Source organism: Pelodiscus sinensis, chromosome 12, assembly GCF_049634645.1.
Source record: "Pelodiscus sinensis isolate JC-2024 chromosome 12, ASM4963464v1, whole genome shotgun sequence".
NCBI lineage: Eukaryota > Metazoa > Chordata > Testudines > Trionychidae > Pelodiscus > Pelodiscus sinensis.
In genome coordinates this window covers 38498387-38642565 of record NC_134722.1, presented here as the reverse complement: position 1 = coordinate 38642565, position 144179 = coordinate 38498387, and the positions used below count along the sequence as shown (strand labels likewise).

The 144179-nt window shown below is 45.2% G+C and overlaps 3 protein-coding genes and 1 long non-coding RNA gene across 10 annotated transcripts in view; 2 read left to right on the top strand and 2 right to left on the bottom strand.

Moving 5' to 3' along the window:
• Nucleotides 1-29990, bottom strand: part of PRMT7 (protein arginine methyltransferase 7) — a 63641-nt gene extending 33651 nt beyond the window's left edge. For 2 of the 5 annotated variants that reach the window (XM_075940339.1, XM_075940340.1), the window contains exons 1-9: nucleotides 29884-29990; nucleotides 28486-28678; nucleotides 24545-24581; nucleotides 16864-17013; nucleotides 11241-11349; nucleotides 8635-8747; nucleotides 7759-8000; nucleotides 6723-6903; nucleotides 123-250 (exon numbers count right to left, since the gene is read on the bottom strand). In XM_075940339.1, the coding sequence (XP_075796454.1) occupies nucleotides 123-250; nucleotides 6723-6903; nucleotides 7759-8000; nucleotides 8635-8747; nucleotides 11241-11349; nucleotides 16864-17013; nucleotides 24545-24581; nucleotides 28486-28580 (1055 nt within the window). In that variant the 5' untranslated portion in view covers nucleotides 28581-28678; nucleotides 29884-29990. The other 3 variants (XM_006117569.4, XM_006117568.4, XM_025181912.2) reach the window with 3 other exon arrangements.
• A 27-nt stretch (nucleotides 29991-30017) lies between these two features.
• On the top strand, nucleotides 30018-42517 carry SLC7A6OS (solute carrier family 7 member 6 opposite strand). Its single transcript, XM_075940344.1, has 5 exons — nucleotides 30018-30269; nucleotides 32905-33279; nucleotides 37682-37882; nucleotides 39262-39406; nucleotides 41720-42517. Exons 1-5 carry the CDS (start codon nucleotides 30102-30104, stop codon nucleotides 41845-41847), a joined length of 1017 nt encoding a protein of 338 aa, XP_075796459.1. The 5' UTR covers nucleotides 30018-30101; the 3' UTR covers nucleotides 41848-42517.
• Nucleotides 42518-48023: 5506 nt separating this feature from the next.
• On the bottom strand, nucleotides 48024-125443 carry SLC7A6 (solute carrier family 7 member 6). 3 transcript variants are annotated; one of them, XR_012906754.1, is made up of 11 exons: nucleotides 125295-125439; nucleotides 111066-111140; nucleotides 109411-109982; nucleotides 98631-98756; nucleotides 95249-95393; nucleotides 88581-88704; nucleotides 67884-67987; nucleotides 66482-66578; nucleotides 65188-65356; nucleotides 62525-62708; nucleotides 48024-49756 (listed from the first exon to the last, which is right to left on the bottom strand). XR_012906754.1 is itself a non-coding variant. In XM_075940341.1 (11 exons), the coding sequence occupies exons 3-11, from the start codon at nucleotides 109940-109942 to the stop codon at nucleotides 49665-49667; spliced, it is 1554 nt and encodes a 517-aa protein (XP_075796456.1). In that variant the 5' UTR covers nucleotides 109943-109982; nucleotides 111066-111140; nucleotides 125295-125439; the 3' UTR covers nucleotides 48024-49664. The 3 variants fall into 3 exon arrangements, 2 of the variants coding, with proteins under 2 accessions (XP_075796456.1, XP_075796457.1); XM_075940341.1 differs by having other exon boundaries at nucleotides 65207-65356; XM_075940342.1 differs by lacking the exon at nucleotides 111066-111140 and having other exon boundaries at nucleotides 65207-65356; nucleotides 125295-125443.
• Nucleotides 125431-143972, top strand: LOC112544875 (uncharacterized). The gene is made up of 6 exons (XR_012906755.1): nucleotides 125431-125556; nucleotides 126720-126772; nucleotides 136598-136651; nucleotides 138727-138817; nucleotides 139800-139830; nucleotides 140380-143972. It is a non-coding gene; the product is annotated as an uncharacterized LOC112544875 (long non-coding RNA).
• The last annotated feature ends 207 nt before the right edge of the window (nucleotides 143973-144179 follow it).

Genomic DNA, 144179 nt, shown 5'->3' with positions numbered 1-144179 from the left:
TAAGTAATGAATTTAGTTCCTTGCCTTCCTTCCAAAAAATATCCAATCTTTATAAGCAGCAGCACATACTCATGATTTCATGCCATACTTTGATCATCTACTCCTCTCATACCTATATTTACCTGGCCTTCTGGAGCTTATACCACACGGAATATTCATCACGATATGCAGAAAGGCACACACTCTCACCCTGAAGAACTGGTTCCTCCTTTGGAAGGAAATATACACACTGCATCCAATGATCTCGCCACTGGAAAGAAGAGACAGGACCCAGGTATTTGTTTGTAACTAATTATCAGAAGTGATCGTCATTCAATAACAAATATTCCAGTTCGATCCAAACAGAAATTATCCCAGTAAACATAGGCAGAGCCAGGCTGCCAGCCAGCAAATGAATCAATGTGGCAAACACTATTCTATTTCAACAGTACTGAGAAAGAGGTGGTGCTGTGCAGTACAGGTGGTTGCAAGTACAGTAAGCAAATACTTACACTGAAGATGTTTTATGTCAAATGGAATGGCTGTCAGCCAATAAACTTGCTTCATAGCTAACTGCTATTCTTTAAGTACCCCCCACACCCATAAAACAATGCTTATGAAGTGCAAAAGAGCTATTATCCCGCCACAGCAATACACACACCCTATCTGCACTTCAACATGCTTTCTGATTGGATGCATTGTCTGTTATTATGGAAATCTTCTGAAAAGAGGAAGTTACTCACCTTGGTGCAGTAAGGACAGTTCTTCGAGATGTGTGTCCCCAACTGTAGGTGTCAGGTCGTCCCGGCACCACAGGTTGGAGTTTTCTTGAGCAGTGATCTGCTGGACCACGCATATATGGCATGCACCCCATGTCGTTCACACCCTATTGATGTCTTGCGTGGTCCGGCTCCCGTCAGTTCCTCAAGTCTGCCCCAGTATCTGGAAGATATAAGGAAATCCGAGATGGGGAGGAGGGCAAGTAATGGAGCACCCAAGGGTGGGACACATCTCAAAAAAACGTTGTTACTGCACAAAGGCGAGTAACTTCCTTTTCTTCTTCGAGTGATGTCCTCTTGGGTGCTCCACTGTAGGTGAATGTGTAGCAGTACTCAGTATAAGTGGTAGGTGGGCCTTGGATTTATGGCTTTACAGCGGTAGATAGGGTCATGTAGGTAACAATAGTGTCATTTGTTTGAGTCTGCAAAATTGCATAATGATTAATAAATGTGTCATTGGTGGACCATGTAGCCACTCTGCAAATATCCCTAATGGGAACCCTGTGGAGGAAAGCCATAGAAGTTGCCATCGCTCTTGTGGAGTGTGCTCTTAAGTATTTGAGGTAGTGGTTTATTCCTCAAAAGGTAACATTGTGCGATGCATGACACCATAAGCTTGGAAATGCACTGTGACGATAGCGGATATCCCTTATTGCTGTCTGCTATAGAGATGAGCAAACAATCCGATTTGCAGAAAAACCTAATCCTGTCTATAGAATGCAAGGGCTCTCTGTACGTCCAGTAAGTGAGATGTTGCATCCTTCGCTGTGGAACGTGGTTTAGGGTAGAACAAAGGGAGCAAGATGGGCTTCTTCAGGTGGAAGTCCGAACAAACCTTGGGAATGAATTAAGGATGGGGATGTAGTATTATCTTGTCTCTGCTGAAGATGATATAAGGTGGAGTCTCCATCAAGGCTGCTAACTCACTCACTTGGCACACAGAAGTAATCGCCAGTAGAAAAACTACCTTTAGCCTCATGATCGACAGTGGGCATGTAGCCAGAGATTCAAACGGTGAGCGAGGAAGAATGTCTAGCACTATTTCTAACTTGCACGATGGTGGTGGTGGCGGCCTGCATGGCGGGTATAGATTAGAAAGACCTTTTATGCATCTCTTTGTGATGGGATGGGCTAAGACTAATCATCCCTCTACTCGCTGGTGAAAGGCAGTGATGGCTGAGAGATGTAGCTAGACCAGCATTCTTGAGAGACAATATGGAGTCCAAGATTTCATGTAATGGCGCTGTGTCTGGATCCAGATTTTTGCCAGCACACCAGAAGAGGAGTGTACTCCATTTCTGGAGATAGGTGGTTCACATAGATTGTTTTCTACTATACAAAAGAAACAAAGATTACTTGCCTTGTGCAGTAACTGGAGTTCGAGATGGTGTCCCCGTCGATGCTCCGCATTTGGTTTTGATGCCGTCCTGGCGTCTGGAACGGAGATTTTGCAGCAGTCTTTGCTGGGCTACACACCCTCCAGTTTATTCTCTACCCCGGAGGACCTAGGTCTGAAGCAGAGGGGAGGAAGGTGGGTCATGGAGCATCCACGAGGACACCATCTTGAAGAACTCCAGTTACTGCACAAGGTAACCGTTATTTCTTCAAGAGGTCCCCATGGATGCTCCACACTTGGGGTATGTCTACACTACCCCCCTAATTCGAACTAGGGAGGCTAATGTAGACATTCGAAGTTGCAAATGAAGCCCGAGATTTAAATATCCCGGGCTTCTTTTGCATCTTCCCGGGTGCCACCATTTTTAAAATGTCCCTTAGCTGCGGGCACAGAGTTCGGACTAAGGGACATTTAAAAATGCCGGCGCCCAGGAAGATGCAAATGAAGCCTGGGATATTTAAATCCTGGGCTTCATTTGCAACTTTGAATGCCTACATTAGCCTCCCTAGTTCAAACTAGGGGGCTAGTGTAGACATATCCTTGGTGATTAACAAGCAGTATTACTCCGTGGTGGCTGGGGCTTCGGAACGTTACAGGAAGCAGATGAAAGTACTGCTGAGCCACTGCAGTGTTGCTCGCCTAGGAAGTGCATAGTGCTTAGCAAAAAGTAAGTTGTGATGCCCAAGTGGCTGCCTGCAAATGTCCGTTAGTGGCATGTTGCATAGGTATGCTGTGGAAATGGATACAGCCATGGTAGAATGAGCTGTCAAGCATAATGGTGGCTGTAGGCCCTTAAGCATGTAAGCAGTTTTTATGCAGTCCATAATCCATTTCGACAACCTCTTTTTCAATATGGGATTTCCCTTCACTCAATCGGCGAAGGCAAGGAGATTGTCTGAAGGGTCTAGTTCTTTCTAGATCATGGGTTCCCAAGCTGGGGGGAGTGTCCCCCTGAGGGGGTATGAAGAAATTCCAGGGGGGGGCGTGAGGTGACCCAGCCTCCCTCCCCATCAAGTTTTGCTGCCCCATTCAGGTCTTTCTTTTTGCCCCTCAAGTTTTGCTGCTATTTTTTGGGGGAGGGGGCGTGGGGTTTTTTCAAAAATCAAAAAGGGGGCGTGATGCCGAAAAGTTTGGGAACCACTGTTCTAGGTAAAAGGACAACTCTCAACGAGGGTTTGCATGGCAGATGCAAAAGGAGTTTGTGTGAGGCTTTGGAAAGAACACGGGTAGGTTTACCATTTTGTTTATATGAAATGATGACGGAACCTTTGGTAGGTATTTTGGATGTGTACGAAGGGTAACCCTATCACTGTGGAATACTGTGAAGGGTGGTTCAGCCACGAGAACTGCTATGTAACCCATGCAGTGGATCGACATGACGGCAACCAGGAATGCAACCTTCATGGAAAGTTGCAACAGGGAGCATGCGGCAAGGATAAAGGACAGGGGTATCAAGATTGGGTCCTGCCTCTTTGATGTGCACCATGTTGAGAATCGTTTCCATTTGTACGTGTAGGAGGTGTCGGAGGAGTCCTTATGACTGTGAATGAGGACTGCTTGGATCTGTTCCAAAAAGGCTAGTTTTCCATGGGAGAGCCACGGAGGAGCTATGCTGTTAGATGTAGCTTGTATAGATCTGGGTAGGTTTGCCCTGTCTGCCCCAGAATGATCAGATTGTGTTGGAGAGGGAGATTGATGGGTGTGCGAATTGACATCTTGAGCAGAAATGGATACCACGATTGTCTGGGCCAGTTGTCTTCCAACAGTGGAGCTGTCCGTCTTGATCTTCTGCACAACCCTGGCCAGAAGTGGTATGGGGGGGGGGGGGGGGGGGGGAAGGCATAAGTGAGGTTGTGATCCCATTGGATGAGGAAGGCATCCCTGAGAGATCCTGTCTCTATGCCCACTCTCGAGCAGAACTGAGTGCATTTGGTATTGTCCAATATTGCAAACAGATCTATTGATGGTCAGCCCCACCTGCGAAAAAGGGAGTGTGCTATCGAAGAGTCGAGTACCCATTCATGATGTTCAGGGAAATGCTTGCTGAGAGCAACGGCCATCACGTTGGAGACACCTGGTATGTGAATTGCGGAGAGGTGGATATTGTGACTGATATAGAAATTCCACAGCTTTATGGCATAGGTGCTAAGGGGAGAAGATCTGGCTCCTCCCTGTCTGTTGATATGGAAAACAGAGGCAATGTTGTCTGTGAGGACATGGACATGCTTGTTGGTGACAGAAGGCAGGAAACGCCTGCAAGCATTGTGTATGGCATGCAATTCTAGGAGATTAATGTGTAAGGACATCTCTGGGGTTGACCAAAGGCCTTGGGCAGTTTGAGCTCAGAAATGAGCACTCCTTCCAGTAAGGGAGGCATCGATTATAATTGTGCACAAGGTGGAAGGCTGGAGGAAGGGGATGCCCATGCAAAAGTTGGCTGATTTCTTCCACCAAAGGAGCAATGTTTTGATCTCATGCAGTACCGTAAACGAGAGTGACATGGGGGTTTCTAAGGTTTGTAAGCTCTGGAAAACCAAATTTGTAGGCAACGCATGTGAAGTCAAATGTGGTACTACAAATGCGGTGGCCACCATGTGGCCAAGAAGTTGTAGGCAATCTCTGGTTGCGGTACAAGTGGCAAGGTAGATCGTTGTGGCCAGAGTCTGAATGGCAAGGAATCTTTTGAGAGATAGACAGGCCCGAGCAGCTGTAGAATGTAGGCATGCTCCAATGAACTGCATGTTTTGGGAAGAGTTAACAGAAGACTTTTCCCAATTTATGTGGAGGCCTAGATTTTGAAAGCACAGTATGCTCCTCGCTGTTACACGTGCCGATTCCATCTGCAACAATGCCTTGAGAAGGCAGTTGTCAAGATAAGGGAAAATGATTATTCCCATAGACTGAAGGTGCACTGTGACTACAGCAAGTACCTTGGAGAAAACGCGAGGGGCCATGGAAAGACCAAAGGGTAGTACTCGGTATTAGTAGTGATTGTGGCCTACCATAGATCTCAGGAATTTTCTGTGAGCAGGATGTGAAAGTATGCATCCTGGAGGTCGAGGGCTGAAAACCAATCACCTCGATGCAATGCCAAGATAATGGTGGATAGAGTGACCATGCAAAAATTGTCGTTTTGATTAATCTGTTCAGATTGCGCAGATCCAAAAATCAGTCTCCAGCTTCCTAATTTTTTTTGAGTTAGAAAATAGCAGGAATAGAAGCCCCTGACTCTGCTCGTGTAGAACTGGCTCTATAGCTCCTAGATCTAAAAGACGAAGCATCTCTCGTCGTAGCAAGGTATTGTGAGAGGGGTCCCTAAAGACACAGTAGGAGGGTAGGTGGAAGGTTTGGCAAGGCATGCTATGGTATAACCAGAAAGAATAATGTCGAGCACCCATCTGTCTGAGGGGATGTAAGTCCATTGGTGGTAGAATGGATTAAGCCCATCTTGGAACGTTTGCATAATCAATCTTGGCATTGAAATTTGTAGTAGGTTTTGTAGGCCCTCAACCAAGCATTCAAATTTGCTTGTTGGCCAGTGGAGGTTGAGCCGCCGAGCCGGAAGACTGTCTTTATCTCTGAGGCCAGGTTCTGTTTCTGTTAGGATTGTTATCCTGCCGCTGGTTAAAAAAGGACGAGTAACATGGCCACTCCTATCATTGGTAGTGGAGTGGAAACAATGGGACAATGTTCCAGCAGTTGAAGCACCTTGTCGAACAGGAACATTTTTAGTCTCATCTCCCTGTCTTTATGTGCCCTGACTATCAGTTTGGCACAATGGACACATTTCTGAGGCACTCAATGCACTTGGCATGACTGTCGGATGCAGGCATGGCGTCATGGCATGTGGCGCACTTCTTAAAACCAGGGCAGCCCGGCATAGCTAACTGTAAAACTAATTGAAGAAAATAATATAGTTTGTCACAAAAAAAAAAAAAAAAAGTTTAACTACAACTATAAGAACTGTAACTAACTATAAACTCTAACTATGTATTCTATTCCTGACAGGGTTTGCCTGAGGAGAGAAGGCTCGCTACGTCTGTGACCACGGGCAGCAAAGAAGGAACTGGCAGGAGCTGGACCGTGCGAAACATCAAAAGGGTACAAGGTACAAAGCGAGTGCTGTGCACGCGCGATCCGGCAGATCACCACTCACGAAAACTCTGATCTGTGGCACTGGGATGACTTGACATGTACAGTGTAGCACCCTCGGGGACATCACTCAAAGAAGACAACGATTTTTCAGATAATATTTGCATTTTAAAAATCCCTGCGGAACAATGAATACTAACATCCTTAAAATACACAGCTAAAAGGAAAGATGAATTTCAGTACTTTATATTACAAAATTGAATGTGGTCTTAAACTAGGAGAGTTTTTTGTGGTTAACATTTATTTAATATGCATGTCATTATAATCTTGCAATAAACCAAACACTACTCAAATTGTTACACTTCAAGAGTCACCTGCTAAAGCAAGTCACCACATGTATATCAGTGATATAAAGAACATTATTTTAAATAAATACATGTAATTAACTGGGTAACTGAAAAATATCAATACCTTACCTGGACATCATGAGAGGCAGGTTGTACCCAGTATGGTGCCATAGTACATTTTATCGTCCCAGAGGGGTCCATATCAATATCCCACCATGAAAGGATCACTTGTGCCATGCCAGATTTTATGGGCTGCAACTTCACTGTGTAACAGGCTGACGAGCTGTTTACTTCCTTACTGAAATCCATACTACACAGAGAAGCATCAGTTGTACTCAATTATGTTAAAAGGCATGTTGATTCACATTGTTATAAAACATTATAAATGTGCGTTTTAGGAAATGCAGGAAGGGAAGTATAATGTGGGGCAAAGCATGTTTAGTAACATTATACAAATGGAATTGAGACAGTTTGAAAGACGTAAAAACCACTATCCTGAAACAAAACCATACATTACATTTCCGCAACAGAGTAATATGGATTGTCAACACCTAAGTGTTATTCAAATATTCAATGTCTGCTCACCCCAAACTTCGTTTGCCATAAGGTACTTCATCTGAATAATCAGATTTTTTTTGAAAGGCACAGCAAAGTTTTTATTTATTTTTACTACTCCTACCACTATTCACTATTAGGGATGTAAGTGACTAGTTGACTAGGGATGTGACTAGTTGCCCCCTCTCCCTCCGCCCCTTGCTGTCTCTATTAGAGAGAGGCAGCAAAAGGGGGGGGGAGCCGGATCCAGTCCTGGGGGGAGCCATCTTAAAAGCCGTTTCCCCCCAACACTGTCTCTGCGGGAGGCAGAGGAGGTAGAGGCACAGCGAGAAATGGCACTGGTAAGGATGGAAGCAGCTCACGCTACTTCTGCTCTGATTCTGCTTTTGGGAAGCCCAAGAGGCTCTTGTACATTTCAAAGGCTGAGGTGCCACAGGGAGCTCTGCTGGCCCACACTCTCTGCAGAGCTTCTGCTTTTGAACTGTTGCAAGAGGAAGACTCTTGCTACAGTTCAAAAGCAGAGGCGCTCTTATAGATCGAATAGTTGATGGAAATCCCATCAACTATAAGATTAGTTAATTAATCTAAATTTAACATCCCTATTCCTTACCTGAACATAGTCACAACATCACTGAGGACAGTGAAGTCACTCTGAGGCACCTGGTTTAGTTGGATATCATAGACAGAAGGAACACCAGGACAGGTGTCTATTTCTGAAGGGAAGACAATAATTTTCTCATCATCCTCTGCTTGGACGTGAACAGGAAAAAGCTTGTTCCAGGACCACATTCTTTTGGATTCCACTAATTGGGCATATACTCTTGCCCTGTGAGGCACTGCCTCACATCCTTCCTAAGCATTTAAAAACAAAGAGTAAATGCATTCAACATTGCTGAATTACCAACAGGAAAGTAAAATGAAATACTTATTTTAAAACGTAGTGCAACGTAAGGGATAAGGTGGACTAAGCACAGGGTTGATAGCCAAGATTTCCTAAATTCTAAATGTTGTCTTCTAAAACTTTCCTTTGGAGTTTTGGCCTTCAGCTTTGTGTGTGTTTTCTCATCGAATTTGCACCTTTCTACCATCCAGGGTTTCTGCATGGCTTACCAAGCTAATTTTTGTAAATTACTTACTGATGCCATTGTGTGTCTAAAACAACAGACATTGATGCCACTCTTGAGCTTTATTCAAATCTTTATTCTCATACTGAAGATATCAGATCTACCTTAACCTTTGAAGGCAATTAGCTACTAAGCTATAATCATCAATATACAACTTACAATTGCATTCAGTATATGACAGAAAAATAAAAGCTCAAAATAAATGACAAATGTTTCTGACAAATTATTTACTTAGTTAGAATACAGCTGACTGGTTAAATAACTTAACAAACCAGGCCAAGTTCAATCCTCATGCACTGCCACAGAAGACAAAGGCTTAACACTCAGGATGAATTCGGCACTATCTACTACCATTTTCTTACCTGCACAAGATATTTGTGGGCATGTTCATAGGATGGTAAAGCTCCTTCTCCTATCAGCTCTGTGTCAAATAACTCTGTTATCAAGATATTTGCACGACACTGCATGTCTCCATCTAAAAAACAATGTAATACAATGACAGCTTGTGTTATCTTAGAAAAAGACAGCTCCCTATTTTATAACCAGTGTTCTTTAAGATTCGTTGCTCATGCCCATTCCCCTTTAGGTGTACGTGTTTGCCATATACACCAGTGTCTGAAGATTTCCCCTAGCAACATCCATACAGGAATGGCTCTGGCGACCCCTGGAGCACAATATAAAGGAAGCTGCACATTTCCCTCCAAACACATTTCCTTCTTGCTGGAAACTCTGACAGTGGGGAAAGAGAGAAGTCATGCAATGGACATGAGCAGCACATCTTGAAAACACCACTTTAAAAAAAGGTAAACATATTTTCCTTTTTGAGCGATTGCTCATGTCCATTCCACTTTAGGTGACTCCAAGCAGTACCCATGGTAGAAGTACGTGGCTGGATTGATTGCGACACAGACCTACCGAACCCAATGTAATCTTTAACCTGCTGTGTGAGGATGTAGTGGGCTGTGAATGTGTGGACTGAGGATGTCCTGAATTGGCATTTCCAGGTAAACTGCTCCTGCCTGGGCCTTAGTTAGATACACCTGAAAAATCCGTGGCAGGGGAACCTTTGCGATGTCATAGCAGGTCCAAACACGAGATAATCCACTTGGGCAGCTGCTATGTGGACACCAGCATGCCCTTCATCCTGTCAGCTACAGCGACAAAAGCTGGGATGACTTGTGGAAAGGCTTCGTACCGCAAGGGTGTCCAGCCACCTCTCTGCCTTTGTCTTGTGAGGTCTGGGGAAGAACATAGGTAAGAAAATATCCTGGTTCACCTGGAAGAAGGAACCTTCATTAAGAAGTCCGCACGGGGCCACAAATGGGTTTTGTCTTTGAAGAAAACAGTGTACAGAGGCTCTGAAGTTAAGGCCCGGATTTCAAAAAGGCATATTGCCGAAGTCACTGTGAGCAAGAACGGGAGGCAAAAGATTCCAAAGGGTGGTCCTGTGAGCTGAGAGAACACTAATTAAAATCCTACTGCAGATGGGGTCAATTAAGACTCCATAGGAACCATACCATCATGTCATGCTGGAACACTATCTGCCCTTAATCCTGCCCATTGAAAGTGCAGATGGCCACCAGATGCACTTGAATGGAGGAGAGCGCCAGACTTTGGCCCCAGAGTTATGAGAGGCAGGCAAGAACCGATTGCACTGGAGCGTGTTCCAGAGACACCTCACTCCGCTGCCCACTGGGAGAACTAAGCCCACTTTGCTTTGTAGGTTAGCCTTGTGGAAGGTTGGTCTTTGACAACAGGTCCAGATGGCCAGGGAGGAGTCAGGGGTGTATATCACCAAGCATCCTGAATCAACACTGGCAAGGCCAAATCAATGGTGATCAGGATGACACAGGCCTTCTCCTGTTTGATCTAAACGAGGACCTGGCTGATGACGAGGATCAGCAGGAATGCATACAGCAGGCACTTGGACCATGACAAAAGGAAGATGCCTGGTTGGGAGCTTCTGCCCTGATCCCATCAGAAGCAGAAAAAGAGGCATTTCCTGTTTTGCCATGTAGCAAAGGGGTCTGTTTGGGCAGTCACTCACTTCTGCAAAGTTGAAGAGGCCACTTCCCAGTGAAGAAACTATTTATGGTGAGAAGTGATGTCCCTGCTGAGGTAATCTTCTAGGGCAGTGTTTCTTAAACTATGTTCCATGGAACACCGGTGTTCCATGAACAACCTGCAGGTGTGCCGTGACCTCTTCTTTGTTTTTGTCTTGTTTTGTTTGACTTTTTTTTTTTTTTTGGGAAGAAAATTTTCATAGGTGTTCCACATAAAAAAATATTATTGTTTGGTGTTCCGTGGTCTCAAAAAGTTTAAGAAACACTGTTTTCAGGTGCTGCTGATCTCCAGGAGGTGAGTTACCTCTAAATGGATGCTCTGGCTGATGCTGATCCAGGGAAGGAGAGCCATCTAGCACAGCACAGAGGAGCATGTTCCCCCCTTGTCTGCTGACATAAAATATCAAGGCCATATTGTCCATGAGGACTCTCACCACCATGCCTGCCATGCACGGTAGGAAGACCCCCAGGCCAGATACACTACTCTGGGCTCCTAGACATTTATGTGCACCTTTGCCTCCTCTTGGATCCACAAGCCTGGGTCCAGAGGTTGCCTAGCTGTGCATCAGTGTTACCTCTAAGGTGCATGCCTGCACGGGTGCACACCAAGAATCTGAGGCACGCCCACCTCCTCCTATGAGATTCAGCGCACAGTATAAATCATGAAAAAGCTCATGTGTATAGTGATGTTGCTCACATATCCATTGGGAAGCTTCAACATTAAAATCAGTGATTTCTCTTCAGGGGGCTACAATTCAAATGTAAAATTTTTTGTTTCAGCTTTCCAGGATGCATTCCAGATTAAATGATTTTTTTTAATTAAGCTAATATTTGAAAAGAATGTCTCCTGGCAGTTTTGAAGTACTTCGGTTATCACTTGTTTTTATTCTTTGAGCCCTTCTCACCTGGTCCAACTGTAACATCTGTGGAGTGCTTGTTGATTATCTTGATCTTGTCACTAAAGCCATTTTTCTCCACTATCTTTTCAGCAGCAACAGCCATAGGCATGAAGACCTTGAAAAAATATCAAGAATATAACATGTGGATAGAATTAACATCAAAATCTAAAGGGAAAATTAACACCAAAAAATGAGTCTATTAACTAAACCTTGTTAAAGAAAATCCTTTATTGTAAGCATCCCTTGTTCTGTTAAAATGTAGTATACTGTGAGTGTTACTTTTAACCTTAGAAAGTCACACCATGCACAGTGGCATCATGAATCCTATGCACAATTTGCTCTTTCAACACTGGGCAGAGTGGAACATTAGTAGTGCCCATGCCTTGCACTGCTTGTCTGTACAGGAGTGAATGTTACCATGAATGATGAACCCACAATGTAAGTTAATCTCCCACTATGAAAGTCTTAAGCTTTCAAAAAGACTGAGTAAACTGTTGAGACTTTAAATACCAACATCTAAAATAAACCAGTTTAGAAATGAGACGTTCTTCACATGAGGCCTACCAAGACCTAACTGAACTGAAATGGGAACCAAAATAAGACTGACACTGAAGAAAAGCTGTTGATCTTGTTAAAATATGCACCCAGTAACAGTATTAACAGTGGCAAAATATACTTATTTCTATACCTCTTGCTGCCAAGGGAACTTTTTTTTTTAAATTCCTGCAAGAATGTAAGCGTGAAGACAGGGATGGAAAAACAGCTGCTGTAGATCACTGGGCTAAAAATGAATGTGCTTATTACATTCAGAGGAATGTTTTAAAACAACATCAGTCTTTCTGACTGATATCTATACTATACAATTCTTTTGTACTGATAAGTTTTAAATATCTGCAGAGTCTGTAGAATCTGATTGTTTAGGATAATCACCAAATTTGAACCTGATTCATCATTTTCAGAGCAAGTTAATGTGCTGCTAGTTTGCAGCATTTAACAAACTAAGAGGGCTTCTCCTGCTAAATTACTGTAAGCAAGTGCAAAATGTTTGGAGTTACTATTTTCAAATTGTAATCCACAGACCACTGGGGATCTGCAGAAAGCTGGCTGGTTACATGATATTTCTAGCTGCTAACTTGTATTAAAAGGTATGAAAGATGCATTGTATAGATTTTCAATTTACTCTTTAAAAAGTAAGAAATGGTTGTTATCTGATGACCAATTGGAAGCTCTATTTTAATAATAATGGGGGATTTCAATTGTCCCCATGTAGACTTGGGTACATGTCATCTTATGACAGGATGCAAAACTAAAAATCCTAGATATCATTAATGATTACTTCTTGGAGAAGCTAGTCCTGGAACTCACAAGGGAAGCGACCGACCATTCTTAATTTAGTCCTAAATGGTGCATAAGATCTGATCCAAGAGATGAATATAGCTGAACCACTCAGTAATAACCATCATAATGTAACTAAATTTAACATCCTTATTGTGTGGTAAATACCAAAGAAGCCCACCACAGTAGCATTTAACTTCAAAAAGTGGAACTTCACAAAAATGAGGACGTTAGTTAAATGGAAATTTAAAGGAACGGTCACAACAGTGAAATGCCTGTAAGATTTATGGAAACTTTTTATAATGATAGAGGCTCAAACTACATGTATAACTACCCTGCCTCTCCCTCCTCCAAAAAACCACAAGAGGGTCAAAAAGATTGCCACCATGGCTAAATAACAAAGAAAAAGCAATTATAGACAAAAGGATAACCTTTAAAAGTTGGAAGTCATATGCTACTGAGGAAAACAGAAAGGAGAATAAGCTTTGGTAAGTCAAGTATAAAAATATAACTAGATAGGCCAAAAAAGAATAAAAAATACTAGTAAAAGACACAAAAATTAATACCATTTTTTTTTTAGTATATTGAAGGTGCTGAAGGAGCACACAAGAAAGACAAAGGCATTGCAGAGAATGCAAATGGATTCTCTGCATTGGTCTTCACCGCAGAGGATGTGAAGGAGAGTCCCACACCTGAGCCATTACAGGCAGTCCCCGGGTTACGTACAAGATAGGGACTGTAGGTTTGTTCTTAAGTTGAATCTCTATGTAAGTCGGAACTGGCATCAGCCGCTGCTGAAACTGATCAGTTTCAACCGCGCCTGAATCTGGATGCCAGTTCTGACTTACATACAGATTCAACTTAAGAAACCCAGGCATCCCCAAATCAGCTGCTGCTGAAACTGCCTGGGCTGCCCGATCCCCTTCGCAGCTTTGCTCCGCGTCTTTCTGGTCTGCAGACCAGGGAGACGCGGAGCAGCTTTTCTCGCCCCGTTCATAACTGCGGATCCGACTTATGTCGGATCCGCATAAGTCGGGGACTGCCTGTACAGAGACAACACAGAAACGAACAGAGGAGTAGACTGGAAAGAAAAAGAGAAGCCATTATTCTGCACACACAGAGCTTCCTATATTCCCCTGCACTTTTGCCACAGCAAAACTGTCATGGTTTCTGGGCATAAGAGAAACCTTAGCTGAGAATATTTCGAAGAAATTTGTTCCCTGGGTAAAAACAGAAAACGTGTCACGTGTAAGCAGTGCACGAAGATGATACAGGGTCTCTTTGAAAGAAAAAAACATCATAAGGAAAACGGTTTATTGAGAAAAAATTATTCAAATGAAGATGTGGATAGTTCTGAATAGATAAACTGGCTAATACCTTAAATAATTCTCTTTGCAACACATCATTCTTCAAGACTCTTTCTATGCCTTTTAGTATAAGTGTGATTTGACAAGTAAACTTCCAAACTGCTGTGTTGGATGTTGCTTTAAAAAAAAAAAAAAGTTTGGCTAAGCTAATCCTTACAACTTATTTAATTAGTCAACTAGGTTTAGAATCTATTATAATACAGTTTCTTATTTTATATTACATAATATAATACATGCCACTTATTTTGGAACATTATGACCCCAGACCATAATGATGATGCCATGTATCTATTCCCTATTTCACTTCAGCATACCTCAGCTTTTTCAAGTGAACTCCAGTCTATACTTGTTCTCAAAAAAAGTGCCAGTGGTTCAATGCAGCTTATTCCAAAATTAAAAGCAGTCAGTCTTAGCTATTTTGGTAACTTGATTTAAATCAATGATTTTTGTGCGTGATTTAAATGATTGAAATCATTTTAAATCACCTTGATTTAAAATCAATCCACTCTGTCATAATGCCAGTATAGAAATGCATTGCATACACACACTTGAATACTGTTGCAGCTCTGGTTACCCCATCTCAAAAAAAAAAAAAGAAAAAGATTTATTAGAATTAGTGATACAGAGAAGACCAACAAAAATAAATAAGGGAATGGAACAGATTTCATATGAGGAGAGAATAAAAAGACCGGGATTTTCAGCTTGGAAAAGAGATGACTAAGGCTATATCTACACTGCAATGCTATTTCGGGATGACAGATTATCCCAAAATAGCTATCCTACGTCTTCACAGCAAGCCCAATATTTCAGCTTGCTATTCCAATGTCCTAGTAAACCTCATTCTACAAAGAACAAGGGATATTTCGGAATAGAGGGTTACTTCAAAATTTGGCGTTGAGCAGACAGCACCAAATGATAAAATAAGCTATTTCAAAATAGCACTGAAATAAGATATGCAATTTGCATAGCTCAAACTGTGTATCTTATTTTTAGTTACGGTGCTGCACCCTAAGGGAAAATATGATGGGGTCTACAAAACCATCAATGGTGTGGAGGAAGTGAATAAGAAAGTGTTGTTCATTGGTTTACAGAACGTGAGAACCAGGGGGTAACTCAATGAAATGAATAGGCAGCAGGTTTAAAACAAACATAAAAATGTACTTCTTCATACAACACACAGTCAACTTGCAAGATGTCTTGCCAGGAGATGTTGTGAAGGCCAAAAGTATAGCTGCATTCAAAAAAGAATGGAGGATAGGCCCATCAATGGCTATTAGCTAAAATGATCAGGAACATAATCCCATACCTTCAGGTGTCCCTAAATTTCTAACTGCCAGAAGCTGAGGTTGGATGACCAAGAGTGGATCATTGATAATTCACCTGTTCTGTTCATGCCAGATGCTTCAAATGGCATGGGTCACAGTTGGAAGACTGGATACTAGTTTAGATGGGTCACTGATCTCAGCATGATCATCCTTATGTTCTGTGCAAAAGTATATGCAGCAGTCTCTCTATGAAGATGTGGTCTACATGATGAAAAAAACTTGAGAAGCCCTGGTCCTATAAATAATGAAACTGAAGAACAGCCACAGTATGTTTTGAGAGCACTAGTATTTTTTTGAACCACATTCATTAACTCCTACAAGCCACATATCAATCACAAGGAATACAGAAAATACAGTACAAAAACCTAATTTCCAACTATACTAATTAAGATTTTTTCTGTCATGGTTAGAAAAAAAACTGTCTATCCTGAGAAAATTACAACTAATTTCTATAACATTCCCATAAGAGCTCTTTCCGTACGGTGTATCTCTTCTACACAAACCCTTCTAAGTTATACAGGCAGTCCCCGAGTTACGCGGATCCGACTTATGTCGGATCCGTAGTTACGAACGGGGATTTCTCGCTCCGGAGAACTAGAGCAGTGGGACGCCTGGTCCCGCCGCCCGCCTTCACCGGGGCGAGAAAAGCTGCTTCCCGTCTCTTTGGTCTGCTGGCTCCGCCGCTCTGCTCAGCGTCTGCTCAGCTCTGCAGACCAGGGAGACGCTGAGCAAAGCCGCGGAGGACCCGGGCCGGACCGCGGCGCTGATCTGGAAGCGCCACGGTTCGGCCCGGGTCCTCCGCAGCTTTGCTCCACGTCTCCCTGGTCTGCTGGGGGGGGGGGGGGGGGGGGGGGGGATGCAGCTAGTGTCCCCCCAGCAGACCAGGGAGACGTGGAGCAAAGCCGGGGGCCTGTGGTAGAGCAGGTGGGGCACTGCCGGTTGGTCCCGCAGCACCGCTTCTTGGCGCTACTGGACCAACCCGGCAGTACCCCAGCTGCTCTGCCCCAGGCATCCTGATTCAGCTGCTGATCAGTTTCAACAGTGGCTGAATCAGGATGCCTGGGGCAGAGCAGCTGGGGTGCTGCTGGGTTGGTCCAGTAGAGCTGAGGAGCAGCCGCGCTACTGGACCAAGCCAGCAGCACCCGAGCTGCTCTGCCCCAGGCGTCCCAAAGTCAGCTGCCCTGGGCTTCCTGGAATCAGCTGCTGATCTGTTTCAGCAGCAGCTGACTTGGGGACGCCTGGTGTTCTCATCTTGAATCTGTATGTAAGTGGAACTGGTGTCCAGATTCAGCGGCTGTTGAAACTGATCAGTTTCAGCAGCGGCTGATGCCAGTTCCGACTTACATACAGATTCAACTTAAGAATAAACCTACAGTCCCTATCTTGTACGTAACCCGGGGACTGCCTGTATTATACAAGCTACATTTAGTCCAATGACTAAGAATGGTTAATGCATCCACACTACTCATTTTGTAGAGGAAACAATTGCACTGAGGCTCTAAAAGCAACACTAGGCGCACATTCCCAATTGCATGCTAGAAGTTGTGCCACTTTCATCTCCTGAGCAGCAGATACATGTACTGACAATGAGAAATTGCTCACCTCAATAGCATAGCAGAAGTCTGCACCTGCTGTAACTGCCATCATGGACAGGAGTCCTGTGCCAGTCCCAATGTCTAGGACAATTGCTTTCTCGCCCCTTCCTTTCACCCTGCTCACTGCAGCACGAATGCCCCGGTAATACTTCACATTCTGTAAGAGAAAGAGAGACCAAGATCAGCCACCTCAATGGAATTCTCTTATATATTCAACCCCTGAGCAGTGGTCCCACAGTCTCAATCCTTGGGAATTTGTAGATACCTGCTTTTTTCCATCTTTGGAGGAACATTTGGGTGTAAATGGAATAAAGCCCCTCAAAAATGCAAATAGGTAAACTTACCAACAGGACTTTATAATGATTTATAAGCACAGTGGTAATCTTTGAGCAAAAAGTTCCCTGGAAACCTGTGTTTGGAAAAGATATGGGTTTTCCATAACTCTCAATAACTTTCCAAAATAAAGGGTATGCTAATGAATGTTTTAGGATGCACAGTGAATTATGATATTTAAATAATAAGAAAGTTGCTGAATGATAGACAAGAAGGGTTAGGTTTTGTTAGTTTTAGGTTGAGCTCTTTTTATGTTAATTTATGACAGCAGAGAATACAGAAAAAATTATGTAAGTTTGGCAAAATGTATAATAATAAATAAAGTTGAATGGATGAAAGCTATCATTATGTAACGTGGAAAGATATACAAAATCAAGGTGCAGAAACTGAGACAACGATCAATAAAGGGCATCAAAGCTTAATGGTGCTCCAGAACTTGGTAAATTGGGCCCCTTTCTCTTTTGTCTTGTCTGTTCTATTATTGGTCCTATATATGTATGATCAGAAACGGTAAGTGATTCTGCCTGAAAATTAAAAAAAAAAAAACTGGTTAAGCACAAACCGGATAGGCTCTAGGGATGTTAAATTGTGTGTAATCAGGTAACCACATAGCTGGTAAGTATTTTGTCATGTACACAGTTACCCAATAAGTGGCTCTGCACTAAAAATACATAAGGAGTCAGCAGGTAGGCAGGTTGGCTCAGTCCCAGCTCAGGCCAGGTCCTGGCAGTTAACCCGCTGTGGCTCTGCTCTGTACTTTTAACGCTTTTGAATGCGGGATGTGTGTGTCAGGGTAAGAGGCTGAGGAGTTTAGGGGTGAGTGTGATGGTGGAGGCGAGGACTCCATTTTGGGAGGCTGAGAGGAGCTGCAACTGCACATACTAAGTCACTGCTGCTCTTCCCCTTCTTCTAAGGATCAGGGAGCAAGGGGAAGTATGCACTTTGTGTGAAGTCTCCTCTATCCTTCCCCTGGGCAGCTGGGAGCGAGAGGAAGGCTCACAAGCTGCACACTTCCCCTCCCTCCCTTATAGTCAGGGGAAGAATATCAGTAGAGTTCTAGCTACATGCAGCTGCAGCACCTCCTCTCCCCACACACACACTCCCCACCACAGCCACCTTCCCTAAAGGGTGCGGAGGGATAGGTTCTAGGGGCTGATTCAGCTCCAGGTAGGGGAGGAGGGATGCACACCCACAGCCAGTCCCTTTCACCTGCCTGGTTGCCTGCTTCTTAGCAAGGCAACCTGCAGGAGAGCCCCGGGAGCTTAGCTGGGAGGAGCTGCAGATAAAGCGCCCCAGTCTGCCGGATTCCCTGGATTGGATCCCCCTATGGCTGTAGGCCCATATGCGCAGCATGTTCTGCATGCCCCTTAGCTGTGTGTACAATGGGGTTAGGTCAGCATAGTTATGTTGGTCAGAAATGTGCGTTTTTTCACATCTTGTCCCAATGTATCTATATCAACCTAACTTTTAAGTGCAGCCCAAGCCTTCATTCTGCAGTTGCAATTCACAGAGTCATAGGGCAGGAAGAGACCTCAGGAGGTCATCAAGTCCAGCCCCCTGCCCACGACAGGACCAAACCCAACTAAACCAACCCACCTGGGGCTTTATCAAGCCGAGACTTAAAAACATCTAGGAATGGAGATTCTACCACCACCCTAGGTAACCCATTCCAGTGCTTCACCACCCTTCTAGTGAAATAGTTTTTCCTAATATCCAACCTAGACCTCTCCCACTGTAATTTGAGACCATTGCTCCTTGTTCTGTCATCTGTCACTACTGTGAACAGCCTTTCTCTGTCCTCTTTGAAACTTCCCTTCAGGAAGTTGAAGGCTGCTATCAAATCCCCCCTCACTCTTCTCTTCTGCAGACTAAACAAACCCAAATCCCTCAATCTCTTCTCATAGGTCATGGGCTACAGCCCCCTAATCATTTTGGTTGCCCTCCGCTGGACCCTCTCCAATGCGTCCACATCCTTTCTATAACGGGAGGCCCAGAACTGGACACAATACTCCAGGTGTGGCCTTACCAGAGCTGAATAAAGGGGAATAATCACTTCTCTGGATCTGCTGGCAATGCTCCTCCTAATATGCCATTAGCCTTCTTGGCTACAAGGGCACACTGTTGACTCATATCCAGCCTCTCATCCACTGTAATCCCCAGATCCTTTTCTGCAGAACTGCTACTTAGCCATTCGATCCCCAGCTTGTAACAAGGCTCAGAGACTGGTCGCAGGGCTAGATTACCAGTGCCGGCTTGCCCTGTGCAGTGACAGTGAGCCCCAAGCCTCATGAGCTGGATCAAGGCAAGCTGCTTAGTCTCTCCATCCCTGATTTAAGACTATAGCATAAGTGAAGAAGAATAAAAAGAACTTAGCCACATGTAGGCAGACAAAACTAGATGGAATTACAGCAGAAACGGAATGTTAGAAGGTAAGTCTGAAGTGCCCTCTGAAGGTATGACAGAGAATTACAAGTCTAAAATCAATAAGAGAAAAGTAGCTCCTCTTTTACTTACCAGTGAAGACACAAGTTTGTTATTGAGTATTTTCCCTTCAAGAGTTGAGGACATCACTATTACACATTGTGATGGCGCGTTGGGGGTTCCCCATCTCCTGCACCCCGAAATGGCACGAACAGACTGCACCAGCCAGTGGAATTGAGGGTGGTTTATTGCTCCTCCAGCACAGCGTAGCACAGATGTAATCTGGTTACAGGAACTGGGGCTAAGAGGCCTCAGTGCCCCCCTTGAGATAGGGGAGTCCCAGCCCCCTCCCCAGCTCCTTATTCCCTGCCTTCCAGCCAGGAACTAACTAACCCTCTTCCAGCCCTGCCCCCCAGCCAGGGCAGCATTCCACCTTCCTTTGTTCCTCTCCATGGGGGGTGTCTGGCCACTGGTTCAACAAGTTTGGCATTACCTCTGCCTAGTGAGGCTTTCCCTGCTGGGTCTTGCTCCAGACAGCAGGGGTCACCACATCCCAGCAAGTACCCCCACTACGTCACACACATACAAAAGCATTTTTCAGCACTCTTTACATCAGTTCTTGCAGAAGAAACAGTGTTTTCATCTATCCTAACAATTTTTAGAAACATTCCCCACCAATGCTGCGTAAGCAACACTAGAAGCCCTAGAAAAAGAGGTTCACTGTATGCCAGTTCCATTTTTAACACTGTTGATTAGATGTTAGCTAGTCAGTCACAGTCTGGCTTGCATGGATATGACTGCAAGATTAGGGCCTGTGACCAAAGAAGATATTAGTGCCAACTGTCAAGGGTCTTTAATGAATTAGAATCAGGATATACTTTTATGACCATCACTGGTGGTCTTAAATGAAAGTCACATCACAACGGTTGTTAATACTTGTTATGAAATGTACGTACAGATATTACATAAGAAATTATATATGTATACTGAAAACATGTTCTTACAGTCAGATTCTGTGTTACAGCAGAAGATGAAAAACAGGTTTTTTGTCATATAACAGATATTTATTCACTTGTCTATATGTCAGCATCTAAATTAAGCACTGAGGTAACAAAAAGGAAGCACATTTAACATGTAAAGGCAACAGAGAGATATAAAGCACTTGGAAGGGAGGAAAGTGATCAGGAATAGTCAACCTAGAGTCACCAAGTGCAAGTCGTGTCTGACCAACCCAATTGCCTTATATGAGGAGCTCTGTGGATATGCGACAGGCGGAAAAGGGTGATACAGCTCGACTATACCAAAGATTTTTATAAAGTCCCCAACAGTATTCTTGCCAGCAAGTTAAAGAAGTATAGATCAGATAAATGAACTGTAAGGTGGATAGATAGCTGGCTAACGTTGTTGGGCTCAACAGGTAGTGATCAACAGCTTATTATCTGGTTGGTATCAGAGTGCCTCAAAGGTCAGTTCTGGGGCTGGTTTTGTTCAACACCTTTATTAATGACCCTGAATGAGGTGATAGATTACATCCTCAGCAAATTCGGAGATAACACAGAACTAGGGCAAAGAGATAAATATACAGGATCCTATCCCTACCCTCCAATGTGACCTGGACAAGTTAGGAGCATTGGACCAAAAGAAACCTACGAGGTTCAACAAGGACAAGTGCAGAGTCCTGCACGTGGGACAGAAGACTCAAGCACTGCTACAGGCTGGGGACCAACTGGCTAAGGAGCAGTTCTGCAGAAAAGGACCTGGGAATTACAGTGGATGAGAAGTCAACATTTGCCTTTGTAGCCAAAAAGGCTAACAGCATATTGCATGCATTAGCAGTAGCATTGCCAGCAGACCTAGGGAAGTGATTAGTCCCTTTTATTCGGCACTGGGGAGGCCAAACCTGGAGTACTGCATCCAATTCTGGGCCCCTCATTACAGAGAGGATGTGGACGCATTGGAGAAAGTCCAGTAGAGGGCAACAAAAATGATTAGGGGCGGGAGCACATGACTTACAAAGAGAGGCTAAGTGACGGGGGATTTGACAACAGCCTTCAACTATTTGAAGGGGGGGGAGGGCAGGCGCAAAGAGGATGGAGAAAGGTTGTTCTCAGTGGTGAGAAATGACAGAACGAAGAACAATGATCTCTTCCACAGTGGCGGAAGAGCACCTTAACTTGCAATATATTTTAAAGGTTTGCTGGACAACAAAGAAGATATTCCATCATCCTGTACCTAGTATAGGCATAGGCAAAATACCCTCTGCAGACTGCATCTGGCCCATGAAGCCACCAGATCCAGCCACAAATGTGGTGGGGAGCCTGAGGCAGATTCCCTGCCCACCACCTGCCCGCTGCTGAGAAAATCAGCCTTTGCAAACTTGCAGGACTCTCTTTGAACAGCTGTGAGCACAGGGGAGGGAGAAGCAGCTTCAGGTGCTGCTCATGCCACCAATACAATCCCACTGGCCAATTTCTGGCCAATGGGAGCTTCCTGTTATCAACAGGTAGCCTGTGAAGTAACCTGCCCCCAGGCTTTTAGCTGTTCAAAAACCACATGGCCCTTGAAGCCAGTGTGGGGGTAGGGCAGGCAGGGAATTTGAGAAGGCTGCTGGCTGGGAGTCAAGCAGGTAAGTCTCCCAGTCAGAGCCTGCCTATGGCACTCCAACCCTTTGCCCTCTTACCCCACATAACCCAAACCCTCTGTCGCCATATCCTCTCCCAGATCTTGCACCCCAATCTTCTGCCCCAAAATAGGTCCTGCTATTTTTTTTAATCCACATGTGGAATAAATTTTGTTATGTGCACCAAAGCACATGGAGACGTGCACCACTACTGGAAACACAAGCTTCTGGCTGTGGGCACTCTGCTAATCAGCTGAGCAGCATGTGAATCTCTACTTGGTGGCCATCCAAGCACTCAGCTTACAGGGAACCCTGCCCTTCACTCCCTCCTGCACCTTAATCCCCTTACCCAGGTCACAACTCAAACCTCTGCACCCTAGTCCCCTAACCCAAGTCACAACTGTCTCCTTCATCCAAACTCCCTTCCAGAGCTCACACCCTCTCCTGCACCCCAATCTCCTACTGCAAGCTCCCTTCTGCACTCAACCTCCATCCCAGGCCTCGCACCTCCTCCATTAATATGAAAGAAGGCAGCCATTGACCATTTTCCAAATTCTTGGAGTGGCCCCTCCAACAAAATTACTGCCCACCTGACCTAGTGAATAAACAGCGTGTTTATATTCATGAAAACGGAATCACAACCAGCTACAGGATTTTATTGGTAAGGTAAACTTCTTTAGACAGGGAAAAAAAAGCTTACGAAGGGTAGCCGAGTTAGTCTGTAACTGGAAAAACTTAAAAAACAACTACAAGCAGTCTCCGACTTACGCAGATCCGACTTATGTCGGATCCGCACTTACAAACGGGGCTTTTCTCGCCCCGGAGCTCACGGGCGGCGGGTTGCCACCCGTGTCCTCCGGGGCGAGAAAAGCTTCTCCCGGTCTCCCTAGTCTGCTGGGGGGGGGGGGTGTCCAGCAAAGCCACTGGACCCCCCCAGCAGACCAGGGACACCCGAGCAAAGCCGCCCAGGCAGGGGGACTCCCGCCGCCTGGGCAGCTTTGCTCCTGTCCCCCTGGTCTGCTGGGGGGGTCCAGCAAAGCCGCTGGACCCCCCCCCCAGCAGACCAGGGACACCCAAGCAAAGCCGCCCAGGTGGCGGGAGTCCCGCTGCCTGGGCGGCTTTGCTCGTTTGCCCCGGAGCAAAGCCACCCAGGCAGCGGGACTCCCCCAGCCTGGGCGGCTTTGCTCCCGGGCAAACGAGCAAAGCCGCCCAGGCGGCGGTTTTGCTCTGGTGTCCCTGGTCTTCGGGGGGGGGCCAACGGCTTTGCTGGACCCCCCCAGCAGACCAGAGGGACAGGAGCAAAGCCGCGAAGCACGCCCGCAGCGGGACAGCCCAAGCGCGCCCGGGCTGTCCCGCTGCGGGCGTGCTCCAAGGCTTTCCTCCCCGTCTCTCTGCAGACCAGCGAGACGGAGAGCAAAGCCGCTGAGCACGCCCGCAGGGGGACAGCCCAAGCGTACCCAGGCTGTCCCGCTGCAGGGGGTGCAGCTAACTGACCAGCAGCGGCTGAATCAGGACCCCTGGGGTAGAGCAGCTGGGGATTGCCGGGTTGGTCCCGCAGCGCCGCTCCGGACCAACCCGGCAGCACCCCAGCTGCTCTGCCCCAGGCGTCCTGATTCAGCCGCTGCTGGTCAGTTTCAGCAGTGGCTGAATCAGGACGCCTCAGGCAGAGCAGCTGGGGTGCTGCTGGGTTGCTCCAGTAGCGCTGAGGATCCGCGCTAATGGAGCAACCCAGCAGCACCCCAGCTGCTCTGCCCCAGGCGTCCCCAAGTCAGCCGCTGCTGAAACTGACCAGCGGCTGACTACAGGAAGCCCGAGGCAGAGCTGCTCTGCCCGAGGCTTCCTGGAATCAGCCGCTGATCAGTTTCAGCAGCAGCTGACTTGGGGACGCCTGGGTTTCTTAAGTTGAATCTGTATGTAAGTCAGAACTGGCATCCAGATTCAGCCGCGGTTGAAACTGATCAGTTTCAGCAGCGGCTGATGCCAGTTCCGACTTACATACAGATTCAACTTAAGAACAAACCTACAGTCCCTATCTTGTACGTAACCCGGGGACTGCCTGTAATTGTCTAACAGCACCTTAAAGACTAACAAAACACGTAGATGGAATCATGAGCTTTTGTGGGCACAACCCACTTCTTCAGATAAATGGAGTATTAAAAGTCCAGATCCAAGAATAAATGGGGAAGGAGAAGGGAAAGGAAAGGGGAAAATAGTGAATTAGAGTGTTCAAGTTACAAGTAGCTGATAAGAACAATTTGCACCTTCTCTGAGTACCCATTTTTTCACCATTCTAGAAAATACTTTCTATACTCACTCTGTCTTTGTCATGAAGCATGTCTGCATAGCAGGATCTGAAAATAAAACACAAGTTACAAATCAAAACTTCTGTAAAAAAAAGGGGGGGGGATAGAGAATAAGACAGAGAATATCTTGTTGCCCTTATACAAATACATGGTACGCCCACAACTTGAATTCTGCATGCAGATGTGGTCTCCTTGTCTCAAAACAGATATACCGGCATTAGAAAAGGTTCAGAGAAGGGCAACTAAAATGATTAGGACTAAAATGATTAGTCCCATATGAGGCAAGATTAAAGAGACTAGGACTTTTCAGCTTGGAAAAGCGGAGACTAAGGGGGTGGAAATATGATAGAGGTCTATAAAATCATGAGTGGTGTGGAGAAAGTGAATAAGGAAAAGCTATTTACTTGTTCCCGTAATATAAGAAGTAGGGACCACCAAATGAAATTGATGGGCAGCAGGTTTAAAACAAATAAAAGGAAGTTCTTCTTCACACAGCGCATAGTCAACCTGTGGAACTCCTTGCCTGAGGAGGTTGCGAAGGCTAGGGCTATTACAGGGTTTAAAAGAGAACTAGATAGATTCATGGAGGTTAAGTCCATTAATGGCTATTAGCCAGGATGGGAAAGGAATGGTGTCCCTGGCCTCTGTTTGTCAGAGGTAGAGATAAATGGCAGGAGAACTCACATGATCATTACCTGTTCAGTTCACTCTCTCTGGGGCACCTGGCATTGGCCACTGTCAACAGACAGGATACTGGGCTGGATGGACCTTTGGTCTGACCCAGTATGGCCATTCTTATCAAAACATTGCATACTGACCATCAGAATATAAACTTGGTATATAAACTTGGTAGGTAAGAAAAGTCACTATTCAGATCTGAAGCAATTAGTCCTAATAAGTGGGTAAGTTAGTGTGACAGGGTGGTTTAATTCCCTTAAGAGGCTGTTTGGTTTCCTATGCCCAGCCGTAAGAATTAAGGTCACTTTATGATTCTGGGTTTTCCTATTTTGAATCACAAGAATAGGAACCTACTAAATTCACAATCCATTTTGGTTAATTACAATATCACAGGATTTAAAAAAGTGTAAATTTTATGATTTCAGCTATTAAAATCTGAAATCCCCCAGTGTTGTAATTGTAGGGATCCTGACCCAAAAGGGAGTTGTGAAAAGGTTGCAAAGTTATTGAGGGGGAGAGTTGCAGAACTTGTATCCTTTCTTCTGCCTTCAGAGCTGGGTAGCTGGAGAGCAGTGGCCACCAGCCAAGAGCCTAGCTCTCAACTCAGAGCCAATGCCAGCAGCAGTACAGAAGTAAGGACGGCATGGTGTGGTGTTGTGACCCTTTCTTCTGTGCTGCTGCCTATAGAGCTGGGTCCTCAATCAGCAGCCGCCACTTTCTAGCTGCCCAGCTCTGAAGACCACAGTGCAGAAGCAAGGGAAGTATGTTAGCCCTTATTTCTGTACTAATGCTTGTGGGGTGCTGACGTCAAGCTGGTCTCTCCCATGAAATCTGTATAGTACAAGATAAAAAACACATGGAAAATCAGATTTCACATGAGGGAGAAATGTATGGGTTATGAATTAAGTACTACATGTAGTATAATTTGTTTTTTCTGTTAATTGCTAAAGCATACTCACTCCCCAGAGTTCTTAGAAAAATCAGAATACATTAAATATATGCATCTGTTTGTGAGTTACTACAACAACTCCAACAACTGAAAACTTCAGACGCAATAGGTTAATAATTAGGAACTGGGGAAAGAAAATTGTATCCTCTCTTTATCAATATTTCTACAGAAGGGGAATATTGACCACAGAACACTGGTTTGGAACTGGCTAGTAAGTCAAAATCCTCATGCTACTGAAAGTGGTACTGAGAACAGTCTGAGTGATTTTATACTAAGGCCAGGTCCACACTTCAGGTGAAGGTTGACTTAAGGTATACAATTCTAGCTCTCTAAAAATTGTAGCTGGAGTCGATATTCTTTAAGTCAAGCTTCGGTGCCACTCTCACAATGGGAGGTTGCTGGGAGAAACACTCCTATTGATTTCCCTTACTCTTCATGAAGTGTAGAAATTCCGGCGTTGACGGGGGCACTCTCAGAATTCAATTTAGCGGATCTTTATTTAGACCCACTAAATCAAACTTCAGAAGATCAACCGCCACAGCATCAATCTTCCAGAAATGAAGATGTGGCCTTATATAGAAAGAGCTCTGTACAGGCAGTCCCCGGGTTACGTACAAGATAGGGACTGTAGGTTTGTTCTTAAGTTGAATTTGTATGTAAGTCGGAACTGGTACATATTGTAGGGGAAACTCTAGCCAAACATTTTTTTTAGTTTTGGATAGCATAGGGAAAGGTTAACTCCCCTCTAATGTTTGTTTTGCTGTCAGTTCCCCTGTTCAGAAGATTTCACATCTATTTCTGTCCCTGTGACAAACTCAGGACTAAAGGAGTAACTCATCAAATACCAAACAGCTCTGCACCATGCTTTGAGCTAATAGCTTTATTTCCACACACCACCCAGGGTTCTAGGAGGAGGGTCCTTTTTTTGCTAACACAATGAGGCCAGCACTTTGTTTGTTTTGGTGGAGTCTTTGTTTGCCCAGGGAGCCCGGCATGTATAGGGGGAGGAGGGGCGGAGAGGCTGCTTTTGTCTGCTGTTCGGCAGCCTGTTGCTCAGGGGAGGGGGCAGCCTGTTGCTGGCAGGGGGGAGGGGGGAGGCGTGCAGGATGCGAGGCTGCGGGGGGGGGCAGCGGGCGTGGGGAGGCACTTTTCCTCTGCCCGGCAGCTCTGCGGGATCCCTGTCCCTGTGGCCAGCTGCTGCAGGCAGAGGCCAGTTGGAGCCGGCCGAAGAGGAGGAGGAGGTGGATTCTAGGACCCAGGTGAGCGAGCCCCGGGGACGCTGCTGCGCTCCGGGAGCCCGGCATGTATGGGGGAGGAGGGGCAGAGAGGCTGCTTTTGTCTGTTCGGCAGCCTGTTGCTGGCAGGGGGGTGGGGGGGGGGCAGCGGGCGTGGGGAGGCACTTTTCCTCTGCCCGGCAGCTCTGCGGGACCCCAGTTGGAGCCGGCCTGAGGAGGAGGAGGATCCTAGGACCCAGGTGAGCGAGCCCCGGGAATGCTGCTGCACATGTGCGGGAGTTGCCTCACCCCGTTTGTATCTAGGGATCCGACGTAAGTCGGATCCACGTAAGTCGGGGACTGCCTGTATTACATATACATAATCACCCAGATTATCATCAATACCACTTTAAGTAGTAAGACGATTTTAATGTACCAGATCATGTATTGTTTTCCCACATAGACATGGATGCACACACAACCCTTTTCCCCAAGCTGGGAAGGACAAATAAAAGCATGTGTTTTTTTTCCTGTATCAGTCTGATTTAAATACCATTTTAAAAAGGCCAAACTGACCCAGTCACTTGACCTCTTTTATAATTACTTTCAACTAACAGTTGTTACAAGAATATGACCAGTAAAAAACCATAATGGCTGGGGTTTTCAGAGAAGTTTGAGAGTCAGATGCTCAACTTCACTAAATTTTGATAGGCTTCAGACATTTGTTTTACTTCAGTGCCTTTCAAGTTCCAAGCCTACATAAACACCCATCAATAAAGGAAATGTTTGGGTGAAGCTACCTCAATTAGTATTCTTACAATGTTCTACTTAATAAATTAAGTTACAGGTGAACTTAGCCTAAATGACTGTCTGAATGATATTATTAATCCCAGGCCTCACAGGGCATTACAAAAAAAGGTAAATGTAAATACTGTCTTCATTTCAAACTATTCTTGTTTTAACAAGTGATGCAGAAACCCTGCTTATAGAAGTGTTTCCACCCTCCCCACTTTACAATTTAAGTTAAACTATTATCTTCACAGTGCATTCTTTTTTTATATATCACTAATTTGCATTGAAGGAAAGTGTCAAGTGTTTCCTCCCATCATACCTTGCAATCTCCTGATGAAAGTCATAGTCCTCATCTTCCTCTAACCATTCCATTGAACCTGTGGTTGGATTGGCCCTTCCACAGAACACCTTCATAATGGAGCTCAGTTTGTATTCTCTATGTATTATGAAGACAGTTTTGTGGAGTAGGTTTCAATTCAAATAACTGCAATTTTTGTCCTTTTATCAAAAACCTGTTTTAAAACAAAATACAAGTTAGATTATGATATATACTAACTCTTTATCCTCCCCAGTTTGTAGGCTTCATTCCTAACCATCTGATTCGTCACGTCCTTGCTCTGCCATCTTTTGCCTTGTTCTATTACACTCTTAACACCTATACATTTCTCCTAATTCTTTTATGCAATCTTCTTATTTAGGATTACTCAGTATGATGCACTTCTGTGAATACTATCAATGCCAATGCAGAAGATAAATATGTGAGCAAGTTTTTTAAACTATACTTAGTATAGGTTTACAGAGGGTCAGCTGGGACTCTCTGGTCTGGCAAAGGACCACAGATGTTCCAGGACTAGAGAGTTCCAATGGAGTGCTGGCAGCTGGGCTCCCTGCAGCTGGGCTGCCAGGCGTGACCCAGCTGAGCTATCTGGCAGACTGGGAATCCAGAATGTGGCAGCCTGGCGGTACCGGGAGCCTGGCATGTGGCAGCTGGGCTGCCTGGCGGGAAGCAAGAGGGGAAGGAGGACCAGCAGGGCAGCTGGGATGGCAACAGGGGAGGTTGTTAGCCAGTCCAGCGTTGGTGGTTGAGATCAGTAGTAGGGGGGCCTGATATAACCTCCCCTGGTCTGGCAAAATCCAGAGTACCGGACGAAGGGAGTCCAACCTATAACAACACACTGTGCAAAAAGAAGACAGTTAGTCCTGACAGAGGTTAAAGAAAGGTACATGGACACGTATGAAGATGGAAACATGTAACGTCCTGCAGGGGATTATTTCCAGAGGTGGCATTTACTCCACTCGGTGGAAGTTCTTGAGCTGCGCCGATCCCTGCAGAGACTAAGCACTTTCCAGAGAGGCATTAAGAAACGTGACCGCGCTTCTCTCGGGGGTTGGCCCGGCGATAGCAGAAGGAAGAGCAACGCACACGCTCAGCCATCCAGCGGTTCGCAACCACGCGGGGTTACCGCCCCGCCTGGCAGCCCAGCTGCGGGAGCCCAGCGCTGCTCCGCGACTCCGGCCGGGAACGTGCTCAGCCAGGCCACGCCCCCAGCTGCTCGCGCGCCTCACCACCGGCAGGGAGCTGCACGGGAGGCTAAGCGGCGCCGCTGGGGACAGTGGGGGAGGGCCCGGGCACGCGCTACCGGCTCGGGGGGCTGCACGGGCACAGCCTCACGGGGCCGGCCAGCGCCGCGCGGCAGCGGGGGGGGGGGCTCCTTACCGCCCTGTCAGGCTCGGTACCACCCGGCCACCGTCTTCCCAGACTGCATTGCGGCACGAGCCGCACGCGCCTAGGGAGGGGCGGGACTCCCCGAGCGGACGCTGACCAATAGCGGATGAGTGTGCAGATTTTTAAAAAGCTCCGCCCCCCCCACCAGCAGTTGGGTTCCCCTCGGTGACCCGGAAAGGGGCGTATCCCGGCAGGCTGTGCGGCCCGACATGGAGCGCGCCGCGGTGCTGCGCGTGCAGCGGAAGCGCGGTGGCTCGGAGCCGGCCGAGGCCCTGGTGATCGCCTGCAAGCGGCTGCGCACCGAGCAGGGCCCCGCGCCCCCCCGCCGCTCCGTGGAGACGAGTCTCTTCAAGCTGGTGGGCACCGTGTCCTCGCAGGTACCGCGCCCAGACCCTGCCCCGCTCCGTGGGGCCTTCTCCGCCCAGGCCGGGCCCCGGGTGACCCCGCCCCAGCAGCCTCCTGGCTCTTCCCGCCCTCTGGTCGCCGGGAGTTCGCCCCTTCGCCCCCCATGGTAGATTGGCGCTTTGCCCCCCGTCCGCTGCCTTCGTCACCTTCCCGCCCCCCCTTTGTCCCCTGTACGCTCTGCGCGTGCGCCGCTGCCCAGCTGACTGCTCCTGGTGACAGCGCGCTCCTCGGGCACGGAGCAACAGTTTATGCCCCGCAAAAGAGGAAGCGTCGGTCATCGGGAGCCTCCGGGACTGAACCCGTTTGCCTTCGCCCCCGAAACCAGCTTGGTCCTGAAGGGGATTTTATGACTTAAGCGTCTCCCATCTACCCAGTACGCTCCTGTGTCGCTCCAGATGCCCCCCCTTTTCTCTCCTATGAACATTGCTTCGTCCTCTAATGGTCTGCCATGTTGGCACCTAAAAACCAAGACCAGCAGAGTGAGTGGTTTCAACTTCAGAAAGTGAACTATATGTTGCTTTGTGTCTTCCACCTGCCTCAAAGTCTCCTGACCCATGCTAATTTTTTTCTCTGTAAAAAAATGCATTTCTTCCCCCCCATTGTTGCCTGTAAGTCCTGCAAAAATACACCAAAATTCACTGACCTGTGCTCTCTCACCAAAGGGAGGTGGTAGAGGTCCAATGTGAAGGCTACAGTAGTCGACTCTTTCCTGGAGGGAGTCAATGGCTACTGATAGGGGAAGCTATACTTCCACTACTTGGTTTCTTTCTTGTGCATTTCCAGCAAGATTAGTTCCATGTCTGCCTGATGTCTGTATACACCATTAGGTGAACTAGTCAGACAACATGGACGCGATGCCAGCAATATGTCGATGACATACAGTTCATTCTGTCCTTTACAATATAATATACCACACCACACCAATCGCCCCAGAACTAGGACAAGGCTCAAATGGAAAAATACCTGGCTGAATGAACATGACAGACATGATGCTGTTGGAGAGAAGAAAGCATTTTGAAGATTTACAGCCATGGTGTGGCTTCATTTGATTGAAGGTGGTACACTGCCACAATTGGTCAGTTCAGTGCATAGTTTAAGAAGGTCTTGAATCCCTTGCTGAAATGGTCAGGTAGCAATATTCAACAGAAAATGTTACTCGTGTCTCCTGGGAGTGGATCACTGTCTCCTGGTGCACAGTGATGTCAGTTATACCTTTGTTATCTCTCAGCTGTATTACAACAATGTGTTGTACCTACCCCTGAAGCCTTAATACTTAGGAAACTCCAATTAGTAGCGAATGCTGTAGCATGTATTGGCAACATAGGGTACCACAAGCATATTCGGCCAGTCCTCTGCTCTCTCTGCTGGCTTCTCATAGAACTTCAATTTAAGTTCAAAGTCCTACCCTTTGCTTTTAAAATACTTCATGGCCCAGGATACACAAAAAACAACTGAAACTCTGGGATGAAGACAGTGTTTGACAATGTCACTCCTCTGGTAGAGTGGAACTCCTGCAGTGAGGATAAAGCTTATCTGTGAAGGAGACAGAACTTTCTCGGGGACTAGCCTGAGACTGGAATGGACTCCTTCAAGAACATTTGACCATCACAAACCTCATTATCTTCCACTTCAAGCATATTTCTTTGACTTTGTCTTCTCTACCAATTACGTAGTAATAACTTTGTATTCCAAACAGTCCACAGTACCATAACAAGACTTGCCACAGCGCACACACCTCCTGAGTGGCAGATGAAGGAACAAACACGTGACTGATATCTGAAGAAGTGGGTTGTGCCCACAAAACCTCATGATACTATCTGTTTTTTGTTAGACTCTAAGGTGCTGCAGGACCATTTGTTGTTTTTTTTTCATGAGTGCGATAACCAATATGACTAGTGTTAGATTATATAGCTACTAGAGATGTGAACGTTTAGCCATTTACACGATTAACCAATGAAGCTTGGCCCCTCCCCCATTGCCTCTGTATTGGTGGCGCCTCTGTGGAGGTGGTGGTGGCAGGTGGAAGCTGGCACATGTAGGGAGCCTCCCCCCATGCTGCTGCTGCTTCCCACAAAGGCAGCAGCAGCATGGGGGTGGGGGAGGAGCCCTGCCCATACCACCTACCACAGAGCCACCTTCTCCCTCATCCCCCTGCAGCCTCTGATATAGGGGCAGGTGGGAGCCAGAACATGTGGGGAGACAGGCCCCTATGCTGCTGCCTCTCACAGAGGCAGCAGTGCAGGGGTGAGTGGCAGGTGGGAGCTGGTGCACCCGCCTACTCCCCCACATGTAACTGCTGAAACTTACAGCAGCCACACGTTTACAAAATTAAATGTGTTTTAACATCATGGTATGTACTTGGGATGTGTGGTGCAAGACCCACCCTATATAGGATAGAAATGAAATAGAAACTGTTTTCAGATGTAAAGCAAACAACTAGGAGTAGGTTTTTTTTTTTTTTTTTTTTTTTACTTTCACCTTTCAACTTACTCCAATCTTGGTCATTTTTTGTAACAATAATAGGCATAAAGCTGTGTCGGAGGAGAATGACTGCTGTGATTAAGCCAGTGGTTTGACTTTTTTTTCCCACCTCTTCTCTCTGTCCAGAATGAGTCTGTTCAGAAGTATGTACAAGAAGCTATCACTCGAGATAAAGCAGCACAGATTCTGCGACCTTCTTTGGGAAGCACTCAGAGAATCATTCAGGACCTTCGTTCCTCCAAGCAGGTGAACAGGCAGGAAAACCGGTATCGCATAGTAACAAGCCATCGGCCAAACTGTGCTGAAAGAGAAACAGTTCCTCATTGCGAGGATGCAAATGAGGATGCCAAACTGGACCCCGAAACACAAAAAGACAGTTCAGAACAAGGAAGCACTGCTACTTACAGTAGTTCAAGTTATTTCAAGGAATTCCAGTTGTTTGATGTAGTACAAGAGGAGGAAGTAGAAAGAATCCCCAACATCACTGCAGCAAACACACAGGTTTGTACTGAGACTTGCCTTGTCAATAAAACTGCATAGGTGGGCATACTGGAAAGATTCTTCCGTATTTGGTAGTGATTGAGTCTATACTGTTTAGATGATAAAAAGGCACTAGCTAGACATTCGTTATGTGGAGGATTAAACCTGGCCTAATTTAAAATATAAAACATAGGGATGAGTGAGTTCTTACTAACTTCCAGGAGGCTGCACTTCACACTAGGAACAACTGTTTGGTCACCCTTTTGCCCATCCCTTGGACCACCAAATTTGGTATGCAGTTTTCTCTTCTCCTAACTTAAAGCAAGGTCATGGTTTGGTTGTCCCAGGGAAGGGAGAGGTGTAATAGCAGGGACAGTTACTTAGGAATGACGCAGGGGGACAGCAAACATCCTAGCTCCAGGGAACAGCTGGGCCTGCCCACCCCTACTCCTTCTGGGACCAGCCTTGGAGAGAAGTCAGCAGCTGGGCTGTGCAGCCCCACACCTTGCCCTGAGCCCACCATACATCCCAACCCCCTGCTCTGACTCCTGCAGCTCCCAGCCCCCTGACCTGAAGAACCCAAGCATTTCTGGGTATGTCTTGTAGCAGGTATATAGAATAGAGAGGTTAAATATCAGTTAATTGAATAGTCAATTAGCCTGATGAATTCTTATTAGATATTTGACTACTCTGTGGTCCTGGGGGTGGAGCTGTCAACCAGTGTGCTCTGGCCTCATTCCCGAGGAGCCCCCTGCCACTCCATACTGCTGCCTGTATGTCAGAGGCAGCAGCATGCCATGCCCAGTGGGAGCTGGTCCGCAAGGGGAGCCAGTTTAAAAACCAGCTTTCCTCGTGGCCTAGCTGCCTGTTGTCCCACACTGCTGCCTCTGATACAGAGGCAGCAGCGCAGGGTGGCAGCAGCCCATCTGGGACCGAGTCTGAGCTCCCAGACTTGGGAATCTGCTGGTGGGGAGGAAATGCATGTAGTTTGTAGCTTTAACCTATAAGCTTTTTCTTATCCGTTTGTCTACACGATTACATCTCTATTATGCAATTTAAAGCTTCACCTTTTTGTTTCTTTGCTAGAAAGGAAGAGCTGTGTGTCCCTGTCCCCAACCCTTCAGAATACCATGACCTGCCAAATATGGCTGTTGGCAAGAAGAGGCCTCTGTTTCTTTAACTGAGCCCCCCCTTCTGAGTAACTTCAATACCTGCTTCTGCTGCTGCTTATAGTTCCTTCAAGCAGCAGCAAAGTGGGTTTGATATGGTATGTAAGGACTTTAGTTTCACAGTTGCTCTTTTAAGAAGGTTCTGGTTGCTGATTTTATTTAACTCCGCTGCATAACACATGGGAGCAGCTGTAGAGGCCGCAGGCTCTTCCTGTGGAGCATGGAATTACCATGGATTCGATGGAGCAGTTGGGATTATTTAAGACTTTTACCTGATTTGATACTATGCTTTTTCTCATATAATACTACTGCTCCACCAGCTCAACCTGTTCTGTCTTTCCAATATATCTTGTACCCTGGTATTACTGTGTTCCATTGTCTCTTATATCCGTATCGTCGTTAGGGATGTCAGTGAGTAGTCAGCTATATGATAACTGATAAGCCTATGCTTATTGGTTATCTTGTTGATTTGCTCACATTTTCCCCCCCTCCCCCAACTTTGCTGCCTCTGTATCAGGAGCCAGTTCTCTCCCTTCTCTCTTTTCTCCCCCCCACCTCCTTCCAGTGCTGCTGCCTCAATTGGAGGCAGCGATGGGGGGCAAGGGAGGCTGCCACAAAGCAGCCTCAGTCTATGGCAGGGCAGAGCTCCTCGGGGTAGCAGTCTCTGTCACTGGCCCCAGTCTGCAGGGCAGGTAGGGGTCCAAGCTCCCCATGGACTCTGTCTGGGGAGCTCAGACCACTGTGGACAGGGGCTGCTGCCACCCGATGGTGCTGCTTGTGTATCAGAGGCAGCACTGTGAGGTGGTAGGGGGCTCCCTGAGAGTAGGGCTGGGAGCACACTGGCTGCTGGTCCCGCCCCTAGAGACTATTGAATTGTCATGTAACCGCTAGGATTTCATGTGGTTATACGACTATTGAATTACCTGATATTTAACCTCCCAAATCCTTGTTCAATGTGAGGCATTCTAATTCATCATCTTATTTAGACTTCTAGCATTCGTATCTAAGCACTTTTAAAACTTGTCACTATTTAGCTCTCTGCCATTTCAATGATTGAATGGGACTACTTTGACTGTTTATCAAATCTTACCCATACTTTATCATCTATTTTCTCCTCTGCGAAACAGACTCTCTACTAATAGACACTCCTCTAAGGGATGCCTCTGTCCAATCCATGATCTGTCTGTTTTCTGTCAGCCCTTCTTTTGAAGTCTGCTCTATGACCTTTTGGTGAAATTTTAAGTGTGAGGAACTTGGGGCTGTTTCCCATAGTTGCTATGTGTAGAACAGATTAAGAATCTTCTGTGGATTTTTAAGAGCAGGTGAATCAAACACCTGCTAGGAATGATTTAGATCAGCATGAACAAAATGCAGCCTCTTGGCTGGATCTGGCCTGCCAAGCTGCTAGATATGGCCCATGGCTCAGTAGGAGCCTTGGACCAGCTCCCTGCCTGCCTTGCCCCTGCATGCTGCTCAAAACGGCTGAATACAGGGACCAGGTGTTTCTCTGAGTGCCAGGAGCCATGTGAGGCTTTGTGTGTCACCCGTGCCCCCAGCACATTCTCAGAGCTCCCAGGTCTTGCAGTGCTCTGGAGCACACAACCGTGTAGCAGGTCATGTTGAGCAGTGTGTAGGTGCTGAGGGATCTGCTGGCAGAGAGCCACCTAGATAAGCACCTCCTGGCCAGAGCCAACACCTCGCACCCAGCTCCGCTGTTCCCCTTCCTGCACCCCAAGGACCACTCTCTCCTAGACCCTGCACCCTTTCTCCAGGTCAAACACTGCCCTCCAATCTCCTGCTCCCGGTCACAACCCTCTTTTTCCCTAGGTCACAACCCAAACCGCTGCACCCCCTCCTGCATCTCTCCTCCAGGCCAGAATCCTCTCCTGCACCCTCTCCTATGCTGCATCCCATTGTCCTGCCTAGGGGTCAACCCTCTATTTTACCCAAATTCCATCCCAGACCACACACCACCTCCTGCACCCCCGTCCCTTATCTCAAGCTCCTTTCTGCAGCCCAACTTCATGCCAGATCTCACCTCATCTGTTGATGATATGAAAGCGTGGCCCTTGACCACATACCAAATTCATGGAGGGGCCCCATAGCGCAAATTATTGCTCACCCCAGTCTAGATAATATTTACTACTTGCTGTAAGTGCAGGAGACTGGATTAGATGGCCTCTCGAGGTCCCTTCCAGATCTGTGGTTCTATGTTGCAACGACACACAATGAAGTAGTATTTTCAGCTTTCTTTCTTTTACCACTGTCTATCCTTTAGTTTTAAAATACCATAGCAGGAAAATAACACTATTGCTATTATAACTATAGAAGATCTACTGTGGTCTTCCTACCTACTTTCTGAAGTAGAAACTTATGGGTGATATGGAATCTGAGTTGGAGCTAAATGCTAATAATCTCCACTGCATACCCTCTCCACTGAATGAATGTGTGAAGAGTCCTTCATCCAACAACAAAAATGGAATTGCTCCCCAAAATAAAATATGAAATCCATTTTAATAGGTGTAGATTCACTTAAGTGTGTTGGCATGTGCCAACTGTAGATTTGGAAATGCCCATTTAAATCAGTGATTCCGTTTCTAGGTTAAGGTGTTCTAAAAGGATAGATTGGCAAACTGAAAAAATGTGGTGGTGGTGGTTGTGGTGGTTTATTTAGCATTCAGTATTTGACTTTTAAACATAAGCGGAAGATCTTAAATTCTGTTCTCAAAAATCATGGCAATAACTATATTAACTATACTGAAAATGTTTGGGCAATGGAGATAGTCATAGTTAGATGCTAGTGTATAGTCATGTGAATGATTAACTGATAAGCCTGGGTTTATTGGTTAATCCTATCCAACTACATGCACTCCCTCCCCCTTGCTGTGTCTGTATCAGAGGCAGCAAGGGGGGAGGAGCTGGCTCCCCATGAGCACTCTCTCCCGCAGAGCTGCCTTCCCCTCCGCCCAGGTGTCGGGCAAGGAAAGCACTGGCTGCCAGCCCCACCACTGGCGACTATCGAATAACTGTAACCGCTACAATTTTGAGTGGTTACATGATGATTGATATCTAACACCTCTAGTCATAGTGCAGTTTATTTGGAACATTGGTAGTTTTTAATAATAAGACTTGCAAAATGTTTTTCCTTTGCTCTATATAGGGCATTAAGGATCAGTGTTTTATTTGTGGCTTACTTAGAACTCTGTGTGACTTGAATAAAATAGTTGTGCTGGTTTTGTTTTTTTTTATGACAGAATATTGATGATCCGGATGTGATTCTTTGCAATGCAGTTGAAATGATCCGTGAGCGTTTAACTGTATCTGAGAAAAAGGGAGTAGAACACGGTTTGAAGGAAGATGAGTATGTTTATGATATTTACTACACGGAAACATCTACTCCTGTTTGGATCCAGAACATTCTCTCTGTACAGCCTTACACACAGGAATATGAACTGGTAAGGGTAAAGAAATAAAAACCAGACTTGATGTAGTAATGAAAAGCTAATGAGGAGAAAAATGCTTCAATTAACACTTTGTCTAGAAAACATTATAAGCAACAAAATGGCATTTTTGTATTAATGACTTCTGTATCCAATGTGCTGCTTTTGTTTGCTTGTTTTAAACCAGCAGTCCTGCAAACTCAGCCTGGTTCTTTCCATATTGGTAGAAAATTATGTCCTGCATAATACATCTATGTAACTGCTATTGTCTTCCTTGGGTTTGCATATGTGCATTGTTTACTAAGTTCCAGTTACAAAAGGAGAGAGAAATCTGGTCATTCATTTGTCAGTTTTGAGGCTCCCCAGCACTCAAGGAGTCACACTTGCTTCTTGCTAATGAGCAGCTCTGACCCATGAAAGCTGGGCAGAAAAGGGCCAAATTAATGTTGTGCAAAGCAGCCTTCTTCCTGGCATTTCCTACAGTACTTACCATAAACTACATTAGCAATCAAGTGTTGTGCATTTAGAAATAAAGAGAATGAGTGTGCTTCAGTTTTGATGTGATTTGATATTTCAATCATAGTGGGAGCTGATTCAGAGACCGTTTTTTTATTATATATTCTTTGATCCGTTTGCCAAAATTAAACACCGCTTTATCCCTTTGCTTTTCAAATAGCTAACATTCCTCAAACCTCCTATTCATTCAACCACTTAAGTACAACTGAATAGGGATGTTAAATTTCAATTAATCAGCTAATTGTGTAATTGATGGAATTTCTATAGATTAATCATTAGTTAATGAGCGCTCTGCCCCCTTGCTGTCCTGACTGCTTCTGCATTTTAAATGTAGTAAGAGCTGCCCATGGCTCTTACTACATTTAAAAGGCAGAAGTGCAGTGGGGAACCTGGGGCATGCGAGCGGGGACTGAAGTTCACGCCAGGTCCCAATTGTTGCACCTCTACCTTTGAAATGTAGCAAGAGCTCTGCTTCAGTCCCTGCTCCTGTTGTGCCTCTGCCTCCCCTGCCCCTCTTTCCTCCGCCATGGAGACGATGCTGGGGGGAACCAGCATTTAAGCTGATGCTTATCGGGCAGTCAACTAGTCACTTACATCCCTACAACTGAAGTGAGCAGTACCCAATACTGGTAATAATGCAACCACATCAAGGGTATTCGGATGGAGATTAAACTAACACAGTATTGAACTTGCTGCATGCACTAAAAGCATAAATTATCCATGCCTGAACAGACTCTAGTTTGTCTATTGCAGCTGTGATGCATCAGTTTAACTCTTGGTAGTGTCATTGTGCCTAGTGATACTTTCTCTTTCTCATCTTGCACTACATTGACTGATAAAGAAATCCTAGTTTCTCTGACTCTTCTCTGAACATGCAGGTAGATGATGATCATGTTTCAGAAGAAGTGTATGATGATGAAGATGATGAGAACAATGAGAATAACTGGCGTAATGACTATCCTGATGAAGATGAATTCCTTCCTGAGGAAGATGAAAACAGTGACAGAGGAGGAAGAGATGGAGGTATTTCATTGTCTCCGACTACCGGCCTTTCTGCCATCTAGGGGATGAGGCTTAAATCTTCTGAGTACTCATTTCTGTTAGCTTGTAATGTCCTGTGCTGAGAGGTCACAACTTAATCTAATTAAGGTGAAATTGTTACTGAAAGGGGATGGTTCTTAAGGAATTGGGAGGGTTCATTAAGTTGGAGACTTAGAAGGTAGTCCTGCATGGTCTCTTCCATAACTATGGGTACGTCTAGACTACATGCCTCTGACAACAGAGGCATGTAGATTAAGCTACCCAGCATAGGAAAATGAAGTGGCGATTTAAATAAAGGCGATTTATATGCCTCCTGGGATGAGGTTTACCTGCACGGTCGACAAAGGCATTTGTCGACCTCCGAGCATCCAGACTACCATGCTGAGCCAACAAACAGCTGATGGCTCAGCACGGCAGCCATTTAAATTTAAATAATCGCCACTTCATTTTCCTATGCTAGATAGCCTAATCTACATGCCTCTGACGACAGAGGCATGTAGTCTAGACATACCCTGACAGTGGACTAGGAGTGAACTGTTGAGCATTTTCTCTCATTACTGTCTTGAACGAGGATTGATAATATACTACATAGAAAGTAAAGAGAACGTAAAACGTCTCAAGTCCTGTAAGTCTGTGTTGTGAAAGCCCATTAGAACTGAGATGAGAGACTTCTGCAGACTTTGTAAACCCTTCCTTCTGTGAAAACTCTTCGGGAGCAAAGGTAAAATACTTCTACCTGGCCCTTTTGTGCCATACAAAGTAACCTGTATTAATGGATTCTCATTGATGTTTGTCTTTAAATGGATGTGTGATGGGGTGAGATCACATCCCTTGGGGATGCTTCCCGGGGTCCTGACAAAGCCACTGACATTCGCCTTGTTCTCTGGGGCTTCTCACTACCCTCTCCTGGTGGGCCTGTTCCCTGGTCTTCCCCAGCCGAGGCACAGAGCTGAGATCACCCTTCCTCACCCCATCCCCCAAAGAACAGCACAGACAGTGAAACTCTTCAGGTCCAAGGAAAATGCAGTTTTGGACCCAGCTTCCTTGGATACTGCTCCCCAAATAGGATCAGAACCCCAAATGAATTAAGGTATGCCCCCTTTAACAGGCATGGGCGTACAGTGAAAGTTGATTACAAATTTAAGAAAAGATACTTAGCTAGTTTAACACTAAAACCTCAGCACAAACTTATTACAAACTCACCCTAAAACTGTTCTTTTTTCAGCTAAGCTTTCAAAACCAGGGAGAGCTCCTTTTCCCTGGGGTCTTAGTTATCCTCCTGGGTGTTCCATGCCAGCTAATGACAAACTGCCCCCCCCTCCTGCCCGGACAGTAAATCTTTTAGCAGGCTGGCCAGCAGCCCTGGTTTGTAATGGGTCTGGGGCCTACCCCTTCTATTCTCTGCATTTAAAGTGTATTAGGAGCTAGGTGGGCAGGCAGCCCAGCTTGCACTGGGTCTAGGAGCTCAAACACCCTCGGACAGGGGCTGCTGCCTCTGTATTGGAGGCAGCACCACAGGGCGATACTCAACTGGTCCTTGAGGGGGGCTGGTTTTTAAACTGGCTTCTTGTGGATCAGCTTCCACTTAGCACAGCATGCTGCTGCCTCTGATAGCGAGGCAGCAGTGTGGAGTGGCCGGGGGCTCTTCAAGAATGGGGCCAAAGCACACGGACTGACTGCCACAACCCCCGGATACTACAGAATAATTGTCTAACCAATCAGCATTCGTGAGGTAACTTGACTGTTAATCTATATTTATTAACTTCACACACAAGAATGCTAGACATGCAGACATAGCGGATTAAGACATTAAGATTGATAGGTTAAATGAGGTAATTTGTCCCAAGCATCTTTGAGTTGTGGATATTTGAGTCCATACATCCGTTTCATAAAGCATGGGGGGGCGGGTCACAGGATGAACTCCAAATTTAATGGCTGACTGAGGAGGTTCTTCTTTAGTAGGAATTGCTATCATGCTGGTTAACTATCAGAGTTGCACTCTGAGGCTTCTGTGTTTTGGAGACTGATTAGGTTCTTGACTCATGCAAATCTGTGCTTCGCTAATGGAGACTTAACTACATTGAAACTCGGTTAGAAGATGCTATATGTGTAAAGTTAGCATCACTGCCCTGAAAAGGAGTAGATTTAAGTCATCTTCAGAATTTGTAAGGCTAATTTTTCAGTGGTGGGAGGCTCTTGTATTGGCATATGAAGTACTTAAGTCCTGAATCATAACTGATTTTAAGTATTAAATGCTTTAAACTGCATGTTAAAAACTTATTTTTTTTTCTCTAGAAAATGAGGATGGGAGCTTCAGTGATGAAGATGGCAAGGGTGCCAGCAGGAGAACATGGGACAAATACCACTGTGATATTCTGCGGGAGTTTGAATATGATGGGGTCCAGGACTTGGATTCTGATTGATTGCTACCATACTGCTTGCACAATATGATTCTTGACCTCCCTGCAAACATCCAGAAAACGACAGCTGCTTTTGGTAGCTCTTTACATATTTTACTAGAAGGAAATACTTTTCCATTCTTTCAGGTCTCACCTTTAAACAAGCAGATTACCACTATTGTACAAAATGCCACATTTTAAGATATCTGTCTTGTCCATTTGTTTGAGCTGCAGAAGTATCTTGTATTGGCTTAATATATATATATATATATATATATATATATATATATATATATATATATAAAGCCGAAGTGCCCATTGAGAGAGTAGAAGTCTGCAAAACTGAACTTTCTGCTGTAAAACTTGTTAAACATTTTGTACTTGGAATCTAGGAAGTACCTGCAATTTCAAGTTGTCAATATTTAACCCCTTGAGTATTAAGGTAAAGCACATCAAGGATAAGGTGACTTCATTCAGTAGAAAATGAGTGATAAATGCCATCATTTTGTTATACTTAAATGAGAAAATGCAAGTAGCAGAGAAGCAGTCTTGGTTTTAAGAGAGCTGCTTTTTTCTGTACAAATGAAAAGTACCCTAGGACATGTCTGAGGATTCCCTTTGCCTTCATTTTTGTATCCCTGAAATAAAATATTTATGTACTTGAATATATAAATAAATTACTTGGCTGTAACTAAATCTTGCGTTCTCTCCTTTAACCTGTGCTAAGTGGTGAAATGCCCACAGTAGTGGGAGCTAAAGTGTTACATCAACTTCTTTACAAAACTACAATAGTGTCATCTCTGAAATCAAAATCTCAGATGATTAGTATGCTCTGCTGCTCCTTCATCTTGTGCTGTTCTGTTGTCTTATCCCAAGTGCTAGATGTGCAGGTGGCAGACATTCTGCATGAGATGGACAGAAGCAGCTTGTCTTTGCACTTGGCGTTCTCAGCGCAGCTGTACAAGGCAGACAGTCACTTTTTGGGCTGGAGAAACCAGAACTGATAGGTGTGGGATGGTGTGGGATGGAGAGCGCTGGCTACAGAATTTTAAGAGGCATAAAGCAACCTTCCTGAAGCGGTGTGCTGAGAGCGCTCCCGAACTGCGCTGCAAGGACACCAGAATGAGACCTGCTTTCTTGGTTGTGAAGCATGTGGGAATAGCTATGTGGAAGCTGACAACTCCTGCTGCTTCTTCGAGCAGTGTCCCGTGGGTGCTCCACTATAGGTGTCGGGCTTGTCCCGGCGCTGCAGATCAGAGAACTTTTGTAGCCGTAGTCCGCCAGACCGCGCATGTGCAAAGCGCGGCTCATGCTCTTTCGTGCCATTTGTGTTCGCATGGTCCGGCTCACGCAAGTTCCTCCTGACCATCCTCGGCTACGGCCGGAATACACGTTTCTCCTCAGGCCTGTCAGAGAGAGGCAGAACTTGCTACATTTAGTTTATTTAGTTCATAGTTAGTTCTTTCCAGTTAATTAGTCGTTAGTCGTCCTAGTTTAAAAAAAAAATTTTTTTTTCCTCAAGTTATCTGTAAATATTTCCTAACAGAGGAAAAAATCAGGGGGATGGAGACCAATTCTCAACCTCAGAGGATTAAATCGGTACCTGCGGAGGCACTGCTTCAGGATGGTTACCCTAGCCACTATCATTCCAGCCCTTCACAGCAGAGAGTGGTTCACGTCCCTCGATTTACAGGACACCTATTTCCATGTAACAATACACCCAGCTCACAGATGCTTTCTACGCTTTCAATTAGGCGCAGGCCATTTCCAATACAGGGTCCTGCCCTTCGGTCTCTCATCGGCTCCCAGGGTTTTCTCCAAGACGCTGGCAGTAGTAACAGCGTACCTACGACGTCTCGGTGTAATAATATTCCCCTACCTAGACGACTGCCTAATCAGGGCACCTTCAGCGGCAGAGGCTTTACGCGTGACACACCTCACAAAAATAGTTTTTGAAACCTTGCGGCTGATCATCAACATCCCAAAGTCGGCCATGACGCCGCACCAATCGATACAATTCATAGGAGCACATCTTCAACCACTGCTCGTGATCTCTTACCAATAACCAGATTTCAAGCAATGCAAGATCTTATACAGGCCATCACCACCACTCCCAAGCCCTTGGTCCTACGATGTCTCCGGCTTATGGGACACATGGCAGCCACGACATACGTCGTCGAACACGCAAGACTGCACTTCCGTTGTCTCCAGCACTGGATAGCTACTGTTTACACTCCAAATGTTCGAGACGTCCACAAACGAGTACCAATCCCCGCGTACATCAGAAATGCTTTAGTTTGGTGGACAGTTCCCAAAAATCTGATGTCGGGTGTTCCATTTCATCGCCAACAGCCAACAATACAACTGACCACCGATGCATCGTTACTATGCTGGGGCGCACATCTGGAACACAATCAGGTACAAGGACTTTGGTCCCCTATGGAGTCAAGGATGCATCTCAATCTCCTAGAGCTGCGAGTGGTGCGCAATGCCTGTAGTCACTTTCTCCCAAAGATTCGTGCTCAAACTATCCGAATCCTACCGACAACATGACCACAGTATATTATATAAACAGGCAGGGTAGGGCCCGATCCCGGTCACTTTGCGCCGAGGCAATTGCCTTATGGAGTTGGTGCATCCACCACAAAATCTCCCTGATTGCAGAATACTTACCCGGTCAGCAGAATTCTATGGCCGATGCACTGAGCAGACATTTGTCCCTGAAGCACGAATGGGAATGATGAAACACTTGAACATCCCAGTTTGCTTTTCCATGACCTTGATCATTCAGTCAGTGGTGTCTTTCCGATCCTGCCTCTGTTACCCCTTGGCCTCCATGGAGGAGTGCTGGAGCACTTCCATGGCTAAATCCTCCCTGTTACATTTGTGCCTCTTTCTTATCTGTCACAGGCTGTCTGCTGGGATAGGGCTCTGTGTCCTCAAGGTCTCCACTGTAAAACACTTACAAGCACCTTTTGCAACATATCCAGTCCCTTTCCCACTGATCCTGGCAAGGCTTACGTATCTGCAGGCACTGTAACCATACTGAGTGTAGAGGAACGAATGGGGTATGTGTGATATGGTGCGCATAGGGACAAAAGAAACAATGGTCCTGGTTTGCAGAGCAGCTTTGTAGGAAATCATTCGAATTATTCCACACTTCTCTACACAAGCAGGCATCACACTGGAGGGAAACCAGGACAACTACTGGATGCTGAAAACTTTCACTTGGCTCCACACGTAGCCCACCTATGTGCTGCATTGGTCCCTGCTCCGGTAATTACAAAATGGCACAGGACAGTGTCCTACAAACGGAGAAAGAAACATGGCTGCAGCGTCATGGCACCTGTGACAGAATTAACAGGCACCTCAGGCAGTTTCCAGAGAATCCCTCTGCAGGATTCCATTGACAGCTGTGCATCAACACCCTGGTCGGACAAAATTATTAGCTACCCAGGGCTATGCACAGTCCACAGCCAGCCTCCCACTTCTCTGTGCCCTGCACCCACCTCTGCACTCCCCAAGCCACAGCCACTTACCCTGCATCTCAGCCCCTGCTCCTTGTGGAGCAGCTGCTGAAACTGGTAATGCACCTCAGCAGTGAAGAATGCCGACCCGCCTGCTCCGCCAGGCAACCCCACTGGAGCCCCACATCCTCGTCTAGCTCTGCCTCTTCATGTTACATCCATCCATCCTTTGAGATCCTCTGTCTCTTGGCCCCGTGCCCTCCAATGTGTCCATAGGGCTCTTGGCTGCAGAGGTAGGATCACTGCCAAGGATAGTATCCAGATCCTCATAAAACTGGCAGATCATTGGTGCAGCACCAGAGACTGTTTCCCACCCTTCCCTTACGGCAGGCTGGGTGCGTATCTGTGATATGGGGCCATTCCTAGAATTTGGTAAGTGGTCAAGGGCCACACTGGAGGAGGTGCAGGGTCTGAGACAGAGGTTGGGTGCAGAAGGGAACTCTCGATCGGGCATGGAGGTGCAGGTGGTTGTGTAGAGTCTGGGAAGGGATTTGGGTGCAGCCTGGGAGGGGGTATGGGTGCAGGGGAGTTGGCTTGTGGCCTAGGACAGAGTTGGTGTGCAGGAGGGAGTGCCAGGTGCAGTCTCTGGCCAGGTGGCACTTACCTTAGGTGGCTCCTGGCCAACAGCCCAGTGGGACCCTCAGGCAGACTCCCTGCCTGCCACAACTCTGCACATATCTCCGAGTGGCCAGCTGCAGGGGCTGTGCATATGTCAGCATTCTGCGTGGCCCTTCGTGTAGGGGGCCTCAGTGTGCTGCCTGCACTATCCAGGCAGCTCCCATTTGCATGTATCTGGCCAATAGGAACTGCCCGATTGTGCAGGGGGCAGCACAGAGAGGCACCTTCCTGTGGTGCAGAGACTCAGATAGCCCCCACAGCCACCTGCTTTGAACAGTCTGTGGGAGTGAGACATGCAAAGATACTGCCTGAGGCTCTTGCTGGGTCATGGGACTACAGCTGGTGGGCTGCATCCAGCCCACCACATTTTGCCCACCCCCGCTTCATGGTATGCCTGCCTCAACTCCTTTATCTTCACTCTGCACTGCAGCATCCCACTCATAGCCTTGCTCACAAAAGCTTCATGAACTGTGCCTGTACTTGGCCCAATTCCTACAGGTCACTCACAGCTGGGGCTGCACACTCTCCTCTCCCCATACAGTGACCCATTCCCAAAGCACTGCGGGGGCTATGCCAGAGTGCCTTTGGCAATAGTCAGCCATGGTCAGCTGGGAACATGCCACGCGCCCACGCCACACTGAGCAGAGTGGCTGCTTGGGGCACTGTGGAAAACTTCCTGGAGGGCAAAATAAATGGGGGAAATAAATAAAAGCCTGATGGTGTGCACACTGTATGTCTGTTGACAGTAAAAGGGAAAGAAAAAAGTCCTTTGTGGGATGGAGGTTTATCACTGAAACTGGACTTTTTTGTGACAAAAGTCACGTGGCAGTATGCACGCGCTCACAGTTGTCACTAAATGGCAGTTTTTGGCAACAAAACTTGGTAGTGTAGACATGCCCTAGGAAAAGGACTTATTGCCATTGTATGTAAGGCTGCTGAAAATGCAACTGTGGTCTAGGATCAAATAAAACTGAAGTCTCAACTCACATTTTACAAAGGTGCCTCAGAAAACTGTCAATTTCCTTTCCTACTTTTCCTATTACCTGCTAATAATCCACTCTTACTCCCCTCCCTTTACCCCGTCATCCTTCCTCTGACAGTATTTCCATAGCATTACCTTTTTTATCCTTGAATTTAAGTACAGGAGAACCTATGCAGCGGTTAATAAAAGACTAAGTGATTTTAAATTAATGAAAACCATTGCATTTATCAGGGTGTTTGGCTTATAACACTGACTGTGAGATAGGGATGTTAAGGACTGGTCGACTATCCGATATCAAATGCTTAATCAGCTAGTCAGTCAACAAGTCAATTCTCCCCCCCCCCCCCGCCGCCTCTATCAGACAGATGCAGCACAGCGGGGGGAAGAGGGGTACTTGAAAGCAGCAGTGCTGTACAGCTGATCCCCAGCTCGGCTGTGCGGTGGTACTACGCATGAAGCCCGGGATCAGCTGGGGATGCCCTAGCTGATCCCAGGCTCCAGGGGGGGCATTTCTGCAGAGCCTGCAGGCAGCTGGGGAGTCCCCATCTGATCCTGGAAGATCAGGTGGGGAGTCCCCCACTGGGGACTCTTGTGCGTTTCAAAGCAGGCACGCAGTGTGCAGCCCCAAGTCAGTGGGACTTCTTGCTGGCCCCAGGCTGCACGCGGAGTTCTCCATTCCTCCTTTGAAATGTAGAAGAATCCCCAGTGGAGGCTCTTGTACATTTCAAAGGAGGAATGTGGAAGTGCCTATCGACTACTCGAGTAGTCGATGGAAATTCCATCAGCTATTTGACTAGTCAATTAACCAATATTTAACATCATTAATGTGAGGAGCATTTAATTCCCATAATTGAAATGGGCTTTATAGTGAAATGTTTAGGATTGTATTTTTTCATTTGAAAGTTCAGATCTACCCAAACCCTCAAAGAAACTATGTTCAAAATTCTTAATTAAAATCACAGCCTGTTGGAGAGATCTTGAATTGCCTATTTTAATCTTTTAAACAAATCTCTAACTTAAGTGTATGGAATTTGTCTTAATAGTACACTGGTTTGTAATAAGCCACACCAAAATTTAAGTGTTAAATGACATTTTATTAAATGGTCTGATGAAACAATGAAAAGGTTTGACATTTAAATAAAATCCTGGATTTGACTTTTCTTCAATTTACTAGGAATAAGATGATAAGCTAAATATACAGCTTTCTAAACCTGGCAGAAGTCTGCAAGTTTACATAAAAATGAAATAACCAATGAGACTAGGTAAAAGTTACAGCACACTTATAATAAGTGTGGGAGAAATCAATACCACGATGTTTTGCAATACAGTTGAAGCTGTTTAACTCCAAAAGAAAGAGCCTTTCTATACAGTGCACTTTGGGTTTGATAAAATTAAAGATTACAAGACACTGTGTGCCACGAAAGGTGCACTACAAGCCTGATTTTTGTAACTGTATTTCATCTTAATTTACCAATAGTTGCAACAAAATTGGTTTTATAGCTTTTGAATTTCTCAAGCTCAGGCTAATATGCAGACATAGTCAACATTGCACCACAGGACTATAGTTTGCTGTCCTGTTTGGATTCCCTAAAAACAAAGGATACCCAAGTGTTTCAGCTATCAACTTAGGGTGTTATATTTACAATAGTGTCTAACATTGGTATGCAAAGTGAGTAGGAGCTGATGTAGCATGATGATATGACTAGAAGAATCCCCAGTACCTTGAAGGTGATTTGATCTTTACCTCAAATTGTACAATTATTTTTAGCATTTGTTGCCAACAACTGAGGTGAACTAACAAAACATCAGAGCAAGAATGTATTTATTTCCCCTTTCCTTACGTTTCTCTCAGTTGAATGCTATGTTCAAAATAGACTATATGACAGCCAGGATATTATATTCTAGTTCATATATGTAAAAGTACTACTTCCAATAAACAGGATTGAAAAATCAAACACTGAAAATTCTGATCTCTTTGCTGTAACAGTACTTGTAAACTTATTTATAAAACAATTGCATATAGAAGCTTTTAAGTTTTTGCCTCAACTTTTTGGGGTTCTATTTGAACCATTTAGAAACAAATCAATCACAGCTCAACAGGTTTACATTAAAAAGTTACATTCATACTTCCAAGTAACATTTTAATCAAGTCTAAGCTTTTTTCTGTAAAAAGGCAATTTGGAGCTTGCTAACGGTACAAAAGCAAACCTTGGAGACTGACCTTCTCTCTGTGTGGACCAAATAACTTTTCACTGAAATTATAGTCTTTATATATCAATTCAGTCCATAGCTACTGAGTATTACCTTTGGTCACTTCTGATTTGGAGTAATTTCAAGTTCAATTCAGAATGATTCATAGTTCCACTATCTGGTTCTCCAAAGTATATTTAATTTGCTCACTCGGCTCTACTATTCTAGAATCTATTCTCCCTCTTACACCTTAACTTCCATTTTGGAGAGATTTTTCCATTGCTCTCAAACTACAGTGAACAGTCCAGACACTGAAGTTATTAACATTTACTCATTGCCAGTATAGCAACTACAGATCATGGCAGAGTATGATGCACCCAAGCGTCCCTCCTCAGTAATAGCTAGTTTGTCCATTCCTGGCTCCAATGGTTCTTTAGTTGTCACATGTTCCCTGTTGATCCTCTTCTGTTCTTGTCAGTCACTGCTTCTTGGTTCGCTGCTGGTTTTGGAATTGTTTTGCATCTTTAGTTAGATTTGGTCTCTAATTTCTTATCGTCACTGTCCATCTCTGTTAAAACACTGTAACTAAGCAACTGAGTGGATCGAGTTATAGCACCTGCATAAGAAATTGAAGATAAACAAGGTGAATATCCAAGTATTATTATCAGAAAAGCAGCAGCTTATTAACAGAACAAGCAGCCAACTGGACTACAATAGATCAGGGAAAGTTCTGTTCTATTCTCTATATAAAAATAGTTTTTTATGTCACTCTGCATCCCACAGGAACAAGCCCCATCCACCCCCATCCTGGCTCTTCCCAGGACCCATGTGGAGGCCTGGGGCTGCCCACTGCTGGACCCTCCTCTTCCCTCTCCTTCCCAGTGAGCTCTGGTGGGTGGGGTGGCAGCTACAATCTGCATGGCCCTTCCCCTCCCCCTCAGTGATCTGGGAGGGCGGCTGGATCTGCGAGCTGCACGGCCCCGTGAGCAGCAAGGCCCTTCTCCTCCCCACCGCTCCAGGGGACTAACAAACCTCACAGACTCTCCCCTCCCAGGTGCTTGGGGTGGAAGATTGTGGGGAGAGGGCTGGGCCTGGCCGTATGTGGCTTCAGCCCAGCACAACCCCCAGGAAATAAGTAAGAGTGTGGGGGAGGGAAGAGGGGGGTTTAGGCCATGTTGGGGGCACAGGAAGGTGAGGGAGAAGGGGCCCAGGCTGGTGTGGCAAGGAGAGGGAGAAGGGAGAGGAGCAAGGGCAGGGGTTGTGGGGAGGGAGACTGGCGCAGGGAGGGGGGTAAAGGGCCTGGGCTGGCACAGCCGCAGTCCAGCCTTTCCCAGTGGCCGGCAGGAGAGCCAGGGTTGTCTATACCCCCGCAAGAGGAGGGTTGGCAAGTGTAGCGAGCAGGGGGCGCAGCTCCCTCGTTTCTTCAATATATCTCACAAACAGGATACATCTGCAACACAAAGACCATTTCTGGTCTAGTCTGATTTTTTTATAACAAACCAACAGTGTGTTTAAAAGCTGTCTCAATGGAGGCTTTGTTTTTAGTCTCAAGCACCGTGTAGGGTATATAATACACTGAAGTTTGTTTTTCCTGCTAAAATAGACCGGTAAGGCTTACAAATCAAACAAAAGCTCCAAATAGTGAGCTTAAGGGAAGGGGGATTTTGTATTAAAGAAATTGATATGGTTTTATAATTGATCCACACAATGACTGATGAAGCCATATAACTTATTTCATTTAATGGTGAACTTAATTCATGAACACCCCTTGTGGGAACTTTTACTGGATGAAAAAAGACAAAGCAATAGGCCAGAAGAGAAGAACAGGTAAATCCTTAACTGTGACAATTCAACTAAAGGGTACTGGTAGATAAAGCTCCAGAGGAGGTGTGGTGTTTTTGGTTTTTTAAGATTTGAATGGCATAAGAAGTTGTGCTGTAACAGTGGTTCTTAGAGATGTACCGCTCCAGTTTAGGTGTCAGTGCGTCCTTGCACCAGTGGATTGGAGAATTTTGTAGCGGAGCTTGGATGCGATGCATGTGCGCAGCAGCTGCCTTGTGGAGCTGTTGGCCACAAGCACAGCATAACCCCCGTCTCCATTCTTCCTCTACTGCAGAATCAAGGAGTTCGACTCCAAAGCAGAGGGGAGGAAGGAGGGTAGTGGAGCAACCACAGAGACACACAACTCAAAGAACCATCGTTACTGCACAAGGTGAGTAGCTTCTTTTTCTTCGAGTACTGTGCCTGTTGGTGCTCCTCTTTAGGTGACTACAGAGCAGTGCCCCATTGGAGAGGGGCTCTGGAGACGTGATTGTAGGAGAGACGAGAAGATGGCCTGTCCTACAGTGGTCGCCAGAACTGGACCAGTCGTTATAGCATAGTGTCTGGCAAATGTGTGGTCAGAAGACCAGGTTGCTGCTCTGCAAATGTCATGTTGCTGTACATCCTTTAAGACGACTGTGGCCATGGCCCTAGTAGAATGGGCTGTAATGCGCTGAGCAGGTTGCCTGTCACGCAAGGTGTAGCAAATGCATATGCAGGAAGAAATCCATTTGGATAGGCATTGGGAGGTAATCGCCTCTCCCTTGGACCATTCCACAATGGACAAAGAATCTCGGAGACTTGTGGAAGGGATGGGTCCTGTTGCTATAAAAAGGAATCGCTCTTCTGACATCTAGTGCATTAAGAGATGCCTGCAGGTTGTGCTCATGAAGCTTTGGAAAGAAAGAGGTAAATGGATGGGTTAATTGATATGAAAGATGGATGCAACTTTAGATATAAATTTAGGATGGGAACATAACAAAATTTTATCCCTTGTGAATATGGTAAAGGGTGGGTTTGCCATCAGGGCTGCTATTTTGCCTACCCTTTTTGCTGATGTTATGGTTACAAGGAAGGCAACCTTCACTGACAAGGTTCAAAGGGAAGTCTTGTGAGACCTCCTAGCACAAGGTGGAGGCCCTAAGGAGGTGTTGGTTTGCAGGTAACTGGATATACATTCTGGATCCCAGTAAGGAATTGTTTTCATTGTTGGATGTGAAAATGCTGAGAATCCATCGATTAGTTCCTGAAATGTAGTGATAGCTGACAGATGAACCTTGACGGAACTAAGGAATAGACCTGATTCCATAAGGTCCAATAAGTAGTCTAGAATACAGGAGAGAGAGGCTTTAGTTGGCAACGTAGCCTGTTGATGTTGGCACCAGGCAGAAAATGTGTCCATATGTAGAGGTAAGCTTTTCTGGTGGAGGGTCAGTGGCTGTTTAAAAAGATGTGCTTTAATCTATTTGAGCAGGATTACTTGGCACGGTGGAGCCATGGAGTGACCAGGCTTTGAGATGCGGGGAGGTTGGGTTGGGTTGGGTAGGGTTGGGTAGGGTATAGTCTGACCTCTGCATTGGAATAGTAAGTTTGGATGGTTGGGAAGCAATGGAGAGGGACAGAGAGCAAGGTGATGCAGGTAAGGGAACCAGGTCTGCCTGGGCCACACTGAGATGACTTAGGATGTTGTAGGCTTGATGACCTGGCTGATCAGTAGCAGAAGTGGAAGAGCATGAGCACAGAGCAGCAGTACTGTCCATGGAATCAGGAAAGTGTCTCCAAGGGAGCCCGTCTATGCCTGCTGTGGAGCAGAAGTGGTGATGTTTGTGATTTGTGTGAGTAGCAAAAAGGTTGATGACTGGTTGTTCCAGTTTGTGGAATATCTTTCTGATCATTATGGGTGTAGTTCCCATCCATGCTGCTCCAGAAATAGGTGAGTGAGTCTTGGTGTGTCTAGACTACAGGGTTTTGTAGACAAAAGTGGACTTTTGTCGACAAACCTATACCTGCATCTACACTACCGCCGAGTTCTGTCGACATAACGTTGACAGAACTCAGCAGTTTTGTCGACAGCTGTAAACCTCATTCTACGAGGAATAATGCCTTTTGTCAACAGAGTTCTGGCATTATTGCATCTACACTGTCCTTTGCATCTCCACTGTCATGTTGACAAAGCGGCTTGCTTTGTCGACAGAACTGGATGTAGTCTTGACGCTCTTTGTTGACAGTAGGTTTGTCGACAGTATCTGTCGACAAAAGCCTGTAGTCTAGATGTACCCTCAGTCTGCCCTGTTGTTTTGAGTGCCTGATAGGTATGAAGCAGAGGGTGTGACATCATGATGAATACACCATTCCAAAATTTTACTGATTCCGTGCAGAGGGAGTGTGATCAAGCGCCGCCCTAGTGGCTTATGTAGAACATGCAACTTATGTTGTCCGTAAAAATATGTATGGTTTTGCTGCGAATGGTAGGTAAGAAATGTTGGCAGGTGATGACTTCCCTGAGTTCTAACATGCTGATGTGGAGCTAAACTTCACATGAGTTCCACTTGCCTTGAACTGTTTGCTGATCAAGATGGGCTCCCCAGCCTAGGAGAGAGGTGTCTGCAGTGATTATATGAGTCCTGTCTGAAGGGGATGCCTTGTATGATATTAAATGTATTTGTCCATCATTCTAGGGGGAAAAAGGCAGATGATGGTAGCGAGACTCATGGAGTGTATCAAGGGTCAAGCTATAGACTGTGGAAAGCCAATTCTATAGGCATCGCATATGAAGCCTGGCATATTTGACTATGAATGTGGCGGCAGCCATGTGACCAAGTATTTGAAGGCAGACCCAAACATTGGTGAATGGGCTGAACTGAATGGTGGCGATTAGAGAGATGAGTGTTTTGAATCTGTGGCATGGTAATATGGCCTGGGATTTTACAGAGTCCAGATAAGCTCCTATGAACTCTACAGTTTGACACGAATGGAGTGTGGACTTCTGAAAGCTGATCTGCAGGTGTAAGGCTTGGAAGAGGGATATTGTTGTGTGTAACATGGAGAGTGTTTTGTGCCTTGTCAAGCCTTTGATCAAGCAGGAGGCAATATAAGGGAATATTATTACCCCTGGCGGTGGAGGTGCGCCGCCACAACTGCTAGAGTCTTTGAAAAGAATCTGGGGCTACGGACAGGCCAAATGGTAGGATCCAGTATTGGTAGTGATCGGCTCTGACAACGAAACATCGGAGTCACCTCTGTGCTGGATGTATTGTAATATGAAAATAGGCATCCTCTAGGTCGATGGCTGAGAAGCAGTCTCCTTCGTCTAGCACTGGGATACTGGAAAAAAGGGTAATCATCTTGAATTTATGATTAAGGACCAACCATTTGAGTCTCCCGAGATCTATTCTGTCTCTCCATCCTCTGTTCTTTTTCTGGGTGAGGAAATAATTGGAATAGAACCCCCTCCTGTGGTAAGGAGTTGCCACGGGTTCAACTGCTCCAATCTGGAGGTAATGTTGAGCCTCCAGATATAATAGGCTCTTTTGGGAAGGGTCCCTGAAGAGGGATGGGGAGGGGGAATGTGTTGGAGGAGTGGATATGAAAGGGATTATGTACCTGGATGGGACAATCTCTAGGACCCAACAGATCTACATGATGTTTGTCCATACATGTAAAAAGAGGCACAGATGGTAAAGTTGGAGAGATGGTGGGTCTGGGTGTGGCACTGTAGGGAGGTTTTGCAAACCCTCGAGCAAAACTTCAAAAGTTCTCTTTGGAAGTAGATGGTTGGCTGGTTGCGGATTGCGACTGCTGCAGCTTGAGACACTGACAGCATTGTTTGGTGTTGAACTCAAACACTTTATGCTGGGGCCTCGTATGAGAGTCTCATGACCACTAATAGAGAATGTATCATTTGTGTTTATTCGGCAGAGTATAGATGCCTAGGGTTCTCAAGATGGCTTGTGAGTCCTTCAGCGTGTATGACTTCATCTGTTTTAGCAGCAAACAGATGGGATTTATCGAATGGGAGGTCCTCCACTTTCATCTGGATCTTCTTAGGGATTCCTGAAGCTTGAAGCCATGATGCTCTGCACATGACAACTGCTGTAGTGGTTGTGTGGGCAGCAGTGTCCACAACATCCATGGCTGCCTGTAGAGCAGTGTGAGATAGGGTGTGGCCTTCATCTATAATGGTCTGAAGTTGTGGCTGTTTTTATGCAGGAAGATGTTGAGCTAGGTCCTATAGCTTTGAGTAGTTGAAGTGGTTGTAGTATGCTAGGAGGGCTGAATAGTTGCTAATCAGAGTTGGAGTATTGCTGGGGAATACACTTGTGGCTCAGGAGATCAAGGTACTTCCTGTTCTTATCATGGGGTGTAAAATGAAATGGGTAATTTTGGTCTGTGGTGTACTGCATCTACGACCCAAAAATTTGGAGGTGGGTGAGAATAGAAAATCCGTATCATTTGCTGGCACAAAATATTTTCTCAGCTCTTTTGTCGGTAGAAAGGACTTATGCAGGCGTTTGCCATATGGTATCAGCAAGTTCCAGGATGGCCTCATCCAAAGGGAGGGCAATCTTTGTGGGCACCATGGGCTAAGGAATTTTTAGAAGCTTGTGTTGCTTCTCTTGGACCTCCTATAAATTGATCTCTCTTATGCAGAAGCTACTCTCTTAAAGAGGTCTTGGAATTGCCTAAGGTCATCTGTGGAAATAGGAGTTCAAGGGATCACTGCCTAGTCAAGACACGATGGAGTTATATAAAGGGGAATGATCCTCAGACTCATAGGGATCTGCCTCATCTTCTTCCATGGGTTTCCCTCCTTGGAGAGCTCCTGAAGCAGCCTCTTACGGTGGAGATCTGGTTATAGTCTTGGCCGGTGGCAACTATATGATGACCATTTATGCAAGGGTACCCACTGTATTGGATAGGATGGTGATACATATTGGTGTGGATGGCTGTAACAGTGAGGAGGTGGTAGACCAGTATGGATGTCTTGCTGGTCTACGTTCCCATGCAGACCTGCAATGTGTTGGGGAAGAATGCTGGGAGGAAAAATGGCTGTCCTGACCACTCGTCTCCTTTCCTGTCACTATCTGGAGTAGGCAGAACCAGAGAGCGTGGTGACAAATGCCCGGTACCAGTAGGAGAGCAGTCGGTATCTAGTAATGGAGATTGCAGTGCTGAAGGAACTTGCATATCGGCATGGCGGAGAAAACAGATCGACACTGAGGACTGTTTTGGCATTGTGTATTTTGGTGCCAGGCTAGTCGGTGCCGACGCTGTCGCAGTTGCATGTTAGTGCTAAAAGCAGTGACGTGGCATATCAGTACGGAGCTGACAGTGGAGGCATATCAGTACAGAGTGTTTTCAATGCTGCTGAGCATGCCAATGATGTCGGTGTTGATGGCAACTATGCCAGACAGCTTTTGTGCCAGCTCTTAGAGTGCTCTTTTTGCTCCGTCAACTTGCATGCCAAGGCAGTATTTGACGCACTGTGTTTCTCAGAGGTGCTAGTTTTAGAAGAACTTGGCACTGTGGGCAGAGTCCTCACTAGGGAAATATATGTTTTATGAAAGTCTGATGAGGCTGAGGCTCAACTTTTTGAAGATGTTGAAGGTTGAGCCTTCTCCTTCGAGTTCGTGGCTGAATAGTCTGCTGGCTGCTCCTTTGAAGAGCGGAGAGATTTCTAAAGTAGGAACATAGGGAGGCGGAATTCTCTGTCCTGTCAGGTCCACAGTTTCATATTACTGCAGTGGGGGCATTTCTGGGTGACATGTTGCTCATCTGATCAAAGGACATGATGAGTGCCCGTCAGAGACTGGCATAGTCTTTACAGGTGTCATACTTTTTGATGCCTGGGCACGATGAAAGTGCAACTCAGAGAGAAAGTTCTTTCTTCTTTTCTCTTTTCCCCCTTCTTCTGTTAGGGTACGTCTACATTGCAGTGTTTTTCTGGAAAATCAATACTTGTGTCCATACTTCTACAGAGTTCTTAGAAGGGACCAGTTAGGGTTTTTCCAACGGCGATAAACCTCTTTCTACAAGGAAGAAACCTTTTTCCGAGAAAGCTTTTTCAGAAAAAGACGTGTGTGGATGCAGAAGAGGGAGTTCTTTTGAAAATTTCCTCCAGGAAATAACACAGGTGCCCTGGTAGCCACTCTGTCCAAACTAATCAGGACTCTATAGTTCCCGTCTCCTGCCAGCTCTTAAACCTGCAGATACCCGGGACAAGCCTTGGGGCAGGAAGCTGGGCCTGGGAGCTGCATCTCACTGTGCAGCTCTGACTGCCAAAGACATCTTGTCCCATGGCCCAGCCACAAGCCCCCCCAACACCTCCATGGCACTCACAGAGAGCACCATCAGGGCCCCCAGGACTCAGCCAGAGGCAGGAAATGCCACGCACCCTCGTGATCTGGGGCCAAGATCCTGGAACTGTGGGGTGAGGAAGAGACTCTGCAGGATCTCCGCTGGCGGAACACGGACATCTATGGCTGGATGACCGAGGCTCTGGCCACAAGAGGCCACCAGCCTTGCACCCTAGACCAAGTCAGGAGCAAGGTCAAGGAGCTCCGCCAGGGCCAGGAAGCATAGCTCTCGCTCCGGGGCAGGACCCCATACCTGCCCCTACTACCAGGAGCTCCACCAAATCCTGGGGGGTGGTACAGTCCCTTCCCCACCTGTGGTTGTGGACTGGTGGCTCAAGATACCCGTCGTTGCCCGCCTGGGGGTCCCTGCTGAGGAGGAGGAAGAGCAGGAGCTGCAGGTGGAGAAGGAGATGGCAAGCATGGTGACCCTCACTCAGGAACCAGTATCCCAGGCCCTGAGGATCTCCCAGGCATCCTCTGACAGCGGGGGGGGGGGGGTGGGGGGGGGGAAGAGGAGGGGGGGACATGCAGTGCCAGTCTGTGCCACGCAGCCTCAGAAGGCAGCCCTGGAACACCCCTGGGCTCCTGCACACAGGCTTTGGGGAGGCCACAAACACATTTGATCTCTGGGGGAGGGTGCCCTCCCACCACTGGAAGCAGGCTGGGCCCAATGGCACTCGCACAACCCTACACAGACCGACGAGTTGCACACACAGCACATGGGCATGCCTGCACGCGCAAGACAACACCTGCTCTCGCGGACAGCACTGCCAGGAGCAGGTCTGGGCGCGGGCTCCAGGCCTCTCTCCTGCCCATGGGATCCCAGTGTGGACGGACACTTCCCCTGCCTGCTTGTCCATGGGATGGGAGGGGGGAGTGGGAAGCATGGTCCCCTGGGCACCTCGAGACCCCTGTGAGGCAGGGCCCGATGTGCAGGCTACACATGGCCTTGGTCCTGGGACCTCCCCGTCTTCTGGCCCGAGGACTGTTGCTCACAGAAGAGGGCACAGTCTCAGGGAGGGTGTCTGCATGGATGACTGACCACCTCTCCCTCTTTACTCTCCACAGCTGGACCAGCCGTCTCTGAGGGGCGATCACCACCACCAGAGGGAGCCACCTGACCCAGGGGAGCTGCAAGCGCAGGAGGGTCCAGGAAGACCTCATGAGGGAGCATATGATCGTCCTCCGTGACATGCAGTAAACCCTGGCTCAGGTGACACCCAATGGCAAACCTGCATGTGGGACCAGCTTGTACGGCAGGGCAACAAAATTTGTGCCACCATCCGAGAAATGACGACACACCTGGCTCCTGCCCCCCAGCCACACCTCTGCTCTCTCCCAATGCTATGCCTATGTTCCTTCCCCATGCACCTCCACCATACCTGACCCTGCTCCAGCCCCTCCTCCTGCCTACCCACCTGCTGTCCCAGCCCCCACCCACCCTCAATGTCGCCAACACCTGAGGTGCCACTCCCAGCCCTGAGCCCCTCTCCTCCATCCAGATTCTCAGCCCCTCTCCTCCCTCCCCCATCCAGGTTCTCAGTCCCCCCTCCCTTCCAGCTTCCCCAGTTTGTTTTATTATGAAAAAAATACAAAGTTTCTGTTTTTCAAATCAAAACTGCTGTCTTTATTCAGTGTACAGGGAAGAAGGGAAGGGAGCGGTTGTTGTGGGAAAGGCATGGGGGGGGGGAGGGGCAAAGGCCCCTAGTTGAGGAAGCTATGGGGAGAGTTGCTGGGGTCCTTGAGAGAAATTTTCCCTCAGGGCCTCCCAGATGCACACCCCATCTTATGGGCCTGGCGGACTGCAGCTGTGCATAGCTGCTCGAAGGCCCTTCCTTCCTGGCTGGCCTCCCTCTTCCTGTCCACAATACTTTAGAGAACACAACAGGCCGAGACCACCTCGGGGATGTAGTGCTCCCCCATATCCAGGTGGGTAAGGAGGCACCTGAACTGCGCCTTCAGGCACATTCCATCTGCATCCAGGCCCAGCTGAGGTGGGCATTGAATTGGTCCTTGTTGGGAGTCTAGGTAGCCGATGTATGGCTTTGTGAGCAATGGCCACGTCCCCCACGTCCCCCACGATGCATAGTGGCATCTGCACATCACCAAACCGAAAGTCATGCTGGGGGAAGAAGGTGCCAGCCTCCAGCTTCTGGTAGAGGCTGGAGTTTCAGAAAATGCGGGCGTCATGTGCCCTGCCCGACCTCTTAATGAAAATGTCCATGGTGGTCAACCAGGCCCTGCAGCACCATTGAGAAATAGCCCGTGCGGTTTATGTATTGGGTGGCTCGATGTGGTGCACAGATTGAGATGTGGGTTATATCGATGGCTCCCCTGCAGTTGGGGAAGCTCAGGGCAACAAATCTGGCAATGATGGGGTCCATGTCTCCCAGGTGGATGACCCTGTGCTGCAGGACAGAATAAATGGCCCTCACCACCTGCAGAAGGAGACAACGAAACACGAAACAGAGAATGAGAGGGAGTGCCTGAGCCTTTGAGAGGTGCCGGCCCCCTCTCCTCCCACCCACAAACACCCTGGGAGCCACCCCCTATGTGGCCACTCCCTCAGCAAAACTGTGCAAGGAACCTCTGGGGATGGGGCTTCTCCACCACCCCCATCCCACCCCTGAATCCCCCCTTTGTCCCCTAGGATCCCTCTTTCCAGGATTTCTACCCTCCCCCCTCCAGGGACTGGAGCCCAAGTGTGCCTTACCTCCATGAGGAGCGCCCCGACTGTGGACTTTCCCATGTTGAACTAGTTGCCCACAGACCGGTAGCTGTCTGGGTTGGCGAGTTTCCAGGTGGCAATGGCGACCCAATTCTCCAGGGGGATGGCAGGTTGCGTCTGGGTGTCACGACGACAGAGAGCAGGGGCGAGCCAGACACACAGCTTCTTGAAGGTGGCCTTCTGCATGCAGAAGTTTTGGAGCCACTGCTGGTCATCCCACCACTCCATGACCAGCCAGTCCTACCAGTCAGAACTGGTGTCCAGCTTCCAGAAGCATCTCTGTACCATAGGGTATGGTTGCAAAGGCCTTGCTCCCGCATCCAGGCAGAGGGTCTCACTGATGAGCTCGGTGTCGAGCTCGTGCAGGACCATGCAGACAGGTTGCACAAACTGCTGCAGAAATTGCAGCACGGCCATGTGGGACCATCGCATGCCCAGAAGCAGCTCCGGCTCCATGACAGGGAGTATGCTGTGTGTCCAAAGGCAGGGCAACCAGAGCACGCACTGCAAATGCTTTGCTGTCCCTCGGAGAGGTAGACAAGCAAGCAGCAGAAACAAAAACAGCTGTCCGGGGGGGGGATCCCTTTAAGCACGTCTCAGATAGCCTTAGGCAACAGCATGCGGAAGCAACTGCTGACCTAATGCCCTGAACTGTTTCCGGGTGGCCTTAAATGCGAGATAGCGTCCACATTGATTGGACGCTATCTTTCAAAAAAGATCGTGTTTCTTCGTGTTTTTGCTGCATAGATGCTCTCTTTCGAAAAGCTTCTTCCGAAAGAAACTTGCAGTTTAGACGTATCCTTTCTCTCTCTCTCTTTTTTTTTTTTGAGAATACTAAAAGAAAAAATATATATATAATGGTTGGAAAGGAGAGAAAAATGCACCTCTTCCCTTCCAAAATAAAAGTTTTTTTTTAAATTAAGGATAACAAAGGAGTTGAAGGAAATCAACAGGAGAAATGAATACTACAAGGGTTTCTTTGTCTTTCAGATGAAGGAGAGCTGAGCTGCTAAGTGACCCCTCTACTGTGAGGATGGTACAGAAGGAACAGAGAGGGGTTGCGCCACGCACATGGCTAACGGCACCACAAGGCGGCTGCTGCACATCCATGGCGCATCCAGGCACTGCTAAGAAAATTTTCTGATTGGCCAGTGCAAGGATGTGTTGCCTGTTAATCATAAATCAAGATCTGGGACATTATAATTATAAGGACATAAGAATTCAAAATGGAGTTTATGGACTGAAGGACATTTAAAATGGAACCCAAAGGAGCTGAGAGACTTTTGCCACCAAAACTTAACATCTGCACACGGCACATGGCTGTGCATACTGCACCACAGTGTTGCACACAGTGCAAAAATCTGCACTCGGCACTGATTTGTTTGCACCCAACACCATTTTGTGCACTAGAGATGCTGCAGCGGTTTTTCTGCCTTGGGACCTTTATAAACTCAAGCCCCAGAGGAGATCGGGGTCTGTTCCATCTCCACTCGCTTGGTTTGGTTCATTCATCTGCCTGACCACTACAGCAGCCTGCTGTTCCTGAGACCGGGGTGAAGGGACCATTACGATCATCTAGTCTGACCCCCTGCACAGTGCAGGCCACAGAATCTCACCCACCCCTCTTAGAATAATCCTCTAGCTGCTCACAGGGTGCTTCGGCTCACCACTGTGGTGACTGTCCAGTACGGTGGACCCCAGCTACCTGCGTCCACAGAGTAATACCTTTGGACTCCTCAATGTTCCTCCCTTGAGGCTGTCAAGCAGCCGAGTAGCAGGTCCTGAGCCTCGGCTGTCGCATCCTAGACAGACCGAGTATAGTTTATGTTCTCTTGTTAACTGTGCTATCCCCTATTATTTCAGAGGGTGAGGGGTTGGTTTTCTTTTACAATGTTGTGTTCTGGGTTTATTCTTATGCTGTTATCTGTTGTATACAATATCTCTCTTTTAAATTGGATATTGGAGTCTGTTTATTTTGGACTGGAGAAATCAGACGGTGACAGATACAGTGGTTTCCAGGTCGGACCACCTTCTGGGACAAAGGCATTTAACATCTATTTGGCCCCGCACTAAATTTAGCTTACTAGTGCACCTTTGCTAGTAACAGATGCACCAACACCTAAAGTGGAGCACCCACAGAGACAGTAATTGAAGAAAAAACCATTACATATTTTCAAGCAGCTGCTAAATCTAAGCTCCAACTAAAGTGAAGCAAGACAACATATTTGCAAGAGTCCAGAAATTGGACTTGCTTTGGAATTTAGATTTTTCAATGTGTTTGGTAAGATGCAAATATAATGCGATTGACAGAAGCTATAAAATATATACTAAAAGAAATGTAAAATACAGAAATAATGATTTTTTCCCAATCACTGCTATTCAGCTCGTGTGTGATCATTCATACCAATTTAAAACGTATTAACAAAATTTTCATTCAAGCCTAGCAAATAGTAAAATCTTCCAATCTACATGCACTTACCTAACATCTTGTTGATAAATGGTGGCCTTCTGGATATGGGCAAGTAGATTCCAATGAAGTAGACTGGAATTCCAGACACAGCAATGCCAATTCCGATCAAAGAATTAATGGTATCACTATACAAAGGCACCACTACCAGAAATACTGAGCATATACAGAAAGCAATTGGGAAAAAGAGACTCAGCTGTAGAAAAGGAGAAAAAAATCATGGAATGCTTTCATATATCAACAGTTACATGCATTTTGGAGGGAATGTGATTTTTCTGAAACTGCAATTTTTAATTCAATTTTTTTCCAAATCAAGTTTTTAATTCCCATACACACTCCAGCACAGGATGGATTTATATTTGGCTAGTTAGAAAGATGTTAAGTGGATACAAACATGACCTGTTGCTCACAAATAAGGATGTGAACGACTACTTGACAAATGTTTATCGGCTAGTCGACATACTAGTTGACTAGATGCTTCTCCTTACTATCAGAAAGAGGCAGCAATGGAGGGGTGGGAGTGGGGGAGGGAAACAAGATGGGGTGCTTTAAAACAGCAGTACCGTGTAGAGCCTGGCGCCAGACGCTGGGCTTCTCACTGTGCTGTCGCTTTGAAATGCCGTGTGCCGCTCGGGGAAGCTGGGACTCCCCAGCAGCCCTGGGCTGCATGCGGCATTTCAAAGCAGCAGCACCACATGGAGCCCTGGGTCAGCTGGGGAATTGGAGTCCTCAGCTGACCTCGGGCTCCATGTGCCTCTGCTGCTTTGAAATGTTACAGGGGCACAAGGCCAGTAGAGGACTGCTTGATTCCCCTGCTGGCCCTGTGCTCTCCATAGCATTTTTGCCTTTGAAGTGCAGCAACAGCCCAGGGGTTCAACAAGGTTGAACAATGACAAGTGAATGAAGTTCAAGAAGGACAAGAGCAGAATCCTGCACTTGGGATGGAAGAATCACAAGTACCGTTAAGGCTGGGGACTGACTGGCTAAGTAGTTCAGCAGAAAAGGTTCTGGGGATTACAGAGGATGAGAAGCTGGATTTGAGTCAGTAGTGTGCCCTTGTAGCCAGGAAGGCTAATGGCAAATTAGGATGCATTAGGAGGCGCATTTCCAGGAGGTCAAGAGATGTGATTATTCCCCTTTACTTCGATTGGTGAGGCCACATCTGGAGTACTGCGAATACACTACAGAAAGGACGTGGACGCATTGGAGAGGGTCCAACAGAAAGCAACCAAAATTATTAGGGGGCTGGAGCACATAACCTATGAGGAGAGGCTGAGGGATTTGTATTTATTTAATCTTCAGAAGAAAAGGGTGAGGGGGGATTTGATAGCAGCCTTCAACTTTCTAAAGGGAGGTTCCAAACAGGATGGAGAGAGGCTATTCTGAGTGGTGACAGATGACAGAACAAGGAGCAATGGTCTCAAGTTACAGTGAGGAAGGTCTAAATTGGAGATCAGGAGAAACTATTTCACTGGGAGGGTGGTGAAGCACTGGAATGGGTTACCTAGGAAGGTGGTGAAATCTCCATCCCTAGAGGTTTTTACGTTTTGGCTTGACAGTCCTAGCTGGGATGATTTAGTTGGAGTTCATCTTGCTTTGGATAGTGGACTGGACTCGGTGACCTTCTAATGCCTGCTCCAGCTCTAGAATTCTATGATACTCCACACAGCAGAACAGCAACTAAAATTCATATGTGAAATAGTGGAAGATAACTATGCAATGCTGAAAGCAGCTTTTCACTGCAGCTAGTAGCTTTCAGACAAATCCACTGCACTGAGACACTGCCTTTTAGGAGTCAAGAATGGCATAGTTAGCTTAATGAAGTGCATCCAACTTTACCAGAGAAAGGTTTTGAAGCAGAGGTGGAGAACCTAAGGTCTAGGGGGCAAGATTCAGCCAGCCAGCCCCTCCTCCCCCCTTCCGGCTTCCCTGGATCTGGCCCCTAAGCATCAGGGTTTCCCCCCAGCACTGGGGAGCCCACACGGGTGCTCCAGCCCCAGGGGCTAGAGCACACAAAATCTACTAGCCTGGGCCCCACGAGGCTCTGGTGTGTGCGGGTAATGTCTCTCTCCTCAGTCAGGAGCACATCATTAAGAGGTTTTTTTTTGTTTGTTTTTTTCCCTCACTTGTGTGTGGCCCCTGACTGATTTTTTCTGTGGGTCAGTGGCGCCCAACCCAAAGAAGGTTCCCCAAGAATCAGTAATTCAGACATGCCACAGCAGCTCCAAATATGTCTTTGGTAGGAAAGGTGCTACCACTACAATTAATTTGCCCTTCCTAAATTCACACAACAGAGCTGAGATTTAGGAGCAGGGGGAAGAGAGCCCTAATCCATGAACCTATAATCGAAAAACCAAGAGTGGTTCCTGTTTCCAATCACATGAACCATGTGTCAAATGGCAGAAGAATGGACCAGACATGGAATTGAAACAATGAAGAGGCATGTGTTAGTCATTTTCACCTAGCAGTTGAGCCAGTGTTCTAGAACAAGAATATCTACTGAACACTTGAAAGCAACATGTGGCATTTAAAAAAAAAATGAATACATGGATTTCCGTCCTGAGAATTTACAATCTAACACAAAGAAACACATTTCAGACATAACACAAATTTCAGAGTGCTATAGGATGTATTGGGATGTGGGAAAGAACTTAAAATAAACAAATGTTGCTTACATAATTCATTCATTTGTACCTTGAGAGGTCTGGGTCGATCTGGTTCCTTCCATCGAAGGTATAATTGCCCAGCTACTGACAGTCCCACAAAAAACCAGTAACTGAAACTGAAGTAATTGATAAGCTGGAAGACATCTTCTACAGTCAGATAAATGAGGGTCATAGTACACTGTGGGATAAGAACACAACTATCATGAATTGATATATAGGTTTCAGATTGTTTTTTGCTTTGTACATTAATGTAACTTTCATATGCCCAAGTGCTTTGTATTATTTCATACTTACATATCCTTCTATAAATGGTTTTTTAGGGTGGAAACAATTATTTCTGATCATGCCAAGAGATGGGATTTTACTGAGATTTTCAAAAGTAGTGGTGGGGACACAAAGATTATGTTTCTTGAAGTTTTCCAAAGATGGAAGTGAACCAAGTGCCGAATTTAGCATCAATGTCCAGCAAAGTAACAAAGATACTTACCGAAGCAAAATACATTAAGCAAGTTTACCAAGCAAAAAGGAGTTCATAAACAGCTGGCTTTTTACTGTACATAGTTCAATCATATCCTTATGACTAAATAGCCTGAACATATTATCAATTTATTTGCTAACAAGTCAAAATAATTTAGAATGTATTTTAGACTAGCTTTAGTCTTACCTTGTTCATAAGAAATGAAAGTCTGCAAAGAACAGCACCCAACAGCAATAAAGGCAAAGTATTCAATCACTTTATTCCCATTCCAGATTACTTTATAGTTAGAGACTTTGTAGTTTGACTTACATTAGGGATGTGAACACTAGTTGACTATCTGATAAGCAAATGCTTATCAGATAGTCAACACGCTAGTCAACTAGTCACTTTCCCGCCACCCCTTGCTGCCTCTATCAGAAAGAGGCAGCAAGAGGGGAAAGAAGAGGGTTCCATGCAGTGCTGCAACTTTGAAATGTCCCCAGCTGACCCTAGACTCTCTGGGGATGTTGCTACACTTCAAAGGTGGAGGCGCCCTTATCAACTAATTGAATAGTAAATGCAAATTGCATCGACTATTCAATTAGTCAATTAATTGAAATTTTACATCCCTAAATTACATTAATAATTTTTAGAGATTGCCAATCTAATGCAACTTTCCAGAGACTAATTATCTGTTAATTTATACAAGTGAAAGATCATTTAATGCAATATACAATACAGACTTTATTGGTCAAAGAATTCCAATCCAAGTAAAGAACACTCCATTTTGGATCTATTTCATATCCCCAAACACTTTCATACAACTTAAAAACAGCATCATCTTACATTGAAGAGTAGTGCTGGCACAGGTGTGAACCTCACTATATGTATCGTGGATAACAGGTCAGGGAGATGACCTTCCCGGGATCCTACAAAAAAAAGCCTATAAAGGACAGAACAGAACAGATTAATCTTGAGTGAAGGCAAGAAAGACAGCTGTGTAAAATTGCATTATGAAATACTTGCATGTGTATCCAAGTATTCTTGTACTGTATGTAGGTCTGCATAAGTAAATCTCTACACATTTAAACAAAAAGGCTATGTCTAGACTACATCCCTTTTTCGTAAAAGGGATGTAAAGTAGATGTATCGCAATTGCTAACAAAGCGGGGATTTAAATCTTCCCTGCTTCATTAGCATAAAAATGGCTGCCGCTTTTTTTCCCCCGAGGGATAAGGGATCTTTTGGAAAAGGCTTTATTTTCTGCAAGATCAGCGTCTAGACTGGCGCTTTTTTCCGACAAAGCTCCGTGCGGGAAAAAAAGCGGTAGCCATTTTTATGCTAACGAAGCAGGGGAGATTTAAATCCCCGCTTCATTAGCAATTGCGATACGTCTAATTTACATCCCTTTTACGAAAAAGGGATGTAGTCTAGACGTAGCCAAATAATGAGAAAGGTAAACTTCTAGAATTACTGAACGAGATTTTTATGAAGCAGAAACCATCTAAAATTACAGCTGTATACTGTATTTAAACATTCTGGTCCAATTTTATATATTGACATCAAGTTAATGAATTTCATAATAATGAGAAATAAATAATGATCAGATCATGAAGGAGGTGACTGTACATAAGAATTTCTATAAATAATTTAACAATGTTCTAAGTTTATCTATTGTATAATTTCAAACTACCATTTCTTTCTACTAGAGGGAGATTAAGTATGAATTTAACAGACAAACAAGATTTTATAGGTATTATAAAAACTCTTTTGAAGCTTATACTGGTCATGTGTGTAGTCAATGCACAGATGAAAGTTTCCATGACGTATCTGAAGCTTTAATAAGACTGTCATATAAATTGAAATTGTAAAGCTTCAAACAAAAGGTCAGAAATATAAAACATTTTGATGATCTATCCATAGTACTTAAAAGGGAAATCAAGAATATTAAGTTTTTAACCCCACAAGAAAACTGGAGAATAATCCAATTCTTGACCAAGGGCATGAAACAATATGGGTGATTATCTAGCAACCACCATTTACGCTATATTGTACATATTGCTAGGCAGTCACATTTTGGTGGAGAGAGGAGACATGCTAGCGGTATGGAATATACAAACTAAAGTCTATTGAGGATAGTTAGTTTATTAGGATATTCTTTAATGGCATAGACATTAACAGTGTTCATTTATTGTATAAACGGTAAGTTGGCCAAGAATGCTTATGAACATCATAAAATGTGTATTACCTAGATGATGCTAAAATTGATGCATTGAGTCCACCAAAACATGAAACAGCTACAGCAACGGGAACTGTCCAACTGAAAATGCCAAACACCTGGTCAGCAAATGTCTAAAAAATGAAGACAAGGGAAAAAAAATATTTGCAATTGCAGGACATAAATGGAACATTAACCGGTTTTAATAAGGCTTGTGAGAGAGAAAAAGCAGCATTTAACACAACTAAGGGGCTGGGCCCCCTGCTCGCTATACTTGCCAACCACCCTTTTTTGGGGGGTAGGCAGCGCTGGCTCTCCCCCAGCCACTAGGGAAAGCAGGGCTGTGGCCATGCCAGCCCAAGTCCCTTCCCCTCTTTCCCCACACCAGCCGGGCCCCTTCTTTCCACTCACCTCTACAGCCTGGGCCCTTTCTCTTGCCCCTCCCACACTGCCTAATTCTAACCCCCGCTCCTGACCGAGACCATGCCAGGCCCAACCCTCTCCCCCACAGCCTCCAAGGGGTTGGGCCAGGCCAAAGCATCAGCTTGGCCAGGCCCGAGTTGTGACAGCCCTGCTTTCCCCCAGTCGCCGGGAGCGGAGGGCTTGGCTGTGGGCAGCCCCAGCCCTCCACATGGGCCCTGGGAAGGGCCAGACTAGGGATGGGTGGGGCTTGTTCTCACATTGTCATCCTGCAGGAAAAATGTTTTTTTTAATATAGAGAAGTTAGTAATCTTCCAAAGTACTGTAAACATTGGCAGCTATTCCTTTCACCTGTTTTAGAGTCATCACAAAATAAAGCTCAAATCAGGCAATTTAGTTGGATTTACTGCTCAGAAAACAAAGAAGTCTTCTCTTTAAGCAATTCATAAAGATTTATACTAATAAATACAAGTCAGGTTTCTAAGTGGCTTTAGTTTCTCTGGCTCATCCACATACTTGTGACTGTGTGATGAATCTTATTATAAAAAATTAAGTATAACAGACTGGCTTCTAGAGAAACAAGTGAACATGGTTCTGTAGTGATGCAGTGTCCCATTCTGAAAGGAGAGAAGCTAAAGCAGATCTCAGCTAATGGAGAAAGAGCTCATTAAGAGCCAGCCAGGAAAGGGATTGCTGGAGGAACCCAGATATAAAGGGCAGCTCAGCAAAACAGAGGGCAAGGGAAAAGGACTAGATGCCTTAGAAACAGCACCTGACACAAAGCAGTGGGAGGCAGGTTTAGAGGAGCAAGAGGGAGCTCCAGCCTGAAGACTGCGGCCCTGATACAAGTGTCCGGGAAGTGGCCAAGGGAAATGGACAGAGAGGGTTACAGGTGGCCACGGAAATGGAAAGAGAGGGTTACAGCAGATGCAGTGCATGGCTGCTGTTCAGAGGTCCCTAGGTCGGGACCCAGAATGGTGGGTGGGTTTGGCCTCCTTCCCTTTTGCACCGCATCCGCTGCAAAGGAGCATGGCCAATCCAGTCTTCAGTTTTTTCCTGAAGCGAGGGGCTAGATTTAGGGCTGCAGGTGGCTGATGAGGCAGGTGTTAAAGACTGAGGACTGCTGGTTCCCCCAGAAGCCTGGAGAACGAAGGTGGGGCACAGCTGGAGGTCCCGAAAAGTCCAGTTTTCACTGTCTCTGTCCAGTAAAACAAAAAACAAAACAAAACAAAACGAAAATGTAAAATGTCCAGTATTTTCTGGTTTTGGACATTCTTCCCCTGCCATGTCTGGCAGTGGGGGGGAAGCATGGGGATTTTTTCTTTGTTTGCTCAACAAGTTTGGTCCTGTTCGTTTTTTATCATTATTATTTTTTTTTTGCTCAACCAATTTTTTCTCCTGCCATGTTCGGTATTTTTTTTAAAGTATCTGGCAACCTTAGTGGGTGCACAAGGCCTGAACTGAGCTAATTTCCAGAGCAACCAACAGGAGCTACCACAGTGGTGAGTCTAATCCCATACAGGTTCCCAGGAGAAAAAAAGTACAATCTGAGATCCAAAGAGGGAAGTGGTGTTTCAGAAGGCAAAGCACAATGGAGGGAACTTCTCCTCACAAAAAACTCATCACATGAGCAGTTCAACAACATTATTGTTCTCAGGGTCAGTCTATAAACCTTGTTTTTCTCCCTTCTTTTTCCTCCCCTTCTCACTGTGCCCCAGGCAGTCTTCCACATCTTTAACTGCAGGAGCTTTGATCCTACAGCACTGTAGCTGGCACTGTAGGTGGTGCTTTGTTACAAGCTTCTTCACTACTGATGCTGCCAGATCACTTCTGTGCAATTGCAGTGACCTGAATACCAGTGACTGCACAGGATTTCTTAGTAGGTGAATGAGCAAAAAAGCCTCCAGATGCCAATGCTCTGAAAACCATAACGCAGAATTTAATCGCAGAATTAAGCTAGAGATCATGTTGGATAACTTAATAGCATGATAGATCAGCATGATCTATATCTCTCATGTGAAGGAAATAGGATAGAATCTCTTAGAATAATAGGTCTTGGAATATTTTTTTAAAAATCAAGTGGCTTAATATAGAATTAAAGACAATTGCTTAGACACGGTAGTTTCTCCCCCATTATCTGGGCCTTGTACCTTTATCTTTTCTCTTCTGGGTGTATGCTAGGGGATGGCAGGTGAGTTATGCAAACCCATATTCCCCAACCCTCCCCAAAAAACAACCACCTTATCCTCAGTGCTGTGTTCAGCTGGGGAGAGAAAAAAAAAAAAACCTTTCATTCCAAACCTGGACATTATCAATTATTTCTCTGCTGTTTTTTTTTAATTGGTATTTACTGGAGCAAACTACAGGTTGAACTTCTCTTGTCTGGGACTCCCTGGACTGGAAACATCTGTGATCTGGTAGGACCATAGATATCACTGGACCAGAGAGCTGGGCTGCCAGGAGGCTGACTGCAGCAGGCCCAGGGCAGCAGAGCCGTAACAGCCCCAATGAGGGGAGCAAGGCCACAGCAGAGCGGATCCCCGGCGGAGCCAATGCAGACCGTGCAGTGCTGGACAACACAGTCCCAGCAGCCCTGGAGCAGTGGAGTTGCAGCAGCCCTGGCGGCACTGGGGAGCAGAACCCCAGCGACCCTGAGGAACTGAGCCTTGGCAGCTGCAAATTTGTGGAGCTGCGGCAGCCCTGACGTCCCAAGGAGTGGACCCCAGCGGCCCTGGAGCTAGGAAGCCTCGGCAGCTTTGGGACAGTGGAGTCCAGCAGCCCCAGAAAGCAGAGCTCCAGTATTCCCAGAGCCCCAGCAGTCCTGCTGCCATGAAGCTGCAATAGCCCTGGGACAGCAGAGTTCCCAGTGGCCTCATGGTACCAGAGCCGCGGCAGCCCCAGCACCCTGGGGAGTGAAGCCCAGCATCCTGGTGACCCTGGGGCAGTGGAGCAGCAGTGGCTGGGACTCGCTGACAGCTGGTGGCCTGGGGACAGGAGAGTTCTGCTGGGTCTGCTGACGGACCCTGGAGGGACGGATCCCTCTTGGTCCGATCAGGTCTCGAGGATGCTAGACCAGGGAGGTCCAAGCTGTAATGGTGATGATAGCAGTTACTTAGTGTCTTGCATTAAATGAATCAATAGCTGCAGTAAATAATTTTCTGTCATTTACAGGCTATGAATACACACTTTTTTATATATCTGTAAAGAAAGAAACAGTTAGTTAGCATCCAAGTGACATTCACAACACAGAATACTTTACACTAACTGCAGGTGATACCAAGCTTTTGTTGTACATACAGTAGGTATTTTATATTTCTGAATTTACATAGTATGTACATAGCCATCTAAACATTTCCCGTAACTCCTCTCCTAATTGTTACTTTCTTTTTCTTCGATTTCAAGACGAAGTTACCAAAAGGCAAGAGCTGTAAAAAGTAGCCCCTGCGTCCTGGAGGTTTTCTGTCTTTTTAGACATTAATTTTCAGGCCAACAGCGAATCATCAAATGTTATTATTTTGACCTCCAGAATACTCCTTTTTGAGATGGCTTATTTTCACTCATGAAACTATAGACTCAAATGGGTAAATATTCAACACTGCTCTTTGTTCAAAGACATCTGGAGTTAAAGGTGAAGCGAAATATTTAATTGGCTTCTCCTCACCCACCACCCAAAGCAGCACAGAATGCTTAATTTTGTATCTTAGTTAGATAGTTCAAGATACAAGTAATCTGTCATCATGTCCATCAGTATGTACAACTGAAAAATTTAATGAGGTCCAAAATCTGAACTAGTGTTCCAGGTGTATTTTCTTGTGAAAGGAAAGAAAACACCCAAAAGTTTTGATGCGACTTAAAATCTTTAGCCACCAAAACCAGATAATCTTATGAACACAAAACAAACCTTGCCTATCCTCAAGTACTCTGTTCAAACATCTAGATAGCACAGTGCTTTCTTCAGTATGTAAGTAGTTCAGCCACTTTAAAGTTTTGAACTCAGTTGTACTTCAATGCATATGATTGCCTACAGCAGTGTTTCTCAAACTATGCTCCGCGGAGCCCTAGGGCTCCGTGAGACATCTCCAGAGGCTCTGCGAGGTTGACAAACTGGAAACATCGGTAGGTGCAACACATACAATCAGTTGACCGTTGGGGCTCCGCATAAATTTTTACGCATGTAAAGGACTCCGGAGCCCAAAAAGTCTGAGAACAACTGGCCTACGGCATAAGCCAGAATTTATTCCAACTCTGTAACTCTCAGCAAATTTAACTGAGCATCAGCATGGGGAATGAATTTCTTGATGTGATATGCCAATGCAATAATATATTCATGCTTACAGAAGTCTGCATCGGGTTAAGAACTACTCAGGACCTGTCTACATAGTAGTGTAATATGAATTTTGTGGGGGGCATGATTCTAAAATGCACTAACACACTGCACTTTAATTGGTCCACACAAATCATGCTGATAGTAGTATTACATTAACACACACCATGGAAGCTTTATTTTATACCAAAAGGCTTTTAATCCACAGCATCTCAGCATGTTTAGAAATCACACTCTGTAGAGTACATTATCCCACTGTGTAGACAAGCCCATAGTCAACTGTGTAGGGAAACAAAGTTAGCTTTCCATCTTAAGTCTTCAGAAAAATTGTACACAGCAGTATAATTCCCTCATTATTATTAAGCAGTTAATGAGGACAAAATTGAATGCAAAATAAGACTTTTTTCTTCTTTAAATGGTGAGATTTAATATAAACTATTGCCCCTAGATTGCCAAAGAAAAAAATTAACTTTGCAACTCTTACTCCTTCGTATGTCCTCACTTGGTGAAATTTCTAACAAGATTATTCTTTGTTAATAAGCTTTCATGTTCAAAATACAGAAATCCATGCTTTGTTCCGGTCTCAAAAAAGGGGGAAATAGAGGATTCCGTCCTAAAAAAGTGAGAAAACAGCCTTCTAAATGTGTTCAGTGGAAACATCATGGGAAGAACTCAACATATAGACTTTGTATTGCTCAGCCTCTGGCTCTCATCTGTCAATACTGTTCTGTGTGAGATATAAAAGCGCAAGTTGAAGCTAAGGTTGCTAAAGGCAATAGCACTGCAGTTATCCACTGTCTCAGATTATTTGTAAAGAGTGATTTGTTATCTTGCTATCCATCAGAGACACAGAGCTGTTTGCAGAGATCCTTCTTGTATGGCAACATGCAAAATTGGCTTCATGTCTCCCCATCTACACTTCATTTGGAATTTTCTGCCCAAAATTATTTGCTCCTTTCCTTTTTTTGACTCACAGAACGAAAATAAATCCTCCATACTGAAACAGATAATGGCTCTGTAAAAAAGCTGTATCATACAGTATGTCCACAAAGACTATTCCCTTCAAAAGAAAAGATAAACTTTGTCTACTAAAGCCAGAAGTATGATACCATAAACGAAGAAAGCAAGTTACTTTGGAACTTATATAATACAACTCACAGAAGTGATCATGAAAGTCTGTCAACTCAGGGAGGTAAGTCTACTTATCTTTCCTTTCCTATGATCAATCAAAATAATTATGAAATTTTCTGTATGTAAAACTATCATTTGTCCACCAAAAGAGTCATCCAGGAAAGGAGAATTATGCAAAATTGATTGTATTTCGTTATGTCAGATTATACAAATGAGTGCAAGGAAACAGAAGAGGGTAAATAAAAGAAGAAAATGGCAAAAATGTTGCAAAAACTGAGGATAATTCAAGTATAACAATGGCTTGATACAACTGGAATAGCATTGTCCAGCTTGGATTGCCCAATTCACTTCTTACAGATTGGTGATTCCAGTGGGTATTTTTCTTGGTTTGAAAACCCCCTGTACATGCAGTACTGTAAACTTATAGGTGCCTTCTTTATATAAGATCCATAAGCCTACTGGAGTTTAAAAAAAAGACAGCTCTCCCAAAGACAAACATAATGGCTAAAGATCAAATAATGAAGGAATTTTGAAAGAACAAACAAGCTGTGTCAAGACAGGACAATTCTTACAGAGAACTATTGCAATAGAAAGAAATCTGGTATCCAAAGTTGAGCAATCCAAAGATCAAACGAAATTAAGACTCCAAAATTTAAAGTTGATGAAAGACATGCTAAAAAAGGACACACACACACACACACACACACACACACACCCACCCACCCCCCCCCCCACAACAAACTGGAACTCTCTTCCACAAGATGTGATAGAGGCACAAAGCTTAACAGGAAATCAGAAAAACAAAATGGGTGAAGTGATATCTTTTATTGCATCAACTTTTGTTGGTAAGAGAGACATGCTTTTGAGCTTACACAGCTCTTCAGGTCTTGGAAAACTTACTCAGTGTCACAACTAAATAGAATATGAAATAGATTGTTTAGCATAAACAGTTAACACATATTTCAAGGGACCATTCAAGATGAAGTGGCTTGTTAATATAGGTTAGTAAACATTTATATAGATCAGGGGTCTCCAAACTTTTCAGCCCGAGGGCCGCATTAACTATCAAACAGCAGTTCGGGGGCCGCTTTCACGACGGGGAATTTCAGTTGCCTATTGCGCCCTCTGTCGCAGCGCGGCCGGTACTCTGACCATGCACTCCCTCCAGTGCTGAAGGGGAGGGAAAGGGGGGCCCGGGCCCACCCTCACTCACGGGCCCCAGCCCAGGGCCCTAAGGACACGGAACCAGCTGGCTCCGGTCCGGCTGATGGGGCTCCTGCCGTAACTTGTCAGCCCGCCAACTCTAACGAGTTCTGTCCTGGGCTGCTTCCTTTCCCTCCTCGTGTGACCCTCTACCTCCCCCCACCGTGGGGCGGTCACCTTTGATTCGTCCGTCAGGCTGACGGTCGTATATCCAGACGCCCACCCCTCCCGCCGGGGCTGGTCCTGCCGTCTGGGTGGCCGTCGGGTCTGGACTCCTGAGAAGGGGGGGGGGGGCTTTTCCCCCTGCTCTCCCCTTCCTCTGCACGCTGTCCTCCCCTCCTGCTTGCCACCGCTCACTCCTTCCCCCCCCCCCCGGGCGGAAGGGGTCACCTTTTTAAAGTTCCCGCCGGGGTTCACGTTCCCCCGCACGTCGCCGGGCGGTCGTTACCACCACCGCCCATCCTGCCCCCTGATTGGCCGGCTGCCCTGTCAGTCTGGGCGGGGGAACGCCGCCTATGCTAACCCCCGCCCCCTGCGCCGTTTGCCGCCGTGCGGCCGCTTGTCAGCGGAGCGGCCCGCTTCTCCTGCCCCGGCGCGGCGTGAGTACACGCCGCACACCCCTGACAGGGCCCCCCCCCGCGGCAAGAAGGGCCCGTTCGGCGGCGCCCCAGGGACGGGCGGGGGTCGCCTCGTCACACCGGCACGCGGAAGGCGGGGCCAGACAAAAAGGTCTCCACGGGCCGGATGGGAGGGCCTCGCGGGCTGCATCCGGCCCGCGGGCCGTAGTTTGGAGACCCCTGATATAGATGATTATATCTACCTCTACCTATGTAATTCTAACAAGTGTAATTCTAGTTGTTAAATTTAATTTATAAAGAATGTAATTACATATGTTAGGATCTAAGTTACCCCACTGCAGTTAGTAAGAAATCCCTTTTCCCTCCCCCTAACAGGTACACTGTCTGTCCATCATGGATTTTCCATTTTCTACTAAAGCATCTAGTACTGGCCTGTGTAGGAGACAGGATACTGAATGAGCTGGACCATTGGTTCTAACTGGCAAATCAATTATATTCTTGTAAGAAGGAATAGCAATGTTTCATACAGCTGAACACATTTAACATGTAACAGGCTTTACATGCTTAAGTCTAGAAAATGCTCAGGAAAAAGTAATATAGTATTACTCTGCCAGAAAGAGGAGATACAACAGATTCAATATATACTACATAAGATTTTGAAGTTCATAAAATGAAGCAGCAGAATAACTCTGGCTCATAAATCCAGGCAGGCAGTCTTTTTCTTTAAAGCCTCACTTGCTCAGACTCTAAAAGGAAAAAAAAAGCTAGCCTGGTGAAGATGCTACTCTTTCAATACATGCCTCTTCTCTCCTCCACCCACCTCCCCCTGCAAGAAACACTTTATAGCACTGTGGCCAGTACTTTGGATAGGAAAAAATGCCAGGGTGGAAAAGTTATGATCCTTGTAGAAAGGAGAGAGGGGTCTGGTGTTCAAGTGGAAGGGAATTGTGTTATTATTTAAGAGTTCTTAAGAAGCTCAAATTTGCTCTCCTAACCACATAATCTACAAGATATTTCAGCCAAATGAAGTTCTTCAGGTTTGTCAGTCACCTAAACTTTCTGGTTCAATTTTTATTTCTGGTGGTACAAATTAAATAGACAAAGCATAGATGAAGGTCACCTATCAAATGTGTTTTTGATTTCCATAGTTGCAGTGGATGTCTGCCTGATTCCTTTGTTACTTATTGCAAATGCACTTTTTAGTTCATAATGCACATTTATAAAATCATCTTTCAATCCACAGAAAAACTGAATTTCTTACAGCTTTTATTGTAAATTATTGTGCTATATTTTCCTTTGATAAATGATAAAAAGAATCCCTATGCAGTTACTCATGACAGTAAAATTTTATGAAAGTACAACAAACCTGGCCACACGAAAAACATTATACTTAAATGGGGGTGTGGAGAGGGGGTAGACAATACTAAAACAGGAATAAAAAACACCCTCAAGTGCAATGGCATGAAAAAAGGATTAGAGATTGTTTTCCATTTTAGGCCTGATCATGTATCCTCAGTTAGTAAAGGAGTCGTAGAGTTTTCATCTGAGAGTCGACCAACTCCATTTTGCCTACCACTGCTTCTGGTTAATATTTAAGTTTGTTTTTATAAACATGAAGCAGCAGTGACAAGGGAAAGAAAGGACTATTTGAAGGAAAAGGCAGAGGGTGACAGAAGAGCCTACCTGGAGACAGCTATTACAGAAGCATTTATTCCATCATAACAGGAGGAAGCCAACACTATGAGGAGGGTCCATTACATGAAACTCAGGGTTTCTTCTGAGAAAGTCTAAAGAGCAAGAAGCATTAAGATTAAATCATCATCCTCACTCATGACCTGACAAGTCCTCAACTAGAACTGTTGCCATAGCCAGAAAATAGTAAAAGAAATAAATGGATTATAAAACACTTCAGTTATGGACAATGCCTCCCTCTCAACTATCATACTATACATAGCCACACCTGTATTTGTTCCATTCACTAGCACCCTTAATTCTGCATCTTGCTCAAGATTACTTAATGAAAAACAGAGGCCAGGAGCTTCTAGTTATATACGTTTCAACTGAATTGCTAGCATTTTTTTCTGATTGAAGTATTATGACAAATTAATCCCAGAAGAATAATCATAAAATTAAACACTGAAAAATCTTCTTTGTTAAAAATACAAAAGGCTGATTTACTAAATGTATTCTTCCTCAGCGAGAGAGTTGGCGTCCTGGCTTCTGAACAGGCCACACCCAATAGTTTTAAGGGAACACATTTTGTCTAGCAGGATTTGCAAGACAACTCGGGCCCCTGAAATGCAGAAAAAAAGTTCTGTACAAACAGTTCTATTCAAAGAAGTCTGACAAAGTAATGAGCATTAAAAGGATGCCACAAAACAAAATTCACAGGGTACTTCCTTGTTTTAGGATCTGTCCAGTGTTCAGTAAGCCAGCATTGCAGGAAGATGAGAGTCCTAAATTTATTTTAGCAGTATCAACACAAGGACTGTGTCTTCACATTGTTCAGTTTGCTTTATAACAAGATGACAAAGATCACCAGACACTGACAGTGCAACAAATCTTGATGCAATACTACCAGTTCAAAGCAACATTGTCCTAAATGGATATATGGAAATAGATGCCAGCCTTTCCAGAATTCAGAATTCATGCAAAAATAAAGACCAGAGATGATCCTATCCTGAATAAAGCTGAAGAATTCTGTAGTATCAGATGTGTAGTTCATTTCAGGTTTGTCTTGTACATGAGCAATCTCTTTCAAGTTCCATTTATACAGGTTATTATATTGAACTGTTGTATCTGAACACCCTTCAGTAATATATTAAGTGGCTAACATCTAGCATGTTTGTTTGTTCTTGCTCATTCTCTTCCTAGAGAGATGTGTATGTGCAGTGTAGCATTTTGTTTGGGATTTCCCCACCAGCCCTCACAAAACCAGGGCTAGGCCTGTACACTGGAGAGCAGAGTCAGGGAAGAGAAAGATGGGGTGTTACAACGTAGAACAGTTTTCCCCCTTTTAGCTTATTGACCTTTGGGAATTGTTTGCTAAAGGAAATAAGGAAACTGACACATGGTAACTTCATCTGCAAATAGGAAAGCCTGAACAAATAAAAAAGACTCGAACAAAACTGCCAAGTGCGTACAATTCTGGATCATCCAGAGAAAGTTTGTCAAAACAAAACTATTGGGTGGGGCCTGTTCAATTTCACCAAATAAATTCAAGTGACCTGCACCAAATGAGTGACTACATCAACAGGAAACAATGGGATGCTCTAGTTTCTGGTGGTGCAAAATAAACCTTTGTGTGAGGTTGTTACATTTTTAAAGTATATCACTCTGCTTTTAGTGATAATCCAACTGGTTGGTCCTCACTGCTCCCTTTAAACAATTTGAAACAGAAAATGTCTCCTTCCTTTTCCCACGGACAAAAGGTGCTGCTGCAATGAAAGGTACAGGGTGTAATCTTCTCCATCTTTCAACCACGCACCAAGATCTTAAATAAACAAAATCGTGCATGGCATATAGTTCAATGTCTGGATATGCTCTTCTGGACATACCTAGGCTTTTTCGCCACATCTGCACTTAAAAAAAAAATTACACACTTTCCAACAGTGCAGCTACTCAGACTCATGACACTGAAGATGCATTGTGCTTAATCTATACTAGGGTTTACACTGATCTAACACTAGTGTAGGAGCTGCAATAAGGCTGGAAATTGGTACAGAGTCTGCAGAATAATCAGACAAAATGTGTTTCCTTAAAACTATACTAATATTTTTATCCTTGTCCCCAGATCTTAGTCAGTCCCTTTGACCTCAACCCCCACTAACCTCTACGCTCACAAATTTTGTGATTATACAGCACCACCAATGAACTTCAGTGGAAGGGACTGGTTTGAGGAATGAAATAAAAATGCCGGAGCCCCATTCATACTACAGTTTCCATGGTGAAACTACATCAGTGGTGAATTATCTCTTGAAAATTTGCAAATATAAATGCAGTCTTGCTAGTGGTGTCAAAAGCTTCAGAGGGGTAGCTGAGTTAGGTACAGGATAGACTTAAAAAACCAAAAAGTCTGGTAGCACTTTAAAGACTAACAAAACATGTAGATGGTATCATGAGCTTTCGTGGGCACAGCCCACTTCTTCAGATGACCAGAGTGTTGGATGTCTAGAAACAAAAATAAGGAAGGGGAGGGGGGAGAGGCATAGGTATATAAATATAAAAGGGAAAGCTGAGCAGTATGTAACAGGAAGAACTGATAATCTATAAGCACCTAAAGACTGGATAGAAGCAGATAAGAACCATTAGTTAGCAATTAGAGAGGAAGAGTACTAACACCAGATTCTACACAAAGAACCATTGGCACCTTCATTGTTTGACTGGTTGATAATGTCCCAGCCATCCAGTATCTCCATTCAGACCATTGGCATGACAATTAAAATTGTGAATGAATTGTAGTTCCAACCCTTCCCTATGTAAGGCTTTTGGAATTGGTCTGTAACAAAACAAAAACTTGAAGATCTCTTCAGGAGTGACCAAACAGATTAAACTGTTCATCAACGGGTTTCTGTATGTTCCCTTTACGGATATCTGATTTGTGTCCATTGATTCCTTCCCACAGGGACTGTCCAGTTTGTTCAATATATATTGCAGTGGGGCACTGCTGGCATTTGATGACAGATCATATTACTGGATGTACAGTTAAATGAGCCTCTGATTTGGTGGCGTATGTGGCTGGCTCCAGTGATGAATTCACTTGTATAGATATGTGGGCAGAGCTGGCACTGTGGCTGATTGCAGGGCTGGGTTCCTGGATGTTTATGATGTGGTTACCGGAAAGAATTTGTTTCAGGTTGTGGGGGTGTCTGTAAACGAGAATAGGCCTCTCCCCTAAGGCCTCAGAGCGAGGGGATCATTTTCCAAGGTAGGTTGTAGATTGTGGATAATGCATTGAAGGGGTTTAAGTTGTGGACTGTAGGTAACGACAAGTGGAATTCTGTTGTTTTCTCTTTTGGGTCTGTCTTGAAGTAGTTCATGTCTGGGTAGTTTTTTGGCCCGGTCAATCTGTTTTTGTACTTCTCCAGTTGGGTATTTCAGTTTTAGGAATGCTCTCTATAGATCCTGTAGGTGTTTGCGTCTGTCGGATTGGAGCAAATCCAGTTATATCTTGGGGCTTGGCTGCATACAATAGATTGAGAAATGCATCTGGGATGGAAGCTGGAGATATTAAGGTAAGCGTAGCGGTTGGTAGGTTTTCGGTATAGTGTGGTGGAAATTTGTCCATCATTTAATTGTACTGTAGCGTCAAGTAACTGAATCTCTCATGGGGACTGGTCCAGGCTGAGGTTCATGGTGGGGTGGAAGTTGTTGAAATCCTTGTGAAATTCTTCAAGAGTCTCTTTTCCGTGGGTCCATATGATGAAGATCTCATCAATGTAGCGTAAGTAGAGTAAGAGTGTTAGGGAGCAAGAGCTGAGGAAACGTTGTTCAAGGTCAGCCATAAAGACATTGTGGTGGATCAGGTGGATTAGATAGATGAGGCTTTCTTCAGACAACTGAGAGAAGCTTCCAGATCACAGGCCCTTGTTCTCAAGGGGGACTTTAATCACCCTGACATCTGTTGGGAGACCAATACAGCAGTACACAGACAATCCAGAAAGTTGTTGGATAATGTTGGGATAACTTCTTGGTACAAGTGCTGAAGGAACTGACCAGGGGCCATGAGCAGCTTGACCTTCTGCTCAAGAACAGGGAGGAACTAGTAGTGAAAGTAGAGGTGGGTGACAACCTGGGAACCAGTGATCATGAGATGGTACATTTCAGGATCCTGACCAAAGGAAGAAAGGAGAGTAGCAAAATATACACCCTGGACTTCAGAAAAGCAGACTGACTCCCTCAGAAAACTGATGAGCATGATTCCCTGGGATGCTAACATGAAGGGGAAGGGAGTCCAGGAGAGCTCGGAGTATTTTAAAGAGGCTTTATTGAAGGCACAGGAAGAAGCTATCCTGATGCATAGCAAGAAAAGCAAATGTTAGGCAACCTGATTGGCTTATCAGGAAAATCCTTGGGGAGCTTAAACACAAAAAGGAAGCTTACAAGAAGTGGAAACTTGGATACATTACTAGGGAGGAGTATAAATATACTGCTCGAGAATGGAGGGGAGTTATGAAGAAGGTGAAAGTGAAATTGGAATTGAAGCTAGCAAGGGATGTGAAGGATAACAAGAAAGGTTTCTACAGGCGTGTTAGCAATAAGAGGGTGATCAGAGAGGGTGTGGGGCCCTTACTGGATGAGGGAGGTAATCTAGTGACAGATGATGTGGGTAAAGCTGAAGTACTCAATACTTTCTTTGCCTCTGTCTTCACGGACAAGATCAGCTCCCAGACTAATGTACTAGACAACGCAACAGGAGAAGGAGATGGATAGCCCTTGGTGGGGAAAGAACAATGTAGGAACTATTTAGAAAAGCTAAACATACACAAATCCATGGGTCCGGATATAATGCATCCAAGGGTACTGAGGGAGTTGGCAAATGTCATTGCAGAGCCTTTGAAAACTTGTGGAGATCGGGAGAGATCCCAGATGATTGGAAAAAGGCAAACATAGTGCCCATCTTTAAAAAAAGGGAAGAAGGACGATCCAGGGAACTACAGACCAATCAGCCTTACTTCAGTCCCTGGAAAAATTATGGAGGGAATCCTCAAGAAATTCATTTTGAGGCACTTGGAAGAGGGGAAGTGATCAGGAATGGTCAACATGGATTAACAAAGGGCAAGTCGTGCCTGACCAATCTGATTAGCTTCTCTGACGAAGTAACTGGCTCTGTGAATATGGGAAAGTCAGAGGATGTGATATAGCTTGACTGTAGCAAAGCTTTTGATACGATCTCCCACAATATTCTTGCAAGGAAATTAAGGGAGTATGGATTGGATAAATGGACCGTAAGATGGACAGAAAGCTGGCTAGACTGTTGGGCCCAATGGACAGTGATCGATATCAGGTTGGCAGTCGGTTTCTAGCAGAGTGCCCCAAGGATCTGTTCTAGGACTAATTTTGTTCAACATTTTTCTTAATGAACTGGATGAGGGGATGGATTGCACCATCAGCAAGTTTGCAGATGACACTAAGCTACGGGGAGAAGTAGATACGCAGGAGGACAAGGATAGTGTCCAGAGTGACCTAAACAGATTAGAGGATTGGACCACAAGAAATCTGATGAGGTTCAACAAGGACAAGTGTAGAGTCCTGCACTTGGGATGGAAGAATCCCAAGCATTGTTGTAGGCTGGGGACCGAATGGCTAAATAACAGTTCTACAGAAAAGGATCTGGGGATTACAGTGGATGAGAAGCTGGCTATGAGTCAACAGTGTGCCCTTAATGGGAAATTATGGTGCATTAAGAGGATCATTGCCAGCAGATCCAGAGAAGTGATTATTCCCCTTTACTCAGCTCTGGTGAGGCCACACCTGGAGTATTGTGTCCAGTTCTGGGCCGCCCACTATAGAAAGGATGTGGACTCACTGGAAAGGATACAGTAAAGGGCAATCAAAATGATTATGGGGCTGGAGCCCATGACCTATGAGAAGAGACTGAAGGATTTGGGTTTGTTTAGTCTGCAGAAGAGAAGAGTGAGGGGAGATTTGATAGCAGCCTTCAACTTCCTGAAGGGAGGTTCCAAAGAGGATGGAGAATGGCTGTTCACAGTAGTGACAGATGGCAGAACAGGGAGCAATGGTCTCAAGTTACAGTGGGAGAGGTCTAGATTGGATATTAGGAAAAACTATTTCACTGGGAGGGTGATGAAGTACTGGAATGGGTTACCTAGGGAGGTTGTGGAATCTCCACCCCTAGAGGTTTTTAAGTCTCGGCTTGACAAAACCCTGGCTGGGTTGATTCAGTTGGGATTGGTCGTGCCGTGGGCAGGAGGCTGGACTTCATGACCACCTGAGGTCTCTTCCAGATCTATGATTCTATATTGAGGGGCCATGTGGGTGCCCATGGCTGTGCTGCTGACATAAAGATCCAAATGGTCTCCGAATCGGAAGTAGTTGTGGGTGAGGACAAAGTTGCAGAGTTTTGTAATCAGGTGTGCAGTGCTGTCAATGGGGATGGTGTTCCTGATGGCCTGTATCCAGTCTTCATGTGGAATGTTGGTGTAAAGGGCTTCTATGTCCATAGTGGCCAGGATGGTATTTTCAGATAGATTACTAATGTTTTGAAGTTTCCTCAGGAAGTCAGTGGTGTTGCGGAGGTAGCTAGTAGTGCTGGTAGCATAGGGTCTGAGGAGAGAGTCAATATTGCCAGGTAATCCTGTTGGAAGTGTGCCAATGCTTGAGATGATGGGTCATCTGGGATTTCCAGGTTTGTGTATTTCGGGTAGCAAATAGAAAGCTCGTGGTCAGGGATTAGGGGGTGTCAAAGAAAGTCATAATGGAAAGGGAACTTCAGAAATAGTGAGCCCAATAGGATAACTACTAGCATACACAGCCTTTCCCTTCCAGAGCCTCCCCTTGATCCATGTTCCTGTTTAATAGGAGATAAGGCAGCTCTAAGAAAAGCATGTCTATTCCAGGGATCTCAGCTCACTAGATCCAGATTTATGCCCCATCAACCTTATGCTCATAGGACCAGATACAAAGATTTTGTATAACTGAAAATCTTCAGTTTCTCAAGTCCTTAACACAAGCATAAAGGGAAAAACTGAAGGCATGGCCGCACCCAGCAAGGAAGCAGGAAGCTGACATTCTTGCAACCACTTTGCTTCCTTCTCTTAGAAGTAGACAGCACCCCAAATTCTTAGAAGACCTGGCTGCCCTACTCACAAGAAAGACCAAAGACTCTCTAATGAAAGCAATAATTTCTGAAACTAGGCTCAAACCCAAAGAGCAATCCAGAACCAGCTAACTATTCAGACCTGTTGGATCAAAGGACTTCTTGGGCATAATTACATAACTGCTAACTACTTAGCCATACCCCTATCGTGAACTCTTTCCATCTCTCAAGGCAGAAAGAATATAACCATTAGACAGAGTCCAAACAACAAGAATATGTACAAACCTACTACAAGTTGTACCTCCCTAAACAGAGACTCTCTGATCCAGCACCATCTGTGGTCTGGCAGGACCATGGATGTTGCTGGACCACAGAACCCAGGGACAGGGAGGTCTAGTGGTGAGGTCAGGAGTTTACCTTTTCCTTCCATGTTGAAAGAAGATTACCACATGTTGCAGACTAAAAAGAAAATGTTGGACACTGCCAAACATCTCACCAGCAAAATGTGAAAAGGAAGATGGACTTTTTTAAATAAGGTACGCGAATGGTTCTGTTGTAGAATACTGGACAGAGTTATCTAGTCCACTGATTGGCTACTAATGACCAGTTAATCATTTAACTGATTGGCTCACATTCAGCACTAGGGTACAGATTTAAACATATGCAACAGGCAAATGAAAATTAGTAATAGACGAGAAATATTAACAGACCATTTACTAAAATGTTAAATTTTGTGTGAGCCGCATTTCAGCCACCCTTGGTCTACATAATAATAGAAAAGCTCATTAAAGGAAAACGAAGGTACATGAGACAAGACAAGCTGGATGACTGGTTAAAAGGTAGCCAAGTGGAGCAGTGAGCAGCTCTCTACAGTAAGAAGTCCTGGTGCCTCCACTTAATCTATTCCTTATACCTGAAGCAGAGACCACAGATGTAATATGACTTAGCAGTTATTATCATATCACTTTGGAAATGGAATTCAGGCATCATTTTAGATGAATGAATTATCAATATCAATATACCCGCACTGCATTATTATCTATTTCTTTTTCATATTACTTTGTTTCTTATGCTTTATCTAGTGGTACTTTTTCCTTGAGCTAATACAGTAAAATTGTATAACAATATTTCATTGCAAGCGTTGTTGAGTTTATTTGCCCTCCAGAGACTCCTAGACTCAGGAAACAGGAATGCTGGGAGTGCTGCAGCACTCTCAGGCTGTATACCAGTGACCCAGCTGCACTGCCACACGGAGGCCCAGGTCAGGTCCCAACTCCTCACCTGGGCTTTGGTTTGCTGGTCCCAGAAGCCAGCTATACATGGCCCTCAGCTGCTGGTGACAAGTGCCAGCCACTGCTCCAGGTCCTGGTTGCGCTCAGGTGCCAATCCCTTTCCTGGGTCCTGAGCTGCTAGCCCCAACTCCTGGCTACCCATGGTTCCCAGCTGCTGATGGCAAGTGCCAGCCACTGCCCAAAGTCCTAGCCAGTCTTGGGTTTTAGTCCCTACCCCCAGCTGCCAAAGGGTCCCTGCCATCCACTGGCAGTAGGTCCCCAGGGTCCCAGCCGCCAGCCCCATCTCTTTACCAACCGTGGGTCCCAGTGGTAAGTCACAACTGCTGGCCCCAGCTCCCTGCCACCTGACAGACCAAGCAGGAGGCGGCAGGTCCCAGCCAGCGGACCCAGCTCCTCACCACTAGGAGCCACAGGCAGCTGCTGGGACCCGGGGGTGGTGGGGAGGTGGGTTGGGATTTGCACCGGTAGGCAATTGGGACCTGTATGCTGGACACAAAAATCTAGAGATGCTGCAGCACCCCTCCTCCCCCCACACAGACCCCTACTGGCTCTCTGCATTCACTTTCCCTGGTTCAGAAATGTCTCTAATTTGGCACTGGTCAGGTCCTAACAGTGCCGAACTACAGAAAACACCATATAAAGATTCCCCAAATCAAATATAGAGTAGAAATTAAAACCACTTAGTGATGCCTTCTGAAAAGAAATACTGTGAAAACAGAATTAGAGACCATCTTCCAAATCATACAGAAATTAGTTTTAGAAGGCTGTAGCAGGGGAGGAAGGAGCCACTGCTTTATTTTAGTTTTATTCTGGGTAGCTTATCTACTCAGTCCAAGGTAATTTTAAATCACTGGAATATATTTGCTATTATGCAAACCACTGAAGTTCATCAAAGCCAACACTATCCTTTGTAAATGACTCTCTGAAACTCACCCATCTCTATCTAGAGCTTAGTTTGCTATGTTTTAGAGTTGATTAAGATTGTACTGTCATACAACTTACTGAATGAGGTTTCCTTGTAACATTACCAACCCAATAATCAAAATACAGAACACTTGTATCTGTAAGAAATCATATCACGGACATTAGGTGAATTACTGAATAAAATTTAGGGTACAGGCAGTCCCAGACTTACGCGGATCCGACTAATGTCGGATCCGCACTTACGAACGGGGCTTTTCTCGCCCCGGAGCTCACGGGAGGCGGATTGCCACCCGTGTCCTCCGGGGCGAGAAAAGCTTCTCCCGGTCTCCCTGGTCTGCTGGGGGGGTCCAGCAAAGCCACTGGACCTCCCCCTCCCAGCAGACCAGGGACACCCGAGCAAAGCCGCCCAGGCAGGGGGAGTCCCGCTGCCTGGGCAGCTTTGCTCGTTTGTCCCGGAGCAAAGCTGCCCAGGCAGCGGGACTCCCCCCGCCTGGGCGGCTTTGCTCCTGTCCCCCTGGTATGCTGGGGGGGTCCAGCAAAGCCACTGGACCCCCCCAGCAGACCAGGGACACCCGACAGACCAGGCGCGCTTAGGCTGTCCCGCTGCGGGCGTGCTCCGCGGCTTTGCTCCTGTCCCCCTGGTCTGCTGGGGGGGGGAGGGGGGGCAGATAGTGCCCCCCCCAGCAGACCAGGCTTTTCTTCCCTACCCCTGGGGTAGGGCAGCCGGAGCGGCGCTGCGGGACCAACCCGGCAGCACCCCAGCTGCTCTGCCCCAGGCGTCCTGATTCAGCCGCTGCTGGTCAGTTTCAGCAGCGGCTGAATCAGGACGCCTGGGGCAGAGCAGCTGGGGTGCTGCTGGGTTGCTTTAGTAGAGCCGAGGAGCCGCGCTACTGGAGCAACCCAGCAGCACCCCAGCTGCTCTGCCCCAGGCGTCCCCAAGTCAGCCGCTGCTGAAACTGACCAGCAGCTGACTACAGGAAGCCCCAGGCAGAGTTGCTCTGCCCCAGGCTTCCTGGAATCAGCCGCTGATCAGTTTCAGCAGCAGCTGGCTTGGGGACGCCTGGGTTTCTTAAGTTGAATCTGTATGTAAGTCAGAACTGGCATCCAGATTCAACCGCGGTTGAAACTGATCAGTTTCAGCAGTGGCTGACGCCAGTTCCGACTTACATACAGATTCAACTTAAGAACAAACCTACAGTCCCTATCTTGTACGTAACCCGGGGACTGCCTGTACTTTAAAAATAAACACACACAAATGAGCATCCAATCGTTCAAATTCAAGCTTTTTTAAAATTTTATACTTCTGTTTTATAGGAGAATTGTAAGAATTGATACAAGTTTAGTAGAGCTAGAATGCAATGAATGCTAAAACTTATAGAAAAGTACAAATATCAGCATGGCTAAATTGTAACATCTATTTGCAAAACAGAAAGTTACTTCACATTGAAGACAGATTAATTAGTAGCTCAGTACAACATCTTTCAAACACATTTAAAGTTATTAAAGACAACAGCACGTACTTACTCATTGTTATGCTAAGTATTAATGATTCCTGTTTATCCTATTTATTCCTAATCATTGTTCTTTAAATACATCAAGGAGAATACATCTAGTACGCATCTTTGCAAAATATGCTAGTGGCTTGGATAATGCGATAGTTTTAAATGAGACTGCTATTAAGTTAAAAGAAACCAATACATAATATGATCATTCACAATGTGTGTGTTTAAAATTAGATTTAAGTATTAGGATAAATTATTCAACTGGTCTTCTCCTCTAGATTTAGGGTAAATACATGTGGCACAAGAAGGGACATGAACAGTTTTGCCTGTAAACTGTGAGCTTGTGTGGTCACTCAGAAGAGATTTAAATGACACCCAGCTGATTAGCAGAGCACCTACAGCTAGGCTTTTTGTTTCTACTGGTGGTGGGCATTCGCACATGCCTTGGTGTTCATAAAAAAAAAAAAAATAATTCCACACATGGATAGAAAAGATTAGCGGGAACATTAGACATGAGTAACGAGGCACTTCACCTACAATGTTAATACAGCACCATGGTATATATTTGACTTACCACTGCTACAGCATCGCTAGAAAGAACAGCATTAATATCCAGTACTGTGTAGTAAGCTATGTTGGTCAAAATATAGATAATCGTCACAATGGGCATAGAAACTGCAATAGCCAGTGGCAGATTCCTGATGAGACAAAAACAGCAAATAATTCTAATCTAGTAATAAAATTCAGTTATTAATTAACATTCCCCTACCTCAGAACATATATATGCTTATAGGATTTGGATAGGATTAGGAAACTTCTACAGCTTTTTAAAAAGTATTAAATTTCAACTGATAATTTTAATTTTTTTTTTTAAACACATTTTTAAACACATCTTCAATTGTGCAAAATTATGGGTTAAGCATTTTTCCTATTTTAAATTTTTGTAGTTGCAGAAAATTATGGGGGAGTCAGACAATTACACTAAAAATACTAAACACGGTTTCAAAAGGTTAATAACCATTAAAATTGTCATCGCGTGTCAAAGTAAATAGCCATAAAATCACAGTATAGTAAGTTCTTAGAAGCATTTTTCCTACTTGGCTTATTTGTCAATGTCAGCTATCAATGGAATGAATTTACAAGTGTATGGTGAAATCCTGGTATTTCCTAATAAAAATTGAATCATTCCAGGCCTAGCTATAGAGCAGTGGTTTGAAGCAAAGGAAGTCAATCAAAACTTATAGAGTCAGATTGAATGATCCAAGTAGTCTTTTCTAGTCTTCTCTATGCATCGTTTATGCAGGCAATTTTGCCCAATACATTAAGGCTACATCCAGACTGGCATGATTTTCCGGAAATGCTTTTAACGGAAAAGTTTTCCGTTAAAAGCATTTTCGGAAAAGCGCATCTAGATTGGCAGGATGCTTTTCCGTAAAAGCACTTTTTGCGGAACAGTGTCCATGCCAATCTAGACGCGCTTTTTTTTTTTTTTCAGAAAAGCCCCGATCGCCATTTTCGCGATTGGGGCTTTTTTTGCGGAAAACAAATCTCTGCTGTCTATACTGGCCCTTTTGCGCAAAAGTTTTTCCGAAAAAGAATTTTGCCCGAACTGGAGCAGCATAGTATTTCCGCAAAAACACTGACAATCTTACATGAGATAGTCAGTGCTTTTGCGGAAATTCAAGCGGCCAGTGTAGACAGCTGGCAAGTTTTTTCAGAAAAGCAGCTGCTTTTCTGGAAAAAATGGCCAGTCTAGACACAGCCCATCTGCCACCGTATCACATTAAAGCACAAATATCAGAAATACAGGTTGAATTTCTCTAGTCCAGCACCTTCAGGATCTGACTGGTGCTGACCAGAGAATTTGCTGAATCATGGGAAATCAATAGAGTCTAGCAGCATTGCCAACACTTCCACTGCTTACTGGGTTCTTAGAAGACATTTAGGGGGTAAATAGAGCTAAACAACAGCACAGAACACAGAGCCAGGACTGGTAGCTGGAAACAAACTTTATGGGAATGTGAGAAACTTGGCCACATCCATCATAAGTGGACATCCAACTAACTTAAATCATGCTGGACCACGGATGTTGTCAGACCAGAAAGTGCAGGACTAGAGCGGTTCAACATGTACTAGCCAACAACTGGTAAGGAAGTCAGGTTTTCATGTCAAGTTTAGTTCTGGTGTCTGCCTGTTAATGTCTATATTATGAGACAAGGGTGCATCTCCCCCACTTGTGATGACATACTTGCATTAGATTCATGAAAGCTAGTGCAAGTGTTAAATGGTAGTGTACCCACAGTAAAACATGATGCAGTGATACAGCTTGCCCACAAGATTAGGGTAGGTTTGTACTCAGAATGGCTACGTCATGCTGCTGATGCCTGTGCTATTCACAGCTACATTCCCAGTTTGTGTAAATTTCTTTGCACTAGCTCAATGAGAGCTATCACAAGTGTAAATGGTAATCATACCCCCAGCTCTTAATGCAGACTCAGTCTTACAGGAAAGTAAAATACACTACTACTTTGTATTTTGTACATTTCATATTGATTTGAGAAGTGCAAACATTAAAACTTATAGCTACAGAACAAAGACAATGGAAATCCAGTTTTCAAACATTTAATTCTCTACAGCATGGGTAAAAAAAAATCAATCAATCTACCCAGCCTAACTACCAACTCTTGCTGCTTGAAAATTCTGGACTTTCAATTTCTGTTTCTCAGCAGACTCAAGTCACACGAGCAAAGAGACACAGGCTGGATGTGTTTATTTTTGTTCTGTGCTTATGTACCTGGGTCAAACATGGCAGAGGAGTTAGTTAAGACATTGTCTTAAAGACAGAGAGGCAACATATAGGAAACAGTAGAAAGGTACAGTGGAGTGAAAAGAAAAAGGGAAGACATTATTCAGCACACACAGCTTTCTATATTCCTTCCCCCCCCCCCTTTTTGCCACAGAACATAAGAACGATCCTATCTGAGACTATTTTGAAGAAGTTAGATTCCTGGGTAAAGAAAAAAAAAAAAAAAGAAAACATACCAAGTATAAGCAGTGCAAGAGAGATGCAGGGGAAGAATAAACTAAGGAAAATTGCTTACTGGGAGAAAATGATGTAGGGGTCTGCCAGATCTCGTCAGAGGCCTCCATAATGGCCTCGTCAATGGGAAATGCTATTTTGGCAGGCAGCATAGGTTGGAAGATTTTAAAAAGTCGTTGCTTTTCCTGGACCTCTTGACGGGGGATCTCCTGACTGGTAGCTACCCTCTTGAAGAGATCTTGGAACTGACTGAGGTCATGAGAGTCAGGCATTGTTTCTCTCTTTTCTTAAAAAAAAACTATTTACAGAGGGCTAAAATGCTGAACTGGGAGGGAAGTTGTGGGAAGGTCTGAGAAAAAGAACCCCTCCCCCCCCCTTTTTTTTAAATGAAGAAGGGGGAACAGGAAAGTAAGCAACTACTGGCCAAAAAGGGCTTGGGGGTAGCTGTGTTAGTCTGTGTGACGGGGCGCAGGGCTCCAATGCGGAGAAGCACACGGCACTCCGAACTCCCCTGCACACCAACGGTGGGGAAGGCTTCGGTGAGGAGGACATGGGTCCAACTGCGGCAGTAATAGGAGGCACCGGGCTCCGGGGATACAGCTGGGCACATGCCCAGAATATACTGGGGCAGCTGGAGGCTGGGACGTCACCGGCAGGGGTTTCCCCACCGCTGAAGTCATCAACTGTGCCCCGGTAAGGGGGCAGGGTCAGGAGGAACGGGCCGGTCAAAAGGTGCCCAGAGAGGGCAGGAAGGAAGAGAGAGGGCAGGAAGAGAGTAGGGTGCCCCGGAGAAAACTGGAGGACCATGACACGGCCGGGACGCCAGTTGGCGGCTTAGGAGCAAGCCGAGGCACGGAACAGGAGGAGGAAGTGACCCAGGATGGGGAATGAACTCCCTGAGGGTTGGTGAGTTTCAGGGAACACCCCACCAACCAAGCTGTGCTAAGGTGCCACTGCCTTTAAGGGTCCTGGGTCGGGATCCGGAGTGGGGGTGGGCCCGAGTCCCTCTCCCGCCTCACTGCAAGAGGCACCTTCTCGACGAAGATAGGACTTAGTGTGCTACCCGCAGAGCCACGAACTTAACTGTAAAGCGGAACTAGTTGATGGGAAACACGGGTAGAGGGAAGGTGCACGGGTAGACGACCCCGATGATGAATGGGCTGAAAGCCTGAGGGGGAGCCCAACCCGTGACAGTCTGTAACTTTAAAACAAGTAGTCCTGTGGCACCTTAGAGGCTAACAAAAATATACATAGCATCATGAGCTTTTGTGGGCAAAACCCATTTCTTCAGAAGCTTTTTTTCCTCCACTCAAGCCCATCTGAAGAAGTGGGTTTTGCCCACGAAAGCTCATGATACTACGTATATTTTTGTTAGGCTCTAAAGTGCCACAGGATTACTCGTTATTTTGAAAAAAAAAAAAAAAACCCCAAACCACTAACTGAGCTAAACTAGTATATGCTCAAACTGCTTAGGCCCTGAGGCTGAGGAGAGAAGCAGAACTCCGTCTGCAACAAAGAGCAGTAACAAAGGAACTGAAGAGGATCAGGCCATGCATGTAGGCTTTATGGAGTGAATGCCATGAGGTGCACATGTGCGGCCCAACTAATTACTGCTATTGAAGGTCTGATCTGCAGTGCTGGGATGACCCGACACCTACAGCGAAGCACCCACAGGTACAGCACCCGAAGAAGAACTGAGTTATGTTAAGGGAACTCCATCCTATACTTGTTTTCTCAAAAAACAGAAGTGACAGCGAGTTCAATGCGGCTTACTCCAAAATTAAGTGAACTCTTAAGCACAGTCAGTTTTAGCTTTTTTTGTAACTTTGAATCAGATTTGCATCCTTGCTGAAAAAAATATAAATGATTAACATGGTGAGAAGAATGACTATTCAAAATCAATTTTGAATTTTATTTCAAGATCTCATTTAAGCATAAGAGACTTAAGACTGTCTACCTGCAACAACTTCAGAGCAGGTACTTTTAGTAGCAGTGATGCAATGAAACCTATTTCAGTCCACTAAGTATCAACAGCAAGCAAAAGATTTCAATCATCCAGTAAAGCCCGTACCATGAATGGGTTTGTAGTAAGAATCAGCAAATACCAACAAGACACCATAGATGAAAAGATTGCTCAGCCATAGTACCAGACAAGGGGGGGGGGGGGGAAATCTCCACTGGACACTTGCCCCACCATGCCAGGACTGGGTAGTGCAGCCCACCCTCTACTTCCCCAAGGAGATGCTGGGCCTGGGCAGTGCAGCAGGAAAATGTCTGGTCCTGCACGTCTCCCTAACCAGCAAGTAAGTTGAAATACTTATTATAATGAACCTGTGACTTTAGCTTGAAGTAGAAATGCAGACATGCCACGTAATGAAACAAAAAGCTGAAACGGCTCTTCAGGGGCATTAATCTTCAAGATAAAAGCCAAAGGATCTAGTCACATTAGGCATGTGAGTGTGCAGTCGATTACATGATCAACCAATAACCCTGGGCTTATCAGTCAATCCTAATGACTACACACAACCCACCTCCCCTTGCTGCCTCTGTATTGGGGAGGTGGGAGCTGATATGCATAGGGAGCCAGCATCCCACATCTGCTAGCTGCCATGGAGCCACCTGCTCCCCCCCCACTCCCTTCTGCCTCCCACAGAGGCAGAAGTGCAGGGGTGGGAGGGAGAGGCGGGAGCCAGTGCTCAGGGGGGAGAGCGCTCAGGGGGAGACAGCTTAAAAGCCAGCTCCCCATAAGCCCTGGCCCCCATGGAGTGGCCTGTCATAGAATCACAGAACCATGGAGCTGGAAGAGACCTCAGAAGGTCATCAAGTCCAGCCCCCTGCTCTAGGCAGGGGCAAACCCAACTAAATCAACCCAGCCAGGGCTTTGTCAAGCCGGGACTTAAACACCTCTAGGGATGGAGACTTCACTACTTCCCTAGGTAACCCATTCCAGTGCTTCACTACCCTCCTAGTGAAATAGTTTTTCCTAATATCCAACCTGGACCTTTCCCACCACAACTTGAGACCATTGTTCCTTGTTCTGCCATCTGTCACTACTGAGAATAGCCTTTCTCCATACTCTCTGGAACCTCCCTTCAGGAAGCTGAAGGCTGCTATCAAATCCCCCCCTCACTCTTCGCTTCTGCAGATGAAAACCTGTGCTGGTGGTGGTGGTGGAAAGTGAGAGCGGATGCATGCGGGGAGCTGGCTTTTCACGTGTTCCAGCACCATTGAACCACCTCCCTCCCTCACGTTGCCTCCAACAGAGGTGGGGGGCAGGTGCGAGCTGGTGTTCAGGGAAGGGGGGGGGGGGGACAGCTTTTAAGCCAGCTCCCTATGAGCACTGGCTCCCGTTTTCCCTTCCCTCATGTAGACATGTAACCACTAAGACTGCCAGCAGTTACACGTTTACAGAAATACAAGATAGTTAACATCCCTAATTTACATGCAATTGTGGACAAGAACTTCCAGTGGATAAGCATGAGAAGAGGATGATTATGGAAAAATCTTTTATGGGTAGGTGTGCAACACTTACTAACAGAGCAGTTTAAAAGAGACTTTGGCAACTTGAAATCTAGTTATTTTACAAATATGGTTGCTAATTGTTATTTTGCAACAACAATTCTTAAAGGAAAATCCTTTGCTGTGTGAAGGCTCAAACAAGGCAAACTGCTGGGAAAAAAGGAAGCCTCTTTTCTTTCATCTTTCAGCTATAAGAATCTTAACTGTTAAGGTACTTGTAATAGGTAAAAATTGTCAGACATTTCTGTTTAAAAGCTGAGTTACACAATAAGAAAATATAAATTAGCAGCATTCCCCTATATGTGGGGATTATGTTTTGAGCATTTGAAACGGTCATGGCAATTGCACAGATATAAACATTTTGTGCGCCATTTATACAACAATATTTCAGTCTATTTGTAAAGAATGTTCCATGTAACTTCAAAATAATGATTGTTCATCAAATAGTAATTTTTTATTTTTAAAGTGTTTCAGCCATAGCTAAATCTTATGCTTAATAAGCCTGTTTTGGTTATCCTATATTGCACTGAGAGAGTGGTGTGTCCACGCCGAGTAGTTTTATGATAATCAAATTCCTTTTCAGCTCAGAACACATTTCACTGAACACAGCCACTACATTAATTACTTAAGAACTGTCCCAGTTTAATGAAGTAACACCTTTAAAGAAAGACTGGATCCTTTACCTTTCTGGGTTTTGGATTTCTTCTGTTACAAAATTAAGTGTGTCCCAACCTGAGTAAGAGAACAGGGCAGAGTACAGTGCAAGAGAAATATCGCCTAGGTCCCAAGAAGATCCCTCAAAGGAGTTCTTAAAGTGTCCTGAATGTCCTGTGCATAGGAAGAGAAATACATACATACATAATGGTATAACAGTGAGTTAAAATGTTTTTAATTTAATATACAAAGTTGCAAAACAAGCTAAGAACTAGGAATGCTGATATTCCTTCAAGATTACTCATTGAACCATCCTTCCATTCTGCCAGTAACAGCCTTGAGAATAAGCAGGGCATTTAATTTTGTAAAAATTCCACTCTATGGAAAATTCAGAGAGCATTATTCTTATACAGTTAAATACCTGGCCTGTTCACTGTAAGAGACAGAACTGAGGAACAGTGAAATACTGTATATGCTTGTAACCCAAAATACAGTTCACTCATAGTTCTAATACCCTTGACAGGATCCTTTTGGCTAAAGCTAACGTGTACAAATGAAATGGTACAATTCTATGGGTCATATCATATCTCAAATTATGAATCTCTTCTGTGTGTGTCAAAAATAAGTCTGTTTTTGTGTTAGGTGGGGATGACTTTCAAAAATGCATGCAGATTTATCCAGCTGGATAAATACTTGTATTTAAATTTTAAGTATTCATTGATTCAATTAGTTTTATTTACCATCATAGGTCGAGGCTATAATCCATTACATTGTAAACATTTAAGTTCATATAAAAAGATGTGATAGGTCAATGAATTTGCACGTATTAAGAGATAGGCCAATTTAGTTTTGTATTGAAAGGGCCAAATTGATAGCAGTTAAGGGAACATAAAATGTAATTAAATAGCTGGACCAAAACCTTTCCGAGCTATTAAATCTTCGTGTTCTATCAACACTGGAATGACCAATATATTTTGTGTTACCCTTCCACTTGGCATACATTTTTTTTCTAGCATGTACTGACAATTTCATCACAGTAGTAATACAACTGTAGCAATATAAACAGTTTATAATACTGACTGCATGAGGGTGAGTAACTATTTTGTATGTTACAATGCACAAATATATACCTATAGTTCAACACACCTTGTACTTTTTACAGCAGTGTTGCTATTTGTAGGGGGAAAACGTTTATAAGGTGTGGCCAAAGCTTAACATCACTTTCCTCCTCGGTATCTTGTATGACACTTGGAAGATGGAGCAACAGCCATGTTAGGAGCAGGGGACAAGGTAGGCATCAAGGATATTAGTGGTAAACATATTAAGGTCAGGGGAGCAGCTGACAGTGCTGAGGTTCTTGGTGCTGAAGAAATGACACACTCTGCGACAATGCTCATATATAGTAGTCCCGGGGGAATTCTACAATATTGCATTTGGAGCCATAGTAAAATTGCGGAATTCCCTCAAGACTGATATGGGCCTGTGGGAAACAAAATGTGCCTAAGAATAAGCAAAGAACATGGATTACAATCCCTTGACTTCACTCTAAACACAAAGTATCTGGGATAAGGACACATTTTTTCTATAGAATTTAAAATTGGGTTTTCAAGCCAACACAGAAACCTTCCAAAACATACACAAATAAAACTTAACAAAAACAAAAAACAAAAAACAAAACAAGTTTGGTGACAAACTAAAATATTCTGACTAGTAAGAAAAAAGAACAACAATAGACTATTTAATGCTGAACAACAGAGAATAGACCTCAGGAGCTAAGTAAACTCCGCTGATACTCCTATAAATGCAGTAAGGGTCACTTTCAGAGGTACACATATAAGTAGAGCTCTACAAAGCTGCGGATATCACTTTATATCCACATCCACCGATGTGGATGCAGATCTCTCATATTTGTTGATATGGATACAAATTTTATATCTACACAGAGTTCTGAAGTCTTTTAAGCGTCAGAAGTGTGCTTTCACCAGTACCTGTGAAGAGATGTACAGGCAGTCCCCGACTTATGTCGGATCCGCAGTTACGAACGGGGCTTTTCTCGCCCCGGAGGACACGGACTGCGGGACCTCGAGGTCCCGCTGCCCGTGTACTCCGGGGCGAGAAAAGCTGCTCCACGTCTGGGCTGCCCGAGCCCCTCCGTGGGGCTTTGCAAAGCCTCGGGGGAAGCTGGCAGCGGGACAGCCCAAGCACGCCTGGGCTGCCCGAGCCCCTCCGCGGCTTTGCTCCTCATCTTCCTGGAGACCCCCCAGCAGACCAGGGAGACACGGAGCAAAGCTGGGGAGGGTGCGGGTGGGACCGCGGCGCATCTCCACGGTCCCGCCGTCCGGGTTTCCCTGGTCTGCTGGGGGGCGCAGCTAGTGCGCCCCCCAGCAGACCAGGCTTTTCTCACATGGGATAGAGCAGCTGGGGCTGCTGGGTTGGTCCTGCAGTGCCGCTCCTCGGCGCTACTGGACCAACCAGGCAGCACCCCAGCTGCTCTTCCCCAGGTGTCCCCAAGTCAGCTGCTGCTTAAACTGACCAGCAGCTGACTACAGGAAGTGCGAGGCAGAGTTGCTCTGCCCTGGGCTTCCTGGAATCAGCCGATGATCAGTTTCAGCAGCAGCTGACTTGGGGACACCTGGGGTAGAGCAGCTGGGGCGCTGCCCGGTTGGTCCCCGCAGCGCCGCCCCTGCGGGGACCTACCCGGCAGCGCCCCAGCTGCTCTGTCCTAGGCGTCCAGATTCAGCTGCTGCTGAAACTGATCAGCGGCTGATTCCAGGCAGCCCAGGGCAGAGCAACTCTGCCTCGCGCTTCCTGTAGTCAGCCGCTGGTCAGTTTCAGCAGCGGCTGAATCTGGAAACCAGTTCCGACTTACATACAAATTCAACTTAAGAACAAACCTACAGTCCCTATCTTGTACGTAACCCGGGGACTGCCTGTATTGCAATTTTACAGTTTTGTGTAATTGCACATCTTATCCAAAATCCAGATTACAAACAGGAAGCTTAAATTGAGGTTCACTAAACCTAACAATATGATACTATGATTTGTTTGCAGGATGTTGGAGAGAGCTTATTTCTCTATTAATACCATATTTTGCAAGTTCTACATCTGCTGCTTGTTTTTTTGATTCCACTAACCATTCCATACAAAAAGGTGTACAATTGCTTAGATGCGTCAGGTCAAGTATGATCTTCATTCATAACATTGGCCCAGTTATTATCTGGATGGATGTGTTGGACCTTATTGCTTTAATATCTGGTTTTACATAAATAGATATCTGGTATTACATAAATTTAACATAACAGATTAATTTAAAAACTGTTTTGAAGTTATTATGAATATTCCTAATGAAAACCAAGCTGATTATTCCCTGGCCTTATTGATAAACACCAAAGTCTAGTTTTATAAGCTTACCCTGGCATAGTTTAACAATTCCTGTTATGATGATGACAATAAGGGCAATGACTTTAGCATACGTGAATACATCCTGCACCCTTGTTCCCCATTTAACATAGGCACAATTTATAAACGTTAGAAGACCTAGGAGACAAAAAAGGAAGATGAAAAGGAAGTTATGCATGATCTTTGTTAAGCACTGTTTGTAAATATTCGCCATATTTTAAATTTAGCCTCTATTACACTATGTTAAAATAAGCTTAAGAGCGTGGGTAAATTAAATTAAGCAATGTTTACTGGTACTTACAACATATTGTCTTATTATTATGCATTACTTAATTTATGACAGAAGAACAAGAATTGAGACTATCCATTTTAAAGACATATTAGATCCGTTTTGCCAAAGATGAGAAGAAAGTCCCTCTGCCAAATGTCAGACTTTCTGGGGCTGGTCCCATTTTCCTTGTTTTACCCTCATTCTTGAGATCTCTGTTCTGCAACTATCGCTCACTAAGGACAGTGGAGAATGGATCCCATTTTATAGTAGGGATGTGAAAACAGTTATTCGTTTGTTTTAACTCTGGGCTTGCTGCCTGGCCCCACTGCAGCTGTGGGGTCCCAATTCCAGGCCCGCTGTGATAGTGGGGTCCCACTTTGGTCCTGCCAGCCACAGCTGCCCCAGCCCAGTAAGGCTGGCCACCACTGGAAGTAACCCGTTAACTGGTTAACCATTAAAAATACTGGTATGCTTAACTTTTACTGTTTTAACACTACTATTTTATATTTTAAAATAATATTCTGGTTCATCTCAAAACTGCTTTAGACAGATGTAAAAAACTGTAAGTTGATTGTTTTAACATTTTCCTTGATAGTCTGAAGATTAATTCAACATCCAAGATAACGTCACAAGTTTAGTTTTTAAAATTCAAAATCTGAAAGCTGAAAATGGACACTGATTATTTCTTGAGGCCAACTGCACATTCTAAGACCGTTGAAAAAGATAAGATTAGAACAGACCTGACCAATTAGTAGCATAAACTCCACAGATAAGGCAACATTTAAATGATGGGGAAAAATGTTAATTAAAAGCTGGTATTAGTGTGATGAAAATGGAAATAAGGAGACACCTTGGGGAACACAAAGTCATATTCCTGTATAACAGTACTTGAAGATTTTGTCAAAGAATTCAGCTCTTCTGGGTATACACAAAATAGCCTTTCACTTAAAAAAGTAACTTCTATGTAATTGATTTGTCTTTAGTATTAGCTATTCACAGACTGCTCAATTCTCGATACTGGACAACATAAAGGCACATAATATTTGGACCATTTTAAGTAACGCTGGGTGACCTGAGGCTATTTCCCAAATAGCTCAATAACATCCCTATTTGATAACTTACAAATAACTTGCAAATTCAGTTCTGTCTCATTAGAAATAATACCCCAGTGCAATTAAAAGATTTATAATTTTTACAACAGTGAGCTAATGGTGTCTGACTTTACATTTACGCATGTAACCAAATTTACCAGATCATCTCTCATCTGATTCCTGTTACTACACACTACATTCACAGTTCACATTATTGCTCCATTGTGTGTTTTCCTCAAATATTTACAAATATTCAAAAGCTGCTCTCAAACCTAAGTACCATCTGAATGTTCAGGGACCATCTACCTGTATCTTTATTATTTTTTATAATTGAGTAAATTTTGCATTATCAAGATTATAATTAATCTATTTCATACCTGCTTTTTCAGCACTTTTGCCAGAAAGACATTTGCACTAGCAAATTATATATACAGTAGTTAGTAAAATTCAATGTTATTTTACTAAGCTTTCTTGTGTTTATGGTACCATGCATTTTAAAGTATTTTAAACAATGTAGTCACATTGACTGAAAGTGATATAGTGGGAAGCCAAAATTAATACAATGCAATTTTAAAAAAAATAAAATTCCCTTCCTTTTATGTATTCGAAAGCTTGATTAAAGAGTCAGAACCCAACATGGGAGTTAGGGGGGAGGAAAGGCAGCACATGGATTTGGGGTTGTACTTAGTCCACATACTCATGGAAAAATAATAATTCAAAAAGGATAAAAAACAAGGGTAATGATCCCATACAAGCACGAGACTGATGAACTTGAAAAGCTGGCCAGCTGAAAAAGATGAACAACATTTCCTTGAACTTGTCAAGGCTGGTAAAAACAGAAGTATCACATTTCAAAAGTCATGGCTGTAGTAGCTCCTGAGAAATTCGGGAAAGAAAACTGGCATCAGATCTGCTTTCCAACATAAATAAACTATGATTTATTATAGAATGATAAAAACAATTCTGATATGAACATGATTCATCATTCTAGCTAACAGTTTTTAGGTAAAGATTTTTCACGTGCACATGATTATTTTATGAAAAAACTTTCCTAGTAGAACATTTGGTCTGTTTTCATGACAATTTGATTAAAGTGAAGTGCTGTCTTACCTCTGGGTTTTTTGTTTAAATCTGATTAAGAATCTGGACAAACCAAACCATTTCACTGTTAGACTAGAAACTATCATTTTCTCCAGGTTGCAGCTGTTGCCACTTTGCTAGTTTGTATTGGTAGCATTGTAAAGTGTGCCTGTGCACTTCGAGATAATTTCTCATGATGGTAAAGATTTCAGAAGCGAGTGGTGAAGTTTTACAGCATTTGAAATTTTCAGGAAAAATAGATGACCTTGAATGGTATCAGCTAGTAAAGAATTCGTATTTGATACTATATAAGGAAAACAAAATTACCATTTTTGACAGAAATCATGTCCAACAATGTTGACACACACTACTCATATTTGTTTTTCTTTACAAGTTGGTAGCCTTTACACTGTAGCTGTCCCCAGCCAGTCGATCACAGAGGCTTGGGCCTTGTCTACACTAGCAAGTTTTGTCACCAGAAATCCCTTTTTGATGACAAAACCCAGAACGTTCACATTCTGACGACAAAAGTTCAGTTTTGGTGACAAATAACCTCCACCTTCGCAAGGGGCTTTTGTCTCTCCCCTCCCATTATTGTTGACAATCATGTAATGTGTACTACACTAGGTTTTTCTGTCCAGCTTATTGACCTCCAGCATGTTTCCCACAATACCCAATTAGCCAGTCTGATTAGCACTTTGAACTCTGCTGCTCTGCAGCCACATAAACAGGTAAACAAATGCGTCCCTCACATCAGCAAACCCCAGAAATGTTAAAACCTACTTGCTGCTGTCTGGCCCATTGTGTAGTGGTTCTCATGGTGTCGGACAGTAAGCAGATCTCCATTTCAGTTCCTCATTTAGGTTAGATAAATGTCTATCAGGGATGGTCTAGACAGTATTTGGTCCTGCCATCAGGGCAGGGGGCTGGACTCGATGACCTCTCGAGGTCCCTTCCAGTCCTAGTATTCTATGATTTGTTACAGGGCGCGCGCTAACAAAACCTCAGCTGAACTCAAAGTACAGGCTGCATACTGCTAGAGCCCCAGGCTGATTTGCTGGATGCCATCTCCCCTTTTTACTTTGAAAGGTGCTTAAAGTGACAGGAGGGTGCTGAGAGGGGCATGGGCTGGACTTACTGCTTTGAATTACTGCTACATTCCCTCCTCTGATCCTGAAGGAGTCGGCAGAAAACTGCCCATCAGCTGTGTCTGCAGCACAGAATAACTTCCAGCAATGCCCAATGGTCAGGGTGCTTCCTTTCCAGAGCCAATCAGAAGAGACGACATGCGGGGGGGGGAGGGGGAGAGCAGGGAATCCTGCGCAACCTTCCCAGCCCTTGCAGGCTCCACAGCTGCAGCAAGGTTTGAGGGTGGGAATCTTCCATAGCTTGCCAGCCCTGTAAGTAAGGGAGAGAATCCCCAGAACTCATGGCAAGGCTGGAGGGAGGAGAGGGGTTCAGTGTTGCCAGTCAAAGGAAGTTCCAGTTTGAGGACAGCCTTGCTTAAACATTCCCCGGACAGGTTAATCCACCCACATGCAAGGTGTGTACCAATCCCCATCCCAAGCAGAGCATGGCTGCAGAGCGTTAACAGCAGCCACCTTGGTAACTGACACAGGATGAAATGAATACTCCTGGCTCCTGACTGGGGCTCTGCAAAACCACGAATGGAGCAGAGCCTAGTTCCAGCACAGAGCCTGGTGCTCCCAGCCAGGTAGGAAGATGGAATGAGTGCCTGCTTGCTGCAAATTCAAAAGAGTATGTGTTATTAGGTCATCATTGCCTAACTGGAACAAAACAATTCATTGCGCTTATTTGGGATGATGAGTGAGCCCTTTCAGATACCATGAATGCTGAATAAGGAGAGGGAAGAGGGGTGAAGTGACTAGCAGGGATGAGGTTGCACTAACAGACAGGGGAGAGACAGTGCCTTGGCCTTTCCAAAGAAAATCCAGTAACTTTCTGGGGTAATTCAGCAAGGAGAGTGGGAGGCTGTGCTGGTTATTACATAGACAGGTATGCGCATGTGTTTGTACCAGGGTGAGTTGTCTGTGTCACCATCACAACCAGCATTTTTATCAGCAGCTCTCAGCAAAATAATCTATATTGACAAAGTGTACATTTGCCTCCCTTTCCACTCCCAGCCCTGGCCTATCCCTCTGTTCCACATGATCCTCCTTTTCCTTCATCTCCCAGCATTCATCTCACTTTCTCTTCTTCATCTCTTTCTTCCCTAGGAGCCATGCCCCACAATCCACCTTCTCTTACCCTATTCTCCTCCCCCCCCCCCAAATCTAACCTCCTGCATGTCATTCGACGATTCAGAAAAGTTGGTTTCCCTGTGGAATTGACCTGAGCTTCTGTAAAATATGGTGCATGCTGGGGTCTTTTTCCTGCAATGCAGTGGGTAGGCAACAGGCATGATGTTCTCTGAACCTCCCCCAGCCTGACAAACCAGGAACCCTTCCCCAGGACAGAACAGTGCTGGGACTCTAGTGATCACCCAGCAACGTCTGAGCTGTTCCTATTTCTCAAGCAAAGAGAAGGGCTATTGCAATGACCATGCAGAGCACACGAGGACCTGGACAGCCAGGTCTCAGCTGAGGTCCTTTGGGCACTAGAAGGCTAGCTGATCTCATAGATGAACTTTATCATTTGCTAGACGTGCTTTCTTCTCCTGTTCCATTACCCTCTGGTTATTGCTGGCTCTTTCCCATGCTATTGGCTCCTCCATCTTTCATCCACTTATCCCTCAGTGTTTGTTCCTCCTCAATTCATTTGGGACCCCTGTAATTGTCATCTTTCCTGCTGTTGCTGTCTCTACCTTGCCTTTCAGCCTTTTTTGTTGCTTCTTCCCACTCTTTGCTGTTCCCACCACCAATTCCCACCTCCTCCTGCAATCATCTCTGGCTACTCCCTCTTCCCCTCCTGACTACTCTGTGATCTTGTTCAGGAAGACTGCTGGTACTTGCAGGGCTAAGTTGGGATTTGATGAGAAAAAGTTGGTCCAACTGCTGTGGCAAGTGGTAGATCTGGCCAGCAAGCAAACATTTCTCTGGCTACGTCTAGACTGGCATGATTTTCCGCAAATAATTTTAACGGAAGAGTTTTCCGTTAAAAGCATTTGCGGAAAAGCGCGTCTAGATTGGCACGGACGCTTTTCCGCAAAAGCACTTTTTGCAGAAAAGCATCCGTGCCAATCTAGATGCGGTTTTGTGCAAGAAAGCCCCGATCGCCATTTTTGCGATCGGGGCTTTTTTGCACACAAAAATACCGCATTGTCTACACTGGCCCTCATGCGCAAAAGCATTTGCGCAAGAGGGCTTTTGCCCGAATGGGAGCAGCATAGCATTTCTGGAAGAACACTGACAATCTTATATGAGATCGTCAGTGTTCTTGCGGAAATTCAAGTGGCCAGTGTAGATAGCTGGCAAGTTTTTCTGCAAAATCAGCTGCTTTTGCGGAAAAACTTGCCAGTCTAGATGCAGCCTCTAAGTACGGCCCCTAGGATGTAAAATACCATGTAATCAATTAACCAGTTAAACATTATGTTTAACAGATGGGAGGGAAAGCTATATATGAACAGTTAACTGCTAAAACAGGGCTGGGCATGGGGCTGCTCCAACCCAGCTGGGCTGGAGTGCCCCCATCTGGTCATGTTGGAGCACCCCACACCTGACATGGGCGGAAGATGCTCCTGCCACCACAGATGAGCTTGGTTGGACTGGAGCAAGCCCCATTCAGGCACGCCACCAGTTAACCATTAAGCAGTTAACCATTCACATCCCTAATGGTCCCAACAGCCTCAGGAGAAGTGAGGCTACTTGCTTGGCTTGCCCCTGTGCATTCAGCAGGGAGTTCTGCGATGGGGCGGGGAGGGGGTGATATCATTACAAGTCAGCTAACTAGCTTCCAAGGGGAGTTGGGGCTGCTGCCTGTGAGCATTGAGAAGATGCTGCCTCATCTAGGAGTGCAGCTGGAGTTATGCAGCAGCCCAGACTACCACATTACCAGGGCTTGACAAACTATACAATCTACTTGCCTGTGGCGAGTAGATTTCTGCTGCACACAGGCTGTGCATGCGCAATGCGGCTCTTGCGCATGCGCAGTACGGGGCTGGCAAGCGATTTTCACTGCCGTTTGTCAAGCCCGGCACATTACGATGTTTGTGGTCAAGCGAACTCCTCCACCAAGCCCTGTGGTGCACTCACACAGGCTTTTCCCTGGGGCCTCCAGGGTGGAGAGCAGCTGTCCTGCATGCTAGGAGGTGCTGCGGGGGGAAATGCAAAGCCCTGCTTCCCACAAGCATTCAGGGTTTTTCTCCTTGGCCAAGGGTACATGCTCAGCACCCCACCTGCATCCCAACACTCTGCCCCAGCCTGGAGCCCCCTCCCAGAGACAGCACCCTGCACACCTCATCCATCCCAACACTGCCTCAGCCCGGAGTGCCCTCCTGCACCCAAAGTCCCTCCCACAGCTTGCACCTCTACCCCCTCCTACTCCCAAAACGTTCGGTCCAAAACACAGAGCCTGCACTCTGTCCTAACCTAGTGAAAGTGAGTGAGAGCAAGATATGGAGGGGAAGGGGGGCTTGAAGTAGGTAGAGCATCAGGGAAGGGGCAGGGCCTCAGAGAAGGGGCAGAGTAGATCCTTAGTTGCCCTGAGATTTAAAATGCAATCTTGGGCATAAAAAGTTTGGAGACCACTGCTCTACACATTTCATTTGATTTTAAATTTTAGATTGCAAGCTGCTTTCAAGTAGTGAGGGAGGACTTCTGTAGTGACAAAGCTACAGTGAAGTGAGGCAAGTGACAGCAAGTGGTTGGGGCAGGAGCTTAAAGCACAGAACTAGATTTCTATAACAGTTCTTCACAGGATTTAAAAAAAAAAAAAAAAAAAGAATGGTCCTTTAGCACCTTAGAGACAGCTATGCCCATGAAAGCTTTTTTTTTTAAATCCAGAATGGTGGTTGAATGTACTTTTGGACATTTAAAAGGGAAAGGTTAAGAGCTTCCTGACTAGGTTGGACCTCAGCAAGTGCAACATTCCCCCTTTAAGGGGTCACTCTACTGTGTATTCCATTATCTTTGTGGGAGCAAGGGGGTAGTTATGTGGCAGGGTGGGGTGGCCAAGGCAGAGCGCCTATCCAGAGACTTTGAGCAGCCAGACATCGGGGCACTAAGGAAGCACAAATCAGAGAGGCTTTGAAGGACAGTTTTATGAATAGCCAGTTTTGAGAGTCATGCATGTTGCACTCAATGTGGTGCCCTTGCATTCCCTGTGTTTGCCTTTAATCCCCTACCCTACCCCAGAAGCACAAGCAATAAAGAAACTGTTGTTCAGAGATCATGAGCTTTTATTTAGGGAAAACAGCATGGAAATAAAAGAAGTCCATAGTGGGTACCTGAAGGGGAGGGACGGGGTTCAGAAATGCACAATGGACAGCCTGTTGCCTCCGGAGGTCCTGGAGGTAAAGGCTGTCCTTGATTCTGCCTCCCTTCATGTCCTGGGGCCGCAGCAGACTGTGAGGACTCTGGGGATGGATGCTATAGAGCTGGGGGAGGAGGGAAAAGTTATTTTGACCAGACTGGATGGGATTGTGGGAAGAGGCCTTCTGCAAATGCAACATTTCCCCTTCATGGCATTAGCCTGCTCTGTATTTCATAATCTTTGTGAGAGCAAGGGGGGGGGGGGGGGAGGAGAGAGAGTATGCAGCCAGGCTCTTCACTGTCATCAGGCAAGCAAAGATGCTGTCCTTTTGCCTCACTTATGGCTCCCTGCACGCTCTCCTCTTCTGGCGTTCTGCAATCCTATCCAGGTGTTCTGCCCACATCTCCTCCACCAGCGTATTCATTTGTTCCTTGAACATATCCTCCCTTGTCCGTTTCCGCCTGCAGAGCTATGCTATGAGGACAGATGTTGGTGCCAGGGAAGTGTGCAGTTAGCTGGCTGCTGTTCTGAAAAGTTACAAGGGCACACATTACAGGAGACACATTGTGTTATCTGTTAACATACAATGAGAGTCTCTGTAAAGACAATGGAGATGTATTCTGTGCAAGACTAAATTTTTGTTTTAAAGTGGCCAGTGTACAGCAGATACACAAGTTCTCAGAGGAGTATTTGGACTCGTAGTCTGGAGGCAGGCAAGCATGGTAAGAGCCCAGCCAGGTCAGGAGCCTGCAGGTGGAGGGGTGGGGGGCTGTAGAGGGTGGCTTCCCTTTGTGTCCAGCACACGTGGCTTTCCAGGACAGTGCTACTTTCCAAGCCTACAGAGTCTGTAGGCAGGGGGAGGGGAGATGGGTCCAGTCACGCTGGAGGAGTGGGGCGGTGTCCAGCACACATGGGTTCCTGGGACAGTGCTAATTTCCCAACCCACAGAAGACTGCAGGAGGGAGGCAGGGGATGAGGCAAGGCAGCTTCCTTCTGTGTTTGGTACTTGTGGCTTCCCAGGACAGTGATACTTTTCCAGCCCACAGGGGGGAGAGGAGGATCTGTGTCCGGCACATGCAGCTTCCCGAAGAAATTGACTAGCTTCCTCTTCTCCTTCATCCAGGTTGCCATGAGAGATCAGTCTTCTCCAAATCACACAGAGTGATCAGGAGTGGATGCTGACTGAATATGGCCAGAAACCTGGGCCTTATGCCACAATGTTTTGCAGTACAATGACACCAGACCACTTACTGGCTGCTTGGCATGGGAAGGTGTCCTACCATTGAGGATAAAGTAAGGCTGGCCTCCCCAAAAACCTTGTGAGAAGGAACTTTTTGATCTTATCTGAGAGCTTCATGGAAATGTGCAGGGAAGATTCCTGCTTCATCTGCAGATACATTACCAAGTTATTCTGGGACCCCCCATGCTGTCTAGCCACAGACCACATCGCACATCACAACCAACTGCCTTACCCCACTAGTAAGAAAAGAGTTGTGAACTTACGAGAAGTGCCTTCCCTGGGTCAGTGCTCAAGTTGGAGACATCCTGGGAAGAGAGGGTCTGGCTCCAGCATGATAAATAGTTCTTGGCTCTCCTCAATCTCCGGCTGGCCATTCTCTACCACCTCCTCCTCCTCTTCCCCCTCCCCCACCATGATGCTGTCCTCCATGGTGGTGCCAGAAGAGCCGTGGCCAGACTCCATGGTCAGGCTTGGGAAGCTGGTCAGGTCCTTCCCTCTCCCCTCCAGAATTACATCCAGCTGTTCGTAGGCTGGCATGTGTGAGGTGCTGCACTAGACTGTCCATTCTCCTCCTTTGCATTGTGGTAGGAATGCCTCAGCTCCTTTATTTTGACTCTGCACTGCAGGGCGTCAGTGGAGTATCCTTTGGCCACCAAGCAGTTTGCAATTTTTGCATAAATGTCTGCATTTCATTTCCTTGTTCAGAGTTCGGAGAGAATGGATTCCTCTCCCCATGCCTTGATGAGATCCAAGATCTCCTAGAAACTCCACATAGATGCTCTTTTGTGCCCCAGGGAACTGGAGTCCATGGGACTTGATGTATTTGAAATCACTGATGTATTAGAAGTCATGGTCACGTGTGCCACAGTGTGATGTGCTGCTCACTCTGAGATGTGCTCGCAACATGGGAAATGAAATTCAAACTTTCCAAGGCTTTTCCTGTTCACCTAGAGAACAGTAGAGGCACAAGTTCTGGCCAGAGCAGAGCATTGTGGGATGCCTCCCGGATGCCAATAGCCTCAACCTTCACCAGCACTGAGTCTACACTATCAAACTCAAACCAGGCAAGATCAGGAATAGCATTGGTCCTTGTGAAATCAGGAGTAACTGAACTTTAGTGGCCCTTAAGTTGATGAGGCAGGCTTGGTAGTGTGGATGCACGGTTTAGAAAAAAAAATCGCATGCAACTACATTCGGTGTAAGCTCCTAGCATAGATCAGGCCATGGTCTCTTCTGCAGGTACTGAGAAAAGACCTTATTTAAATTGAGTTAAACAACAAGAGTTCAATCAAAGTTGATAAACTTCCTGAAAGTTGAAAAGCTTGTTCTTCCTCTTACAAATTTATAAATAAGATCAACTGAGCAGAGTTCTACTAGTTCTAAAATCTTGTAGGACCTCAGGGCCATAAACAATCAGTCCAAATAATGAAGTATAGCTAATAATTGGGTTTAATAAATAATATTAAATGAGAAACATGATGCAATTCTTCCCCTCACCCCCCATGTTCTGCTTTTAAATTACGTCAAAATCTTTTCATTAAGTACACCCCATCTATACTGCTTATGAGCTGGAAACCATTTCCTATTCCAATTCAAACACTACACTTCTGGAATCTAAACAGGACTATATGCAACAGATGTTTACCATAATAATCATGTTAGTTTTCACATAATACTTACATATACAAGCAGCTGCGATGAGACGACAGGCAACATAGGGTGGATCACAAGAAGGGAAGATAGGCTGCACAATGTAGTTAGCAAAAGTTATTGCAATAATTGCTTGACTAGTTGGCTCAACAATCAACAGTGAGGTCCATAAGCGAATAAAAGCAATAAAGCTCCCAAAGGCCTCCAAGATATATGCATAGCTGGCTCCTGACTTAGTAATTGTGGTTCCCAGTTCAGCATAGCAGAGAGCTCCAAACACTGAAAAAATCCCTCCTGTTGCCCAGATTATTAGAGACAATCCAAAGGAGGCACTGTAGATGAGAACTCCTTTGGGAGAGACAAAGATACCCGAACCAATCATGTTGCCTACAATGAGACTGATTCCATTAAGCAAAGATATTTCTTTCTTCAGCTGCATAGTTTCTTTGTTTCTTTCATATATTTCACAGCTGTCACTTGAATCTAGCTTGTTTGCTTCCTTGATGGGACAGTATTCAGATATAGAGTTATGAGCTACTGTACCAATTGCCTTTTCTTCCATTGTGGAATTGTTGTGTATTCTCTAGAATGCCAGTCCCAATCTAAAACAAAAGCACAGACAGTTAAAAATTAACAACAGCAATAACTTTTTGTCTAACTCTATATATAAAGCTTTCTTGAAGCATAGGACTGAGTTACGTAACCTCCAATATCCCTATTTTAGCTACCTTGTGTTGCTAAGCTATATGATTTTGAAGAAGAGTAAATCATGACATTTGAACAAGTGACCATCTCAAAATATCTTAAGGTAATATCTTAAGAAAAAGGTGAAAAGAATAATGTGATGGCGATTTGCAAGGTGGGGGGGTGGCGGTAGGGAAATCACTGCTGGCCTTTTTACACTTGGATGCAAGATTGTAGCAATACCAACAATTCTGAAATACAGACACAATATAGACATTTAGAAATGAAACAACCCGATTAAACGAAGTTGTTCTTTAATTTGCACTGACACTACCTTTCCTTCAAAATCTAACAATTGACTGGATTATCAAAAGTTTCATAAGAGCAAGCCTATGTATTTTCTAAAAATCTGCTACTGTCTTTATATACTGTCCTTGCCAATGACTAAATCCTGAGTTCACATTTCAGTGGCCTTCCGCAGTGCAGAAAGATGCAAGTCTGGGTAAGATTTGGCAAAGCAGTTGCTCTAACACAGAAAGCAATTATTATCTTGCATTAGATTTTCTTTGTAACAGAAACTTAATTAGGGGGTATTTTATTCCAAAAGTAAAACAGTTTTGAAATTGATCCTGGCACTAACCTAGCAAAGAGGGGGAAGGCACAGAGAAGGTGTTTATGCTCTGATTTTCAGCAGGTCCAACATAATTATGCACACAATTCAGGTATTTGGGCTTGAAAATAATTAACAGGTGCATCTAACACACAACTCATGCACGATTATCTTAATTTGCACTCTTTATTCATGTAGTTATAGAACCTTGGTTTTGAAAAAAAAAAATCAAATCCTTTGTTATATATTGTCAATATTATAGGCTACAAAGTAAATCGTGTAAATAGCATATGCAAATTAGAGCATTCAGATAGAAGATATTCTAAGTTTATTCTTACTCTTTCAAGCCATTTTAAAAATTTTAAACACAAGGGAAATAAATGTGACCTACACAGAAATGGAATGTAGACCATTTACTGGAATGGAATATAGCCTGTTCACATTATGTCCTGTATGAGGCTTCTCTCTACATAAAAGGGGAAAAAAAATATTCAAAAATAGTATTATTTATGTAAATTAAAATAGTGACTGAATTTGAGAAGTAATTTCCCTTATATAATCAAATAGGTTTGCTGTATTGCAAATCATCCCTTAAGGCTTTTAAAAAGATTTGTTTAAAACGTTAAACATTTATTCTGTCAGAGCAAACAATAATGACAGAATACAGTCAAAAATCAGTCAGATTTGGAACAAGTTATCCCACACAGAAATATCGTATGATAAAGTATCAGAAATAAAAGAAAAAAGGTAAAGAAAAAAATATTAAACACACCGGGACTTATTCTCCCCAAATGTTAAGGATTCTGCCCCAAAGCTCTGGAAATCCTGAACCTTTCCTGTTGCCCCGTATTTACCTGACATTTATTTTTCAGAGGGAAAAAGCCAAACCAGAAAATAGGTCATGGAAAGGGTTGACAGATGGTTTCAACAAGATTACTGGACACATTTGACATTACATCACAATCTACATTATCTTATTTAGAAAATACCGGACATTTATATTTTCTCAATTTGTTTCCCAAACAGAAAGCTCAAATACTGGACTGTCCGGTTGAAAACCGGACACCTGGCAACCCTAGTCATGGAAAATGTGCTCAATATAGCCACACATTTATTGAAAGATATGGCATAGCCTCTCTGCCCACTGAAACTTAGGAAGGATAGGCAAAGGTCTGAGTTTTTTTACAGCACTGACAGGAATGTGGAAGAGCTGGTATGATAAGGCCTTAGACCCATCTTACTCCTTGTTTATTTCATTTAACAATCTGGAGAGACTACATGAGTCAAGGACATTGTTTTCTAGTGAAGCAGGGCAGATAAAAATTGATAGAATCATAGAATCATAGAATAATAGGACTGGAAGGGACCTCAAGAGGTCATCGAGTCCAGCCCCCCGCCCTCAAGGCAGGACCAAGCTCCGTCTACACCATCCCTGACAGATGTCTATCTAACCTGTTCTTAAATATCTCCAGAGAGGGAGATTCCACCACCTCCCTTGGCAATTTATTCCAATATTTGACCACCCTGACAGTTAGGAAATTTTTTCCTAATGTCCAATCTAAACCTCCCCTGCTACACTTTAAGCCCATTACTCCTTGTCCTGTCCTCAGAAACCAAGAGGAACAAATTTTCTCCTTCCTCCTTGTGACACCCTTTTAGATATTTGAAAACCGCTATCATGTCCCCCCTTAATCTTCTTTTTTCCAAACTAAACAAGCCCAGTTCATGAAGCCTGGCTTCATAGGTCATGTTCTCTAAACCTTTAATCATTCTTGTCGCTCTTCTCTGTAACCCTTTCCAATTTCTCCACATCTTTCTTGAAATGTGGCGCCCAGAACTGGACACAGTACTCCAGCTGAGGCCTAACTAGTGCAGAGTAGAGCGGCAGAATGACTTCACGAGTTTTGCTTACAACACACCTGTTGATACAACCTAGAATCATATTTGCTTTTTTTTGCAACAGCATCACACTGATGATTTATTTAAAAAAATATTTTTATTTAAACTGGATTTTTTTTAATCTTTTAAAATCAACAGTACAAGTTGTACCTCTAAAATTTGGGATTCTCTGGTCCAGCAACATCCATGATCTGGTATAGCCATGGATGTTCCAGTAGCAGGGAGTCCCAGCACACTGCAGAGGGTGCAGGCCTGGGAACTGTTGTGGGGCTCAGTTAGGCTGCAGGGCAGGGAGCCAGGAACCAGTGTGCAGCTCAGCTGGGCTCAGGGGTGAGAAGCCAGGAAGCCTGTGGGCAGGGAGGCAAGACGGAGACCAGCAGCAGGTCTGGACCTCCCTTGGTCTGGAAAAATCCCTCATTCGGGACCAGTCAGGTCCCAAGGATGCTGGATGAGGGAGGTACAACCTGTACCAATTTTCACTTTTAAAATAACAGTCACAATAAAATCTCACCACAAACATGCTATACATACACTTAGTCTCATAAGAACGAATGAATGAATGAATGAATGAATAACTATAGTTTGTCCAGCCTAACTTCTAGCTCTTACTTCTTGAAAATTCTGGATTTTCAATTTCTGTTTCTCAGCAGACTAAAAGGTAACATGTGCAAAGACAGACAGAGCTGGATATTATTGTTTTCATTCTGTGCTTATGTGGTTGTGGACCTTGGCTAAACACAGCACAGGAGTTAGTTAAGACACTTTCTTAAAGACAGAGATAATACATACAAAAGGACAGAGGCAGCATAGAAAGGAACTGTAGAGTGGACTAGAAAGAAAAAAGGAAGACGTTGTTCAGTATATTCACAACTTTACATTCCCCCACATTTTTGCAACCAAAACTGCCATGATTTCTGGGCATAAAAGAGACCCTATATTGAAGAAGTTCATTTTCTGGATGAAAAAGGAAAATGTGACAAGTGTAAGCATTGCAGAACATAAGAACAGCCACAGTGGATCAGACCAAATGTCTATCTAGCTCAGCACCTGGTCTTCCAACAGTGGCCACTACCAGGTGCCCCACAGGGAATGAACAGAACAAGTAATCTTCTCGTCACCCATTCCCAGCTTCTGACAAAAAGTCTAGGAACACCATTCCTGCCCATCCTGGCTCTTAGCCTTTGATGAACCTGTCCTCCATAAACGTATCTAATTCTTTTTTGAACCCTTTTAAAATCCTGAAGAAGCAGGGCCTAGTTGCAAGAATGAAACATCATAAGGAAAACTGTTTATTGGGAGAAATGGGATCTCTGGAGCTTAGTATAGGAGCTTTTACCCTTTGAGCTAAAAGCCAGCTGGCTCTCAGCCCATGCTGTAGAGGTCTCTTGTTTTTATCTGTTACTGTGGTCTAGGTGCCACTGCATGGGACAGTGAACCACACTAGAAGGGTGGGTTACACAAGCACTGTGAAGAAGTGGAGCAATGTAGCAATTCCTCCTCTGCTGCCATCTCACAGGCCAGACTGATCGCTCTGCTTCACTGTGGTGGCGAGAAGCAGAGCACCCCACCCCCAATACAAGCTGGCTTGGAAGATGGCAATCAAGCAGAGGAGGCTGCTGTGTAGCTCTGCTTCCCCACAGCTCCCTCTGTCATGGTGAATGTGTGTGGGGGGGAGGGGGGGGGGAAGAGGGCTGACTTCTGCTGCTGGTCCCAATCCTCACATGGTCCTAACCTGAGTTTGGGAGACCATCCCATCCATAGGAAGACTGGGACGACAGTTGCAATGTCCGGGGCAGCTGCACCAAACTGTCCTATGGATGGCATGGCTCTGCACACATCTCCCCCACGTCACAGTGACATGCTGGCAGTGACATGGTGCTAGCAGCCAGACACTGCTTTAGCCCTGCTCTGCGACCGGTGGTGGTGGTGCCCACTGGGAGGATTTGAGGACTGGCACTGGCTCTAAGGTAAATTGACTTTGAGTCCCCTGGTTTATGGTATTCTTAACCCATTCACACTGGCCAATATAACCGCTTTCAAGACATTGCCCTGTGTACACAGTGAAACAGGCTTTGGCTCAACAAACATTTGGTGAACTCATTCACAGACACAACCTAATCCTATAGAAAGATGGTGGACTTGGTTTTTCTGTTCCAACTAAGAACAAAAGCCACTCGAGTTTATGTTCAAATATTAATCCCACAGGCAGAGTTACATACTTGGATCGTTGGTCCAGCAACTGCTCAAATCCTTTAATTTGTGCTTGCCAACACCACAAACTTAAGCTCCTTGTCTACCAGCTCCTCCTACTCAACCAGTCTCTTCTTTTATCTGCCACCATGCTCAAAACAACTGCCACAAAGTTCTCTCACTCTAGTCTACATTTTTGCATATAATCCTTTATGTAGGGAACCTCACACTCACAGTCTGCTTACCACCTTGAAGGCCCTCTTGAAGGCATGCTTATAAGTATTATTAAATGGTAAATATTGCAAAAAAATTTGGCATTAATACATGCACATAACAGTTCATTCAGATACAGCTTTCCTCTAGTCTTATTTTATGACTGGTGGACCTCATGGATAGGACTGCTTGTGTGTCTATATAAATAATACCTAGTGGGCTACTTGAAAACCATGTAAACAATGCAGATAAAGTATCTACAGTGACACTCCACCTAGTACTAACTGGCACCAAACTTAGCAGTCCTCATATAATCAAAGAACCACCCCAGAGGATGAATGTAGAACATGGAAAAAAAAATATTAGTGAACAAAACTGAAACTGTGTCACGGTTAGAAAGAGAACAGAAAACAAACTAAAACCTCAGGTTTCTGTCAGAGGCCTATTAGGTAGCAAAAAGAAAAGGCTGGAGAAAAAGAATGAGACGTGTAGTGCCTTGTACGTGAATTCCAGAGTCATACACCCCAGCATGCTGATTTAACTTCATGCCACATATCAGTATCTCAGTGACACAATGCTCTTTTATTGCTGAATGTTATTATTTTCAAATGGTCTTTTAACATCCTTACAATCACTTTGGTATCCTAATGGCCACCAAGCCCGATACCTCAATGAAAATTCCATGTCTGGGGTTTCATTTCCTACAGCATTTTAAGAGGCTGAATGAAAGGAAATATTTAAAAGTAAGGAATAAGATCTTTCCTCAGTGGAAATCTATTTGTGTGGCTCCTACTTTTATAGCTAAATCCATGGTAGTTTACAACACTCCCAAAAGAAGCTCACTCATGAGCTTTTGATAACAATAGTACAAAGAAAAGGGATGCTAACATTAAGTCCCCATTGTTATCTTCTCCACTCTCCCCAAGATTCTCTTGTACATTTTCCCTTATCCCAGTATTTTTCCATCTTCACTGGAGGCGCCTTCTCTTCACTCCATGCCTTTCAAGCCAGCAGCTATACAATTAATGTGCTGAAGCTATTTACTCTTGAAACAGCTACAAAGTAAAACCAACACGAGGCTCAATACATAAAGCATTTTGCTAGAAAGTCTACTTTGTGGTCAAGGTAGATTATGAATATCCAATGGACTATTAATAAGGTGAGGTGTCCCATGTGGTAGGATACTAAGAACACAGAACAGTTGCCACACATATGGACATGTGGATGTTTTGCACTACAGTGACAAGGTCTGAAAACATTAGACAAGAGACATGCCTTGTTCTGAGGGAAGAGAAACTTGTGAGGGTCAACAGCGACACCTGTTACAAATCATCCAGTGGCAGTAACTGAACTCCAATATGGCCTATTTTCATTCTCAGACCCTCCCCCCCAGAAAGGAGCTGCTGTCACAGAGCGGCCTCTGTCCACGGCAGGCCCAGGGACACTGAGTACAGAAGCTGGTCTGTGGGATGCTTGAATAACTTCTGGCCATAGGGTGCTTTGTCCCAGTGCAGACAGGGGTTGGTGCTGCAGTGTGGGGTGGTAGGCAGGAGCCAGTCTCCAGGGGGAACTGATTTTTGAATTGGCTTCCCTTGCACACCAGCTTACGCCTGCCAGCCCACGCTGTTGCCTCGGATACTCTACTATTCAATAGTGTAACCAATAATATTTTGTGCGATTACACAACTATTCAATTAATTATTAATATCCCTACTCTTCACAGATACCAGAAGACATGCAATTTAGATAGACATTTGACTGCATGTTCCCTTTTAATCATTCATGATGTGCTTAGTGTCTTGCTCTTTTCTCTTTCTGCAGAAAAAAAGTGATCTTGATGGCAAGACATGGCAAGTGAAAAGAGTTGTTCAGCTCAAAGGAGAGCCAGCAAAAAGACAACCTCCAACAACAGACTTAGGGATAGGGAAACAATATGAACAACAAACTGTCCTTGAAACAAAATCAATTGACAGAATACTGATTGTGCTGAAGTTTGGGTTTTAATTCCACACATCCTTTACAGCTATCTTAGATTAGTTGCATCTTCAGGATCCTGAAGGAGCTATATGTATTTAGATCTCAAACAGTTCTCTACACTGCACCCATAGCTCAAAATAAGTGACGCAATTTAAGCTATGTAAATTGAGTATCTTATTTCGAAATAAACTGCTATTCCAAAAAGTCCCTTAATCCTCATGGAACAAGGGTTACAGGGACGTCAGAATAGCGAGCACCTCTGGTATCCCGAAATAGTGCTATAGCCTAGATGTACCCTATGAAAGCTCTCCTAAAAAATGTATTAAAGTGGAACGAACATCCCACTACTATGGCTCATCCAATCAGCTTTTTTTCATTGTAGAATAAGTTATAGTGTTCCCATTCCTATGGCATCTGGGGGAACCATATACAAAATGAACTGCAATTAACAGCAATCCAGAACAGGCTGTAAAATATAAATCTCTCTCACTAGCAAAGAAACAGTAAATTGAGACTATGTTCCTTTCTTAATAATCCAGCAAACAGATGACAGTCTCAATGCAATCTAAAGGCTAGCAACTGAGGCTGTGTCCACATACAGAAGTTTATAGTGCTGCTGTGGCAGCACTTTAAACTGAAAATGTGGCCACAGCATAAGCACTGAGAGAGGTCTCCCAGGCTGTGTCCAGACTCAGGGGTTTTTTCGGGAAAAGTAGCCTTTTCCCGAAAAAACTTCCCCTGCGTCCAGACTCAAGCCGCGTTCTTTCAAAATTAATTTGAAAGAACGCGGCTTTTCTTTCGATGGCGGTAAACCTCAATTTACGAGGAAGAACGCCTTCTTTCGAAAGTTCCTCTTTCGAAAGAAGGCGTTCTTCAATGTAAATAGGGCTTCTTCGAAAGAGAGCATCCAGACTCACTGGATGCTTTCTTTCGAAAAAGCAAGCCGCTTTTTCAAAATTTCTCCGTGCAGTCTAGACGCTCTTTCGAAAGAGGCTCTTTCGAAAGAGGCTTGCAGTCTAGACATAGCCCCAGTGCTTTATGTAAACCACCTCTGTGAGGAGAATTGAGAGAATGGGATGCATGTGTTTTTCACACCCCTGAGCCAGAAAGGTACAGCACTGTAAAGTGCCAGTATAGACTTAGCCTAGGCCTCTGACACAACGAGCTTTTCTAGTTGTCAACCAATAGATTGGGATCTACTGGTAGACCTTGGCATTTCCAACAGGTGACCCTAACTGGTTTGGTCTGGAAGCTATCAAGTGCTGCCACTTCTCTAATTGTCATGCTGCTCCTGCACTCTGCCTTGGTACTATCTCCTGGGAGCCTCCTGCTTCTTGTGCAGGTATGGGGAGTTGTCAAGTTGTCTCCTCCCCCCACTCCTGCACCCTCTCTCCACACACAAAGAGAAGGGGACGGAGGGAGCATGGCAATGCAAATCTCAGTAACTCGCACACAATGGCTGTGTCTAGACTGGCAAGTTTTTCCCGGAAAAGCAGCTGCTTTTGCAGAAAAAACTTGCCAGCTGTCTACACTGGCCGCTTGAATTTCCACAAGAACACTGACTTCCTTCTGTCTGAAATCAGTGCTTCATGCAGAAATGCTATGCTGCTCCCATTTGCAAAGCTTTTGCGCAAAAGGGCCAGTGTAGACAGCTCAGATTTGTTTTGCGCAAAAGCGCGTCTAGATTGGCACAGACGCTTTTCCGCAAAAGCACTTTTTGAGGAAAAGCGTCCGTGCCAATCTAGACCCTCTTTTCCGCAAATGCTTTTAACGGAAAACTTTTCCGTTAAAAGCATTTGTGGAAAATCATGCCAGTCTAGATATAGCCAGTGTGGGTGTGTGTCTGTCACTCACATACACTGTCCTTCACTCTCATCTCCTGACCCAACACATATGCAGGAGGGTGGGGGTGTTGTTACTTCTTTTACTGCTTGCAAAGTATGTCACTTTTGGTTTGTGACTGGTTTGTGCATTTCATCATTTTCATCTCTCTCTTATGCTTAAATGTAATTCTTTGAGTAGTGAGTTCTAAAATGCCTAACTTGTCGGGGCTGGAGTCATTATCCCTATATTGCTACTTTTGGACGTGGCTGGCATGTCCCTGCAGCCCCAAGTAAGGCAGAGTAGGGAGTTGCCACATGCTGTCCTTACCTGCAGACACCACTCCTGCAGCTCCCATTGGTCAATAACCCAGAACTGTGGCCAGTAAAAGCTGTGAGTTCAGTGCCTGTGGATGAGGGGCAGCACATGGCACTATATAGCCATTGCTATCCATACCAGCTGCTTTCAGGAGTGGTGCAGGGCCAGGGCAGGGGTAAGCCTGCCTTAACTCAACTGCTTTATCACTCTGAAACCATTTCATTTAAACAGTGCCCAGCCAGAGCCTGCTTCCTGAACCCATCCTAGCCCTGAACCTCCTGTCCCAAACGTGAGTCCCCCTGCACCCATATTCCTCAGAGCTTGCCCCCTGAAACTTCTTCTGGATCCCAAACCTCCACCAGGGGCTAAGCTCAGAGTCCCTCCCACACTCCAAACACCTTGGCTCAAAACCAGAGCCTAAACCTCAACCCTGTACCTCAGCCTGGTGCAAGTGAGTGAGGAAGGGGGATGGAGTGAGCAGGGTGAAGCCTTGGAGAAGGGGTGGAGCAGGGCCTCAAAGAAGGGGCAGGAAGGAAGCCAGGCAAGGGTACTTGGGTTTGAGGTAGATCTTACATTGCACCTAAATTGAAAAAATGATCTTGTGGCTAAAAAGGCTGGAGACTAGTGCTCTAGACTGACAAGTTACTGCACCAAGGATGCTTTTTAAAAAAAAAAAAAAAAAAAAAAAAAAGTATAAAACCAGTAATGGTGTAACTGATTAAAATTCTATCAGTTACATGGTTAAACGGTTACCCCGAGACCTGGAGTAGGGAGGGGGGTTAATCCAAGATCCCAGCTGCTGGTCCCACAACTCAGGCTCTGCCACTGGCAGGCATCCTAGCACATGAAGGGGCCTGGCAGCCAGCGCCGCACCTCAAGCTCTACTGCTGGTTGGCAGGCAGGCAGCAGCCTGGAGGGACCCTGGCCATGGGGCTGACAGCCTAGAAGAACTCTAAACAGAGTTTAATAGCAGAAACTGAAAACCAGTTAGCCAATAAGCTGCTTCATAACTGGTTAAACTCTTACATCTCTATATCGTGCTGAAACTTACTGTGCTCAGCATGGTGATTTTCATGCCCCCTACTGAGAAAGTTTCAGCGCAGTAATCTGTCAAGTCTACACGGGCTCCTAGTCCTGGGAGCTATGCACCTCATAGATCTTGTTTTCGTAATCTTCTGGGAGAACTCCCTCCCAGCTCTGGCACCTCAACCACACAATCACATTAAAGTGCTGCCATGGCAGCACTTTAATACTGCAAGTGTAAACAAAGTCAGAGACAGAGGGAAAGGCGTTCCAGTCAGACACTAGACATTCTTCAAGAGTGCATACCTAGGCTCTGTCAGCAAAGAGCCTTAACTACATAAATACCAACACATTTAAAAAACTGGTTTTTAAGGTAACAAATTCCTAAACAAAGTTCTACACATTAAAACCCCAGGAACTGTATTCAAGAACCTAGTGTAGTGCTGAGGAAAACACTCTCCTACCCACTCCACTAAGTCCTGGTCTACGTTAGGAGTTTAGGTCAAAGTTAGCTATATAAGGTCGATTTTCTGAACAATGAGTCTTCAGTTCCAAGCCTGTTCTGTTGACTTTCAGGGCCTCTAAAGCTGATTTCAGTACTCCTGCTTTTCATAATGAGTAACACTAAATTCAAACTTGGATGGTGACTTTACAGTCATGTATACATAGCATTGCTAAAATCAACAATGATGTTCTTGGTCTCTGGAAGGCATCCCACAGTGCTCTGTTGTGACCACTCTGGACAGGACTTGAAGCTCTACTGATCTCCAGGTGAACAGGAGAAACTCCAGGAAACTTTGAATTTCATTTCCTGTGTGTCTACCATGGTAAGCACACCTCAGAGCAGGCAGCACACCTGGCTATGAGTTCAAGTCCCATGAGCTCCAGTTCCCAGGGGTGCAAATGAGCACCAGGATAGTCTGTGAAGATGATTTTGGACCTCACTGACGCATGGGGAGGGGAATCCATTCTTGCAGAACTCTGAACTAGAAATGAAATGCAGATATCTATGTGAAGATTACAAAGTCCATGACGGAGAAAGTGCCTAATGAAAATAAAGGCTCCGAGGCAGTCCTAACAAAGGAGGGAAATGGATGGTCTGGAGCATCACCACAAACATGCTGCTTCTATGAGTAGATGCATTTGACCCTGGGGGGGGGGGGGGGGGACGGGGGGGGACGACGGACTAGACCAGATTCCCAAGCCAGACTGTGGAATTCTCCTGTCAGGCTCTTCACACTCTGGCACTCTGAGTGCAGAAGGTGGGGGCCTACAAAGACTTTAAACATACCTTGCCACTACAGACACTGGTTACAAAAACTTTCCCCAGAATCACAAATGCACAGATTTGGAGGGGTGGTAGGTGCCACCATCAAGTGATTTTTCCCTAGAAATAGGGGCAAACATTTCAATTCACCCCCAGGGGTGCCCCCAAAAGAGCTTGAAAAAGAAGAGAAAAAAAACAAACAAGCTGCAGCCTCTGGCAGCTGACCTCTCAGTCTGAGGCATGCAGACACACAAAGACAGACAGACCTCCTGTACCTTCCAGGACACCAGAATCAAAACATCACCTTAAAAACATTATTTTTATTACAAAACAAAGGATATACTTGATAAAGCATATTTGGCTGCTAGATGTTACAGAGAAAGTAAGAAAACAAATTAAAATACTAAGGAAAATCTCTGAGAACAATGCTTATATGGTAAATGGGGAGGCATAGATTCGCACAGAGCAGTTCAAACCAAACCACACACAAAATACACTGATTGTGACTAGATTCACTTTCCTTCTTACTTAGTCCCAATCTTTTCTTGGATCAGTCCACTTCTATGCTCCAAATTCCTCGGAGGCATGGTAGTCGTGCTTGGGTTTAAATCATTCTGTGTATCTCAACTCCTGGTTTAACTCTCCCACACAAACAAAGCAGGCAAAGTATCTATATCCAATTCAAATTTCAGCACTCTATTTCAACTGGTTCTCCCGGCCCTATGGCCAACACCCTTGCTAGCTACCTGAGTTTAACCCCCTAATCACTGGGTGCTAGTCAGCACTCCTATCCATTATACCTCCCAAAACACTCATCAGGACAGCAGTGTGGAGGACAGCAGGGTGGCGGATCAGCTGTGCAGCGGCCGCCTTGGGGTTTCAAAGTGGCAGTGCCGCTGTGCAGCGCTGCCACTTCCAAGAACCTCTTCCACTCCCCTTTACTTCCTCTCTCACATAGAGGCAGCAAGGGGGGGAGGGAGGGCAGAGACACAGGCGCGATATCTACTAATCAACTAGTCAAAAGCTACCAATAAGCATTTGGCTTATCGGATAGTCAACTAGTCTTCAACATCCCTAATCACACCAGCAGGCTGGGGGAGTGAATCTAGGACAGTGGTGCGCAACCTACGAGGGTCACGGCTGCCTTCCTGGGGGGGAGGGGAGAGAGGGCATCACAGCCCTTGGATTCGGCTGGCCACTTCTCCGGACTTCCCGGCTCGGCGGGTGCCGGGGGAGTAGCAGGAGAGCGGCCCGACAATTAAAAGAGCCCCTTCCTTTTTTTTGTGCTCAATCAAATTCAGCGGTCACAAATGAAAAAAGGTTGCGCACCACTGATCTAGGCGACTCCAGTGGTGCACAGGGGAGGCATTTTGGGAAAGCAGTGCCTTCCCCTGCCTAGGATATTCACTGCCCATGCCCTCCTCTGTCGCATGCACATTTCCCAGATTCACTACCCTCTGTAGCAGAATGGTATTGATTGCTTTGGCTAATTGTGTAACAGCAGTACCATGCCTATACTCTCAATATACTCCCTTGTTAGGCACACCAAGGTAAACAATCATTACAATGCTTTGATGCACAATGGGATCCACAAAGTGATGGTTCTCACGCTGCACAGGTAACCAGAGCCATAAAGGGTACAAAAAGACTATTTCCCATTGATCTGAGGCAAACGGGGAGGGAGTAGACAAAGTGCATTATGGGACACTGAGGACATAAACCCAGAACCACCTGCTGCACAATTTTGGTCTCAATGTGTACCGGGAGCATAACACAGAACACAAAGCAACACAAGCACTGTGAGATTGAGAGTGATGCACTGACACACTAAGTCGACAGCAGACTCCCTACTGGGGATGCACAGCTTCGAACTAGGTTGCATTCTTGCACACAGTGGGGACACGGACCTTTGACTTTACAAAATTGGGTGGTAAGAAGTCAACCTTAAAAAGTTTGACCTTATCTTGTATTGTAAACATGGTCTAAGCAAGTAGACCATAATCAGTCTTCACTTGCAGCTCCAAGTTACTACAGGCAGTCCCCGACTTACGCGGATCCGACTTACGGACTGGAGCGGCAGCAGCGGTGGACTGGAGCGGCAGCAGCGGCGGACTGGAGCGGCAGCAGCGGCAGTTCCCCGCGCCTCTGAGGCTTTGCTCTGGCAAAGCCTCAGAGGCGCGGGACCCCCCGCGGCTGCGGCTTCAGTCCGGGTGCCTGTGGTCTGCTGGGGGCCGTCCCCAGCAGACCACAGGCACCCAGACTGAAGCCGCAGCCGTGGCGGGGTCCCTGCCTCTGAGGCTTTGCCAGAGCAAAGCCTCAGAGGCGCGGCACCCCGCTGCCGCTGCGGCTCTGCTCCCCATGTCCCTGGTCTGCTGGGGGGGGGGGCGCAGCTAGTGTGCTCCCCCCCCCCAGCAGACCAGGCTTTTGTTTTGGACTCTGGGGCAGAGCAGCTGGGGCGCTGCCGATTGGTCCTGCAGCGCCTGTGGGCACTACTGGACCAACCCGGCAGCACCCCAGCTGCTCTGCCCCAGGTCCTGATTCAGCCGCTGCTGGTCAGTTTCAGCAGCGGCTGAATCAGGACGTCTGGGGCAGAGCAGATGGGGTGCTGCTGGGTTGGTCCAGTAGCACCCCAGCTGCTCTGCCCCAGGCGTCCCCAAGTCAGCTTCTGCTGAAACTGACCAGCGCTGACTACAGGAAGCCCGAGGCAGAGTTGCTCTGCCCCGGGCTTCCTGGAATCAGCTGCTGATCAGTTTCAGCAGCAGCTGACTTGGGGACACCTGGGGTTCTTAAGTTGATTCTGTATGTAAGTCAGAACTGGCGGTCAGTTTCAGCAGTGTCTGAATCTGGATGCCAGTTCCGACTTACATACAGATTCAACTTAAGAACAAACCTACAGTCCCTATCTTGTACGTAACCCGGGGACTGCCTGTACATTTTTGTATGCAATCAAAACATTAAGTAAAACAGCGACTATTTCTGCAGAAATTGTGGCAAATTGCATGCAGTTCTTAGCAATTCAAGTGTTCCAGCTTAACTTTTAAAACAGCAATAAAAGTGTGTGTGTGGGGGGGGGGGGGGGGGGGATTGGCCTATAAGCTACAAAAGTTGCATCGAGCGCATTCTACATGTGACAAAACATTGGGTAGCTTCGATCAACAAATAACAGGGGTAGCCAGGGGGGAGAAGTGAGAGCGGATGCCTCCAGCTCCCTGCTTGTGCCAGCTCCCACAGACTCCCAAAATGGCAGAAGTGCAAGGGGCAGGAGGGCAGGCAAGAGCCGGTAGGCAGGGATAACACTGGCTCCCTCCCACGTGTAAACATGTAAGCACTAAGAAGTCCAGCAGTTACATGTTTACTCACATAACCAATAGTTAACATCCCTAGATCACTCCAATCAGCTTCTGTACCAAATGGCTGGAGGACAGCTCATGGGACACCATTTTTTAAAGTCTCCGCAAATGACCCTAGAAATTACAGGCCAATAAGTCTGACTTCACCACCAGGCAAAGGGACCGTCGAGCCATTAAGCATTTGAATCGTGATAAAGGAGCCAGGCTCTACAAAGAGCAATTCATCGCAACCTGCAAGACTCCAGCGACCCGCCCAGCAGAGGTCCCGCGGGGAAAGGGGGAACGTGACCGCTCTGGGCGCTGAAGCTCAGGACCGGGGACCGGATGTTTTTCACGTCTCCCCCCGGCCCGGCTACAAGAGCGGCGGGTGGGAGGGGGGCTCCTCGCGGCGGCAGCGCCCAGCTAGTTACACCGGGGGCGCGGGGAACCGGCCCAGCCCGAGTCCCGCAGCGCCCGAGGGAGCCCGCCCCGGGGCCAGGCGGGTCGCTCCGCTCTCTGGCGACCAGCTCCCGCGCTCCGCGGCCCCTTCGCTGAGGTGAGGATCGCCCGCCGCCGCCGTTACCTCTCCCGCCGCAGCCGCGGAGATGCTCGCAGCCCGGCCGGTTTGCGGAGCGGCCCGTGATGCGCCGCCCCTGCAAGGCGAGGGGCCGCTCAGGCACCGCCCTCTGCGCCGCAGCCCGGCGCTTACTTCAGCGGGGGTGAGGCAGGCGGAGCCCTGCCCCGCCCTTTGTTCGCGGCGCTCCCCCCGCACCCGCTCTGGGGAGGGGACTGCACCCGCCACGACCCCCCACGGCTGTGGGATGGGCCTGCCCCGCCGCTAGGCGGTAAGTCCTCCCCCACAAAGGTGAGGGAGGGAAGCGTGATTCCTCTGCTGCCTGAGCGCTCGTCCCCTAGGCTGCCTGGCAAGGAGCATTTAGTCCAAGCCCCACGCCGAGACAGGCTTGACCAAGCCCTGGCTGGGATGATTGAGTTGGGGTGGGTCCTGCTTTGGCCAGAGGGCTGGACTCCATGACTCCTGAGGTCTCCTCGGGCTTTAGGATTAAGTGTTCTCTAGAGCTCTGCCTCTCACCCTAGGGATAGAAACAGGCAAGGCCCGCCAGTTATCGCCAGGGCCTGCAGCTCCTGGTTACCACTACTGCAGGAGGCCAAACCCTTTCAGTTGCCCCTGGAGTGCAGTGTGGCTCTGAGGGGTGCCAGGGTTGAGGGACTGCATAGCGTGGCCTGGGCAGTACTGAGGGCTGGCTGCCCCTAGTCCTGCTCCTTGCAGGAGCACAGAGCTAGAGGCCCAGCAAGTCTGTCAACTCCCCCTCCCTCCCTTCAGAGGCCATCCAGGGGCTACATCAGCTTCTCTAGATATTTGCCCAATTTTACAATGGGCTAGAGCCCTGCAGCCAGCCTGGAAGCAGGATCAAAAAAAAAAAAAAATCAACAAATAAGGGAGGAAACAGACATTGTGGAAGAGGAAAGGGATTAAAAAAATGCCTTTGGATGCCGCCAACATGAACAGCCCTGCCAACAGTGACTGCTCTCCAGCCAGCAACCCACCTTTCAAGGCAGCACTGCTACCAGCAGCAGATGGGTGGCAATACTAAACAATGCCACTCTTCTGCATTTCTGCTGCTAGGAGCACTGCCCTTGGCAGTCTAGCTCTGAAAGGTGTACAGCTAATTGAAAACCAGTTATCTAGACTATCCTGGACAGGTATTTGGATTTAGGTAAGTCTCTCCTATGTCCCCTAGGAGTAAATAAAGGAAAGTCCTAGTATTTGTGGCATCAAAACAATACCCCATGCAGGAACTGTTCACACAACGTTAAAATAATCTCCTGCATATATGAGTTATATTGTGATATGCTTATACAGAGGTGTATCTTGGACCACAGAGGTTAACATCCAGATGGGTAAATTCATCCCTGTTTTCATCCCACTGCAGTTAAAACAGGATACATTTGGCCTTGGAGTCTAGCCAGTGATTTCTTTGTTTCCTAGGAAAAATCCTGGGAAGCCAGATACACAAAGGACCTGCAGAACAGCTGATTAAGGTAAATGTCTTGGCAAAAATGAAATTGCTCTCTTGCTGTGGAGGGCAAAGGCAAGAGAAGAGTGGCAGACAGATGAAGGTTTACAAGCTAGTAATTTGTGATGGGGTGGGATGTTATTCAGGTTTGTTGCATGTTCTTCCCTTAGATATGTCACTGATTTTAGATTGTCCATTCCATGGATCTTCAGGTTACCCCTCTTACTCTCAGAATCTGCTATTTCTAGCCCTTGTGCCATTACCAGCTAAGTGAAGGAAGGTGAGTCTGTTTGAAAAAGTAGCCAAGGACCTCGGGAGCTTGTTCTATCTAATTTTTAAATGTAAACCATCCCTCTGCTAATCCACGGTCCCTTGCTTACATGAGTCACAGAGTGTTTATTGACCAGAGTGTACTGGCTCAGGAATGTGAAACTCATTAATATGAAGCCTAAAATTTATGTTGTCTTAAATAAAGTGAGAAAATGTACAGTATGTCTTGCCACAGCCACACACTAAGTATGACCGAGCTCAATCTTGCTCCTAGTGAACATAGTGGGAGTTTAACTATTGACTTCCCAGGAAGCAAGATGGAGCACTACATTAATTCTTAGCACATCCACCATTATAACTCTATTATTTTAGTGCAGTGTTTCTCAACCAATGATATGAGTACCCTGAGGGATATTCGAGAGGAGTCTGGGAGGTACGTCAACACAACTGAAATTTGGAGAAAACTGAATTTTTGTTTTAAGTTTTACAGCAGTTTATTATTTTTGTACTTTTTACACTCAAAAATTGAATTGCCTACACAGCTACAATTAAGTTGTTAAACAAATGTTTTGCAATGGTAGAAAACAAATTGTCTGAAAATTGTAGGTACAGGCAGTCCCCGGGTTACGTGGATCCAACTTACGTCGGATCCCTACATACGAACGGAGCTTTTCTCGCCGCGGAGGATGCAGGCGGTGGGACCAACCCGGCAGCACCCCAGCTGCTCTGCCCCAAGCGTCCCCAAGTCAGCCACTGGTCAGTTTCAGCAGCGGCTGACTTGGGAATACCTGGGATAGAGCAGCTGGGGTGCTGCCGGGTTGGTCCCTGCAGCGCCGAGGTGCGGCACTGCGGGGACCTACCCGGTAGCGCCCCAGCTGCTCTGTCCCAGGCGTCCAGATTCAGCCGCTGTTGAAACTGATCAGCGGCTGATACCAGGAAGCCTGGAGCAGAGCAGCTCTGCCTCGGGCTTCCTGTAGTCAGCCGCTGGTCAGTTTCAACAGTGGCTGAATCTGGACGCCAGTTCCGACTTACATACAAATTCAACTTAAGAACAAACCTACAGTCCCTATCTTGTACGTAACCCGGGGACTGCCTGTACTGGAGGTACTAATAATTTTTTTAACTGGGGTATTTTTTTTTTAAAAAAGGGGTACTTTATTAAAAAAACAAAGGTTGAGAAACACTGTTTTCATGTACGTTCACTGTCAGAAAAAGCATAGCATTTGCATTGAGCACTTTCCCTTTCCCCCACCCTATCTTCAGCTGTAACCACACACTGCTTTGTGTTGTGTTGGGAGTAAGTGTAAATGAGGTGAGGCCTTTGTCTTAAAGAAGGTTGTTATAATAAAAATGTAACAACAGATCTAGGCAAATAACTTCTGAGCTATTATGCAATACTTTATTTGCAAAGTGTATGATTTGCTATCATGCTCAACATTGCATCATCAGAACACACATAATAAATTAAAAGATTTCCTGTAACTCCTGTTAACTGATCATACCCTGAGGGAGAGGCTTGTGTCTTAGCAGTGTTGGAAAAGTATTTCTTCACAGTAATCTTTTAATTAACATAATAATAATACAAATTATTTGCTTGCCTGTCCTGCAGCTGTTATATATAGAACCAACTTGGAAAACATACTGCTTCTTAAAACCACAATGTAGAAACATTAGGCAGACTTCAGACAGTTCCTTCTCATTTTTAATCCCTGCACTGATATGTTTAAGCCCTCTGAAATGGCATAGACAGTGGTAATTCAGGCTTCCCTCCCTGCTCACATGCTTCACCCATGTTTCTTAAATATGTTCAGTGGCAAATGAACTAAAGTCAAATGATGAGTAGTGCTGTGGCATCTTAGAGACTAACAAAAATATATAGCATCATGAGCTTTTGTGGGTAAAACCCATTTCATCAGATGAGCTGGCGTATAAATTGTTTTTGTAATGTGCCAACCAGTTAATGTCTTTATTCAAGCCCAAGGTCAGAGTGTCAGATCTGTAGATGCGACGAGGAGTCCTGTGGCACCTTATAGACTAACTGAAGTGTAGGAGCATAAGCTTTCGTGGGCAAAGACCCACTTCGTCAGATGCATGCATGCATCTGACGAAGTGGGTCTTTGCCCACGAAAGCTTATGCTCCTACACTTCAGTTAGTCTATAAGGTGCCACAGGACTCCTCATCGCTTTTGCAGATTCAGACTAACACGGCTACCCCTCTGATACTTGAGATCTGTAGATGAATTCTAGTTCTGCAGTCTCAGTAATTGGGTGGTGAAATTCTCTTGTAGAAGAATAGTTACTTTTAAATCCATGACTTAGAGACCAGGCAGGTGAAAATGTTCCCCTACAGATTTATGTGTGTTACCATTTCTGATGTCTGATTTGTGTCCTTTGTCACAGAGACTATCCGATTTGGCCAATATACAAAGTAGAGGGGCATTGCTGGTACTTGATGGCATATACCATCACAGGACCTAGCCATACCGTCACAGGACCTAACCACATGAGCCACAACATCAAGGACTCATACAGATGCATATCCTTTAATGTGATATATGCCATCAAGTGCCAGCAATGTGTCTGGAATACAATTGTATTCCATAACAGCAAAAAGGAGGGAGCTGATAAGAGGGACAGTCATACTGCAGAGTGACCACAGGGGGCAGTGAACGCAGGAATCAGCTACGCTGCAGAATGACCATGGGGCAGTTGCACCAGGAGCAAAGTGGCCAGCTGGAGTTGATGCTGTCCACATTGCCAGTCATTGGCAATAGGTCAGTGGCTCTTGCCCCAAATCCCTCTTCCTGGTTCTCCTACACCGCACCAGATGGGGGGAGCCCCGCTGGCCACCGGCCCTACTGTTGCGACTCCCTGGTACAGGGGATTGAAGGGCCTTTTGTTACTTGCTCGGCTTTGCTGTAGACAGATTACCATTTACCGATATGCCTCAGTGCATCATTTGTGAAACTATATTCTACACAAAACAAAACAACTCTTGTACCAACAGCAGAGACTTTTTTAGGCAAGTAGGAGGTTGAAATATTGGATGTGGTTAAGTGTTGCAACATAATTGTTTTAAAAGCATGTATATGCCCACATAAGCATGAGTGCAAGCACCACACAACAGACAAAATGGATGCAATTTTGAGGGGAAGGATAAAAAATGTAGTGAAGATTTTTTTTTAAAAAAAGTCTATACTTAGTCTTCTAAATCTATATTTAAATGCCTAATACGTTACTTAGTAGTCAGCAGCTTCCTTTGAAAAATCTGACTGCTTATTTGGATGTTTTGGAGGCTAATTTTAGGCCCTATACTGAAAATCTTGTCTCGCTTACTAGTCTGCAAAAACTCCTACAGGCTATGAAATAAACTCTCTCATCCCATCTTCCTTTCTCATTTCTTACCAGTCTGCCACTGTTATCTTTGTTAACATTTGTTATTGCTTGACATTGTCCTCTTACCCATTTTTGTCTACTGTTATGTGGCAGCTGGTCTTAGTATATAGCTAAATTTCTAGGGGAACTTGGCTCTAACTAAAGAGGACCTCACTACACCTGGGGCTACAAAGAGCTTTTAGCGGGCATCTGAAGGAAGGAAGGACTGAGAGAGGCTGAACACTGAGGAGAAAGCTGTATTGGAGTGGAACTAATTCCTATCGCAGTCCTGAGAGCAAGAAGCCAGGAAAACAGCCCTGTGCCTGCTGCTCCAAGTAGGGAGTAGAGATGAGGCTGGTAATCTGCCAGGAGCCGGAATGCCAGAGACCTCTGGGAGAGGTGGCCCTGAAGCCTGGGACCAAGAACTGGGTTGAGACATTCTGTTCAGTTCTTAACCTCTGTTATGAAAAATAAACCTCTTTGACTGACACTGGGCATGGCGGCATCCACTCTGGAACTGGGGAGAAGCAATGGCCCTGTGACATCAACACTAATCAGTAATTACTAGTTTGCTGATCTGCACAATTATCACATGTGAGTCCAGTGTCTACTCCTTTACCATTATCCATGCTGTAGACCTGAGGTAGGGAAAGACATCTTCCAAAGGCTGAACACAATTTTCAAATGATGCCAAGAAAACATTGACTATTTTGTTTTTAGTAAACTTAGTTGAAATTGGTGGTTGTAACCTAAGAACCCTCTAAGCTGCACAATTGTGCAGTTCCCTAGCAAGCCCCACACAGCAGCTTAGAACTGCTGCAAGGAAACTGCCTCTTTCCTCTGGTCCCAGCATGGAGCTGCTGGGGCAGAACTGCTGCAGCACGTCCGTACTGGGACCAGGGGAGGCGTGCCTCTCCTGTGACTATAGCAGGTCTATGTTGGGCTTGTTTAGCTTAGAAAAGAGAAGACTGAGAGGGGCCATGATAGTTGTTCTCAAGTATCTAAAAGGGTGCTACAAGGAGGAGGGAGAAAAATTGTTCTCCTTGGCCTATGATGATAGGACAAGAAGCAATGGGCTTAAATTGCAGCAGGGGAGGTTTTGGTTGGTCATTAGGAAAAATTTCCTAACTGTCAGGGTGGTTAAACACTGGAATAAATTGCCTAGGGAGGTTGTGGAATCTCCATCACTGGAGATATTTAAGAGGAAGTTAGATAGACATCTGTCAGGGAAGATCTAGACCATGCTTGGTCCTGCCATGGGGGCGGGGGACTGAACTTGATGATCCCTTCCAGTTCTAGTGTTCTATAATTCTATGGACAATGAAGGGCACGGGTGATTGCACCAAAAGAAAGGTTTCCTGATGATTTGTGGGCACAAAAGGGATCAAAGGTTGATGGGCCCGTGTGTGAACCCTGTTACAGTAGCATTTTCAAAGTCTGGAAGATTAAGTAAATTGATGTTTTTAAAACCACGTGAGGATCTGTTGCACACCCTTATGTGCCTCTGCGGCAGATAGTAGTCACATGAAATGGACCCAAATTTCTGTCTCCAAGCAGACATTTTTGTTCCAATTTTTGATCCTTGCTATCATCCAAAGGCAGTCAGTCCTAGTGATAATTTCAGATTTTGCTAACTTTCTCATTGTAGTTTCAGAGCTCCCAGCATTCCATTGTATGTGGTCTCCCCTTTGATCCTTTGTTCCACACTTGGCGTTTGATGGCTTGATGCATACAGTGTCCCATTGAGCAACCTGCAGTGGATTAATTAAAAAATACTTTTAAGTTATGTAAGATCCCTACAAATGTGAAAAGCCTTTCCAAAGTCACATTGTTATCTCCTATCAAGTGCCATAAAATTAAATTTTTATAAAAAACCCAAAGTTCTACACACATATTCCTAAGTATATTTTAGTCCAATAAAAAATCTTTTGCTTCTGGTGTAGGTTATTACTAATCTTTTTTCTGTATCTGATGGCCATTACTGAATACTGCATGGTAAGGTTTTTTTTTAATACTGGAAGTTTGATTCCATAAGATACGATTACATACATTGGGAAACCTGGAAACAGTTACCCTTAAATTTACTTGATTATGAAAATACAATTGACGTATGGAGCCAGCATTAGAGAGTTTATATCACAGTTATCAATATGACATGGGAAACGAAACCTCATGTCTCTGGATGTCATTATTACTTGTGGAGGTCAGGAAGATGATTTTTTCCATATTACCTCATAATATAGCATAACTGGAGATCTTTGATCTTCTCTTAAAACTTGGAAGCAGGAAAATAGTCTAAATGGGCCATCAGATTGAGTCAGTATAACAGCCTTTGTGAGCAGAGTCGTGCAAAGTTCTGGGTGCCATTGTCGCATGAGGACCCATGTTCTTAAGAAAGCTCTCATGGTCCTCCTTTTTGTGGTTGGTTGACAGACCCCCTGGGCTGGCAGTGTGCACTGGGAAGAGGAGGTACCTCGGTCAGAAGGGGTGGGGCCAGGACAGCTATCCCACAACACTGCATGGACCATGCCTTCAGCATAGTCTGGATCACACCACATATGGCTCTGGTGGTGATTTAAAGGGCACAGGGCTCCAGCAGCTGCTTTCTACCACAGTAACGACCAGGAACCCCGGGCCCTTTATGAGGCCCTAGGGCAACTGCCTTTGCCCCCTCCCTTCTGTCAGTAGGCCTGTTACTGAAGTGCTTTTGGAACAATGAGGAAATTCTTTTCCCCTCTTTGGATTCAAGTCAGACAATCGTATCTTTGGATTTTTTTTTTCAGTTTTATTTACTTTGCCAGTATGGTTACAGTTCTACAGCTTTTATTGTCCTGCACCTAAATCCAGTACAGGCAGTCCCCGACTTACGTGGATCCGACTTACGTCGGATCCCTAGATACGAACGGGGTGAGACAACTCCCGCACATGCGCAGCAGCATTCCCGGGGCTCACTCACCTGGGTCCTAGGATCCTCCTCCTCCTCGGGCCGGCTCCGACTGGGGTCCCACAGAGCTGCCGGGCAGAGGAAAACTGCCTCCCCACGCCCGCTGCCCCCCCCCACCTCCCTGCCAACAACAGGCTGCCCCCTCCCCTGAGCAACAGGCTGCCGAACAGACAAAAGCAGCCTCTCTGCCCCTCCTCCCCCATACATGCCGGGCTCCCGGAGCGCAGCAGCGTCCCCGGGGCTCGCTCACCTGGGTCCTAGAATCCACCTCCTCCTCCTCTTCTGCCGGCTCCAACTGGCCTCTGCCTGCAGCAGCTGGCCACAGGGACAGGGATCCCGCAGAGCTGCCGGGCAGAGGAAAAGTGCCTCCCCACGCCCGCTGCCCCCCCCCCCCCGCGGCCTCGCATCCTGCACGCCTCCCCACTCCCCCCTGCCAGCAACAGGCTGCCCCCTCCACTGAGCAACAGGCTGCCGAACAGCAGACAAAAGCAGCCTCTCCGCCCCTCCTCCCCCTATACATGCTGGGCTCCCTGGGCAAACAAAGACTCCACCAAAACAAACAAAGTGCTGGCCTCATTGTGTTAGCAAAAAAAGGACCCTCCTCCTAGAACCCTGGGTGGTGTGTGGAAATAAAGCTATTAGCTCAAAGCATGGTGCAGAGCTGTTTGGTATTTGATGAGTTACTCCTTTAGTCCTGAGTTTGTCACAGGGACAGAAATAGATGTGAAATCTTCTGAACAGGGGAACAGACAGCAAAACAAACATTAGAGGGGAGTTAACCTTTCCCTATGCTATCCAAAACTAAAAAAAATGTTTGGCTAGAGTTTCCCCTACAATATGTACCAGTTCCGACTTACATACAAATTCAACTTAAGAACAAACCTACAGTCCCTATCTTGTACGTAACCCGGGGACTGCCTGTATCTCTGAGAAATATCAAACTCTGCCAAAGACACGACAGACCAAACTATTTCATTGCAAGCTACTCAAGTCACAAATTAAGACCAATTTCTGGTAAGCCATCGCCTTCACAGCTAGAATAATTGGTACTTCTTGGTGCAGTCAGTTGACACTATCACATTCTAAGAACTATTGTAGCCATGTTGATCCTAAGATATTAGAGAAAGAGAGAAGGTAAGTGAGGTATAATATCAGAAAGGTCCAGGATTCAATGGGTATGGAGAAACCTAGCTCTCTTCTCTCCCAGCTGGTGATTGTAGGTTATGTGCTGAGCAAGAATGTGAGTTTACATTTCTGGTGCCCAATTTGGATTAATAGACCATGGCGTCCTAGGCTGCCAGTCAACCATCTGAACCAGCACTGAACATTCATTTTCTTTTGTCTTAAAAACAGACAAAGAATTAGCCACAATTGCCAGGGAGATTCTGTCTTAGTATATGAAGGAAGGTAGCCAAAACTATTCCGCCCACTTAATTACAATAATCCATTGTCAAAGCAGAGTAGTTCAGACAAATAACTTCTGTATTATATACAGAAAAGTAAATGGCAGAGTATCAAATCTTAGCATAGATTTATCAAGAAAAAGCCTCATGCTCATATTCCACTTACTTACAGCTCAGTGTCCAAATGTTTGCTCTTGGCAGGTTTCATTTAATCTAAATCAGGGGTTCTCAAACTGTGGATCAGGACCCTAAAGTGGATTGTGATCCCCACCCCCTTTTAAATGGGATTTTTAGGAACTGGCTTAGACCTGCTGGGCCCTGGAGCTAATGCCTGAGTTCCACAGCCCAGGGCCAAAGCCTGAAGACTTCAGCCCTGGGCAGCAGGGCTTAAGTTGCAGCCTCCTGCCTAGCACTTAAGCCCTTGAATTTCAGCTTTGGTCCCCCTGCACAGAGCAGTGGGAGTTGGGCTTTGGGCCCTCCACCTGGGACAGTGATCTTGGGTGGGCTTAGATGTCAGTCTCCCCTACTGGGGTTGTGAAGTAATTTTTGTTGTCAGAAAGGGGTCACATAGCAGTGAAGTTTCATAGAACCATAGAGCTGGAAAAGACCTCAGAAGGTCATCAAGTCCAGCCCCCTGCTCTAGGCAGGACCAATCCCAACTAAATCAACCCGGCCAGGACTTTGTCAAGCCGAGAATTAAACACCGCTAGGGATGGAGACTCCACTACTTCCCTAGGTAACCCATTCCAGTACTTCACCAGCCTCCTAGTGAAATAGTTTTCCCTAATATCCAACCTGGACCTCTCCCACCACAACTTGAGACCATTGCTCCTTGTTCTGCCATCTGTCACTACTGAGAACAGCCTTTCTCCATCCTCTTTGGAGCCTCCCTTCAGGAAGTTGAAGGCTGCTATCAAATCCCCCCTCACTCTTTGCTTCTGCAGACTAAACAGACCCAACTCCCTCAGCCTCCCCTCATAGGTCATATGCTCCAGTCCCCTAATCATTTTGGTTGCCCTCCTCTGGACCCTCTCCAGTGCATCCACATCCTTTTTGTAGTCGAGGGTCCAGAACTGGACACAATACTCCAGATGTGGCCTCACCAGAGCCGAATAAAGGGGAATAATGACATCTCTGGATCTGCTGGCAGTGTTCCTCTTAATGTGACCTAATGTGCCATTAGCCTTCTTGGCTACAAGGGCACACTGTGGATTCATATCCAGCTTCTCATCCACTGTAACCCCCAGGTCCTTTTCTGCAGAACTACTACTTAGCTGGTTGGTCCCCAGCCTGTAACAATGCTTGGGATTCTTCCGCCCAAGTGCAGGACTCTACACTTGTCCTTGTTGAACCTCATCAGATTTCTTGTGGCCCAATCCTCCAATTTGTCTAAGTCACTCTGGATCCTATCTCTGCCCTCAGGCATATCTACCTCTCCCCCTAGCTTAGTGTCATCTGCAAACTTGTAGAGGGCTCAATCCATCCCCTCGTCCAGGTCATTAATAAAGATATTGAACAAAACCAGTCCTAGAACCGAACCTTGGGGCACTCCACTAGAAACCAACCGCCATCCTGACATAGAGCCGTTGATCACTACCTGCTGGGCCTGGCCTTCTAGCCATCTTTCTATCCATCTTACTGTCCATTTATCCAGTTCACATTCCCTTAACTTGCTGGCAAGAATATTGTGGGAGACTGTATCAAAAGCCTTGCTAAAGTCAAGGTATATCACGTCCACTGACTTTTCTATGTCCACAGAGCCAGTTACCTCATCATAGAAGCTAATCAGATTGGTCAGGCACGACTTTCCCTTTGTGAGTCCATGCTGACTATTTCTAATCACTTTTCTCTCTTCCAGGTGCTCAAAATGGATTCCTTAAGGATCCCTTCCATGATTTTTCCAGGAACCGAGGTAAGACTGACTGGCCTATAGTTCCCTGGATCGTCCTTCTTCCCTTTTTTGAAGATGGGCACTACATTTGCCTTTTTCCAATCAAGTTTGAGAACCCTCTATCTAAACCTAAACAAACAAGAGCTTTTCTGCCTCTCAACTATAGTTCTAAGGTTCAGAATACAGTTCCCATTTCTTGGGTGAAAAGGGCTTTAGTCAGTGCTTCAAAGATTTTCATTTGAATTTGTTGCAGAATTCCTGTGATTCAGACTACACTAGGTGGTAGAGCAGGAGCATATGCTAGGATTTTGTCAGACACTATATATTAACATTTTTCTTTCCCTTTGTTGCAGAGTGTCTTGTCTCCTCAAATAGCAGTCAAACCCATGTGTGTCAATTCCACTCATTGTCTTCTTTGACCATCGGGGCTGTTGGGCCAAGCATATAGCCTGGCTTTTCTATAGTCAGTGATGACACCTCTTTCTCTCTCAAGGCAGTGCAGCTTAGCAGTTAGAATCTGTAACAATTCCCCTCTCAGCAGTGTGGGTTATTAGTAAGAGTCTATAACAATGGAGGTATGCTGGGATGTTTAGAAAAGGGGGGTAATCCTACCTTCCATCACAATGTCTTAGCATTCTCTTTTTTTCCCAAGACTTACCGTAGAAGTTATATATCATAGAAAAAAAGATTTTCTACACTTTGTGCTACAAAGTAAGCAACAGTAAATTCTTAAAATAAATACTATAATATAAATCAGATTCCAGTCTGAGTGTACTACACATTTATACTGCACACTGTTATTCTTTGAACTAGAGAATATAGTTCTAGTTATGCAGAATTGATAAAAGACAAATTGTTACAACTGCTATTATAGTGAATTAACTTTTCCATGAGACCTAACATTCTGGTTTTTTTCTGCAGTTTCCAGACTGCTAATAACTTAACTTCTTCACCTTAATGCTATTAACTCTGAATAAATGAATCCTGGCTAAATTCTAGGGACTAAACAGAAAATGCTAAGGCCAGAGGAAGTGCATAGCTTGGGACTATGTGCACTGTAGAGCCCTGAATTGCCCTTCCTCCTTGCTGCTGAAAACCCTTGCTCTTCCATTGCTCCATCTTCCCTCCTATTGGGTCTTGAACCATGCCTTTGTGAATCAGCATAAGCATCATATCAGAAGCCAAGAAGAGTGAGCAGAAGTGTTAAGTGGGTGAATCCAGGGAAGAGGCCACACTTGGCATGTATCAGGATGTAGGAATAGGGGTAAGGAGGTGGGAGACTTCACCTTCTGTTGAAAGAGGAGGGAGAATCTGTATCTATTGGAGAGAACAAGGTTTAGCTTGGTTTAGATTAGACTGAGTCATAGAACTAACTAAAAATTATAGTAAGTTATATAGATGGTTGCTACCAACTGAACAATGCCACTCCTGATTCTGAACTAGCACACTCCAACTGAGTGCGTGTCTCTTTCTGACCTCAGACCCTGGGTATGGGAGTGACTAGTCCCTGCTGCCACCTGTGCTGTCATGAATTTGCGTTTAGCTGCTGCTGTTGTTTTGAGTTTGGTAAGCCAAAGCTAGCCCCATTGTGTCAACATGTGCTGCAGCCACACATGAGTGCTGTGTACACATACCTACCCTCTGAGTACAACACAATTGTATTAGTTCATAATCAAGCTGCCTGTGATCTAGAATGTTAAAATTTACAACCATAAGCCCAGTGGAGAAAAGAAGAAATGTTGAATACAAGTGCTCCTTAGGAAAAACAAGTGCTCCTTAGCCTCAAGTTTCTAGGGCTATGTCTCCACTAAGAAATTATTTAAAAATAACTTATTTCAAAATAATAACTCTTGAAATAACTATTTCAAAATAAGCTTATTCACCAAGAAAAGCAGGAGTACAGATTTCAAAATAATCAGCTCGTTATTTTGAAATAACAATCTTGATAATGTGGATGCTCTGCTTATTTCAAAATAAGGGGAGCTATTTCAAAATAACTCCCTAGTGTAAACCAGGGCTAAGAGTGAACAGATTTTAATTCGGGTAAATAACTAGCCATCATTTAATTTAATCTCTTGTTTTTGTCCATTTGGTAGGGCCTGCCTGAAATCCCAGCAAAGCAAATGGCTTTATGATACCCCATATGTGCAAAATGTAATCTGACTTATTTTTGGCTGTGATCAAAAGGTAGGAAACAACTCACTGCTAGACACCATTCCTAGCCTCACCTCTTATGTTGGGAGAAGAGTTGTAGGTAAGTCATCTGAACCTGATCTTTCCTCTACCATTTTTGTCATTTTGGGAATCTCACGAAGTAAAAGGTTTGGACTGTCAGGAGTCCTTTTTTAATGATAATACATACCAAACTTAAATAGACAGTAAATGTACCTTGCAAGTTAATTTTAATATAACACAGATAAGTCATTAAATATTTGCCTTTCAGGCTTGTCAACTAGCTTAATTTATGATGGATTGACCTTCAAATTCTATGAGACTCATTTAACTTGGCCCCTGTCCACTCAACCACATGCTAAACAAAAGGAATGCAGTACTAGGCAAGAAGCTACTTCCCCTGATAAAGAGGAAATATTAAGTAATAAGCTATACCTGCGCATCTATAACATTGTTTGCTAATGTGGAAAAATAAAGGAACATAAGGGCAAGATAATGAGACTTAATTGAACTATTAAGTCTGTAGTCCTGTATATATTCCAGTGTGCTAAATCCTTACACACAATCCATGAGAGAAGGTCTCTGCCTCAAAGAGCTTACAGTCTAATGCTCCCAAACCTGCTACTGTTTATACACATGCTTACCTATACTCATGCAGATTTTCTCAGTGACTACTCACATAAAACTAAGCACGTGTGTAAAATTTGTAGAAATTTAGGGGCAGACGTGGCAAACCATTGCTCATGTGCTTCTTGACCCCATTTGGACCCATCACGTGAGACAAGGATGCATGCTTCAGTCCTAAGGGGCTAACATAGAAATACATAAAGTTTAGTATACCTCATGTTCCCACAATTTTTGCTTGCTTTTTAAGATTTACTGTCATCTGGCTTTACATATCTGTCTGCATTTCTAGGACTTTATAATTTTTTGAAGGAAGTATGTTTTGTATAGGCACATAATATGAGCATATACTTTTTCTTTTAATTTTCTTCAGAAGTGTGGAGGAGACAGGAAGAGGGCAGCTGGTAGGTGTGTTTACAGCTCCATTTATTTTGCTCTTCACTGGTTGTAATTTTCTTAGAAGAGTGTGTTCATTATATCAGATCATTTTACAATCTACAATAATTTACAATTCTAAAGCAGGCAGACTTCATTGGAGAGAGCTAGTCTGGCTAGTGTATAGGCAATATTAACAGAGAGGAAAAGACAAGGAGTAATCCTTACTTTTTCCAGCAAAAGATAGATTAGCTAAAAATACATGTAACTTTTCTGCTGGATAGAGCCAGCAGAAGCCAAGGCCAGGTTCAAAATCTAGGGGTTCCTCTCCCTCCCTCCAACTCAGAATTGGCTCGAGCCCCCACCCATTAACCTAGGAAGTTCATACACCACTCCTGGGAACCTATGAGAGGCAATGCTTCTCCACTCACAAGCACAGAGTCCGAGTGTTGAAAATAAACATTTAATAAAAGGGGGGAAGTAATGTGGCATTAATTTGGGAAAATACCACAAACTCATAAAAAACTGAGCAAAAGTCCCCTTCACATGCCCAACCCTTTTCTGCTCCCTACTCACAGTTGCTGCCGTTGGTCAGGACAGACCCAGAGTTCAGAGGTGCAAATGCAGAGCTCATCTCCCATCCTGAGTGGGGGAGGTAAAGAAGCATCTTACTCGCTCTGCCACTCAATACTGCACTGCCACCACCCTGCTGCTCCTGCCAGCTGCTCACTGCTCCTACCAGCTGTCCTGCTTGCCACTCCCTCACTACTGCTCCTACTGGCCTTCTGCTCACTGCTTCCACTGGCTTCTGGTGGATTTGGCTGTGGGCAGAATCCAGTAATTTCAGCTCTTGGCCCAAAGCACAGTCTAGCCACAACAAATTTCAGCATATACTAGAGTAAATTTAAAATAATAACAAAAACTTCTTATGGAGCCTACTTTAGCTACCAGAAAGGGCATTGTCTCAACGACTTGACTACCTGCATCCTGCTTCAAAGACATTTTAACACAAGACTTCAAAGAAACTCTGAACTGTCATTCATGCTTAAATTTGACACTTTATGACTGGGGATTAACAAAGATGCTAATTATCTTACCCATTACAAAGACAGCTTCCCCAATTATCACCTCTAATATCATTAGCTCACAGATATTAACCTCCCCCCATCTCCCTTCTGTTCTGAAATTTGATTTGTCCTTTTTATGTGTTCACTTTTTTTGATTGTATCCCTTTGATATATATGGTCATGCCAATTTTCTTCCACAATTTGATCTGAGGAAGTGGGTCTGGCCCACAAAAGCTCATCACCTAATAAACCATCTTGTTAGTCTTTAAAGTGCTGCATAGTCCTGTCTTTTGTTCCAGCTAGACCAGACTAACACGGCTACATCTCTATTACTATTCTACTTTAGCGCTATCATTGAAACAGTGAGGCGAAATAGTTTGAACCAGTCTTATAGCTCATGCCTGGCAAACATGTAGCCTACTGATTAAGAGTCCTGCCCTGCCCTCACTTAACCTCATAGAGCTCTGGCAATGGAGCCTTTGTCCATCCAAGTTTCTTTACACTGACAGTTTCTCTCTCCTTTTGAACTGGGTTAAACATCTGACTTTTCTGTATTCCCACAATAATTGCAAGCATTGGTGTTCATATTTCACATTTAGTGTTAACACTATTTGTGCATCCACAACAGCCAAATTGAATGCAATGGGCAAAACACGACTGCATTAGTTGAATATTTAGCAGATCTAAGCAAACAGAAGCAAACTGTATTTACATGCACACAACCAGAATCTCGTTCTTTAAACTGAGAATGTTTCCCTCCTTTGTACCAAGTTAAGCACAGACTTTCTTCTTTTGTATTCCCCCAATAATTACAGACATTGTAATTAGTGTTAAAACAATTTGTGACCCACCACTAGCCAAGTTGATTACAATGAGGAAAACACCATTGTGTCAGCTGAATATCTAACACATTAAAGCAAAGCAGGAACAAACTGTATTATATAGACACACCCATGGTTTTTCTCCCATTCTAGCTGGCTGTAATGGAAGCATTCATTCAGCCCCTAATGACATCAGATTGTGAATATTATGGAGAATAATTTATTGCAAGGAAACCAGAGATTTCTTGGAAATTTCACTCATAATTTAATACATCTAAGTAGTTCAATAAAGCTTCAATGAGATTCGCTGGTTTTTATACAAAATCCTATTTTATTAGGGCCGTCAAGCAATTAAAATAATGATTAGTTGCACAATTAAAATTAATGATTAATCACACTGTTAAACAGTAATAGAATAGCATGTATTTAAATGTTTTGGATATTTTCCACATTTTCAAATATAGATTTCTCTTACAACAAAACACAAACAGTACAGTGCAAATACAAAGCAGGGCCTGGAGGCAGTACAGTACAGTACAGTACAAAGCAGGGCCTGGGGGCAGGGGAGCCTGCCTGGTAGCTGGGGCCAGACCTATGGCCGGAGGCAGTGGAGCCAAGGAGAGCCTGGAATCCATCAGAGGAGAGATCGGAACTGACCTTGCCTGGTAAGGCAAACTCCCTCATTCAATGTTGGACCAAGGCTGTCTAACCTATATTCACTGACACAAACAAGTTTGTTTACATTTTCAGGAAATAACATTGCTTCTTGTTTAGAGTTTCACCTGAAAGTGAGGATAGGCATTCACATGGCACATAGCTAGCATTGGTATTTATATGCCCCTTTGTATTTCAGCTACCATTCCAGAGGATATGCATCAATGCTGATGTCTGGTGCAACCTAATAACCTTGAACTGTGTGCTATAACGGTCTTTAGAAATCTCACATTGATACATTCTTTGTATTCTTTCAAATCTACAGTGAAAGTGTTCCTAAAATGAATGTGTGTTGGGTCATCATCAAAGACTGCTATAACATGAAATGTACGGGAGACATACTATTCTCCCTCAAGGAGTTCAGTCAAAATTTAACACATTTTTTAATGTGTGTCATCAGTATGGAAGTATGTCCTCTGGAATGGTGGATGAAGCACAAAGGGGCATCCATATATGCATGTGTCATTCCTGTATTTGAAGTTACAAACATGAAGTATAAGCCTGTTTACTCATCTAGGAGTGCTAGTGAAAGCCACTAGTAGTACTGAAGGAACTTTAATGGCCTGGTGCTCCACACAATGATCTGTGAATAGTCTTATGCTTCTTGTAAGCCTGAACTAGGGTTGGTCCTGCTAAGTCATGTGGCCAGGTCACCTGATGCTGGAAGCCATGTTGCATGTAATACTTTTCCAAGGAGGTGTTAAAGGGTTGAGGCTGAACAAAAGGAGTCCCACCTTGGCCAAAATCTATTTATAGGCAGGGAACCAAGCAATATGGGGAGTCAGCAGTTGCAAGACATCCCCATTTTACCACCAATTTCTATATATACTGACTACTATAAACATCTAAGACTGAACAGGGGAAGGATTTGGCCCAAACTAGGAGACTGCATAGCTTGTGAGAAAGATTAATAAAACTACTGTTAGGGTAAGAAATTGCATTTAACAAGTTTCTTAGAATATTAAGTTTAGCTGGTATGTTTTTGTTATGCAACTTACTTTGATCTGTCTGTTATCCCTTGCAACCACTTAAATTCTGCTTTTTATACTTAATAAAATTACTGTTGTTTATGAATAAACCTCATGTCAATAATTGTTACCGGTGATGGAGGAGACAACAGCTGTGCATATCTCTTTCATCGATAAAGGAAGTAAACAACATTAAGTGCTTGCTTTGTGTAAAACGTATGCAGAGTAAAACAAATATTATGTGGGGATTTGATTCCATTGGGGCTGTGCACCTGAGTGTTGTCAAGTCGTGTGAGCCTTCCCAGAGTTGAGCTGCTGTCAGTGTCTGTGTTGCTCTTCAGTAGGCTGTCAACCCGACTCTATCAGATAGAGGCAGCAAAGGAGGGAGGTGGAAAAAGAGGGTAATTCAAAGTGGCAGCGCCACACAGCTGATACCAGGCTTTGTGTGGCACTGCCCCTTTGAAACGCTGCTATGGCGTTTCAAAGCAGCAGTGCCATTTGAAGCCCAGGGTCACCTGTGGACTCCCTAGCCCCTGGGGACTCTTTCAAAGCTGGCACGCCATGTGCAGCCCAGGGCCAGCGGGAAGTCCCACTGACTCCAGGTTCCATGCAGATGCTTCCACTTTGAAATGCACAAAGCAGATAAGTGCAAGGATAAGTGCCCTTGTGGAGTCCGGAGTCAGCAGGACTTCCCACTGGCCCCGGGCTGCACGTGTAGTTCCGCATTCCTCCTCTGAAATATACATTTCAGAGGTTGAATGCAGAAGTGCCTATCGACTAGTTGAGTAGACAATGGGAATTGCATTGA

Excerpts from the sequence above, each read along its gene's own strand:
- SLC7A6OS (XM_075940344.1), top strand. The coding sequence starts at position 30,102 with ATGGAGCGCGCCGCGGTGCTGCGCGTGCAGCGGAAGCGCGGTGGCTCG. Across the intron at positions 30,270-32,904 it reads TGGGCACCGTGTCCTCGCAG|AATGAGTCTGTTCAGAAGTA; the intron begins GTACCGCGCCCA and ends CTCTCTGTCCAG. Across the intron at positions 33,280-37,681 it reads TCACTGCAGCAAACACACAG|AATATTGATGATCCGGATGT; the intron begins GTTTGTACTGAG and ends TTTTTATGACAG.
- SLC7A6 (XM_075940342.1), bottom strand. The coding sequence starts at position 109,942 with ATGGAAGAAAAGGCAATTGGTACAGTAGCTCATAACTCTATATCTGAA. Across the intron at positions 67,988-88,580 it reads CTAGCGATGCTGTAGCAGTG|ACATTTGCTGACCAGGTGTT; the intron begins GTAAGTCAAATA and ends TTCATTTTTTAG. Across the intron at positions 66,579-67,883 it reads TCAATTTTAGCATCATCTAG|GCTTTTTTTTGTAGGATCCC; the intron begins GTAATACACATT and ends TGTCCTTTATAG.